The sequence below is a fragment of the Diadema antillarum genome, unplaced genomic scaffold (genome assembly GCF_040938485.1).
Source record: "Diadema antillarum isolate AM-2024a unplaced genomic scaffold, OU_Dant_1.0 seq00000923_RagTag, whole genome shotgun sequence".
Taxonomy (NCBI): Eukaryota; Metazoa; Echinodermata; class Echinoidea; order Diadematoida; family Diadematidae; genus Diadema; species Diadema antillarum.
Genome location: NW_027271774.1, coordinates 900,382 through 1,040,000, shown reverse-complemented (window position 1 = coordinate 1,040,000; position 139,619 = coordinate 900,382). Strand labels below are relative to the sequence as shown.

At 38.8% G+C, this 139,619-nt stretch overlaps 4 protein-coding genes across 4 annotated transcripts in view; 1 reads left to right on the top strand and 3 right to left on the bottom strand.

The window, feature by feature from the left end:
- The window catches only part of LOC139741352 (uncharacterized), a 32,442-nt gene extending 16,937 nt beyond the window's left edge, over positions 1-15,505 (bottom strand). The window contains exons 1-5 of the mRNA XM_071651933.1: positions 15,374-15,505; positions 14,498-14,593; positions 13,336-13,567; positions 11,275-11,343; positions 5,110-5,202 (exon numbers count right to left, since the gene is read on the bottom strand). Of these exons, the coding sequence (XP_071508034.1) occupies positions 5,110-5,202; positions 11,275-11,343; positions 13,336-13,567; positions 14,498-14,593; positions 15,374-15,436 (553 nt within the window). The 5' untranslated portion in view covers positions 15,437-15,505. The remainder of the gene's footprint in view (positions 1-5,109; positions 5,203-11,274; positions 11,344-13,335; positions 13,568-14,497; positions 14,594-15,373) is intronic.
- A 24,879-nt stretch (positions 15,506-40,384) lies between these two features.
- On the bottom strand, positions 40,385-62,464 carry LOC139741363 (WSCD family member AAEL009094-like). The gene is made up of 5 exons (XM_071651945.1): positions 62,453-62,464; positions 60,974-61,250; positions 42,952-43,131; positions 41,453-41,656; positions 40,385-40,755 (listed from the first exon to the last, which is right to left on the bottom strand). The coding sequence occupies exons 1-5, from the start codon at positions 62,462-62,464 to the stop codon at positions 40,385-40,387; spliced, it is 1,044 nt and encodes a 347-aa protein (XP_071508046.1).
- Positions 62,465-70,757: 8,293 nt separating this feature from the next.
- LOC139741362 (PAS domain-containing serine/threonine-protein kinase-like) lies at positions 70,758-113,149 on the bottom strand. Its single transcript, XM_071651944.1, has 21 exons — positions 113,130-113,149; positions 109,314-109,521; positions 93,055-93,179; positions 92,411-92,571; positions 91,511-91,719; positions 90,399-90,569; positions 89,995-90,135; positions 89,091-89,225; positions 88,169-88,295; positions 87,662-87,766; positions 86,576-86,736; positions 85,634-85,896; positions 83,840-84,792; positions 82,870-83,048; positions 81,559-81,735; positions 80,768-80,893; positions 79,474-79,608; positions 78,774-78,973; positions 78,119-78,252; positions 76,855-76,995; positions 70,758-70,936 (listed from the first exon to the last, which is right to left on the bottom strand). The coding sequence occupies exons 1-21, from the start codon at positions 113,147-113,149 to the stop codon at positions 70,758-70,760; spliced, it is 4,050 nt and encodes a 1,349-aa protein (XP_071508045.1).
- Positions 113,150-125,830: 12,681 nt separating this feature from the next.
- The window catches only part of LOC139741364 (uncharacterized), a 14,314-nt gene continuing 525 nt past the window's right edge, over positions 125,831-139,619 (top strand). The window contains exons 1-8 of the mRNA XM_071651946.1: positions 125,831-125,983; positions 129,028-129,160; positions 131,403-131,475; positions 134,034-134,127; positions 135,532-135,650; positions 136,740-136,930; positions 138,561-138,637; positions 139,589-139,619. The exon at positions 139,589-139,619 is cut by the window's right edge and continues 525 nt beyond it. Coding sequence (XP_071508047.1) covers positions 125,831-125,983; positions 129,028-129,160; positions 131,403-131,475; positions 134,034-134,127; positions 135,532-135,650; positions 136,740-136,930; positions 138,561-138,637; positions 139,589-139,619 — 871 coding nt within the window. The remainder of the gene's footprint in view (positions 125,984-129,027; positions 129,161-131,402; positions 131,476-134,033; positions 134,128-135,531; positions 135,651-136,739; positions 136,931-138,560; positions 138,638-139,588) is intronic.

Below are 139,619 nucleotides of genomic sequence, written 5' to 3'. Positions count from 1 at the left end.
CCTGGTGTTTTAGTCAAATGCGTACGCGGGCGCAAGGTGCAAGTTTCCTATAGAGACCTACGCTATCGACTCCTCTTTAGCGCTTACGCTGTGGCCTACTTCCCCAAGTCCGAAGAAGTCCGATTCACTGTAGTCAGTGGTCCGATCACAGTTCGGCTCATGATTCGGCTGAGGGGGATGACAGCATTAGCAAACTTCTTTTGTGATGTCATAATAACAAGCACATATGCACGCACCCTGGCATTACTACAGACTGCGCGATGCGCAGAGAAGACAACGAAGGCAACGTTACTTAGCAACACCTACGCACTTTACTCTTGATGACAGCTCAACTTCGGCAATTTCCGTATCAATGCTAACGGTGATCGGCACTTTCATTCAACAGCGCCCTCTACACTACCGGGACTATGCACCTTTAAACAAAGGAAATAACAGCTTCCTGTCATGTTCACCTCCCTGGTTCTGTGTACCACAGCATGTTGAATCTTAAAACTTTGTGTTGATTTCAGCAGACACAAGCTATCCTTCCAAACATGAATGAGTTTCAAACATTTGTGAAATTTTTGAACGTTCTAAATTTAATGGTAAACTCTTAACTCTCCTATCCTGCCTCAAACTGGAAAAAAAAATAGTGAGATCTACACAGTGAACAAACTGTACATTGCAAAACATCAATACCATTTTGGTCAGCAATACAATCCAAATTCGAATGAATTTACTGGGAAACACTCCAAGGAAAATACCACGACAATACTAATAGGCCAGAAACAGAAAGTAAATGGGGGAATGTAAGCAATAGACTGCAAAGCACTTAATCTACGGTAAAGTGTGGTTAGTATCAACTCCACTGCTCTACAAGAATTATAAAACTCTAGTCAGAAATTGACAAAATCCCACAGCCATTGAATTTATTCTAACAAAGCTAAAAATCTCATTCGCTTCTCTCTACAAGAAGTATATCAAATTAATCTTGAAAAAAAAAAGCAAGATGAAGAAAACTCATATATCCCTACCAGAGAATGAACCATAAAAAGTTATGATGCCTACAGGAAAACAAAATACATCATGACAATTAGTTGAAATGATGATGAAAATAAGCAAGCTACAAAATATTATTTTACCAGTATCGGTCAAACTAATGTATGTGAGTCTGAATTGAACACTGACCAAAAACAATGCTACAAACATGTATAGTATTAGAAGTAAAAGAGGAAAAGACAAGAAAAACAACTATAGTCCACAATTTAAAAAAAAAAAAAATCTTTCAAGGGGATGGGTATATCAAGATGTAACGTTCGTGGAAATCAGGCTCAAAATGGGTCAATCAATGGCTAACTATCCTTGATGGCACTCTACAAGGTACCATGTACAACCCCAAAATGTATGCATCTGTATATCAACAATGATATTTGTATTAAAACTAAAACATTATGGCTTTAATTTCTATAAGCAAAAAGGACTGTAGCAACAGAGCTAATCTGATATAAATGGATGGCCATAGAGTTGATTTGATGTCACATTACTTTTGCTCTGAAAGGGTCCCCGGGTCCCCCACCCCCCCCCCCCCCCCCCCCCGGACAATATTCACTGGTAGCCACTGTTTAACTTGTATCCTGCTTTGATATCAATATGAAAATTTTGGAAGGTTGATGGCTTCCATCTACAAAAGGGGCAGTGCTCTGTACCTCATGCACAGAAGAAAAATTCAGTTGACTTTACCACCTTCCACATATTCATACTGTAAATAGAGATGGTTTACAAACTATCAAGTAAACACAATTATTAAATGCCCTGCAATGTGTCTTCACTGGTAAAACCCAAGGGGTCAAATAACAACATGAAGTCAGAACAAAATGCAAAATATGATTTGATAATCTCCATGCATGAAAATGCAGGTGAGTTTTGGTACCTTTTCAAATCACTAGAAAAAAAAGTGCAATTTTTCCATCACCAAGTAAACTGTAAAGGACTGTACTGTTTTGCGGTCTATAATACCTTACACGGAGTAGATTTGTAGCTTGGAAAGATGCCAATGTAGACCAGTTTGATATAACATTTTTTTTCCCTCTATTTCAGTTTGGTATGACATTTGTGTTTTTTCCCTCTTATTATTGCATATCCTAATTATCCTTAATTAATATTGGTCAACTATATTTTTCTATTCGATTGTAATAAAAGAATGATTAAAAATCCCATGGAAATTCACATCGTAAAAGCACACATAAAAATAATAAAATCAACGGCAAATTATGATGACAAGAAACAAAGAAGGCACACAAAGTTAGAAGTGCAAGTAAAATGCATGCATCACACAGCAAAACCAAACAGGACAAATTGAATATGAATGTTATTCACATCAAAAATAAATACGGACAGCATCACATTTGTGAGAGAACAGGGGGAGAATAAAAAAATGGATAAATTAAGGGGAAATTAATGCAAAACATCATAGATTTGCCTTTAAAAATATGCATAATGCTAAAACAATTCATCATGTAAGATGACAACAGAACATTGTTAAATCATTCAAGCTAGATTGATAGAATGTAGCATACAGTAAACTCATTCATGCTTCACAAATATCATTGCATGGGACTACATGTACATATTACCATGCCTTCCGGGCCAAAAGTTCAATTCATTGCATATGACTCACCACCACAAACACCTGATAAAGTCAGCAAACATTGTATCTTAAATTTGGTATTTTCAGATTTTTTTTTTTATTAGCAAGGTTCAGAGCTTTCCAATAATTCCTCTTCCACTGCTTCAAATAATAAAAAAAAATTTGCAAAATGGTAAAAAAGCCAGCAAGTAGATGAAAAAGTTCAGAGAAAAATAGACATGACCTTTGAATGAAATTTACATATAGGCAATCATGCCAGAGATTGGACATTAAAAAAAAAAAATCTAATTCAAAACATCATAAAATCATACTTTGTTTGAGAGGCTCTATATCTTAAAGACATTCATCACAGACCTTTCAACATCAATTCAGATGGGAGGTATGATGTAGACATGATATCAACCTACTTTTGAACAAGTAACAAGACTCCACTAAAATTTTCTTTAAAAAAAAATACAAATCACCCAATTTTGTAATTTCCCTTGCTTGACTGTCTGTGACTTTATATGGTGATGCGGTGAGATAATAAATGCAGGTCCACCGGTAAACAATGTCATTGAAGTAAATAGCATATATACCTGCAACCATACACTGTATATATTATATAATCAATATATCGTCACTGGGGTGACAAGACCTCGTATCTGCAATTTTGGTGAAAAAGACTTTTTGGTTTAATGGTCAAATAATGGGTTAAGTGATGTCCTGGCCAAATCCCAACTGTCTTACTCCAAAAATGAAGCCACCACAGCATGTCAAAGGATAGGCTATCCCATTTGCTATAGTGCTTTGGCCGCCATGTTTTTTGGCTCTCCTGAACATTTGACATTTTGTAGATACGAGGTCTTGTCGCCCCAGCGACGATATGTGACCCGCTACAACAAAAGGATCCTAAAGTCGCTGACGGACGAGCCAAGCATGGACCAGAAAAATGCTATTTTCAGGCCTTCCCTTTGATCATTTAATGTAGCTTCGAAATTTCGGCAGATGATAGAAGATACATTAGACTACAAAATTATGTTAAAAACAGAAATCCGAACGTTTTGACAGATTTTGGTGATCTGACTTCAAACTCGATTTTCCCGGCTCACCCGTCAGCGACTTTAGGATCCTTTTGTTGTAGCGGGTCACATATAAAGCATATTTGTATCATTCAAGGAAAACCATAAATGTGTACTTGTTCCCATAATTCCCCATTATTGCTGAAATGTGCAGTGCCCAAGAGTAGCCTCATGAAATAATGGATATTAAGTACAAAATATTTTTGAGTGTTTGTTCAATAATATGCATCAAATAATGCAACTACAATGTACAGTTATATAGATCTCTCACAATCATAAAACATCGTACAACATGCATGCAAGTTAAATGTCAGCTGAAACCAAATATTTGGGGGGGGGGTTCAAATATCACATATGTACCAAGATTTCCAATATGAAGTTAAATATACTGATGCGATGCACTTTCCAGTGTTATTGATGCATGCAGGTATTGTAATTTTGCAAATGATATAGGCACATGAGCGATGACTTACTACAGACAAGGAACATAAAGTCAAGTCAAGTCTAAAAAATTCACATGCGAAAGGGTGAGAAGGCATGCACATGTTTTGAGGGTAGACTAGTCTATATCAGCCACCTTGTTAACTCATTCATGGTACATGGAGGAAACATAATTATCTCTAGTTGTGGTCTATGGAGAATGCCTATAGATCACACACATACATGTGAAAAGAAGACAAAAGAAACACATGCAGTCCTCAAAGGGTAAACATGACAATTCTGGGTGTAAATGGAAGCGAGTGCTGCATTAATGTTGCTGTTGGTAGTAATGATAGCACATGACGTTTCACTCATGTCTAAAGCACCTCGCAATCAACGACTGAACATTTCAAACTTGAAAATCTACACAAACTAAATGAAATGGATTTTTTTTTTTTGTATGGCAGACATGCAAAAGTCTCCACAAGTGACTGCAAAATAGTTGTAAAATATGTGGGTTTTTTTCTCTCTCTCTCTCAAAAGAAAATGAACGAAAATGGGGAAAGTTGTATGGAGAAGAAAAAAAAAGAAAAGGGAGCAAGGCAAGAACGAGTTGGGGAATTAGGGGAAAAAATTAAGAGATATAAAATGTGGATCAAGATATGATACGACAACAAAAAAGAGAGAAAAAAAAATATTCTAATGGAAAAACAAAAAAGAAAGGAATTGTGGAAAAGAAGTCATGTGCTCATATCATTTGCAATGATAAAAACAAAAAATATAATTGATCCAGTATAGGATAAGAACTTTTATGGGAATAACATCACTGAGTGTTATGACTGCCACAACATGAGAATAAACATTGTCTACCAATGGGCACAAAAGTACTCCCTTTCATAAATGTACATTAATTGGTTGCCAATCATGATGAACTGAAAAATATATGTTGCAAGGCAACCTCCCAAGGATTGCATGGAGATAAAATTCAAACCGCACACTCACCTTTCTGAAGGGACTGTTCATACTTGATCTTCTTCATGTTCGCTATCCATGGTCTCTCATAGCCCCGGTCCTCACCGTAGATTCCGGGGACAGCTGGGTGGGAACACACCCATTAGGGAATGGCATAGAAATCAACAGACTATGGTTAGTTTTGTTTCATTCTAATACACTCATATCTTGTCAATACTCTTCTGAGGGGTTTTTTTTCCCTTCCTCCCCCACCCCCAACCCATGTTATGCGTTCTGCTTTGAGTACAGTAAGATTTGGTATTTTAAATATATAATAGGTACATCAGAGCTCATCATACTGGATGTAGAGCAGATATAATGATTTTTTTTTAGTATCTTTTTTTTAGCATCAAGTTCAAGCTTGACATTCTATCATATTTTTCATCTCACAATATTTTAATGTTTCATTTCTTAACCATCAAGTAAAACTGTCCATCCTACATTAATCTAATACTATGTGCAACTTTTTTTTTTGACAGACCATTTCTCAGCATTCCATATTTTGTATAAAGAAACACCAGCAAAATGGTAAAACATATTCCTACAAGTCCAAAAATTTGTCGCAAGGGGACCATGCATCAGTTGATTACATTATATGATATCGCTGTCAGTCTTAACCTTCCAGGAAAAATGACACAGAGGTCACTCAAGGTCATAGTTTCCCCCTCATTAGTTAGGTTCACATGCTGTTCCTAAACTTTTTCCTAAAGTTTAGGCCGAAAACTTAACTCTTGATGATTAGCTTGTAGTTTAGCACAGTGTGGACGCACTCAAAAGTTAGCAATCTTAAAGTTTAGTCGATGATTAGAACCCTGAGACATCTTGGGGTTTACGTACTCTCCAAGAGCCACGGGGGGTCACCATTCATAGTTTCGCTCCATATGGACACAAAAATCAACGAGCTTGTGAGTTAGCGTGAACCTCGCGTCTCGTTCGTTGCGCTATTTTGTATGGGCACAAGGTCATTTAGCAAAGACTCTGCACTTTTGTTATAATCGAGTGGGGCTTGCTAGTAAGTTGTAACTTAAAGTTTAGGTGCGCGTGTGAACCCGCGTCGTGAATTCACAAGTGGAGCTAATCATCGACAGTTAAGTTTTCGTCCCAAACTTCAAGTTTGGCAACTGCGTGTGAACGTAGCTTTTGATTCTTAGCCTACTTCAACTCCCAAAGGTGTTGGGTCAGTGATAAGGGTTCATTCAGAACTGAGAAGGTTCAAAATTATGGCAGGGGGATGGTTGCAATAAACATGTACATGAATATACCCCACTATCCAATTCACCTGTTATCAAGTGCATCATACTTGGAATCAAGTACACAGACATCAGCTGTTGCTATGTGAGGCAAGCCTTGTATCCTTTACTACACTGTGATATCAGTTGCAACCATGAATAAAATTATGCAAATGAGATGAGGTCAACTCACCTCAGATCTCCCATTGACCTTTGCTGAATAAATGCACCATTAGATTTCTTTTAGATATGTATATGCACACATTTATTTATCTATTTATTTATCTATTTATTTATTTATCTATTTATTTCAAAAAGGAAAATTACTATCATACATATCATTTCTTTTTCATCTTATTTTGTTTTGCTTTGCCTTTTTTGACATAATAACCTCACAATTATATATAGGGAGGGGATAGGGTTGTAATTACTGATATTCTATCCTCCAAAAACATAATTTGTATAATATGTATGCTTTAAGGCTATCTACAGGAGAGTAATGGAAGTGTAATTAATACCACTATAATATGGTCCAAAAATTTACTTGCAAATGGAAGAAATTTGACTTAAATGAGGCACTTCAACTTTCAAGTACTGCAGAGTTGACTCTTCCTGCAGTACATTTGATCAATTCAGAGTGTTGTACTCATGTAGTGTCTTGTTCACACTGGGATACTCTCTCCCAATATCCTTGGTCCATTTCTCCCTGTGTCTACAACATTTCAGCACGTCATGAAATGGAGTGGAAGCCAGGGAGGGGCTTTGAAGGGTCCTACCTTTGGGCTGCAATCTCTTCACAGGCTTAAAGGGAAAAGAACTGGTTAGGGTTCGGGGACTCCTCAAAAACATTAATCTCTTTTACCGACATTTATTTTTTTTTTATTTCATGATGATGCATTCAGATTATCATCATTACATCAGGATGTACACAAGTACATAATTCTGCTTCAGTATGCGTAATTCGGAGGGTAAATCATGAAGCTGATAGTGAAGAACGAAGCATTTGACTTGATTTTGAACCAGGAATTGTACAACTATATGACTAACATGAATGAACTACTCAGAACCTATCAACTTTACTCAGTCCTTCATGAACACGGTGTTAAATGCATACCTATGTAGTGATCAGGGGCATCATATCAAATATCTATAATATAAACTTCGATGGATGAGAAATCAGATGTGAATGCCAATCCATGGACAATACTACAAGTAAAAGTTTTCTGCTAAGTTGCTGCCTACAGATCATAGAAATGACTTGACAATCAACACTCACTGCAGGACTCAAAAAGACATAGAAAAACATAATACATGTATCTCACTAGTAAACTGAAAGTCAGTATAATGAGGTGATCACACAATATGGAAATGTTTATGGAGCCACATTTTTGCCATGCAAGCTTGAATGCACGCTGCATATAGGTACATGTACTTCATCTACTAATCACAGCAGAAATAAAAGAGATAAATAGATATTTTCAAAAAGGATAAACGGAGCAACAATAAGGGTTCAACAAAACTCATTACTCTACAAAGATCACTCAACTGTAATATCTTGCTACAGCTCATTAATGACTTTCTTAGTATTTTGGTGAAAAAGTGCAACAACTTGGGGATTGAAGTGCTTTCACTGGGGTTGATTAGTGTAATGGACATCAACAAGTTCAAGTTTATTTCAAATTTATTTTAAATTGCCAACAGAACACACAGAAAATTAAACAAAAGACAAACTAAAGTGACAATAGCTTGAATAAAATAGGATTCAAATAAATTATTGCACTCCAATACCTTGACCTATAATATGATGTAATTAATTGATTTGCACATATTTTGCTACTTATGGTAAATTAGGTTGTCATAGTGGAAAGTGTACACTGTAAAGAAGTACAAAAGCCTGAACATGATTTGAACCCTGTGTCTGAATGTAAAATTAATGAACATAAATCAGTTTATCATGACAATTCACACACTGTACATAACATAATATTCCATTAAAGTGGTTTGTGATTACACTGTACCTCACAAAAAGTTAAAATCTGAATTCCCATCCCAATCAAAACTATACCATCCCTTTAACTTATTAATGCCATGCATTCAGGAAACATTGCTTCTGCCTTTGGAAGGAAATATTGGAAGTCATGTGCTCTTTCATTACACTCAAAAACTGACAAACATCAATTGATACGATTTCCTGAGCATCATGTGCTTGTAAGCTAGCACCATAATTGCACAGATTTACAGAAGCAGAGGGAACAATGGACCACAGAAATTAAAATCCAACTCTTTCAGTCTCAAAACTGAGTCTACCAAGCTACACTTTCACAACAGTACAGGAGATGTCTTTCTTCTACGCAGCATGGTATAACAAAGAAGACACTTTGCGGTCTGCTATCTAAGGTATTCAAAGTGTTGAAATTGAGAGGGGAGGAATTGTTTGGAGCAGTTGCAATGGACACTTACAGGAATTGCATGCAAGATTGGAAAAAAACAGAAAGAAGGCTACATACTTGAAGCCATTGACAGCGAAAGAGAGGGAAGAAGAAATATCTTTTAATATGTCTAGATCCAGAGATGTGGAAAGAGGATAGAACACCCAAGAAGAGCTTCCTTGATCCAATGCTTGTCACCAACACCATGTGATGTTCTTCTTTGTTTGCACTTTAACCCTTCGTGTGCTTTGAGTGCTGTTTGGCACACAAAACCCCATAGCATTGTACAAACTGTCAAAAGTTACTGACACCGAAAGGGTTAAAGGGATGGTACAGTATTGGTGGAGATGAGAATTGGGCTTTTAACTTTTTGCAAGATACCAAGAAAACACTCATGATATAGTACAGAGCACACCATTCTCAGAGGAATTCAAAGTCTGTATGTGATAAAAATCGGGTTTAGAATGACTGAAACATCCAAAAAACAAAGTAAAATAAATCGATCGTAATAAAATGTGGGTCCCACACTTTATTAGAATCGCTTTGATTTGGATGTGTCAGCCATTTCAAAACCAATTTTCATCAAATAAGCATTGAATTCCTCATAGAATTACATGCTCTTTCATTTTTCATAAGAGGTTTCTCATTATCTCACCCAAAAATGTTAGAAACCTGAAATTAGGTCTCAACCAAAACTAACGACCCCTTTAATTGCAAACCATGGGCTCTGCTGCACATTGATCACAATGCTCACCTCTAGGAGACCTGCAATGCGATATTCTGTGTTAAACGCCCTCTCGCTGTAATAATCACATAAAAAAGTGAGCAGAGTGTTGCTACTTTCCTCAAATAGCACACTATGATTTGGTGCTGTTGCTCTGAACAGTGCATTTTGTTAGACTTGTATTGTCTCATGGCACAGAGCTAAGCCCCCATTGCCAGCAGAAGGATAAAATAGCCCCTCACAGGCATGATCTCCAAGAAAATGTCTGAGGCAGGGCCAAGTGTCAGCGATGAGCACTGGACTTCAAAGATTTACAGATGATATCACAGTTAGGCTAAGGTGTTACGCTTATAGTAAGTTTCCGGGCATGCAGGCAAAGAGAATGCACAACTGAATTGATTCATCAATGTTGTTTCAGTCAATTAATCTCAGCACGTTAATCCATAGCTAATGCTGATTTCTAGGCATTGAAAAACAGTTTCCACTCGGGTTCTCCTTTCCACCTGCCTGGTCTAGCACACACTAAATTCACTCACAGGGTAGCATGGTAAAACTGGCAGGACAGCTATTACAAAAAGAAAAAGCTACAGAAAACTCTTTAAGACTACTGCTCTGACACACACACACAAGAGAAAGAACAAAAAAAAAAAAAAAAAGGAGAATTATTAAAGGAGTTTCTGTGAGAGAGAAAGATGAAATTGCACACTATATGAAATAATATAATACACACCAGCACAGGCAACTGCCCCTAAATTATACTGCAATACACCTCTTTTTTGTCACTTCAAAGGGCAATATTTTTTTGCTGAAAATGGGTACAGAGTTTGATCAGCCCTCACTCGGGGGTGGGGGGGGGGGGTGGGGGGGTGTGGATTCGGTTGTGTGTAATACACATGCAGGTTGCTGTTCATGAGAATTAAGGGGACGTGGATGGGACAGTGAATGGTACTTTACAAGCAAGAGCTTGGCTGGGAATAATCATGCAATGCTCACGCTTATTTCATTTTGCCATTCTGTGCGGCAGGCTGAAGATTGACTTTAACCCTCTCCCTACAAGATTCTAAAGTACCCACAGATTTTACACAGGCCCCATGAGAATATTGCAAGCTACACGTATGGGTTTATTGATGAGTGACAGGTGTTTCACACCGTTCCTGACCAATTTTCTTCCATTACTTTTGTTAGCTTTCTGGGTGCTGTTTTAAATGAGTTTGGGGGTGTTTTGTGTATGTGTATAAAGTGTGTTCTTTCAAACAGCCTTACTCCAGGCAACCAGGGATACATTTCACACTGTGCATAGGACCTGTATGTAAGCAAAAAGTATTCAAATGGGGAAATTTGAAAATATTTACATGACATTGCATCGTTGATTGCTACATGTATGTACATGTACCTATACACTACATGAAGCCTGATTTTTTTTTTTTAAATACATGTATACTAAACTGAATTTCAATATAATTTTTTTAATGGTGTTCATTTTCAATTAGTCAATCTATCTGAAAAAAAAAAAGAAAAATATTTTTTTTTTTTCAGAAATGAATAGTGGAATCTGATATGCCTATAACCCGTTATGTTACCTTCAGCAAACTACTTTGTATCATAACCCCGGTTGAAGCATCTCACAAGTATGTGAGTGTTTCTCTGTTCTAAGTATAGTTTTTGCAAGCAAAGTCGCTATATATGGCAGAGGAAAAACAGTAAGCACAGATTCACAGAGCCAGCACAGAAATGCATACGTGGGGAGCTGGGACAGAGCTGGATACAAACTTACACTTGTCCCTCTTCATGTTTGAGGCCCAGGGCCTCTGATATCCTCTCTGTATTTCCCTGGAGGGAACAGCTAAAGTAAATAATGAGACAGAAGCAGTGGCATTTGGGGAGCAAGGATTGGTTACCAGTGCCAAATTATCATCTAGGCATTAGTGATTAGGCAGAAAAGTAGGAGGGGCTAAGAGTTACATTCAAGAGCAGCTTCATCATGAAACAGTGTATCATAATTGCAACGGCTCAATTTCAAGATTGACTAAGCTGTACGATGTTGTTCAAATGCTATAAAAAAAAAACATAAAAAAAGTTCTGAAAATAACACTGCAACTATCAAGGCATCCACATACAAATAAAAACATGTTGAGAAAACTGTTTACTGAAGGGTTTAATCCATAACTAAAGTTCATTGAAAATAATTAATACTGTTAATCCAGACAAACACAAATTTTGGTTAATTTTAATCATCTAGCATTAATCCTAATCCCTAATCTTTTTCATAGGTTAATATTTTCAGAATATTAGACACTCTGTGAGCATGTAGGACCACATAGCTCAGATTTTCCAAACTGGAAAATCCATGCTTTAAATGTCATTTCCCCTGCCGAGCCCCTAGTGAGTTGTCCTTCATTTGCGATAGTGCATACCACTTCAGGGGCCCTTCAAAAAATTACAAATTCTAACCTGTAAAAGTGGAAACTGCTATGATATTAACTGACCCTTACATACACTATACATACAGAGATTATCCAGTAATGAACACATCAAGTTTGACGATGTTTATTCTGCACGTGAATTTATCTGAAACAATTGACAACAAGTGCTCATTTGATTACGTTTTTTTTTTCTCCCTGTAATCACAGAAATGCTGTAAACTAACTTTTAACTTCAATCTAGATTTAAATAAAAAAGAAGAAGTAATAATAATGATGATATGGTGATATAACTTTTAAACTACTTAAACAAGCAAAAAGGAGCATTTTGGGAAATATGACTGAATTTAAACATGAACCTCCGTCACTGTACTGAACTGGTATCTTAAAAATAAGAAAAATGCATATTAATCAAACATGCATCAACCAAGCAAGGCTTAGTCTTCCAATGATATTGCAATCTCTTGATGTTCAAATCTGAATGACTTATCATATTGCAGAAACGCTATTGTGTGCTGAAGTCTCAAAACCCTGTCTCTATCATGAAAAGGGGATAAAAGTTGTGAGAGAAAAGACAACAGACAATGGAAGATGTACATCAATTGTATCTTCAGAATGATTTCATGCCATGGCATTTAAGCTTGTCAGGCCAACGCGACAGAAAATCAATTAACTCAAGTGTAGATTAAATCGTCTCAATTTGTCTGGATGTCAGAGGTAAAAGAGCTTAAGCGGAACAATGGCATGAGAAAATTTATAAGGCACTGTATTCAAAACTGAAAACTCACACATGACACATCAATACCAGCCCTGATGGTTTCTTGAAGAGACATAATGTAGTCTGGAAGAGGACATGTCACTGAAACTCATGTGGGGTTAAAATGCTATAATCTCGAAGATGCAATACTGCATGGTCACATACAGTCTTGTACAATTCTATGTGAAGTTCCAGAGAAATGACTATAGGGAGCTTTTGATTTACGACGCGGACATTTAGACGATTGCGTTGGCCATTCTCTCTCCCTGCAAAGTAGCTCTAAACAGATTATTTGAAGACCCAGCCTATAAAAAGTAAAATGGGTCTCCCATTGATCACTGCATCAAGTAGTTCTCTGTGTTGTGAATTGAGGGGCCACAAAGATGGACCACAATTCAATGTGAAAACTTAGGTGATGCAAGTTTCGATTTTGAAAGCGATATGCTTAGTCCGTAGTTTTTTTCTTCTGAATGTCCACGTCGCAAAAATTTATCAAAGCTCCCATATAAACATGATCACAACAGAATTTCATGTTGAATGAATTTAGAGAATCTTTAACTCATTGCCTGCAAAATAGGGCAACTTTCGGTAGATTGATATATGGTACAACTGGTTTCTGAAAGCAATGGGTTGATTATGAAACCTGCAGGAAACTTACAAGAAGTTTGCCAGGAGTAGACGCCTTTGCCCCCCGCTGCTCCGCCCACCGCCCCACCCTTGTCTGGGCTGGTAGTCTCTTTGGACAGGTGCGGTGTGCTGCGACTGAGGTGCGTGGTTTTCAGCGTGGGGGTACTCCTCGACATGGGATCTTTCGGACGCACCTTGGGCCCTGTGCGGGAGAGCCCCGGGCTGGGTGTCTTGATCTTGGGTGCAACGGGATTCTCCTTGAACTAGAATTTCATAACACCATTTTCATCATTCCACGCACCATTGATAATGAAAGGATACAAAAATTGGGGGATTTCACCACATATATGATTTATAATATTTTTATAATCAGATACCGGTATTAGTTATTATCGCAGCATTCCACTGACAAATTTTACTAAGTCATTCCTCCCCCTCCCCCCCCCCCCCCCCAAACACTGGGGGAATTGCTTGAAACGTTTACAGTAGCTTAAGTATAAACAAACAATGCAGGATTACAATTCATGTTTTCCTGATTCATATACATTCATCTAACCATATTAAGCTTTTAAATGAAATTCTTCATCGAGAGTGTCGTATCCCGTCTTCAAACAACAATAGGCCAATACACACATAAATACTAACATTGGATATCCTGAAGCTTGCCTGACTTTCAGAATAAAATTTCATGCAAACTGGATATCAGGTACCAGTATTAAACTTCGATTATAAACAGAGGGATGACACAGCTCACTACTACTCTGTCCTCACACAAAACACACATGTACTATTCGTAAATTTGAATAGATACATTATACATGTAAGTAAGCCAGCCTTTTATGTTAACCCACCTTACACAGAATAGCCACTCTACCTTTCAAATTACACATAAGTGAAATGCAATATTGCAAAACAGTTATCCTAGCTCAGGGGACATAAATGGTATTATCTGCCCAATTTTCATGTTTTAGCCCAGTATTATTGAAAAAGCAACAACTAATAATCAATACAAATAATAATAGAACATCCCTTCACAATATTTCCATGATACTACACCTACATGCTGCACAAGTTAAACAGATATGATGCATTATTGACACTCACAAAATCCAAATGATATGTGTATTGCTAGCAATCATACGCTGACTGGGAGAAGGGGAGAGTTACGATCATTTACTGCCGAGTCTCCTTACCTGTTTCTTTGCCTTTTCATCAAATTTTTGCAGTATTTTGATGAGGTAGGGGACTGGTTCTGCTGGCAAGTTGTGAACCAGTCTGCTCATTAAGTCCTGCAAACAATACAGTAATACAGACACAGAATAAAGATACAATGTACAAGTACCATACAAGAGCAGTTTGTTGTTGGTAAATCAGTAAATAAAATCTCTACACTGCATTTGCAATCGTTAACAGAAGGCAAACAAAACATCCACAATATTTATGAATGTGTGTGTGTGTCTCTCTCTCTCTCTACTCACACAATCATTTTTGCGTGAATAGAAATTGAGACTTAGTGCATGCAATACATTTGCTACATATTCACACTGACAGGTACTTTCTTTGCGCCCAAACACTTTATGTTTTCATTCTATAAATAATGTAAAGCTACAGGTTACAATGTACGTAGTACGTGCATGTGCTCCTAAGAAGGACCTGAGCTGGTCTGCCTTTATTCAGTACATCCACTGTGTTTAGATGTGTTGTAAAAATCCAAGATTCCCTTTGTTTTTACCATTTACCAAATATATTTCTAATTGTAGTCTGAGAGAAGATTTTTGCATGTGTCAGCCTGACATCGGCGCTGAATTCTTCTCTTTTTCTCTCCTATTAAAGGCTTAGATCTAAACTTTACACCTGTTTTCTCTGTGAGAAGAAGGGTAATCACCATCAACAATGTCAATGATCAACCAGTGCAGTGTTGAACCAGTCTCCAGTAGGCCGGATGAACAACACCGATTATAAGGTACGGGACCACACAACTCGAACTTGCCTGCCTAGTAATACTAGAAATCTACTTGTAACGTTAGACGAGTGCAGTGTATTTCTACACGACACGAACACCATCTTACCTCAAATAATGCATTTATTCTGTGCTTCTCGATGTAACTCTGGACCTTCTGAGGAGTTGCCATCGTGACACGTTCCAAATCTCGGCCCTTTTCTGCGTCAAGGGTTGATGGAAATGCCACTGACCCACACACACTACGCCAGGATTTCTCGGCTCAGCTAGCTCAGATAGATATGATAGCATGCAGTGGATGGAGTGGGGGTGGGGCCAGGGTGGGGGCACTGCTGTGGGGTGGGGTGGGTCAGTACAGTGGACGGTCCCGGTATCAGTACGGCAATAGGCATGTGCATACGTGCATTGGCAGATCTGAAGGCATACAGTAGCCATAGTCATAGGCGCCGGAAGTGGGTGGGGGGGGGGGGGGGGGGGGGGGGGGGGCAGGGGGGGGGGGGGCGGCCGCCAATCCATGGGGGGGGGGGGGGGGGGACAAAACGCATTTTTGCCCCCCCCCCCCCCCAAAAAAAAGCCCCCCCCCCAAAAAAAAAAAAAGAATAATAATAATAAAAATAAATGAATAAACAAAGAAAATAAAATAAATATGTATGTATATGAACAAAAGGGGAAAATATGGCTACAAACGGCAGCTTTTGGACTGTAAAATGTCAAAATTTTCAAGCTCGCTCGCTTCGCTCGCTCGCATCCAGCATTTGAGCCCGGTGCGCCTCCCCCTTAATTTCTAAAGCGAAAACATAGCTACGACGGCAATTGTTGGGACTCTGGAATGAGTCATCGAAGCATCGAATCGTTATGCCATTCTCCTAATGTTGCTGCCAGTAATTGCCAGTAGTTGCGCCCGATGCCCCCACCCCTTAATTTCCAAAGGGAAAGATAAATATAGCTACAAACGGGAGTTTGGGGACTGTAAAATGTCAAAAATTTCAAGCTCGCTCGCTTCGCTCGCTCGCATTGAATCATTATGCCATTCTCCTAAAGTTGCTGCCAGTAATTGCCAGCAGTTGCGCCCGATGCCCCCCCCCCCTTAATTTATGTCTATGTCTATGTGTCTATGTGTATGTCTATGTGTCAGGAGAGAAATTTATCTTTGATTTTGCCAGTGAAGTGAAATCGAATCTGGTTGAGTTTGCAAAAGATTTAGAGCTTTAAAGCTGTCCTAGAAAGCCACTAGGTCAAATTGCAAGAAAGTGACTGTCTGGAAATTTATATTAAATGAGACAAAGTAAAAGTTAAAGAATAAACTGGCATAGCAACAGCATGTCTAGATCAGTTAAAGTCAGACAGGGCAGTCATATGAAATGAGACAAAGCAAAAGTTAAAGAAATAGCATGGCAACAGCATGCCCGGTTTGTAGTATTATGTATTAATTCAGACTATAGAAATTGAGTGAATAGAGGTGTTATGTAATAGCTCCCATCCAGGTGGTGGCTAGGAATGTTCTCTAGCTCAGTTGAGACTCGGCTATGTCAGTGTCACTAGGGTAGTGGTTGTAGTTTATTGTTCACAAGTTCATGAGTAAAGATGTTATGTAACAGCAGTCTAGACGATGGCTAGACATATTGTGTAGAGTTTCAATAGGGCTATATTTAAGCGTGATGATTGGATGATCCTTTTTGTGTAGAAAAGGCATGAAAAAGCAAGTGTATGGGAGTGTAAGGGACTTTAGTGTTAATTTCTATGGTTAGGGAAGCTAATAAAAAGCTCAGTAATGTAGAGGATCGAGGAGAAATACTTTGATCAGACATCCAGCATAGATCTCCGCTTAGGCAGCAGTCGTTCTTCTGGGGGTTTTCTACGTCGGTGAGATGCGAGCTCCAGCTGCCGATAAAACTGAACTCGGACAGTTATGATCCGAACTTTGGAACGGAGCTCAATCTCCATTTGCCTGCTCGCCGTCGTTTGAGCTCGGGCATCGCAGATCAAGGCATGAGTCTGCGTGGTAGCAGGGACTAGTGAAGGCCGAGGAGCTGAAAGGACCGCCGATAGGGTAGCGTCTAGCTGAGTGGCCAAGTCAAGGGGTGCTTCCAAGAGACAAGCCAAGCGACTGTGCCGAGGTCGACGACGAGGGTATCGGACATCGATGACGACTGAGCCAAGCTGAGGGGATCACCAGTTCAGGTCATCCAAGACAACCTAAGTTATGTATTTGTGATTTGTTTCATATTATATTTTATGATCAATGTATTGTTATGAACGAGAAAGCTGCAAAGATTTGAAAGATTAAACTCGAACATAACTGTATACGAACAGTTTGAATTTCCATTATTTTGGTGTCAGAGTAGCAGAGAGAGAAAAAAAAAGTCACTCACGTGACACTATGTCTATGTGTATGTGTATACATGTGAAAGCGTATACACTGTACTTCATGTAACCATCTGATTTGATTGAATGAAAACTGTATACTTTCAATGATTAGCTTGTACGGTACATGTATCGTTGTATTGTGTTATAAAGTCATATATAATTAATGTATTGTAGTAATGTAACGTAAGTGAGGGGACTGCAATCTACAAGTTCGCTTTTTAGCAGCCCCTCAATTTCCATTTCCATGAAGTTCTTTTAAGAACCAATATGTATTATTATGTTCCAATATATGTAATCATGTCAAAGTGTATTACCTGTGTTTGATTGGAAATGAAAATAAAAAAAAACATGCATGTGAACATGCATGTGTGAAATGAAATGAATGAATTTCCAAAGCGAAAGGTATAGTTACAAACGGGAGTTTTGGGACTGTAACATGTCAAAATTTTCAAGGTCGCTCGCTTCGCTCGCTCGCATTGAATCGTTATGCCATTCTCCTAATGTTGCTGCCAATTATTGCCAGCAGTTGCGCCCGATGCGCCCCCATTTATTTCCAAAGCGAAATATGTAGCTACAATTAAAACTCCAGTTTTGGAACTGTACAATATCAAAATTTTCAAGCTCGCTCGCTTCGCTCGCTCGCATTTTATTGTTATGCCATTCACCTTATGTTGATGACAGTATACAATTCGTCGATCGTTTCACACCGTCATTCCATAATCCATGTTTGGAAAACTATACAATGTTCCTCAATGACTGCGTTGTTGAATGTATCACATTCCGTAATGTATTGTAGTCCAATTATTGCTCACGCACACACGCACTCTAAGCATACAGACCGTCAAAATTACTTTATGGTTCCCCCCATGTTTCGACCCACCGTACGCCACTTTACATATATATATATATATAGATGTGTGTGTGTGTGTGTGTATGTGTATTGTGTAACATATGCATGGTCTAATCTTGAGCCCCCTCCAATGTTTGCCCCCCCCCCCCCCCCCCAATCCAAAACTGCTTCCGGCGCGCCTGGCCATAGTGCAATATGAATAGGCCTATCAATACAGCACATAACACACAGCAACAGCGAGAGACCCAACCATAAGGGCTGCCAGGCCAGCTGTGTGAGATGCAGGTGGGTTACAGACAGTACACTGATATTGGGCCTTAACCCCCCTCTCATCCCCACGCGCCACCAGTCCCCAAACAAAAGAAAAAAACAAAAACAAAAACTAAGCAAAACAAAACAAAATACAACCCAACTAATCAGAACACAATCACGAAGTCAAAACAACCCCAGGATTTGATGGTTTGTCAGGGGATCGACTAGTAACTTCGGACGTAAATTTAGCTTGATGTACAAAGTCTCTTATAAATGTCCCTCTCTTTCCAACAATTCGTGAAAAGTGACAGACTTAGTAATTGTTCCGAGAAGTGTAGAGTAGGCCTACTAACATAAACTTTTTAGCGTTTATAACGCACACTTATTGTATGTGTCATAATAATTATAAAATATGCACTTATAGGCCCTAATGGTAATTCGCTTCGTGATTTGCTTTATAGTTGTAGCGTACTGTCATAAAACATCCTTCAGAGCAATTCACAACTTTTTCCCCCTTTGAAAGCCTGAAATATATTCAATAATCGATCCATAGGCCAATCTCGTTGGGAAAGTGGGCGGACAAAATTGTATGTGCCTACTTCGTTTTGAAAACCACAGAAATGATCGTCGAAATTGGACACTGCTCCAGAATAAAGGGTGACTAGACAAGGAGATCGCATTACTTTCTAGAATGACATCACCATTAACTCTGATTGGCCAATTGTTACGCGCATCAATATTCTGCATGTTATGGGGTCGCGTGCCTGAAACCAGTGTCAGAAACTAAAATGTACGAGTACAGGCCTACATAAACATTCCTCATCCTTCCGTGTTGGAAGACATCTTGCCTAAACCCTCGCTGTACAGGATTCAGGCAAAGATTGGCAGAGAAAATGGCGAAACCAACGCGTCTGATTTTTATCAAGTTACTACTGTTCGCTGAAACTTATGGTGAGTGTGATCGTAAAAGACCATAGTTCAACAACCTTTAGCTCCAATAACATTGTTTTTATTACGTTTCTCGTTGTGTTTATCGTTTGATATTCGATTGATCAATTTGTGGCGAAATTGAGGCAGAGATTATAAAAAAAGTTGTGTCAAGTTTTAAAAAGGAAACACAGATTTGTGCATAACATTTGGTATTTTCCGTGAGAGTGTTATGATTTCTCGTCTAGATCTTTTTGGTATTTGTCTCAATACAATGATCATTATCGATTTTTATTTCTCTCCAGTTATCACGGCAACAACGTCAGTGAGGCTACAGGTGCAAACGCCATTATTAGCAGATCGCCCAGCGAGAGCTGTTTGCACTGCGTCTGATGTCTTGGCTTCGACGGAAGTTACCTGGCACTTGAACGGCATCGAAATCACAAATGGGAAAACTACAGAGATTGAGGACGCGACGGAAATCTGCGCGTATTGGAGGGGCTGCAGCTTAGCATGACCGACATGTTTAGAATCTAAACAAATATTCAATGATATTGGTGAAAGAATGTAAAAACATTGCACGAAAATATGAACCCTGCATGATATCTGATATAAAATCATCTGCAAAACATTCTCATGAGGAAAGGTAATGACAAAAATGAACGCTAAAATTTGTCACTAGTCATCTGCAGTACATCCTAATCATCTAGATAAATTCAAGGTTTTTATTAGCACCCGCATTGCTGTTTTAAGCCAACACTTACAAGATACTTAGGTTCTACTTAATACGAACCTTGGATCAATGAAATCCCGTTTGTACATCTGTAACTGAGGTTAATTGTTGTTATCAAAAGAAAGCGTGGTTGTCGAAAAAAAAAATCAATTATACGAATATTTCGTCATTACTCAGCGTGCAGTATTTCCTTTCTCAAGATCAAAACAAACTACACAGTTTGTTTAAATCTTGGATCAGGTAATTTGATGGATAATTTCAATAGGAAGCTAGTTTGGTCAATAAGAGATTAATTTTGTTGCCCAAAATAAAAGGAAGAAAATTGCGAATGTCGTAACGTCCATCCTAGAGCGGCTGTACCGATTACTGTCAAGGGGGCAAATGTGAGTTGTTCCTTCCTTATCAATCAAAACCGATACTGTGGAAAACAGCACTTATGGAAATGATTTTCTCGATGGAAAGCAGTTTTACAAAAATTAAAAGGCCATCCCTGCAGTATAGAATAAACAAAACAAAATAAATAACAAAAATCATAACAAGGTTGTAACCGTGAAGCAAACATATACTGCCAGTTGAGAAAGAATATGATATTCAAACCTTGGGGTATTTTGATTCTGTTAACACTGACTACCTCATTCTGTAGTCCTTATACCGTTAAGGGATTGCATGAATTTTAATGTGAATTGAAAAGGAAACGCATTAAAACCCCTCCACTTTCAACTTTCACGCGCGAACCTTTGTTTCTTGGCCTCAGTCATTGTTATAATTATTACAGTTATGAGTCACGGATATTTTCTATCGTGGAAAAGAACAACGCTTCATACAGGATTTGTCTGTCTGATTTACTCACAGACATTAAAACCTCAATGTACTGGCTTTATAACATAATAATTATATAAGGATGTGCCGTTGTAAAGATTGTCACATCCATGTCTCATGCAGTATAAATTTGTAACAGTCGAGGGAGATTACTACCACAAATATGTGTTCTTTATCTTTAAAAAAAAAATTGGATTCAAATATCTACGACAGCAAGACACTGCAAGACGAATGTTGAACATAGATATTGACAGGCTGTTAACATCACAATGAAGCATTACACGTACGTGTTACACAAAGAAGGAAGGTCTGATATCAACACCAAACATGCCAAATCATAGTTGTTGCTTTTGAAGAACAGTGAAATGTATTATGCATCGGATAAGGTTTTTAGCAGATTTTAAGGCCTTGATATTTGAATTTTGATGCAAAATGACATCCCAAGTCAAAACGTGAAGTACATGCTATGACGTTCTTCCTATAACAATAGAAATAGCCCAATAAATAAATCATTGGGCAATGATAATAAGAGTACACGCCATAGCATCGTAACAGAATTCCTGGATAGATAAGATGTTATAAATATGAAATGAATAAATCCCATATATTACCCCGCTGAATACTATGCAGGTTTCATGTGTCAAGTATTGTACTTAATGACAGGCTTTGTGGCTGATTACAATGGCATCACTTAACATTTACAGCTTTCTTTAAGGTGACATGGTTATTCTTGATTAAAAGCTTGCATGGATAAATTCTATGATTTGAAAAGTATGGTGCCAACCCGGTAGTGCCATATTCTTGACTTCAAGGAAACCAAACCCAAATATAAATGTGTATTGAGTGAAAGCAGCAATATCAGCAGAAGACGACTATGAAAGTTTTAGGAAAAACAAACAACCCAAGTAGTAAATATATGTACCCGGATGCACCTCGTGGAGCAGTGGAGCTGTGGAGTGGTGGAGCTAATGAATATCAATGAGCTCATGAATAGTAATGATCATGAATACATAGGGATATGTATTTATGTAAATGAATATGCATTATGTATGAGTGTGAGATATGATAGTCTGTGAATGGGTGTGGCAATAGCAATAGTGAATAATATTGTGGAGCAGTAGAGCTCCATGACCTAGCATGCGAACATTAATGAGCTTAATTTATGAATATGTATGATTACAAGCAACGTTATTGGGTATACATCCTAGGTAAACAGACATTAAAAAAAAAGATTTGCATGTATTACATATAATACACAAATTTAAAACAGCGAAATGACGAAATGAAGAAAATGACGAAATGGCTAAATGACGAAATGATGAAAAGACGGTCATGTTGTACTTATATTCGCCATTTCGCCATTTCGCCATTTCGTCAGGTGTATCCGGGTACATAACCCACCCTCAAGTTTTGAATTTTCGAAGTTCTGGTGCAGCCATTGCTGGACAAAGGACAGCAATACACTTCTCGATGTCAGTATGGACAAGAATGTGCAGAAAATATAAGGAAAATTCCACAAAATCTAATTTTTCATGAAGAGCGTAAATTATATTCCATTGATTTGTTACTAACATAATGGGTAATACCCCTGCTTTCTGACAGATGTATATCCAATGTTATTTCATGAAGCCAGGGGGCATTTCATGAAGGAACTTGTCGGATAAAATACCTGACAAGTCAATTGTATCCGACAAGTTTTGAGAAATTCTTTAGTCTGATTGGCTGATTGCTCTGAACTTGTCGGATATAATTGACTTGTCGGACACTTTATCCGACAAGTTCCTTCATGAACCCCCCCCCCCCCGGAATCTGAAAATATGTTGAATTTTCTTTATGACTTCTTTATGCAGTAGTCTCCTCTGTTGGCACCGAAAACTTTAAAAGCTATATCTTTTAATCTATCTGTCTGATTCTCTGATTTTTCTCAAACTTTCACTGATGTGTTCTACTATATAATATTGCTGCTTTCAGTCATCTACATTTATATTTTATATGGGCTTTATAATCTCCTTTAATGCACTTTGAGTGCAGAATTAGCTCTTATGTAAATCAGTCCAAGTTCTAGGCCCCATTCAACTTTTTTGTGCCTTACGTAAGTAAAACTATTATTCGAATATGACTTGCATATACGACTTTTATAGTGCATTCGACATAACGCACTATATCATAATGTGCTCTACATTTATTATTCATGTGTGTGTGTGGGTGTGATGAATAATTGTGTGAAGTGCGACGTTTTGATGATTCAGTTTACTACGACTATCAGTTTATCAATCATGTTGTATTACGTGTGGAGGGAATACACCCTATACAAGCACTGCTTTATCAGTTTATAGCATTCCAACTTCCCCATTTCCAGTATTTCTGTATACTGACAATATTTTGTAAATTTATGCTTTATGATGTATTATGATGAAGTTTATGTATTCAATTTCTATAAAATTATTTATGTGTTTCTGTTGGAAATGGAAAAATAAATGAATGAAGTGAATGAATGAAAAAGTGAAATGACCACGATCACGAACAAGGATTTCAGAGCCGGTGTAACAATGTTTGTGCTACAAACATTATTTATCCATATTTTGTTTATTTTGTGTGTTGGCGTGTGTTTAAATGTCCGAATGTGTAAAAGTGCGACTTGTCGGTGGATCTGGTAACTTTGAGGGCCGAGTTGAGATCCAGTGTAACAACGTGTGGGGTACAATGACCGACGATGGTTGGGACATTCGCGACGCTCAGGTGGTCTGCAGACAGCTAGGATTCGAATCTGCGTCCCACTTCTTTGGTGAAGCTCACTTCGGAGAGGGCACGGGCAAGATATGGCTGGACGGACCGTATTGCTTTGGGCACGAAAGTTTCCTTGGGGACTGCGATCATGGGGCCTGGGGAATTAAACAAAGCGATGACGATCATCAAGAAGATGTTGGAGTGAGATGTACTGGAAGGAGATGTGAGTTGTCTATCTTTTTAAAATCTTTTTGTGTAAAGTTAGGTTGTCTGTTTCGTTTCTGTTCTCGAAAAAGAAAAAGACCCAAACGGACACGTAACAACGAAATGACAAGCAAGTCATGCACGCCACGATGTACAATCTGAACATGCAGAAAGAGAGCTTTCGCAAGCTTTCGCAAGGTAATCGGAACACACTCACCCATACACACACACTCACACACACACGCACACACACACACACACGCACACACACACACACACACACACTTACGCACACGCAAATACAGTAGGACCTCGATTATCTGGTCACGTCGGGATCCGGCGGATAATCGATTTGGCCGGCTTGAGAGATATGCTCAAATACAGCACGTTCTAACATATGCGACGGGTATACACACGTTATTACCAATTTACTGATATTATGATTAGCTGCATGGCACTGTTATGTTTCATACTTCATATGACACGGATACATAAGTAAAATATCCCTTCATGTCCCTTCATGTAATGTTTGTTTAATTGATATTGACCGACAATGAGATCGATATTGCGACCCGTCGAATACTGCCACCTCATTCTACTGTAACCACTGCTGTGCACTCAATGCCAGTGCCAAACGCGGCAGCAGTCTTTGACATCGTCTCACAAAATGACTTAAGAGTTCCAGTCCACGCTGCGATGATTGGAATATGTCCCATCATGTATTCAAACGATAATGGTTGAACGTGTGTTTGCTTCGAGAAAGATTCGGCACTGAAAATACATTGTACTTTAAATCATTTTTAAAAATGTCAGCCAGTCGACGTCCGGATAACAGAGAATCCGGATAATCGACGGTCGAATAAGTGAGGTCCTACTGAACACCTAAACGCTCGCTAAAGACCACCACCTCATAATAATAATTAGTCGAAAAGGCAGTGGCAATGTATAGTGACAGTGAGTGTTACCTGACCCCACATTCCCTAAGGCAGGTCCAAGCCAGTGGCAAGCGTCACTCGTACAACATTCAACTCTCACTTTTAACAACGTCGATGTTGCCTTCATTTTTTTTTTCCTATTCAGCTCCGTCAGTAGCCGCAGCAAACAACAACATGAATGTGAGGTACAAAAACTGTCATTCTCATAAGTACGATGTTAGAAGCGAGCTCACCTTTTGGCCATCCTCGGCATACAACCAACAGCTTCTCAGATGCTCTGTCCACGGCGGTCATGCCGAAAAGAAAATTGACGTGCAATGTAAGTTTCTATCCCTTAAAGGGGAAATCCATTCCAAATATAAGTTAGTCTGATAAAAAAAGTAAAATCTAACGAGTTCAACGGTAAAAATTTGACTGAAATTGGATGAAAAAAAAAAGGAATTAAATGACATTTTGAAGTTTTGCTAATTTCTGCAAAACAGTTCTTGTAAAGTGGATATGAATATGCATACTTTTTATGAGTGATCTAAACCATGTCATAACCTCACGATTTCCTATTGATCGTGTACAAAAAATGACGAAAATTCAATATTTCTGTCGTAGAAGTCTGAAACATTGTGTTATTCCTGGTTGAATAACTTCAGAATAGTGATCAGTTAGATAATATACTGGGATTTTGAGCCTCGGGCATAATTGTGTTTGAATGAAAAACTGGAAATTTCAAAATTTTATGTACAAACTATATGGCAAGTTGTGAGGGGATGACATGCTAACTTTGCTATTTGTTTATTCATATTGACCGTTCAAGAACTGTTTCCTGAAAAATTAGTGAAACTTCAAAATGTTCTATCTTCCTAATTTCTCACCCGATTTCGACCAAAATTTTACCGTTAAACTCGTAATATTTTACTCTTTCTTATTAGACTATTGGACCAGATTTCCCCTTTTAATGGCGCGTGCCACTTTAAGATTTCAATTTTTGTTTTTGCAATTTCTTGGTTTCCATTCACAAGTTTTTCAAATTGTAATCTGCTTTCATTTTATGAAGTCGAAGGGGATGAACTGTGTTAATATGGGGGAGAAAATTCAGCACTCCAATGTACTCAAATCGAGACGCAAAGAACATTCACAACACTATAAAACTATGACGATAGTTTGGGGCATTGTGGCAGAGTGGATAAGACTCCCGACTCCCAATCGTAGGACCCGAGTTCGATTCCCGCCCAGTGCTTACGTCCTTGGACAAGATGTTTTTGCCCACCATGTCCCTCTAGACCCAGGTGTATAAATGGGTACCTGGCAACGCTAGGGTAATAATAATAGCAGGCCCCTCTGGTAGAGCAGTAGCAACACTGAAGAGACTACCCTGGATAAAGAAGACCTACCTCCGCTAAGGGAGGAGGTTATGTTTTCGTTACCGTTGGTTTGTGTGTTCGGTAGTTAGTTAGTTATTTAGGTAGTTAGTTGGTTTGTCCGTGTGCAAAATAACTCAAAGAGTAGTCAACAGATTTGAATGAAACTTGCAGGAAAGGTTTCTCCCCCATATTAACACAGTTCGTCCCCTTCGACTTCGTGAAATGTAAGCAGATTTGATGATAAAAGGCGACAGGCCACGCCTTTTTTAGGATCTCTTTGTTTCACCTTGTTTTTGGATATCTCTATCATTTCAAAACCGATTTTCATCAAATTAATAAACTTTTGATTCCCCAAAGAATTGTATGCTCTTTGACATATCATAGTGTGGTTTCTGAATATCTCGCAAAACATTACAAGCTAAATCCTCATCTCAACCAGAATTGTACGGTCCCTTTAATGTCCTTATACGCCCCGCAGATGCTCCGCGTGAGGGCGTGATATCGATAGAATTTTCTGAGCTCGGCGACGACGCAGATCTGCAGAAGAGTCTTCTTATCTTGTGCAGCGTGGAATCCAGCGATCAGCCCAATCCCCAAATCGACTCATACGTGATTGCCGTTGAGGATACTGTATTGTCGTCATCATCATCGAGATCGGCAGCGATTCTTCCTCGGGTTCCCAACCGATGCATAGACGTCAGCTGCTCTGGGACAAACGGCATTGGAACATCAACTACACACACGACTTTTTGTCCACAAGGTACAGTATTCTGATAACGTAACACGCACACACACACATACAGGGGCGGATCCGGAAATTTCGCAAGCGGGGGAGGGGGTGCAACTTAGACAAGAAAAAAAAGAAAAAAGTTAAAAAGGTAGAATTAAAGGGGCACACGTGCCCCTTTCATTTTTTTCTTTTTCTTTCTTTTGTTTTAACAAAAAAAAAAAGGGGGGGTGCGCGCCGGGTGCATCCCCTTGGATCCGCCACTATAAGCCAATGTAATATTCATACACACACACCTACACACTTTATTACGTTTCCTTGATCTTTAATGATTTAATTCTTAAATCATACATGAATAGACAATCATGACACACAGTCATTATGTTACACAGACATTGTCGTTGTAAGGTCTCCAGGGGGAAATATCTTACTATAGGGACCGTCAATTGTTATAAACAGCAACAGAAAGGGCAATATAGCGATTTCGAGTCTATGCATTAGTCACGTGATTACATTATAACAAATCACCGTCCCAATATTGATGTAGACCATATACAAATGCGTGTATGATGTTTTATGTATGTATGCAATGTGCGTCTGTGTGTGTGTGTGTGTGTGTGTGTGTGTGTGATATTGATGTACAGCCTGAGTCGTTTCTTTACTCCTCAACGTTGTTGCTATAAAACAAATCTAGAAAGAACGAAACACCTGCCACGAGTGTAGCGATCATTTAGAAGAAGAAAAAAATCCTCGTAATTATTTTCAGGTGGACCACCGGCACCCGGTATCATATCAGTCGAGATCAGAGAAGAGCTGCAGCAAGTAGACTCTCCAATCAACATATCTGTTACCTGTCACGTGGATCCTTCTGACCAACCACATCCTCATATCGATGATTACGAAGTGAAGGCGGATGAACTGACGTTACAGGCGCCACGCGATCAACCTGTTGTCACGATAGCGGCACGCCGAAACATGTGCACCAATATCACGTGCATCGGTAGAAACCAGTACGGCTCGACGTCATCATTCGCAACCTATTGTCCAGGAGGTAAAGCTAGGGTGTATGTTATCAATCAACGCTCTGAGGTGGTTTTGAGACCTCTGCATAATTGATGTCATATTGAGCCGAATGACAAACTTCAAACATAGTATTTCAAATGTTTATCACAGCGAACTGCCTCATTTTGCTTGAATGTTGTTAGACATCTATGTCCGTGTTCGTGTTTGTGTGAATGTGTATGTTTGTGCATGTGTGTGAGGATGTGTGTGTGTGTATGTGTGTGTTAATGATTTGCGAGCTTTTGAAAGTGAAAATAATAACTATAGTCAAAATGACAATGTAGTGAATCCAATATCTTTTCTTGGAACCATGTACAGTGATATTCTCGAAGAATTCCTGCAGTCTCGTTCGATATCTGTCTTTGATTTCTTATAGTTTACAATTGTCATTATATCACTGTTGTTATTATCAACATTAGCATCGTCATCAATATTACGATCACTGTACTCATTATGATTCTTATTACAATGTCACAGGTACATTCATTGCCATGAATATTTCTTTAACATACCGGTTAGGTAAAGTGGTAAATTTTCTATCCATCGTCCTAAGTTGCCCCATAATGCTTTATAAAGAGAGTGTTTGAAGAAGGATATGAAACATGTCATGTACTCCACAGGTCCCCCAGCAGATAACATCACTGCGATCCAGTACGAATTCCAGAGAGAAGGAAACCAAACTTATAACATGACGATCACTTGCTATATCCATCCAAACGACCAACCATCACAACTCCCCGTCGATAGTTTTGCTATCGAGGTTGATGATGTCATCGTGTCGTCATCACGTGATCCTTCTGTAGTACTGACGTCACACTCGGACAAGTGCATGAACGTGATGTGTACAGGGAGCAACGAAATGGGTGTAACGACTGCAGCTGATATGTTTTGCCCTAGAGGTGATTTACAACAATCGAGAGCATTTTTTTTTCGTAGTCTTACTTGAAACAGGAACGAAGAACATTCATGATCATATTTCTATACTGATGATCAAAGACAATAATCAGATTGAACATAAGGGTAATCTCATTGTCGTGTTGTCTCTCTGCGTTCGATTTTCTCTCTCTGTTTCACAAACGAGCACAAACACATGCACTCTCTCACTATTCTCTCCCTGTTCTTTTCCCCATCTATCTTGTTTCTATACCTCCTCACTTCCTACTCCATTCTCTTTTTTTTTTACCATCCTCCTCCTCTCCCTATATATCCATCCCTTTCTCCCTCCCTTTTTGGTCTATCTGTCTATCGAATTCCTTCTCTCGTTTCTCTTTCCTCTCTCTTTCCTCTCTAATTCTCTTTAATTCTTACCTCCTACCTCTCCCCTCTCATTCTCCTGCTCAATCTTCATTGTGCAGATGATGTCATAGATATTGAGTTTGAGGAGCTGGTTGGTGAAGACTACCGGATCATCCTCACCGTATCGTGTCATATCGACGCGCGGTACCAGCCACACCCACCAATCAATACCTTCTTCATCACAGCTAGTGATAGAGAACTGTCTGCCTCAAACTCCTCTACAGTGACCTTTGACCCCTCTCCTGCCACCTGCACAAACGTGACGTGTACAGGTCAAAATGAGTTCGGGTCAACCGCCACGTCACGAACCTTTTGTCCACAAGGTAAAGACCCAAGTCAAGAGATGTTACAGTCATGTAGCACCGCAGGCGGAACGTTTTCAAAAGTGGGGAGGGGGGGGGGGCACTTCGGGTTTCATGAGCTGACAAGCAAAAAAAAAAAAAAAACAAAACCAACCAAACAAACAAACAAACAAACAAACACATGGCCTTCAGCTCACCTTTATCAGTCCACTTCCGGGTTTCTTCAGCTGACAAGCAAAAACGTAATACCGCGCTCACACTTCAAGGCCTCTATCTATTTCTTTCTAATGCCACTTACGCCCTTCCGGCAGAAAAAGTGGGGGCCCAAAGTGGTGACACCTTATGTATTCCTTTGTATGGTGAACAAAAAGTGAGGGAGGGGCCCGAGGCCCCGGTTCCCGGTTCTGCCTGCCATGTGTAGTTCAGATTGAGGCTGTAACGTCACGTTCCATAGAATGTCTCTTTATGCAAAATGTTAAAGGGGCATTTCAGACAATTTATGTGATTTAATATTCCTGTAGTAATCTACCTGCATAATATCATGTCGATAGCTATACCATGTATGGATTTGTGAAAATAATTCATTGTCGCCCCCAATACTCTTATTTCCTTCTAGGGGCCAATGATTCTATTTTTAACATAAAGATTAATAATCCTGAATGAGGAATGAGCTTTCAAAACATGTAAGGATTTCGGGACTTTGATCCCGAGATTTGATACTCTTTTTGTTTCATTTTTAAGATATTTCACAATCCCTTTTTGGATAGTTCAAGATCAAAAGAGAAAGAGATATAGGAATAGAGAGAAAAAAACGCCTCCGGTTTAAAATGAATCTGTGGGCAAAAATTAAAGTACGCCCCCTGTTTTTATATTTCTCGGGCCGGATTTTGCCACGCAAATAGAACCTCTTTACTGGAGATTTAGGCAACTCACATGCGGTGGGGAAGAGGGTTGCTTGCTAAGAATGCGTTATAGAGTAGTAGATCAAAAAATAAGTGCTTCTTACCATAACCACGAGTATAGTTGAATATTATCCTTAGTTGAGTCATTTGTACAATCAAAATTTTGTGTTTCAATGATGAAAATATTTATCCCCTGAAAACCCATTAGGAAACACTTCCTACCAAAGTTTGTTCTTTTGGCCAATTAACCTAGTGTTGGATAATGTTTCCCTCTGATTGTTCGATCAGTTATATTTCTCCTCCAGAGTCTCTGACAGGTGAAAAACTTTTGACAAGATTTTCCTTTGCCATGGTAATTTCCACATTCCAAACTGTGATGGTAATTTTGTCTACCCACCGTATAATTCATCGTATCAATATGTTAGAGGGCTGGTTGTTGCTATATTTGAAGCATGATTTCATGTTTATTGGGTGTTTTTTTTTTTCAATCAAAATGTCACAGGCAAGACAGATCTCTTTCGGCAGACCAAGGGATTCATCACACGATTATCGACCACCACCACTTTGTGCATCATAGCGGTCATTCTCTCCGTACTCGTTTCAATTATGGCCTTCTTGAGGAAGAAACAACGTTTTCGGTACTTCGTCTAGCGAAGTCAATTGAGTGAATCCAAGTCAAATCCGCAGTTCACCGTAATCCAGTACACAGAGGAGTATCCAAAATTCCGAAATGCGATCAGAGACCATTGTGTTTAAAGTGGAAATCCAGTCCAAATATAAGTTAGTCTAATCTTACGAGTTCAACGGTACAAATTTGACTGAAATCGGATGAAAAATCAGAAAGTTATGACATTTTGAAGTATTGCTGATTTCTGCAAAACAGTTCTTGTACGGTGGATATGAATATGCAAATGAGTGAGCTAATATGTCATAACCTCATAATTTTCCATTGATCCTGTACAAAAATGACGAAAATTCAATGTTTCAGTCATTGAAGTCTGAAACATGATGTCATTCCTAATTGAATAACTTCAGAATAGTGAACAGTTGTGGATATACCAGGATTTGAGCCTTGGGCATAATTGCGTTTGAATGAAAAACTGGAAATTTCAAAATTGTATGCGCAAAATATAATATGGCAAGTTGTGAGGGTATGACATGCTCACTGTGCCATTTGCATAATTGACGTTCTAGAACTGTTTCCTGAAAAAATGAGCGAATCTTCAAAATCTCATAACTTCTTTATTTTTCACCCGATTTTGATCAAACGTTTATCGTTGAAATATTTGACTCTTTCTCATCAGACTAATTTATATTTGAACTGGATTTCCCTTTAATAGACAAAGACCACTTGAAATACATCATAGACCCCTCCATGGCGGACTAAGTTGTAGGTCAACGTGTCATTACTCAGAGATACCACTAGAATAACTTGCAAGCTCACATAGATTATGTACTTGCCGAGTTGCTGTCGTATCATCTACAATCATAACAACTTTTTATAAGTTGCTAATAAAGAGATAAGAATGCACTCTTTATGCATGAAATAGCCCCCAATGTGGATAAAGGTATAGGACGACCCTGTTTTATCCAGTGCACATTAGGATTTTGTTGAATTCCTACTGGGGCTTAGTGAATTGTCATGATAAATTGGTCATGATAAATCAGTCGTTTTTATAATTATCATAATAATATCTTTTCGGATACATGAAAAGACTACGACAGTAAAATGTGATTTTTTTAAAGAAGAAATTCACCTCAAAAAAATAAGTAAATTTCAAAACAAAGGGAAAATGTTCTCTGCAGAATGATACAAATATGACAAAAATCGGATAGGAAATAAGGAAGATATATTTTGAAATGTCCCTTTTTTTCGGAGAAATATTAAGTTTCTTGACCAGTCCTTATGAATATTCAAATGAGCGAGCAAACTTTGTCATATACTATATGCTATATATGAAATTAGGTACTACTATTATCTTTAGCTGATACAAGTATAGAAGCATGTTCACATACCAAAATAAATTATTTTGTTCTTTTTTTATTTTACGTGGTTTTAAGACAGGTTTTATATCTATACAGCTGAAATATGAGACTTTTGTCATTTATTATGGAATGAATAATCAGGGGCGGAACCAGGAATTCCGTAAAGAGTGGGCGCGTTTACAAAATTAAAGGGGGGCGCATCCACCCCTCCCTCCCCCATTTTTTTCTTTTTATTTCTTTTGTTTCGACAAAAAATAAAGGGGGGGGGGCGTGCGCCGGTTGCGGTCCTCCCTGGATCCGCCCCTGAATAATCAGTCAGACAAATGAGTTTCCCTTTTGATGCATGCAGCTTCAGCTGGTGTAAATAAAACATGGAAACAAATTTTGACCTCGTGCAGACAGACGTCCGTTGGTATCTAAATTTGGAACCTACATCTAAGCTGCTCTATCTGGAGTTGTTCAAATGTTGCATGTGATTTAAAACAAACATGCCAACGATATTGTATATAATACGTCAAACAGATAGGTGCCAGGTAAGAATGTCAGAGGTAAAAATGTCAGAAGTAGAAATGTCAGAAGTTACTTCTGACATTTTTACTTCTGACACTTTTACCTCTGACATTTTTACCTTTGACATTTTTACTTTTGACATTTTTGCATCTGACATTTTTACCTCTGACATTTACACTTCTGACATTTTTACCTCTGACATTTTTACCTCTGACATTTTTACCTCTGACATTTTTACCTCTGACATTTTGACCTCTGACATTTTAACCTCTGACATTTTTACTTCTGACATTTTGACCTCTGACATGTTTACCTCTGACATTATTACACCGAACCAACAGATACGCCCATCTTCTGTGTCTGTTTTCTCTATCCTTTATTTTTAACCATGAACCATCAGATAATCTAACACGCCTGCAAGTTCTTGCTAGTCTCGAGTAGCACTGTTTGATCGTGGTAATAAGCAACAACAAATATTCCTCCCCTACTCCACCTTTTCAATTCTCCTTCTATTTCGTTCTCTTTCACCCCATATCTGTCCCCCTCTCTTACTCTACTTGGCACCTATCTTCTTTAAACAAAATTAATCAGAGATTATCTGCTCTCATACTAGTTATGCCTTCCTTTTAAGCAGAGAATAGTTTTAATTAACCAGGAAACTTAGTGATCTTCGTGAGGTTAATATATGGTCAATAAAGAGTTTCTTATCAACAACAATTCTTATCATCCCGTTTGTGCTTATGTGTTGGTTTCCCATACTGAAAGCGTGATGATTTACTCTAATCATTATATTTATCATCATCAATCTATTGGACTGCAGAGAAAACCTCCTGTTAATCATCAAAAAATAACTTTCAGCAATAAAGCTGGTTTTGAATTCACCAATCAGTCTTCAGACAATGTCGGACATTTTATTCTCGAGGTTTCAAATAACCACGCGGAAACACAAATAGGGCGGTAATCCTACAATAATTCCTCTAACTATAATTACGCCATCAGTCAGTTACCATTCAGTGACTGACTGGGGAAGCACAGGGTGCACGTCACGAGACAGACACCCACGAGTCATACAGCCCATGAGTTCGACACTAGGCAAATAAAGCCCATGAGTTCGACACTAGGTAAAAACAGCCTATACGAGTTCGACAGACACAACACGGGGCTTAATGTGTCGGTCTCGTGGGCCTTGTTAGCTTAGTGTCGAACTCATGCCATTGGCTTTATTTGCCTAGTGTCGAACTCATGGGCTGTATGACTCGTGGGCTGTATGACTTATGGACCTCTTTTCAATGTCGAACTCTTTGGGCTGTACACGAAGCACACCGGGTGTTCGGCCATTTGGTAAGATCAAAATGCTCCATAAAGTGTCATATAAGACGCATTATCCATTTCGAAGACCTTTTATATCATTAGACAAACTCGTGATCATACGCCATCATTTCTCAATTGTCACCTGCCCAATCAGTAGTCAGAGATGGACACCTATTGAAAAAAAAAAAAATGTCTATTAAACCCATTGTTGGTTGCGTGATACACGGAGTAGTAATTTAGCACCTATTGACTTATACTCAACACGCTGCGTGATTTTTTTTAGATAATATAATATGATTATTATATACTATTATAGATAATATATATGTATTGATCTGTATGTATACATTACATACATACAGGTATATATATATATATATATATATATATATATTATACATATATTTATTGTTATGAAATTTATACATATATATATATACATATATATATATATATATATATATATATATATATGAAGAGTTTGTTCGCAAAAACCGATAAGTCCATGTTTGCCAAATGGAGATATTTGCTATCATGAAAATATCAAGAAAAATAAAAAGAATAATAAGAACATTTTTGCTTCTTTTGACCATAACTTCAAAAAAATTCGCTATCAAGAAAATATCAAGAAAAATAAAAAGAATAATAAGAACATTTTTGCTTCTTTTGACCATAACTTCAAAAATGTGCCTTTATATGTAGTGACCAATTTATCATTTAAAAGGCATTATTTCGTACTTTATGACAGAGACCGTATACTTCGAAATCTTCAAAAATGGACTTATCGGTTTCTGCGAACAAACTCTTCATATGTATATACATATGATGTTTACAACTTATACTGCGCCAAGTCCATATCATGAAATGCTAAAGACATACTGGAAGATAAAAGCATATTTTAGGGTAACATAGAAAAAAAAATGGATTCTATATGCCCCATTATAATGAAACCCATACTGTGTAGTAATTTTGTCTCGATCACTTTATGCTGTAGGAGACCACGAAGTTTTCATTCATGTTAACATTTCTGAAAAAAACCAAACAAACATGTATTTCAGAACTACAGGTGCCTCGAATAAATTATACAAGCAGAAGTACAATAATCCATTCTGCTGAGTATACATGCACCAAATTATCTAATAATGTTCCTAGAAATGCTCTATCAAATTGTCAAAAATATGATATACCAAATTACCGTAGTATTTGATACTGCTTTATTTCATCTATTAATTACGTTTCGATTTTTATGAGTTATGGTGTGCCTTCTGTGCTTTTGATTCGATTATACTTGTTTATACTGTCCCTATCCAATATCCCATTTCGGAAGTGTATCATAATTATTTTTCACTCTGCTGTATGTTTTTTTTTTGTATCTAACGAATTATGTTTTATTTATTGGTAAATACCTTGTATTTTGACAGACTTATGTATTACACACACAAAACACACACACACACACACACACACACATATATATATATGTAAATATATATATATATATATATATATATATATATATATATATACATATACATGCATGCATATAAACATGCAGGATATACATTCAGTGTACTGGGAACGGCGACCACAAATACTTCACCTTGTTCTGTTCTGTCTTGGGGCAGAAAATAATGGCCTCACACTCTTGATAACACGAGGGGCATAATCAGAAACATTATCATAGTTGAAAGGAAATATCACGTGTGATATCGCATCCTTGTTTTGATAGTAAATATCCAGAGACGAAAGGGGAAGAAAAAAAAAGAGGAGAAAAAGGCAAGAAGGTTTCACATGCAGCCTAGTAAGCGTGGACAAGCAGGACCCTAGGTTCCTGATTGTGGTCGAGGTCCTTACGTCATGCAGAAACGTATGATGTCAGTCAGAAAATCTTTCCGTTTTGCAGAGAATGTATATCGGCTATCAAATTCAAGAAAGAGGTTTTCTTCTTTTAATAATGCTGCAGTGGGCATATTAACAAAGAATTAAAATGGTATATCAACAATACAGAAAAGAAAAACGATACCACATACATGACATAAGGCTACAGGGTAAAAAGAAAAGATAATAATATTATAAAGATAGGCCTGCCCCAAACACTAGAGGTTGTCATGTCAAATGAATGCATTCTTACTGTACCCGACTGACAAATTGCCCTTCATCGACGTAAATCAGCATCAATTACACAGGGTTTCATCAGTAGACAGGATAACAGAAATCATATTTGTATATTATTATGTTTGATCGTATTGATTAAAAAAAAAAAAGAATATCAAATGATGTCATACGGAGAATAAATCAAATCAAATCAAATCAACTCAAATCAAATGGGCATATACTTACTCAGATTTGACTCAAACCAAGGATCTCATATTACTAGACAGACGTCATATCTAAGCTTTCGCCCGAGGTCCAGTGCTGGTTTTTATGCCTTGTAGCAGAAAGTATCGCATGTAAAGTTAATTCTATTCAAGTTGATAAATTCTTGAGTCGAATTGTTTGTACTGCAGCAACTGTCCTTCATTGCCGTAAATAAGTGCCGACTATTCAGTGTTTTGTTAGAAGCCTTCATCGCATTGTGACTGGAATTTATTGTAACTAACTTTTTATTGTAACTAACAAGAGGCAGAATGAGAACCAAGGAATATTACATAAGCACGCCGAGGAGGAGAGAGAGGTCGCCCCGGTCAATTTCACATTCAGGACACGTCGAGGTCGGCAAGGTGGCTCAGTCGGAAGTGAATTTGCCTGTCTTTCGATCGTATGGCTTGGGTTCGGACGCTGAGCGAGTCTTATTGTGTTACCATGCCGTCCCCTCTAGTAGAAACACTTGAAAACACACTTTCCCTTGGATAGGACATGCCATACTAGAGGTTCAATATGTGAGAGAGTCACAACCAATGCACGTTAGAGAAGAAATCCACACTAAAATTTAATCAATTTCATAAGAAAGAGGAAAAAATTACTGCAGAATGAGTAAAATCGGATAAAAAGGAAATTATGAGATTTTGAAATTTCACGATTTTCGGAAAACACTTCTTGACCTGTGGTTATGAGTATTCAAATCAGAAAGTTGATGATGTCATGTTCTCAAAATGCCTTATTCATGTCATATACAGAAATGACAAAAATCTCATATTTCAGCATTGCTGTATAAGTAAACTTGCCTAAAACCACCCAACATAAAAAAGAACGAATGCTATACCTTTGATATATTTGGTATGGGAATGTGCTTTTACCAGTATTAGCTGAAATTTTTCCGAATTTCATGTTTAACATACATGAAAAAAAAATGTAAGGGCATGACATCATCAACTCGCTCATTCGAATATTCATAAGGACTGGTCAATAAATGTTTTCCGAAAAAATGTGAAATTTCAAAATGTCACAATTATCTTTTTTACTACTAACTTATCATTCTTTGACATTTTTAAAACGTTCTGTAAGGATTTTTTTCCTCTTTTTTTTCGGAGTATATCGATTTTGGGGGTGGATTTCCTCTTTGAATTGTCCCCTTCACTAATTCATCGCAAATCAAGAGCAGGGTGTATAACCTGGCGAAGTGGCCTGCCCCAAGTAACTAACTTACAACTACGATGTACCCCATGGAAGACGGGCTTATGCAGCTGAATATCACGCCATAAACAAACAAACAAACAAACAAACAAACAAATAGATGAATAAATAAATAGATAAACAAACTTCAATGTGAAAAAAACACACACACATTTTATTGAGCACGTTGAGGGCAATTAGCCGATATGATTTCCGCCACGTTCAGAAATGGAGCACGAGAACATCTCAGTGATCGAAGATGAGTAGTGATATAGCGCCATCTAGGTGGGAAATGCAGAACAATGTTACCAAGAAACTTTTACTGCCCGCATGCGTCGATGTAAATGTAACTCTAGCAATTCTTTAAAATCTTCACAAAGATGAAAGGGTGGGCTAGTATTCGAAAGAGAGGTTGAGAGATGTTATTTGCCATAGATTTAGAAATAAGAACATGAAATAATAAACTCAAATAGGAATTAGATAAAGAAAAAAATATTGGAAGAGTTGTTCTCGATTAAAGACTAGACAAGTGTTTGCTAAAACTTCAGGTATATGGAAATCAAATTCCATTTATGCATAAATTCAAAACTTTATAAGCAATAAGAAGAGTGATTTGGATCTAGAAAACAAAAATTTACAAAAGAATATAATTTTATTCAAACAGAAAAAAAAAACAAACTCTGATAAACACATAACATTGGAGGTGTGAAGTAGACATACCCTGTGAAAGGTTTCTAAATAATATTCTATAAAGCTAATGAAGACTACTTCATATCAAAAGACTGCGATATCAACTCTGATGATAATATCCAAACGAAAATTCATAACTTCCGTGTGCTGCGCTAATTTCTAGCTTTGTACGGAGGACGTTATGCTAGTAGAAGTAAACTGATCAACACACCATTTAGATTAAAAAAGGACAAACCTTGTCTTCACATTTATAATGGGATTGACAAGTTACGTCTAAATTACATTTACACATTCCACTGCATAAAGTTATCTTAATAATTAGACAATAAAGTGCATGCCTTTTAATTTCATTTTTCAAATCATTGGTCATTCTTTGTCAGCTAATTAGCGTTAGATATCTTAAGAACATAATTTATCGAGGACCACCACTATAAATTAACTTACACATCTGTTGTAGGGCAGTATTGTTACCAACAGTAATGACGGAGTTAACTGTATTTTTCTCATTAAAAAGACCAAAAACTTCAGTGTCGTAAAAGTATGCAGCATTAATTTTTAACATAAAATTATCCCATTGCGCATTGATTGTCACGACGCATTGTGAGGCAGCCATAATTGCAGTTTAAATATAGTTCAGAGCCTTCTCAGGGCTTTTCCAGCTTAAAAGCAGTGGTTGATGAAGCTCTGTCAACTCCTGCCACTTGTACTGTAGACACATGAAGTAGCTCCATCGTGGTAGACAATCATGTGCGCGCTTCAGATGCTTGGCAAATTGACTGCTGCGAATTTGCGTAGAATGCAAAGAGATTTTACCCCTGTCAAAACTCTTTGGTATAATATCGCTGGAATAAAAAGGGTGTGTCCACGCTATACTGTTGGATACGGATCGCAAGGGGAGCGATCAGCCGTTGCTATGGTTAAAGGCTTCTACAGACACCTCCTAAGTATTGACGATGCCTAGAAAGTCCACACCCATACAACACCCTCGACGCATCCCTTTCGTGTATGCAGGGAGGTGTGTGAGAGAACATCCTGTTGTGTGTATGCCGTGAAGCAAGCGGGAACATCACTTCAGTAAATTTTTGACCTTGTGACATATAGTGGAATAGAAGGAAGACAAAGAGGAAGAGGGGAAAAGCCCATGCCCCAAGTCTGTCAATGTAACATTCGGTCATGGTACCGGAAGCCGCTGGATGTCGATAAAGAAACCACCACAAGTACCTTGTAGTGTCGCATTCAGCCATGTCAATGATTACTATCCAACCTGACATTCCGGATTTGCCACAAGCAAACCGAGTGGGCCAAGTTTTCAAGACAACAGATTCGATCAATAATTATAATGCACCCACGATGATGCAGTTATAATTGCTCAACATAAAGATGATGATGCAGAGCGTCCATAGTGAGCGAAAAACGAGCCAGCTTCTTTTTCCTCACGAATCTGTGGTCTGTGGAATCGAACCGATGATTGGTCCGAACTACCCACCAACGTAGGTTCTCCTAGTATACCTGGTTGGTCCGCCTACCGATCCACATTGTCTTAGCCGTTGCTACTGGTGACAGGAATGGAAGCGAGTTGTGATTGTCCATCCAGAGGGTCACGAGGTCGAAGGTCACCTCTCTAACCCCGCATAGGAAAGGTCATGGTCGATGAAGCCATATTTTCGCAGAGCGTCAGAAGCCCGTTTCACGTGGTCATCGATGATTTCCCTATGTCTGTCCGAGAATGGGTCGAAGGTTGTCGGGTCGTTACCACCGTGGTATCTGGATTTGCGATGGAAGTCACCCTCCGGATGGGCCTCCATGCAGTCCAGGCGATCGTGGTCGACGGGGAAGTCGAGGAAGCGGAGCAGCTGAATGATCTGGTTGCGGAGGTCCGACTTGAGGTCCTCGTAAAACAACACGCGGACGTTGTTGCGGGGGAGCCATGATGTGATGCGGTCTTCCCATGATATGGAAGCACTCTGAATAAATTTGTCCCATTCTGGAAGAGAAAGGTGAAAGTAAACGTTGTACTTGTAGAGAAAGATGCAAGCTTCAAAGAACGATGTCTAGGGTTTGAATGTTATCAGCACGACTCCGCCTGCTTCGATATTTCCCTGTAAAACATACGAACATAACTATAGTGTGCATTAAAGTTGAGGTATGTGGTGTTATTTTAAATACCCAGGGTAGTTTCTTCAGTTACAACTGCTCTTCCAGAGGACCCTGCCATTCAGTACTGTTAGTTCCCCAGCACTGCCAGCTACTCTTTTATACATCTATGTCAAGAGGGGCATGATTGTGGACATAACTCGCTGAACACCTTGTAGATTTTGCATGATCTTTAAACAATGTTCGTTACATGACATGTGATTGGTGCTACATAACAATGTTACTGTACCAAGAAATTCTTTGCTTGTTAAATTCCCCTCTAAAGGCCGCATCTTATCACCGATCATACCTACACTAATCAGTGAATTCTGCTTCTGCGGCAGCATATTACTGCAGCAAGGAGGCGACTTGTTAACACTCATCAAGGTTACTATTTATGATGGGAGGGCGAGAAGACCGGAATCTAAACCTTCGCGAATTTTAAGAAGCTGTCTTTTCGCCTTCGCGTTCAAGAAACGAGGCGCCACGGCGCGTTCAAACAAGTCCCCTTCTTGTAGTATCTTTGTAAATGTCAAATATTTACGTACTTTCGGACTTGAAGTAGGTCTCAGTTGCCCACCCCGTGTGTCCTGCGTTGATCAGGTTCGCGTAGGAGAGCAACGTGTTGTATGGATTCCTCACAATCACAATGGCACCCTGGTAGTGAGCCGTGGATTTCGCTGAGCCCGTATCGTGCGTTTTGATCACCAGCGTGTTGCGCATGGCGGGGTTGGCGAACTCCCCTCTGAAGCCTTGAAAGAAAAGGATGAGTTGGGTTGGGTGAAAGGGGGGGGGGGGAGGTTGGAGAGGAAAATACATGTTATAAGGATAGCTGGTTTGTGAAAGAAACATATAATCAGGTATGTCGGTTCACAGTCAAGATATTTATATCGCTTTCTGAATTACGCTCATTAAAATACGTTTGGTTTGGGATTATTTATGTGTTTTTTAATCTATTTTATTTATTCATTTATTTATTTATTCAAGATTTCATGCGTGTTCACAAAATAGGAGTGCATACAAAATGTATGCAAGTACATCTCATATAGCCCAGACAGAATATATACGATAAGTACACATTGATAAGAAGCAGTTACAGAAATAGTATACAACTCTAAGAGAGCTACATTATTCAAGGTAACGAACACGCAAAGGAATTGCAACATAAGCTTAAAGCTTGAAAATCGTTGCAACCCCCGTGCACACAATCTATATGCTTGCAAATAGTTTAAATGATAAGTTGGGGGGGGGGGGTATTTACAAAGAGAGGAATATGAGGGGGAAAGAAGAAGTGCATGTGTGGTGCCTATTTGTCCTGTCGGACATTGACAAGAGAGAACAAAAAAAAAAGTTTAAAGTGTCAAGTCATTATAAGCAAATTATACTGATTAAATTTCTCATAAATCCCATACAATAACAAATTGATACAAAGTGAGGAAGAAAAATAAAAGAATAGGAAGCTACAATTGCCTATTTCTGAACAAGACCGTCACTGATAACATAACAATAAACTTGTGACATTGCGTTGCACCACTATAATCATTAACGAACACAAAAGGTCGATTATACTGCAATAAAGGAGATCGATATCATACAATCAATGCAAAGCTTGACTGTGGGGTTGCAAACATACCTTTACGAACTGCATTACTATACGCCATTACTGTAATATATCACCGTATTATACGTTTACATACGTTTACTAATCTTTTGATACATTTATACGTAGTGACTGGGAGCAATCTGAAACATTCAAGAAACACAAGCCAAGTTTGCAGAAAATCCCGTTATTGAAATTATTAGGGCTGCTGAAAAGTCTGCCAGTTATCGCCATTACCTACCGAGGCATGTTGCTGAAATTTTGAAACGTTTGCCGAGAACTCTATGCGGAAACAGGTGCATTTTGCAATGCCAAGGTACTAATGCCACAGATTGAAGGTCAAGGTCAAGTGTAGTTTAAGTAGAGAAGCAGACTGGTACCTGTAGTCATTTACCCTTCCGATCACTAACTCCTCGCTCCGAACAGGTATTTCATGCGTCCTCTTACCTCCAGCTAACAGGTGTTTGTCCCGATACACGCTTCCCGTCAGGACTCCCGACGCCCTCTCCAGGAGGTAGCGGACCCACGTATTCCCGGAGCCGGGAACGCTGGCCAGGGCGATCATTGGACGAGACATACGTTTCGTGAAGTCAGCCTTCCGGCAGATGTCAAAAGACACGTTCTTAACTACAGAGGTGGGGAAAAACACACGCACAGACAAAACAATGAATGGCGGGAATAGAGTCAGCAATTTTTGTTTTCTTGTATTCGTGATAATATTTATTATCATGAATAGGGGTCTGATTTTTTTTTTGATTGATTCATTTCTTTATTCAAGAACGTAATGTTTAACATAGATAACAGGTCAAATATCCATTTAGATAATTGCAGGTATACATCGAAAATCAAAAATCACAATCTAAAAACATTTAATACATACGACATCCGTGAAATTAATGCGCAAATATCACCCATAATATGACTTCACACTGACAATCATTATAACAATTGTATCTACAATTCTATTTAAAAAAAAAATGTATTCATGCGAACATACAGTTGTACAAACTTTAGAACATTTCAAGGGAGACTAAACATATGGATATCCATGTGAGGTTTTCTTTCTCAATTAGTAATAACTGAAAATTTTCCTTGCAAAGGAGTGGCTCTCTCTAATTTCCTTCCGTTGTCAATCAAAAGTGCTGATAAAGAATGCGTTCATTTGCCGTTGGAAGTTATAGACAACTTAGTAGGGCCTTCATATATTGACGCTTCGTTATTATGCAATGTACATCACAAGAAATGAAGTCCTCGTGGAGTTTGGACTGCGAAACCCACCCTTGCTATAAAGTAAATGATACATTATTGCAAATAATATGGAGGGGGGGGGGGGTAAAGAAAGAGAGTGAAATGAATCCACAATGGCTTGAATTAAACTGGTACGTAAAACGACTTGAGAAAAAATATGAAGCAGTGCTCGTCAACGCTATTGGTTGTCCCATGGACCTGCAACTATGCATTTACCTACAACCATGGTTTCCCTTGGTGTAACTTTGACCAACGTTTGAGTATAATTCTTCAGCAGGGAAAAGGACTTCAACTCTGCCACTGATAAATGCCTCATGGAATTAAATCCTTTGATGGCAAGACGTTTCCCTGAGTAGCTCTGTTCCCCCAACGTCTTTTAACACCTTTACAATATCCTTTCACGTTGTTTGTATATCTCTTCACTAAACAAACACCCTTAAGGGTCATGTGTTTAGAGTCCAGGAATCGGTGATTTTATTGACCCTTTCACTTAGTAACCCTGACGAAATGGACTACAGTCAGGGTAACGCGTTTTCGATTCTCGTTCCAGTAGAATTGCGATCACAAAACATAGTCATAATCAATGATTTTGATTAGTACACAACAAACTTAAAGTATGATTTTTCTACAATTTGTCTCCCTCTGTACAAAATAATGTAGATCAGCAGTGTTGCGATCTTACACATTTAATTTGTACAAAGGGAGATGAGTTAAATAAAAAATCAGACCCCATTATCTTCACCCCTCTGCTTGATAATCTCTTGTTTTCATAGCAAACTTGCTGACACGTGCTATATATCTATACTGAAGGAAAATAAAATGTCCGTATTTCTGAGGTGGATATAAATCCTTTATACTGGCACTGAATCACAATGTACTGTATACATTTAGTTAAGATGATGTCTGATATTTACCTTTCCCGGAAAGGCTGGATTTAAAAGCTGACTTTTCTTTCCTTGCGTTTCTTTTTCTTATTGTATTGAAACCATACAGGCCTACAATTTTTGGAAACACTATCCAGGTTGTATACCTCAACAGTCGACTGCAGTATTCACAAATAGACAATCATGGACTTTGTGTATTAAACTATAATGAACTTGTCATCACATGCCAAAGGCATCGCCAAATTCTTATCGATCTCTGCCTTTCAACTGCTAAGCATTGATTTTTTTTTTGGTGCCATTTCTTCTTTATCATATAGGCACTATTGTCGGATGGTCCATTTTTCCAATATTTCATGTACAACGCACGCAAATTCCATAGTCATTTCGCATTGACCAGTGCACTTTACAATGTCGAGCGAATTAAAGGCGGACATAATGTCAACTGATAATGATGCGACCGCTCATAGCTTATTAGCCAATATTTGTCGAAAGAAAACAGAAAGAAAAAATCTTCGCGTCTACACATATGAAAAACAAAAAACCTCCGACAAATTATCTGCTGTAAGTTTATCAAACAAGCTGCCCTAAATTCCAAAGTCTGAACAAGGAGGGACGACCGCTGATAATCAATATTCGCTTTGGCTCTACAGTGTGTTCTGTGTTAGGTGGACTTAATTGCTTGAATGTGAAGAAAACTGAAGAAGAAGATAATATTTTCTTCAAGACAGTCGAATCATAAGATTACACAGCCAGACGAAACCGTCTTTTGTTGTCGTATACCTCCCTATATATATCTAATTTATGTAAAACAAGCTGATCACTTAAAAATGGCACTTTTATATAGCACAATGCATTTATCTTACCTCATCTCATTTTTCACTATACGCCGAGGTAAATAATTCATTATCATTCATCTGTCATGGTCATAATGTTAGCGCTATTACAATTATTATCCGATATCGCGATTAATTCCACATCTTTATTTTCACCTTTGGCTATTTTTTATTTATTTATTTATTGATTGATTGATTTATTTATTTATTTATTTATTTATTTATTTATTTATTTATTTATTTTTATTTTATTTTATTTTATTTTTTTTTTTTGGGGGGGGGGAATGGTCGTTGGTACAGTGCACTCCCGTTTTAACGAACACGGTTAAAACGAAATTCCGGTTACAACGAAGTAATAATTCAGGCTGTAACATTGTCCGGTCTATGTATTTTCATTGTTTATTTGTTCGGTTATGACGAAATTTCGATATAAAGACAGGAAATTGCCAGTCCCGAGGACTGCTTTATACTAACGGGAGTCCACTGTATAGAGATAATTCTACTTCCACAGTACCTCTTTCGCCTATACCACGCCTATTGCCATTTTATTGTAAAGTACGTTTAGTCACAGAGTGCCTTATAGCACACTTTCCCATATACATTTCTTTCTATTTATTCTGATTGCCCATTCCCCCACCTGTTTGTATGGCCCGATCACAGTGCTCAGAAGATCACTCATCATGATTTTGCTGATAATAAAGTGTATCAAGTTTCCCAATTATTCTACCCAAGGTTTGCGAGGGCACCATCTTCTTGATGTATCACGTGCGTATTAATTTCCCTCACCATCTCAGATGTCGGGTTATCAAAATAATGGTTTCACTCATATCGCAGTCTGCATGTTTCACTTTCTACTATTCCTTGCTTTACAGTAACAATCTAGGCATTGCAAAAGGGTCTCGTTCGCTTTTGCCTGTGATCATATATTTCCCCTGAAATCGACATTTGAATGGGATTTATGAGAAATTTAATCAGTATAATTTGCTTATAATGATTTGACACTTTAAACTTTTTTTTTGTTCTCTCTTGTCAATCATGTCCGACAGGACAAATAGGCACCACACGTGCATTTCTTCTACCCCCCCCCATGTTCCTCTCTTTGTAAATACCCCCCCCCCCAACTCATCATTTAAACTATTTGCAAGCATATAGATTGTGTGCACGGGGGTTGCAACGATTTTCAAGCTTTAAGCTTATGTTGCAATTCCTTTGCGTGTTCGTTACCTTGAATAATGTAGCTCTCTTAGAGTTGTATACTATTTCTGTAACTGCTTCTTATCAATGTGTTTATATACTTATCGCATATATTCTGTCTTGGCTATATGAGATGTACTTGCATACATTTTGTATGCACTCCTATTTTGTGAACACGCATGAAATCTTGAATAGATAAATAAATAGATAAATAAATGCAATACAATCTCTCTCTTGCTATATTCATTTCGTGTGTAGTCTTTTTTTGATGTTGCACATTTTTATGACATGCATGATATTATAAGCGATGAAAGACTTCGGGTAAAAGTGCAATTCCTCCAAATATTCAAGTCTGCTTTGCTATATTATTATTATTATCATTATTATTATTATTATTATAATTATTACTATTTTTATCATTATTGTTATTATTATTATTATTATTATTATTATTATTATTATTATTATTATTATTATTATTATTATTATTATTATTGTTATTGTTATTATCATTATTTATCATTATTACTATCAGTCTTTATCTATAATCATCTTCCACGTACTCGTAATCTTTGGTCTGTTTCAATTTGGTCTGTTTCAAATCATTTCCGACCTCCATAATGTTCAGAACTCATAGGTCTATATGCAAATCCTAGAAGTTTTATAGATTTTCTTAGGTTTCCTTCATGTTTTTTTTTCTCTACAGTCTCTACATGTATGTCTCTCTGTCTGTTTTTTTTTTTTTTTTTTTTGTATTTGCAATATCAGTAAATGACCGAAAGTTAATGTACACGTTTTCCTGGATTATGCTCATGAAATGTGTTTTGTGCATGTTGTATGCTTTAGTTATACTCCAAAGTATTGTTTATTTTTTGAATGATATAAAAATAAACAAGATTAAAAACCGAAATAGAGTAACATCAAACAGACCATACGGTAGATATGTTGTATCAAGCTCGGATGTTATAAGAACTTCATGTAAATGGTGTCTAAATCCAACAAGTCTTTGTGAAGCAGTGTTATGAGTAGCAACTACACACTAATCTTATGCAAATAAGGTAGATAAGGTGACGATAATGACGCGAAATCAAAGCGAAAAACTCTGACTTTCGCACCGAAATTGCGTTGCGCTGAATTGAGTTGTGTTGAGAGAAAAAGAAGGGGGGGGGGTAAGGATGGGGGGGGGCAGTGTTCTCTTGTCAACGTCAAGTAGACAAAAAATGTACGATGATAATAATTGTACTATTTATATCTATAATCTGGCCAACAATATCATGATGATTTCCACTGGAGCCTTGATGCTTATGTCATCAAAACTTGAGGTTCCGTTGTGCGTTTGTAACTATGTGTGTGTGTGTGGGGGGGGGGGGGGGTGAGTCGTGCTAAAGCTTTAAATTTCGAGTAGGCGGGATTTAGAAAGGATTGCTATAGAAACCGGATGAAGATCCCCTGCCATAAAGATCACCTATTTTTCGGTTTCATTCTTACTACATGAACTGTATACCGTTGTGAAATAGAGATAGACTTGTGGGAAAATGTCTTGAAGAAGGAAATGATAACTCTATAACGATTCTGGGATAATTCCGCAGTTCTTGCCTACTAGGCTACGTCGACATCAAACAAAGACACATTAAGAAAATCACCGGAATTGAGAAAATATAAGGCTACGTCGACACGAATCAAGAAACATTGAGAAAATAACCGCAATAGCTCAGATTCATGCCCCACTTTCTGTTACACTTTCAGTCTTTTCTCTCGGTGATTTAGCTCCAATCTGATTATGTAGTAATTTACAATTATCGTTATGTTATGTTATGTTATGTTATGTTATGTTATGTTATGTTATGTTATGTTATGTTATATTCTTCTCCTCCTTGTCTTCATTTCCCTTTTTCTTCTTCTTTTCTTTGTTCTTCATTTTCTTCTTCTCCTGCCTCTAACCATTTCGTTTTCTTCTTGTCTTTTGCTCCTTCTTTCAAATTCTCCCCCTCCTTCTAGTCTGAATATAGATCCTACTTCTTATACTTTTGTCTGCTAGCACTTTTGCGGCTATACCACCACTTTATCGTCACTATTCTGAAAATTTGTTGGTTGTATGGTAAATCTTCTATCTCATGTATGTTGATCATATTCTGCCACGTGCTTGATCGTGTAAACGACAAAACGCACTCAAAAATAATGAAATCGTCTTTAAGATAGTAAGATGAAATTACTCATATTGTCATGTCACTGCAGTTTTGTAGAATACAAACACACATCATTACAGGCATCTCAGTTACATGCACCGTGTACTCTTCTGCATTGAATTATGTAATAATAATGGCTATACCAGTATACTCTTTCATTACTGGGTTCGGGTTGCACTTTTGTTGATTCGAACATCGCCTTTAAAAGTAGCAAAGTACCATTAAATGTTCTGTTTATCTAACGCACCTATAGGATTGAGACAAACAACATAAATATACCAGCCATATTGTTTTACTCCAATCAGAAAGTCTCTAGAAATACAAATTGCTCTCTCTCCCTCATTTATTCTTCTGTTTCTTCTTCTTCTTCTTCTTCTTCTTCTTCTTCTTCTTCTTCTTCTTCTTTTTCTTCTTCTAGTTCTTCTTCATTGTCGTCATCTTTTTCGTCATTATCTTTTCCTTCCTGTGGCCCTTCGATCGTCTGCTGACCACTTTTTGTGGTTCTTTTTTTCCCCTCCCCTTTCACCTTCTTTTTCTTGTTCATCTTCGTCATTTTCTTCTTCTTCTTCTTCTTCTTCTTCTTCTTCTTCTTCTTCTTCTTCTTCTTCTTCTTCTTCTTCTCCTTCTTATACTGCTTCTCTTGCCCTAACTTCTGTAAGTTCCTATTCCGTCTTCTTCTTATTTTTATTCATCACAATCTCTTTCTTCTGCTTCGCATTTTCTACTAATCTTCAATACCTTCTCCGTCAGTACCCGTCCCCCAATGCCTCGGCATTCTACGTTTCCCGATCACCCCCTGTCCCTTTGACCTTCTTCTTCATCCAACTCACTCTACCCTCTTCTCACTCTCCTCCCTTTCTCTCCCCTTTTCCCCTTTCTTTCCCTCTCTTTTCATCCATCCCACCCTCTCTTTCTTTCTCTCGTGTATCCTTCTTATTTTCTTGTTTTCGAGCGTCACATCCACTTCACAAGGCAGCTCACGTGTATCGAGTTCGACAGGTAGTAGCAGGGCGAGCTTTGACATCAAGCGATGGGTCACTGGTAGTGATCGCGGCGAGCCGAAGATGTCTTCAGCAGTTACCATAACAACGCGACATGGACGTGCTCCCTTCAATACGTGGTAGCCGGAAGTCGCAATAGTATCAGACTGGGAGACTTCACGAAGAGGATTGTGGCGAGATTAAAGGGAGAGTTCGAACTTTCATCGCAAGGGATTCGCTATGTTTTGTCGGCAGTTCCATGACATTTGCTTCTGCGACAATTGCTCCAATGAAGTATCTGCATGCTTAGCCAAGTATAAATTCTACCCACAGAAATAACCCTAATCCTAATCCTCACATCAAACTACAAACCTAAATCCTATGACAAACTTAACCCTAACCCAAATATCGTATTACCACTGTTGGCTGGTTGTCGCGAGATGTTTCACATCCAAGACGGAGGAATGATCATGTCTGCATTCCTTTCCTTTTAAAGACATTATTTACCATTTGCAGAAGAAACAAAAACCCAACTTTATTGCTTCAAAACAATTAAGGGCGAGTTAGGGATAGAAACAGCCAATGTAAAAATGTAAATCAGCATAGTCAATGTTAAGTATTGTTAAACATACAAAATTTGAATCAAAGTTATAATAAGAATGTTTCTATAAACCGTCTACAGTTATGGTTTAACGGGAAAAATAGTGATATCTTCTTATATTTTAGGCTTTATCGCGAATTTGTTATATGGTAGGGTGCTTTGTGATATAACTGACCAGCACATATTATGCATCAAATATGATATCTACCTTGAACACTTTGGAAATCACTGTTCTCAATGGTAAACATGCAGTACCTTTAAAGGAATGGCATTATCCTTCGTTTTTCGAGAGCTTTTGATTTATTTGTAAAGCTGACCTTAATTCTGAAAAAAAAAGAAACTGTAAGATAAGGACGGAAAAGAAAAAAAAATGCCTTGCATTATCGATCACTTTGAAATACACATAGTTACACTGTACACAGCGTGTAATATCTTTAGTATATCTTTACACAAACCAACGAACTATTCATTCAGTTACTTACTTTAAGATCAATTTACAATTACCCAAATTAACACATAGGCCTATATCCTCGAAAATTAATGGAATATATCAACTTCACTACACGAACAAGATGGAAAATGATGATTTCGATCACCGTTTTTCCTTCCCTTCTCAAAAAAAAAATGTCAGTTTCTGATGAATCAGATGCACGTTGATGCGTCTTCACATTTAACATCAAATCCCCATGCGACTCGATGTAGTTCTAAAAGGTCGTGAGAATGACTTTTTTAACGTCTGGATTCTATCACAATCCAACTGACTCAATTCAATGTGAGCGTGTTAACATCGTTTTGCTGCTCAACTACGGCGGGTAAGGGAGAAAAACAACAAAAACACCTGTATGATCCCTCTGCTCTGTTCCTTCCTGGTTGACACGGTCAATAATGTTCACAAGGCCGTGGCATCTCCTATCTCACCCTCACCGACATTTTCTGCCTGGCTAAGCGATCAGAGCGCTTGGTTGCTGCATCGAATGACATGAATGGTGTCATTAAATTAGCCTGCAAAGCTAACACAATTTACATGATAGGCAACATCGAATTGATGATATTGCGGGTATACGTCGAGATCGGACGAGAGGCGGACGGGTGTATTCTGTCAGCGTGAAACGTTGGTGGAGAGGGGCGGGAGGACAAGCGTTGGCGACTGTTGTGCGAAAGACGGGCTGGGATCCTAGATAAAGGGAACACAAACCCAAAGAGCAATGTGGATTGAGTAAAAGCAGTAACATTAGTAGAACACATCAGTGAAAGTTTGAGGAAAATCGGACAATCGATGCAAAAGTTATGAATTTTTAAAGTTTTGGTGTTGGAACCGCTGGATGAGGAGACTACTAGAGGTTATGACGTATGAGAGGACCACAATATTAAAAGAATATAAAAGGAATTCCACAAAAATTCACTTTTCTAGCAAAATGAAAGAGTTCTTGACTAACCGCTTTCAGAAAGCAGGGGAAATAAGTGCTACCCCTAACATATGTCAGTATCAAGTTGATGGAATGTGTAATTTTCATGAAAAATGAACTTTCATTGAATTCCCTTTTTATTCTCTTTATATTGTAGTCCACTCATACGTCATAACCTCTAGTAGTCTCCTTACCCAGCAGTTGCAACACCAAAACTTTAAAAATTCATAACTTTTGCATCGATTGCCCGATTTTCCTCAAATTTTCACTGATGTGTTCTACTAATATTACTGTTTTCACTCAATCCACATTGCTCTTTGGGTTTACTTTCCCTTTAACATGATTCGAGAGGAGCGGGTTTATGGGAGGAAGTCAAGGTGATGCTCGTTGAGAATATTGAATACAGGCATAATAACTTCTTTTTCACAAATTTTAAGTATTTGACTGTAATTGTTTAGTACGCATTCAAATTGTTTGTTTCCCCCTTACTCTCCCCATGTGGATCTCATTTCATAAAAGATGATAAAAGATGATGGCATTTCTTACTACAATGGCAACTCTTTGTAGCAACAGCCAATCTTGAGGCAGTATTCTTGTTATTACCAAAGCACTTGGCATTGCAGCAAGAGCTGCTATTGTAGCAACTTTTTTATGAAACAGACCCTCTGTGCATTCACTTGTAGTATTGCAAATATTATTTACATTACATGATGATCCTTAATATCTTTGGGATGCACATCATAACTATGTAATCTGTGAGTTACACCAATTCAGATGAAACGGTTAAAGGGATGGTATACTTTTGGTTGAGATGGAGGATTCAGATTTCAACTTTGTGCGAGATAGGCCGCAAATTAGAAACCATTTATGAAATATCAAAGAGTGTACAAGATGAACTCAAAGTATATTTGGTGAAAATCGGTTTTGAAATAACTGAAACATATCAAAAAAACAAAACAACCCCCCCCCCCCCACCAAACTAAAACAAAGTGATCTTAATAAAAGGTGGGTCCTACTTTTTAGTATAGGATATCTGTTTTTTAGTATCTCAGCCATTGATTTTCAAAACCAATTTTTCATTAAAAATAAACAACCTTGAATTTCTCTTAGAATTGTATGCTCTTTCAAAGTTTGCAAGATGTTTCTCATTTCATCGCAAAACAGCGGAAACCTGAAGCCGATCCCAACCAAAACTAAATCGTCCCTTTGATGCAACTAAACCTCGCCTTAAGTCGACACACAAGGGACCGGCGAAAGTATATTGACTTAGATGCGCTACACGTGCTTACACTGAATTATTAGCGATACATTAAGCTACCTCTATAGTGGCTGATGGACACATGATTGGTTGTAAAATGATTATGACCTTTGGACTAAAGAGAGAGAGGAAAGTTCAGCCACGAGTATCGTAAGTTGACAAGGTTGATATGTTCACAGGCCGAATTGTGTGATCAGCTCCGTTGACGCTTTTTCTTAAAGGGATGGTATAGTTTTGTTTGAGATGAGGATTCAGGTTGTAACTTTTTGTGAGATGATTATAAACCACTCATCTAAAATGTTACACAGCTTACAAATCTAAAAGGAAACTAAAGTGTATTTGATGAAAATCGGTTTTGAAATGGCTAAGATATCTAGAACAAAGTGGTCCTAATAAAAGGTGGGACCCACCTTTTATTACAGACTACTTTGGTTTACTCTGTTTTTTTTTATATCTCAGCCATTTCAAAACCAATTTTCATCAACTAAACTTTGAGTTCCTCTTAGAACTGTACGCTCTTTAATATTTTATAAAAAGTGGTTTCTAATTATCTCACAAAAAGTTAAAGCCTTAATCTCCACCTGAACCGAAACTACACCATCACTTTAATACATTGGTTCCACCAATGTGTTAAACCGGTGCGTTTCCGTTTCGATGTGGTTTACATCGAATCCGAAGTGGCATTGATATATCTTTACTCTGCATGCCTTTCCCATACCTTTTGCGGATATGGTTCGACAACACAAAGGACCTTGAAAAGTTTGGATACATTTAAAATGTCACATTTCCGCTGCGTCTCGGAGTGATATTGCCCCCCCCCCCATAATAAAAGAGAAAAGGTTAACCCACTGAAAATTCGATTTAACAACATATCTATCGAGACTGCATCGATTTCGTATTGGATGCTAAAAATGCAATGTATAGGGTAGAAACGTAAGGGAAACGCATGCATTTCAACATTGTTCGAAACTCGAGAATTGAACCGACATAGGACGAAGTTTTGTTGCGACCTACATAGGTATAACTTCTAACCTTAATTACCCCTTGTATCATCAATCACAACCTATTGCTATAAATAATAATAATAATAATAATAATCATCATCATCATCATCATCATCATCATTCTCCCCCCCCCCCCCCCCCCCCCCCACACACACACACTTCAGTTTGTCTGTAGGTTTCTGCAGCTCTTTCAACTTTATCACAGCGTAAAATTTCCCTTTAACGGAGTGGGTCTCGATTCGAGCACATTTTGTACGTATCGGAAGACTGATCGAATGACGGCTTCTAAGTTCTGGGGAAAAAAAGACGGCCATAAGTAACCATAGCAACGACAGAAACACGACTTATAGAGATGAAACGGAGACACAGCCCTGAGACAAGGTTAATGCAAAGTGACTTATAGCTAATCAAAGGGGACCAGAGAAACCGGTCAATCAAGGGGAACAGCCAATGACTAAAGCTGACTGGAGACGATTCTTCGGGATACAGCTTACGAGTTAAGAGTTCAGAATATCCATACACTTAAAGGGATGGTACAGTTTTGGTGGAGATGAGAATTGGGCTTTCAACTTTTTGCAAGATGCCAAGAAAACACTTATGATAAGTAGAGAAAATACCACTTTAAATGGAATTCAAAGTTTATTTCACGAAAATCGGGTTTGGAATGACTGAAACATTCAAAAACAAAGCTAAAACAAAGCGATCGTAGTAAAGTGTGGGTCCCACACTTTATTAGAATTGCTCTTTTTTTTATATCTCAGCCATTTCAATACCAATTTTCATCAAATAAACGTTGAATTCCCCATATAATTACATGCTCTTTCAATTTTATAAGAGGGTTCTCATTAACTCACCAAAAATGTTAGAAACCTGAAATTAGGTCTCAACCATAACTGTACGGTCCCTTTAAGGGCTTTTTACACTTGTAAATTTTTACTTAGTCCCGTACCAACGGTGGGGCTAGGGGGGGGGGGGGAGGGGGCTTAGCCCCACCGTTGGTACGGGACTATCCTTAGCCCACTTTCTGTTTAGACTCGTTTTTGCTAAAGTGGGCTAGCCCCACCGATAGTCCGGTACTATCTGGCCCTGTAAAATAGCAGGGTTAGCACCGCAATTGCGGTGCCAAGCAAGTGAGTGTGAATAGAACGAAAAAAATAATAATCCTGGGCTAAGCGACGGAGACGAAGTCCGACCCTCACTGACCAATCAGAAACGAGGTAATCAAGTGCTGCCGGTGCGTGCGTGTACGTGTACAGTACACAGCGTAATCATGAATATTCATGTGGTTTGGAAAGTCCGGGGCTAAGAAATACGAGTGTGAAAAGGTCAGTTCTCTCCTTAGCCCCGGACAAGAGATAGTACGGGACTAATTGGCCAGTGTAAAAAGCTGAAAAAATTGGTACGGGACTAACGATAGTCCTGGGTCAGAGAAAGTCCGGGGTTAAGAAACACAAGTGTAAAAAGGGCTATAGATAAAAATGATAAGAAGCATCCAAGGGCCATGTTTGCTCTCAAAGTTGATGCGAAGAATGTTTGTTTGTTTGTCTTTTTATTTATTTTCCATCTGAGACATGTGAGAAGATGGCTGGATAGCCCATAATATTCATCGGTACTAGTGGTTTTCCATGGGGTCCAGTTGGATGAGAGGCATGGGACCATTACACTGGGTTTTGCACATTACTCCTCGCGATGAAAGAATGAAGTGGAATCTTTTACGCGCATGAGTTGTGACTCTCTCACACATGGGACCCCCAATTTATGTCCTATCCGAGGGACAGAGTGTTTTTGCCTCTTACTAGAGGGGACGGTATGATTACGCACAACATCGCTCAGTTAGACTCGGGAATCGAACCCGTGTCCTTTGGATCTGGAAACTGACGCGCTAACGACTGAGCCAAATCACCGGCCTACCAACATACTAAAGATGCAACACAAAATGTCCCAAGAATGAATTGATTTTCTTTTTTCAAGGTCCGTTGAGACTTGAAAGATGATGACATCTCTTCTTCCGGCAGTCATTGTGCAAGGTTGCAACATGACTCACTGTTTCTAGAAAACTTGTGAGACTCTTAAGTTCCACAACTTACTTTAGGTCTGATTCTGATGAAATCTCCGCCAAATCTGTTTGTCCAATTTATTCTGTACGTTTAAATCGAATTTCAATGTGTTGCGGGGTTGCACTTTGGCTCTGCAAGTTTATTATATTTGAAACAAATTTTAAATTTTGCTTAAGGGACTTCTCTCCAAGGATTTAATATAGGATTGAAATCGCAGATAGAAATTACATGTAGTTTTGTTCGTTTTCTTCTTTTTTTTTCTCCGCAATATCATATCCTGTGTACTTTGCGCTATCTCAATCCATACTATATTGTTTACACGTGAATTGCATGGTGCGGCATGACATTGTGCTTAACGATCGTTTAATAATTAATTTGTCATTAGATAGTCTAATAGCACGTTCACGTAGGTGCCTGAGTATGCGCCGAGCACGGGCATGCTAACCTATATCGGCACCTGAACCAAACTAGGGAGGTGAGACTCACCTCCCTGACAAAACATTGTGAAGTATATTATAGCACTAAACGATAATGGTGATAGTATACACTTTTTAAATGTGCTCAAAGGCAACCCTGCGTGACTAAGTAGCAGTCATCGATGATGATTAGGAGTGAAGGGGGAAGGTTGTAACCTGTCTTCCAGCACAGGTACCGCGTCGAACCAGGTGGTAAAATCTGCATCATGGGAGACCTTCACTACCGTAAACGCTCCCAAGCGGATATAGGGGGGACTCCCTGATGACGGTCCTTGTTGAGTCGAGACGTGCCCGCCGCATCCAGCGTCGAGAAAAGATGACTGTTTGTTGTCAATTGCCGCATTGTTAAACCGAGCGCGTGAACGATGTACCATATAAAGGAAACCGTGAGATAATCCGAGGTATCTCATTTTTTCTCCAGGTTATGTACAGCGCGGCCTCGCTTATCCGGCGGTATGTTTTTCCAGACTTCTCTATCATCCGGACGCATTCATGCAGTGAAGCAAAAACAAAACAAAAACAAAAACAAAAAACAAAAAACAAAACCCCCCAAAAACCCACAAACAAACATAACATACAAACAAAACAAAACAAAACAAAACAAAACAAAGAAAAACAACAACAACTAACGATTTCAAACTCAATGAAACCTCCAACAAAACTCACAGAATTTACTTTCAAAATTCCGAATAGAAATATCTTCGTAATGTTTCAATTTCAGAAAAGGCCGATCATAATCTCAAGTAGGCTATCATGACACCACTGTTGCATGTATAGCTGCCACTGAGTCGGCAGCTACATGAACATGTACATAAACATAAGGGCTTTTTACACTTGTAAATTTTTGCTTAGCCCCGGACCAACGGTGGGGCTAAGGGGGGGGGGGGGGGGGGCCTTAGCCCCACCGTTGGTACGGGACTATCCTTAGCCCACTTTCTGTTTACACTCGTTTTTGCCAAAGTGGGCTAGCCCCACCGATAGTACGGTACTATCTGGCCCTGCAAAATAGCAGGGGTTAGCACCGCAATTGCGGTGCTAGCACCGCAATTGCGGTGCCAAGCAAGTGAGTGTAAATAGAACGAAAAAATAATCCTGGGCTAAGCGACGGAGACGAAGTCCGACCCTCACTGACCAATCAGAAACGAGGTAATCAAGTGCTGCCGGTGCGTGCGTGTACGTGTACAGTACACAGCGTAATTATGAATATTCATGTGGTTTGGAAAGTCCGGGGCTAAGAAATACGAGTGTAAAAAGGTCAGTTTTCTCCTTAGCCCCGGACAAGAGATAGTACGGGACTAATTGGCGAGTGTAAAAAGCTGAAAAAATTGGTACGGGACTAACGATAGTCCTGGGTCAGAGAAAATCCGGGGTTAAGAAACACAAGTGTAAAAAGCCCTATAGTTACTCCCGTATCGGGCCAAATCCCTTATCCGGACGGGCGCAGGTGCTGGTCCCGACATGGCCGGATAACAAAGATTGGATTGTACTCGGATCGTTCGCCCCCTTCGGTTATTACGTCTTGACATGTCCATCGGATTGACTCATGAAAAGTCTCATTGATTCCACCGTGTCAAATGAGAAATCACTTTATTTCAATTTTCACCATCTCTCGCTACACCCCAGTGAAATTAATTTCGAGCGAAAATTTTGGGCAAAACATCACGTTCTCTTTGGAGGGGGAGGGGACGGGAATTCATCAACAACCATTAGTAGGCCTACGCATACTATCTGACTATTGCATAGGACTGTCTGTCCCTTGCTCTGCTACGGAGCAGTCAGTCGTCTTCATTCGGTCCAGGGGCATTATTTCAGCATCATATTGTAACTGATTTCTCTAACAAAAGACGATGGGCGGCCAATCAGGTGGACGTCTTTTGGTGACCTCTCAGATTGACATGTGGCAAACGAACGATAATTATGGTCGAATCATTTCAGGCGCCGTTTGGAGACTTCATCACTGATGAAGCTATGATAATTATTGCAATTGGCCCCGGAGCCGGGGGGAGGGAGGGGGGTGGCTGGGGCTGCAAGTATCGTATAAAAAGTGAAGAAAAAAAATCGAGAAAGCAAAAATGATTAAAAAAGAATCACAATATGACCCATAACTTTCGGAGGACTTTCGGAGAGTTTCATCCGGAGATTCTACCCTTCGAAGCGGGCAGATGGTTGGGTTGGGGGGGGGGGGGAGGGAGGACGAACGCCCTATCTTTATGTACTGAGTACTCTTGAGCCCTCCCAGACTGCAGTCAACCCTGCCCACGCACGCATACAAACTATGCGTGCATTATTAAAGGGAAACTAAAACCCAAAGAGCAATGTGGATTGAGTGAAAGCAACAACATTAGTATCTATTGTTGTGTGAAAATGATTTGCTTCAGAACGGTTTCATATTCAAGTAATGTGCAGATTAATGCTCCGTCACTGACCAGGGACGCTAACCTGGAAGCATTAAACTGCACACTACTTGAATATGAGAACATTCTGAAGCAAATCATTTTCACACAACAATAGATATACAATGAACTCTTGAATGAATCCCATAAGGATTGGAACAATCATCTCCCAGCATTTCCACTGATTCCCACTGATCACTTACTAGCCTTCCCCTTTAAGGAGATTGATTGTACTATTCATTTGACTGGATCTATACCATTGAACAACGATTACACATACCCCGTCTTTCCGTTTCTTTCATTATCAACAATGTATAGCGGACTCAGGTTATATAAACGAAGTCCTCGGCACTGGCAGTTTACTTTCACTATATCGAAATTCCGTTGTAATCGAACAAATAAACAATAAATATAAAGAGCAGATAATGTTGCGGCCTGAATTCTTACTTCGTTGTAACCTAAAATCCGTTATAACCGTGTCCGTTATAACAGGAGTGCACTGTACGCCATATCGCGTGTTTACACGTATAAGATTACGCGATATGTGAGATGGTTTGTGCTTGAGACTATCTTATTGATTTATGCGTCAACAGTACGTCTAATAATTTACTCAGTATCTCAGAATCAGATATCTTTAGACCGCCTCTGTATACAACAGCAGCTGGTGTGATGACGAAACAACACAGCCAATTCGGGCGACATTTTTTTTTCTAAGTTAGGTCGGTTTTGCTATATTATTTATTTTGTAAAAGATCAAGTTCCCGCAGAATAGGATTCAATCTTATTCTACGGATATTACCGTTTTTGTAGCTTAAAAAGAACCCAGCACAACTCAAATGCTTCGTTGCGATATCATTGTCAATTATGCAGCATTACTCAATGCAAGAAGGCTTTTATGAACCCCTTCATGACATATTCCTAAGAAAAATCTTAAAAAAAGAAAATTCAAAACATAATTTTTTCTCAACCGCGCACCAGTAGAAAGGCAGAGGTCTTCCATGTACAACTTATAGGTTGTATCAACAAAAACAACCCATTTGATACAAGAAAGAAACTATAATAACTCTGAGGTCGTCTTCACGTTTATTAAAGAACTATAAATATACCTGCTGAACATGCCTAACAACACTTTCTGGACCATAGCCAATGCAAAGCAATAAGAAAAAAAGCAACCCACTAACGATATGTTTGCGCGGTAGAAGCTATACAACACCAATAATGCATCAGGTTACGTAAAATTTGCGCAAGGGGATTGAGAGGACAATGAGTGATGTTTAGGCATGACAATGCCCTCGTCTGCGGCACAAGTACGACCCTCACTGTACTATTGTCATGATTGTGTGCATTTAATCTTTCTGCAAATGTGATTCTAATCTGGTACCCCAGGCCTTTCACCTAAGGTAGGCCTACTACAATAATCATACTCGGCGAGTAGTTACCCCAGATACAATCTCTCAACATTCCATAGCGACGGCGTGGCTTTCCATTTTGAAACATATCGTAATGATAGGAGATGACAGACGATGAGGCAGATTACAAAGCAGACGGTACATAATGTCTGATGAGCTGAAGATATTGGCCTGCGTCGCCATTTAAAGGAAGCAGAGTTTTGACGAAAACATTGATGGAGAGTGATGGTTTCTTTTCTTGCACAACGACAAACAGGTAGGAAGTAATACAAAGAGGATAATGAATGAATCGAGCAGACAGACTGTTCAAAGAAAAGGCCTTCGATGATTTTTAAGATGACAATTTTTTTTTTAATAGAAAAACACAGCCCAAAATAAAACAAAAACTCGAGATATGCATACACTGTCAAACAAAATAGACCTGGATAGAACAGATCTCTTTTGCTACAATCAAGATGTTCTAATAAACAAATTGTTACAAATTGACAAAACGAGTATAGTCCTGGTCGACAGGTATCATACAAATAGAGTGATATTTACCTTTGCGAGCTTGGTCGATTATTTGGTCATTTCGAACTGCTTGGAATGCATGGCTTGCGAGAGAATGACTAAAATTAACTAGGAGAATATCTCCAGAGGCATTTGCCCCGACGAGAGAGTCATCATCACCCGGTGCGATGCGGCCGATGGGTTGGGCAAGACGGGGTACGTCCGCCTTCGCGACATCGTCCCTCCACTGACCAGGCCAAGGTAACTGCTGATGAGCGTTTCGCACGGCGTCGGCAATCAGAAACGGTGGTAGCGTCACAAATGGCGTCTTATGAAGGAGGAAAAGCAATAAAATCGAAGACACGACAATCAACAACCACTGTTTACACCCTCGCCGTAAGACTTTCATGGTAACGTTCCCTCCTGGTTAGTCGCTATACACGCGATTTCACGTCTGTACGATACGACTATAATTCCATACAGACACAGCGTCCTGCAGTCACGAGCGATCGATCGATCAGTCGATTCGCCAGCGCTATTATGATTATTCGTGACCGCCGCGCGCGACGGGATCACACTGCAGACGACGAAGCCGCTCGGAAATTGATCTGAATAATTACCGCTTTTATTTTTCGCCTTCAATGAGCTGAAACTCAGAGTAAACCAAAGGTCTGATTAAATCATTATTTATGACCACGCACGGAGGGTTGCAAATTAATCAGAACTAGATCTCCATATGATAGCGTAATGAACAGTCTTCGTGAAGTAGTTTGGACGCTTCCTATGCAAACATAGATAGATAGATAGATTCAGATAGATAGATATAGATATATAGATAGATAGATAGATAGATAGATAGGTAGATAGATAGGTAGATAGATAGATAGATAGATAGATAGATTCAGATAGATATAGATAGATAGATAGATAGATAGATGGATGTATAGATAGATTGATGGATGGACTGATGGACGTATAGATAGATAGATAGATAGATGGATAGATAGATGGATAGATAGATACATAGATAGATGGATAGATAGATAGATAGATACATGTAGATAATAATGCGTGTATTATTATGTATATACGATATTTGTTTTTCTAGGATCGCCTCCGCGATCATAACAATTAGACCTATATAATTATCCGTCAAAATTCTCTTCTCAAATCTCCTATTAGATAGGACTACTTCCCTTTCAGCAGCATCATGCTGTCAAATCATGGGTTTGGGGAGGGGGAGGGTTGGGGGAGGAAACAGAAAATCATAAATGTCGACAACAGTACTCGTGAAGGGGGGGGGTCAATATCAAATAACGAAGTATTGGACTACTTGCTTTGTTTTACATACAGTGCATTACTTTTGCCTTTGAAATTTGCCACATTATAGAGTATTCTTGCGTAATTATTATGACTAGAGTATGTTCAGTTTCCTCAATAATACAGAACACTGTTTTGGTAAATGTGATCCTATCGATTTGTAAAATTTTCTTCAATAAGTCGTTTTTCGTTGAACCACTATGATCTCACATCATCCAACATCTGCGTAGGAGTACATTTATTATACCTCCACCACAAAGTGTCGCCGGGGGTATAAAAATTGGTGTAGGTCTTTATAATTGTCACCAGATAATCGTATAAGACGTATAATGCAGAAGTTTTCCATCATTGAAGGCCTAATTTTAACCCTAAAAGACTGGGGTGATGGCCTTTAAAGGGAGTGTATAGTTTTGGTTGAGACTTTACTTCAGGTTTTTATCATTTTTTTTTGTGAGATAGTGAGAAAGCTGTCATAAAAATATGAAAGAGCATGTAATTCCATGAGGATTTCAACGTTTGTTTGATGAAAATTGATTTTGAAATGGCTGAGATATTCAAAACAGAGAGATCCTAACAAAGTTTGGGACCCACATTTTATTACGATCGTTTTGTTTTACTTTGTTTTTGGATGTTTCAGCTATTCCAAACCAGATTTTCATCAAATAGATTTTGAATTCCTCTTAAAATGGCATGCTCTGTACTATTTCACAAGTGTTTTCTTGGTATCTAGCAAAAAAGGATAAATCTCATCATCTCAACGTTCATCTCCACCCTGTACCATCCCTCTAAGCGCCGCCAACATAAACTGCGGCTATTTTGTGACGCCAAACAGATTTCGCGCTGTCATTTCATGACTTTTTTTTTTCTTTTGAGTTTTGCTCAACTTTTGATACCAACTTTTGCATGCTCTGCACGATGACAGAATTAGGCATGCGTCACGTCATCACGTGGCACGACAAGAAAAACTCGGTATTTTATATTCGTTTGCGTGTAAAGTCAATGGGGAATGGAATAATTACAGATACTGTTTTCAAACTATATTTTAACTGGATTGTAAATACAAGCAACTCTATTAGATCTCAAAACAATATAAAACGAAGAAATACATAAGAAATGAAAATAAAGAAACGCATAAAGAAATAATAGAAACTTTTATACACATAGGGGCTACATTGCTATGCTACGTTTAGATTAGCAGAGCTGTGTGTGTGTGTGTGTGTGTGTGTGTGTGTGTGTGTGTGTGTGTGTGTGTGTGTGTGTGTGTGTGTGTGTGTGTGTGTGTGTGTGTGTGTGTGTGTGTGTGTGTGTGTGTGTGTGTGTGTGTGTGTGTGTGTGTGTCAATCATGTTTGCTTTGGAACATTTCACGGCGAGATCTGTTATTAAAAAATGCCGGAACATTACATTTGCCTAAATAACGTGTTCATGTAGGCCTACTTGAAGAGTAATATGCATATCTATATTCACGTATTAATAATAAACTTATTGAAAAACTAATAAAAAGAAAGATGATTTAAATGTCAGAGCTATTGACATAATCAATCATACACTGCGACAGCTAACGGTGCTTGTGGACGGGCTACACGAGTTCATTATCAACGAAATGCTTTCTAATCACCTTTTCATTTGCCACGCTGTGGGATTACTTTCCCAAACGCTTTGTTTCGATTAGCATGGTGCTATTGTTTCGTACAATTTTCTCACGTCGGTCATTAACGTTAAGCGTTATCATTATGATCTCACTTTACACTCGGTATCTCATCACCCCCCACCCTCCTTTCTCCAAAAGACTGGAATCGAAACGCCCGCCACACGGGAAGTCGTAACAACGGCAATTCTAAACTGTACGCCCCTAGGGATAGCAATGATTTGACTGCAGTATGATTTGGGGTTAATTCTCTAGGCCTAGGGCTGCCCATATTGCCCATGAGATAATTTCGGCAAAGTTCTCATATATCGAGGTATGAGATCTTCTGCCTTTGCGTGATATTGTCATTTCAAATAATCTTCCCCCTTTTTTTAAAGTCTTTACCTGTTATTCCTTCCATGTTTATCATTTTCTATAAGAGAGCAGCCTCGTGTCTCTGTGTGCATTTCCGTCCTTTTTAGGTATTTTGTCTTTTTTTTTTGGGCGGGGGGGGGGGGGGGGAGGGGTAATTTGCCTTAGTTTGGTCAGTTCAATAATTAATCTGCCTTAGTTTTGTCAAGTCAGTAATTGCCTATTGTTCATGACAGAACTGCAAATTACCAATCCTGCTTTTCAGCAGTCCCCTCCTTTTCCGACAATTTTGCTTTGATACTCTCGTAAAAGTCACAAAATATTACGCTTGTATTGATAGCACTTTACACAATGTCGATGGCAAGTCATAGATTGATATTAAACATGGCATAGTGCACTATACCACAAATGACGTCACGGTATAGCATCCTTTTCTCCATCGGCATTTTGTTCTCATCATTATCTTCACAGCAATATTATGTTTGATAACATGACCCTTTATCGCTAATCACCGAACAAGATTTCATTGACTGATTTTGCAAATGTAATTACAGTATAAATACTGTATAATCATGATTATCAGTACCATATTGTTTTCACAAGAATGTAATTACACGTACATTATTATCACTACCCTATTATTATGACGATGATTACGATGAGAAGTGCATGAGAAAGTGACTATAGAAAGAGCAGTAAAAGTATGACGATTTAATAGCAGCGATAAAAGCAGTACAAGTATCTTCAATGAAAATGTAAACTAGTCTCGGTATTCAAACCAAGACACTTTTATACCACAGAGAAACATTCAAGAACTTTGGCACGTCGTGTTTTCTGGTCTTTATGGAGGCAATGTTTAGAACATTGCACTTTTGTTTATTTTATTTCAAACAAATTACTTCACAAAGGAATCTGCCACAGCAAAACACAGTCAATGTCATAAATAAGCAAATTTCTTCACATTGCAGAAGTCCATAATATTACGACAAATCAAAGCCATCATCACAATATCTATACAGCAAAAGTTGTGAAACAATTGTCAGCTTCTCAAGGAATGTAACGATGCTTCCTCCACATTCTAGCCAGGATGACTTATGTCTTTACTGTCTACCTGCACTACATTGGTATTTTGTAAGTCTATTCCAGCATAGATTGCATATTATGAAAAGCGGCCATCAATTTCGATAATACAGCTAGTCACAGAGTAGTGAATCAGTTTGGTTATGGTTCATCTCTATCCGTATGAGTAATGCCAGCAGGCAAACGCGCAAAACCACGATTGAAATTTTAAAATTAAAAAGAAAAAAAAATGAAGAAAAAAAAATCTTTCACATTCAAAACACAGCTGGTATATTTAAAACCCTGGAAGAGTTTTGTTGTTTTGATTTTTTCTTTTTCTTTAAAGAGCGTTTGAATGGACAAATTTCGAAACTATGCACAGGATACACCCTTCATAAACATTGTGGAATGGAAGTACAACTTGTATTAAGATTTTGAGACACTTAACAAGGGTGAAATGTGCCATATAAAAAACCAGCTATTATTATTATTACCAGTCATAAACGCCTGCTGAACTCAACTATCAAAAGAAAAATCTGAAAATAAAGTGGTTTATTTATGACAATTTTAACCACAATCACCCAAAAGTAGCCTATTGAAACTCAGAGTAAGAGCGCTGCTAAGTATTTTGCTTTCCTGAACAAATAAAAAAGGGGAATGCTGAAAAAGACCTGCCCCATGGAATACTGTTCAGTGCTAGTATAGACACGAACGTGTGGGAGCAGCAGGATCACTTCTGAAAATGTCAACGTAGACACGGAATGGAATTTGACCTGAATACATGTTCAGTCCTACCAACTGTCGTGATGCAGCCTTTTTGGTTCTGACTCCTCAACATCACAACAATGGCACTTACTACCTTTAATGTTAGCAATCCTCAAATCTTACCTGGACATTCAAGTAGGAAAAGGAGTTACAAGTACTCTCAAAAATAGAATGTCATTTCTTTTTAGACAAAATATCCCCATACTCTGCTACCTTCCTTCCGATACAAACAGACACTGCATTAAAAAAATCAAGACAAAGTTAATTCAAATATATATCTGAGATCAACGCCAAAATCTACACATCATTTCATGTATTAAACAGTTGCGGGTTATGAGACAAAATACTCTGCGGGAAAAGACAAAAATCCCTAGACTTTTGAACACCCTTTACAGCCTTCTTTATATACTGCATCATCTAAAATTTGACTCCACAAAAATCAGATATGAACATTTCATCACACAGCCAGCCAAATGGAATTCATCAATAACATTGGAATATCAAAATTTAAAGACTGGCATGAACAAATAATGGCACACACTTTAAGCAGTAGATGGACCTATGTCACAGAAACTTGTCAATAAATTAAGTACCTTTTTTTTTTCTTGTTTCAAAGTAGAACCAGCTACCAAGAGGTTACCAAGAGGCTTATGTAAAAACATACACACATTTCCACCTACCTTCTAAGATATTATGCAGTATACGTGGCACACAAATTAGCAGTGTACAGTGAGCTACCTCTGATAGCTTCTGTAAATCAAGGAATGTTCGCATGCATTTAATTTCGCAAAGTTTGTGAAAGCCAAGATTTGGGAAATTAGAAAGCATGTGAAAGTTCTTGTCTACACTATACGCATCAAATGTTAGAGGCAACTCGCGAAAATTTCATACTGCAAAAAAAGGCCGTCGGCTCCAATGCGTGAAAATTTCATGCCGCGGAAATATTGTGTTTTACAGTAACGGCCAGTGGCTTATAAGACAATGTAGATGCATTGTAACAAAACACATACACAGAAAAAAAAGAGAGAGAAAAAAAAAAGCACGTACACTTCACTCCCATTATAACGAACACGGTTATAACAAAATTATCATTACAACAAAGTAAATATTCAGGTCTCAAAGTGTTCGTACTATTCGGCTATAACAAAATTTTGATAAACCTCCTCTCACAAAATTTCGTTTTAACGGGAGTGCACTGTGGTTCATGTATATCTACACACCTCTTTATTAAATAACAATACAAAATTACATCTTGAGCAAAGAACTGTACAAAAAAAAAATGAATAAATTAAAAAGGCATATTCTCTCCTATTCAATCACGCCAACATGTCACGCTGACTTATAAAACTATAAATTATGATACATTTTGGCAACAGAACCCAGAGTCCTCCTCCACAACTTCATGATAAAGGTGGCACTGCTATTTTGGGGTTCTATTCCATAGCAGATGCATCGAAGCAGTATACATGCAAAACTCCTCTGTCAAACACTCTAGGAGATTTCAATGTGTACAAGGGACGTGTCCTCCACATCTATTAAAATAAATAAGTAAATGAAGGTACAGTGTATAAATAGCACAGCATTTCTAGAGCCCACTTTGCTACCTCAATCTGCGGACATGACAACACAGAAAATAGAAAGTAAATACGGGTTCAATCACATGTCATCAAACAAATTTTAATTTTGTTTTGTTTTGTTTTTGCTTTCTTTCACCAAATTACGGCAGCATTTCTGCACTGCCATTATAGTCTCATATGCCAGCCATTTTCATTTAATTTTTTTACATCCATGCCACACATTGATGTATTTTTTTAAAATATGGCAAATTTACAAAGGCTGGCTGCAATACAGTCATAAGATAAATACAGAGAATGCTCATATTATTTATATCAAAATTTTTAATGAGAGAGAACAGTTGAATGTTTGATGCACTTCTAAGACACAATGATAAAGTGATGGAATAGCACATCACATACATGAGAGTTAGCATCTGTATTTCCATCCCCATAGTTATATTGCCCATTCACCTGCCATAAAATTGGCAACCAATGTCTCATTCATTCTGTTGTCTCTTTCTTTTGATATGAACATAACTACCACACAAACCTATCTATTGTGATGATACTATGAAAGCTGTAGCCAAAAAAGCATTATCAACCACAGATCTACGCTTGCACAGTTGTCATAGAAACATTGCATGCCTTCATAAGCATCTGACAAGGAGTGTATGGTAATATGTGACCCGCTACAACAAAAGGATCCTAACGTCGCTGATGGCTGAGCTAAGAAAATCGATAGAATAGATGCAATTCCAAAAGTTCAGATAAATGTCATTGATGGATAATGTGATATACAATAGCTGAAAGAACAGTGTACTACTAAGGCAACGGTGGACTGCAATATTATTGCTCCCTTGGTTGAATTGTGGTACAAGTACTTCCAAAACTGAGGCAGATATGAGTGTGGGATTATAAAGAACTGTACAACCCACTGAAACTGCTTTGATGTGGTCATTATTGGTTTTATAAAGAATTCTGAAGTGCTGTTGCAGTGTTAAGACACATAATTACGACTGGCCGGATCAGAGGTTAACTTGTACATAGTCACTCAGTGTTGTATATAGTCACTATTAAAGTGTTGTACATAGTCACTTAGTGTTCTACATAGTCACTCAATGTTGTACATAGTCACTATTAAAGTGTTGTACATAGTCACTCAGTGTTCTACATAACACGTGTAGTCACTCAGTGTTGTATATAGTCACTATTAAAGTGTTGTATATAGTCACTCAGTGTTGTACATACATGTAGTCACTCAGTGTTGTACATAGTCACTCAAGTGTTGTACGTGTACATAGTCACTCAGTGTTGTACATAGTCACTCAGTGACAAGTTTGAATTATGTGTGCATTCATCCCATGAAAAGCAAACAACCTGCTTTTTACCTGGGGTTACCTGGGTACCCTCAGGTAAGAATTTTGACACACTGGACCAAATAATTAGAAGCAACAATCATCTAATGTACATGTATCACCACAACACACACACAGGAAGGTCTCCCACAGAATTTACATATGTGATAAATTCTATAAATGCCATCCAATTGTTTCTTGGTGTCCTTTTCACAGAAATCATGGCTATGCAAGCAACACTTCAATGGCAGGTCTATTTAGTTTTTAGTCTTTCGTAGACTTGAGGTCCCCTTTAACCATGATAGAATTGATGGAAAAAGTGGTGTGGAAAAAATAAGTCTGTCGTTGACGCTTATTGTGCTTCCGCTTTGCAGTTTGCTCTTACACTGCATAACATCATCACATCCTGTATGATACAATCTATCATATTTTCATAAATTACGGAAATGCAGCATATCTCATGCCCACTTTAGTCAAGGTGTCCGGCGTAACACCACATCAAACTTTTTAGGCTCTTTGGTGGCTACAAGAAATTGGAGATGTTGTCGTCTCCCTAGAATTTGTCATGACTTTCTTTTAAAATATACATTGATAAGTACTACACTGTCTACAGGAATGTTGATACAAAAAACCCACCACCTATTGCTTTCAATGCTGGCAATGAAAAACTGTATTTGGTCCAAGACACTATCCTTTACATCGAGAACTGCAGCCTGTCTTCATAGATATCTACTGAGCAAAGGCATCATCTTGCATAATCCCATCAATTGCAACATACTCATATACCACAACATTCAATTGTCAATCATGTTCCATTCCATCCATATATAAATGTATGTATGCATGTACAGTATACACACTTGTAGGCCATGTATGTAATATGAATGTAAGTACCTGTTATGTATACATATGCAATACGAATACCTATGGCTTTTAAAGACTCTGCCGTGATATAATTTCTCTCATATTGATCAGAAACGACTTTCTAATAACACTTAAGTGTCCATAATGATAAAGAGACAATAGTACACCTGTCTGGCAAGATACAGTACTTCCTTCGTTGCATAACCTTCACTTTCATGTGTGAACGAGAATTTTAACCCATTGACCGTGAAATATCATTATTCTGTATAGATTTAATACATGGCACGTCCGGTTACCATACGAGATGAGTACACTAAAGATTTTCAAACATCTGTATAACCAAGAGCACTTCACACATATGTACGAGACACATGAATTGCAGGGTGCAAAACCTGGTGAAGTGGTTTGCCTCAAATACACACAGGAAAATGCATACAGACCTGTCAATCAGTATGAGTACAATACGCCAGATGGCGGATTGTACTCCAAATGGGGAAAAAAAAAGAGTGTAAACATTTAACAACCTCTGCATGTACATGGCTTCTTTTCGAAGATCTCATATAGTTTCTGCATCATTTAAAACTAGAAAAAAAATCACCACATGCCGATGACTGTGTATGCTATGGAGGGCACACGGCAAGGAATGACAAACAAGAGCGATCCTAAAAAAAAAACCCCAAACAACTTGTGGTGCTCGCATGGGACCTACAGGTGTAGCGTCATTCAGAACTGAATCTATCAGTCAAGCAATGTCACAAAGTTAAATGTCTGAACACTGACGATGACACTTGTTACGTGCATCTCAAATTGACTTCTGTCATCATCAAGAATGAGCGTAGTCCTGCACATCAAACCTTGCGTCTTCAGCACCTCTTGTCCTCTGGAGTTTGTCGGTCAACCCCCTGAAAGGACAGCACCCTCACACGCTAGCATTCAGGCCGCGCAGTCGGACCAGCTCCTCATACTCCTCGTCCAGCGCCAGACAACGTTCAAACTCTCGCCGCAGTTGGTCCGCTTCGGCTGAGCCCGCAGAGTCCTCCAAAATGTTCTGAAAAGCGTCCGAGGTGGAGTCTGGCACGTCCTTAGACTCACTAGGTCCTATGTTAAAAACAAGTAACCAGACAAAACAATAACAGTATTAAATACCTTAAAACCAGAAATTTAGCAAGTATGAAACTTTCATGAATTTCACTGGGAGCAAATATCCACAAAAGAAAAAGCACAAAAGTTTTTATTCAAAAAAATGCACTGAATATCTGTCTCCAATTCGCGGACGTTTAATGCTGCAATAAAGGCCATCGGCTTCAGTTCGCGAAAATTTCATGCCACAAATGTTTCTAGTTTTACATCATTATGATCATCATTTTTCACAGCATCATTTTCTATTTACACCCTGAAATCAGCAAAAGGAGGAAAATTTGGACCATCTTCACACCAGGGGCCCGTTGCATAAAAGTTACTATTATGGTCAGGTAACTTTGCCATCCAATGGTAACTACCATGGAATTCTTGATTTTGATTGGCTGTTGAGTATTGTTGCCATGGTAGTTACCATTGGATGGCAAAGTTACCATAATGGTAACTTTTATGCGATGGGCCCCAGGTGGACCCTGTTTTTTTTTAAAACATCCAGTTTGGATAAGATACAGTCTGTATAATCATTTCAAAGTTAGGAAGCTCAGTCTGTATCATCATCTTGCCTTAACAGAAAAAGTTGTCTCTAGTGACTTTTTGCAAATCTCGTGGTGCAAGCCTATGAATCAAAATGAAAAAGTTGCATGGGCCAACTTTCCCTATAGGCTTGAAACTACGTCTTAGGTCAACAATGTTCATTTTCAATTTGAGTGTTGTCTGATGGGGTAATCCTATTAAACTTTGCGGTCTTCTCTTGTGACCTTTTTGTTAGTTTTGTGATGCACGGTTATGAACGCCAATGAAATTAGCATGTTGTCTGTCTGTAGGAGTACTCCTACAAAGTATATGATGTTTAATGACATCACAGGTGGATAAAAACATACGGTGAATAATCACTATAGGAAGGGTAAAATGGTACCAGGCCATGGCATAAACACATGCTGTAAAGGTCAACAGAATGATAAACAACTGAAATTGTAAAATGATCGCGTAATAATTATCAAGACCTCCTGAAGATTAGATGATATATCTCAAAGCAATTCAAAGTCTCTTGAAAGCACCTTTGATACTGGATATTACATTTTCTGTACATGATCTTGTACATTATAAGAAAGAGACCACTCAAAACAGCAAGCTACAATAATGAATAAAAATAAATCAAAAAGAGGACAGAACTTGAAGAACACAAAGGAGGAGAAGAACAAAAGGATGGGGAAAAGATGAAGAAGATAACAAAATAATACAATAAGGCCATTCACATTAACAATAAAAATTTTTGACATTTTAAAGTTACAACATTACAGGAAAATGATTATAATACCAGAAATGCTCAGAGTATTCATCCCCCATTAAATCGCACATCTTGTACGCAGTCATCAATATTTTACAAAAGGTACTATTTTATGGAACAATTTGAATATAGTTTTCAGGATCAGTAAGACCGTAAGACAATTTAAAAGATTATATAAACAACATCTTTATGATGCAATTAAGTTACAAGTTGATGAATAGTTAAATATGGAGTTTTCTTCTTTTCTTTTCTACTTTCATATCTACACGTATCCGTTTTTTTTATTGATTCAAGTTGTAAATCTTATCGTATTTTGTATTCATGTTTGTTTCAATTCAGTTACAAACCAATGATGATAAATGATTACATATATTTACATCACAATATTTAAGGGATCATTTTCAATAAGCCTACTTTGTGCTTCTCATGATTCCGCCACTATCATATTTGACACCATGTGTTTTTGTTTGTTTGTTTGTCTGTCTGTTTGTTTTTAATGCAAAGTTTGTAAACCAATTATGAAAGTGGAAATAAATGAAATGAAAATGAATGAAAATGAAAAGTTGCCAGGCAAGTGTGCTAAAACCCATCTGGAATGCTACCAGTAGAATATAAAAAAAGAAAAAAGAAAGACCAAAAACAACACAAAATAACACATCTGAGTGAGATGAGTTTGCTATAACTATTCAGTTGCAGCTTGCTCTCAAGATTTGCCACGTAAACCCTCACCACAGAAAATTCATGACACATGTCACATGACTTCAACTTGATTTGATCACTTCCCGCAGCCACATGAAGAGGTATGTGCAACTAGCCGACCACGCTACCTTTGCATCAGAAGGATGTTACATATCGGCGAGTGAAAATCGCTTGTGCAGATCACAGGTGTCTAGAACTCACAACTTTTCTGTGGTGCTAGAACATCCCATTTTTTTTTTTCTTGAGGTGGTGCAAATACGGAGGTAAAGCGCCTTAAATGCTTGCAATATCATCCAGTGGGCCAAGAGAATGGGCCAAGCGACAAAGAGGGATCAAGGACATCACACTGAAGTCGGTCATCCTGACCCATTATTTCAGAGATATTGAAAGATCCCACGAGGCTGCTATATGGCACAACTTATTGTCACGAGCGATGGGTTGAACTTGACATACACAAGCTGCACTCCCCTAATGCAGTAACAACTTCATGTTCTACACATGTGACCTATTCCTGTCTACATGGTGGCTAATACATGTAACTCATTCAGGGTGGTTCTGGCCTAACACACTGAACAATTAACAATGAATCAAACAAGATTTGAAGGCAAATACAACATTCTTCATGCAAAAATAGCCACGCGGGAATGATGTGAAGAGGCCAAACATGCGATTCATGCTGCTGAAAATGGCTCTGCATAAATCAATAAATGCATAAAACCAAACAACAAACAAAGTTGAAGTTTAAAAGGGAGAAAAACAAAATATGAAGGACTGTTCTAATCAACTGAGTCAAACACTGGTGGCACATTGGCATGCAGCCCACTCATTGCCTTACATGTTGGGCAAGCAGCCCTCAGGCTGATATAGAGAATTGCTTCTCATATTCCCCTCTGATAAGGGCTTCTAATGCGGGTTGGTCCTCGATGTCGCTCGAGCCGTGCTCTGACGAAGGCGGACTGGGATCGTAAATCTCCAGTCGCTTCCCTATTTCCCCACAGGAAATAATTTTAAAGAATTGCAATAAAAAAGAAGATCAATAAATAATAACGCTGTCAGGCGTAATACATTTGCACTCCTGGATTTACCTTTGTTAAGATAAGTAGTTAAATTGGATACATGACTGCATTGTAACAATCAAAGAAAAAAAAATAAAGCTGTTGTCATGTCACATAAAATCAACAGAAAAAAATTTCAGCTGTTGTTAGAGTTACTAGTAATACAAGACAATACCAAAAAAAAAAAAAAAAAAAAAAAAAAAAAAAATATATATATATATATATATATATATATGTGACCCGCGACAACGGTTTCAGGCAAAAGTCGCAAGGGCAAATTCCCTCCTGGCGGGGTACAAAGATTTTGGCCATTATTTTTGTCGATTTAGGGTTTTTGCAGAAATCAAATCTTTGATATGTTTTCTACATCTACACTAAATTTCAGAGCATAAGACTAAGGTTTTCCTATCGAAAATGGAATTTTAAGCACCCTATGTTAGATCGCACTCGTCAGTTTTGAGCTTCTTTCGAACGCCGCGCCAATATCCCCAGCGTTGCTACGGCGCAGGGTCGCGCATGCGATTGGCTGGTGCGTCGCATACATTTACATAATTCGGCTTTCGGAGACACCAGTTGAAGCGTTTGGGGGGGGGGGAATGTTTTGTCCACGCGTGCACGATTACATGCTTCATTGTTCTTGCTATAGTGGTTTATATACGCTCGCTCTGTAGTGCGTGCTCTTCGTTTGGCTGTCTATCCAAACTACTAGTATTCTACCGCAATGTTCGACAACGGAATTGAAACAAAAATCATGTAGCACGACATAATCGTGTGAAAAGAAAACTAGTTATTCTCAAGTTTGTCTACTTGCACATGCAGTAAAAATTATGACAGCAGACTGACTCAATGGAAGTTAGATGAGGAAAGGAGCAGTCACATTTGTGACTAATTATATTCAAATACTACACGTCAAGAATGCACCAAACTAATGAGTCATGTTTTTTTTTTTTAAAATTTCATTAACACCATTGAACAAAGCAACATATGAATGTCTTGTAAAAGCAAGACAAACAGAAAGCGTTACCCTCGCCAGCACTAGTAGCAATTTTCTGCCTTTCGGGTCGCCAATGATAAAGACAACTTCAGACAAGCTAAGTCAACCACAATGAAAACGCGATTTGTAAATGTGTGGATTTGCCACTGCTCCTGTTACATGCACACGGTCATGGCGTGTGGATGCCACTGCGTAATGCGTGCACCATACGCATGTGCATGTACACCATACGTGCAATTACCGTATTCGCCATCTTGAAAGACGTATTGTAAACAAACCCGAGCGAAACGCATTGTTTTTCGGCTCCATCCGCTGAGCTCCGAGGAAGGTGCTCGGGAAATTTGACTCTCTCAGTGAGCCAATCAGAAGGCGATACGGTTGCTAGAGGCGGAGCTTAACATCGATCGTCACCATTGTACGGATGGGTGATTCTCCCCTCGCATCGCCGCTCGGACATTGTCTTTGAGAAAGAGGTGAATCTTCAAAGCCTGTTTTCTCGCAATTTTGTCAGGCTAACAACTTAAAAATTGCATTTTATTTCTCTTTCTATGCCCACTTATAGTGCCGGAGAATACAAGTGTTTTATATCAATGCAAAGCTTAGATAATGGGCAATTTGATTCAGTGAAAAAATGAATTTTCAAAATTCCCGACTTTTGCCAGAAACCGTTGTCGCCGGTCACATATATATATATATATATATATATATATATATATATATATATATTGATAATGAATATGAAAACTTGTAGGCCTACTGCACAGGAAATAATTATACCAAACTTTTTAGCAATTCTATACGCAAATGGGTCAAGTTCTTAGTTGAAATAGGTAGGGTTAAAATGCCGACATAATCAGAACTGCATGTGTCAATATTTTGTGAGCTCAACTCCTGCTTCATTCAGCAATGGCAAATTTCTCCCTTGGTGCCTCTATGGTATCTCCTTCTAACTGAGACACAGATATGAGGTATTTTCAATTTCTAAATACACAACAACACCCCTACTTGGCTATTCAAAAGTTTTTTTAGCGATAGTGCTCAACAATGACCACTTTGAAAAAAGATGCCTACAGGTGGTTATAAGGTAATTTTTTTCATTTTAAGAGACAGGATTCTAGCAGTGACAGAACAAATTTGTTGCTGGGGTAACAAGAGCTTACACATTGTAAATCTTAAATTTTGGTGAAATTACTTTTTAAAAAAAATGTCAGACACCATAAAGCAAGATTTTTTGCGGCATAAAACTTTCGCAAATTGGAGCTGACAGCCTTTTATGTGACATAAAATTTACATAAAGTAACACTGGCATACAATGCCTAGATAGGGTAGACAAGAACTTTCATGTGCATTTAAACTTCATGAATCTTGGCTCTCCCGAAACACACGAAATTAGAATGCATGCGAACATTTCTGGTTTTACAGTAATCGGCTACGCGATGTCCTATCCAAATCCTAGCTGTCTCACCCCCAAAACAAAGCCACCTCAGCATGTCAAAGGAAAGATTTGCTATGGCACTTTGACTGCAATATTTACTTGTGATGTGTCATTACGAAAGTAATATAATGTCAGGAAATGATTTGAATTTGTCAGATGCTAAGCTTTAAATTGATGAATAATTTGCCCTACACTCGCATTATACAAAAGACATTTTTAGACGATTACACGTTACAAAACTGTATTATCAAAAGGTTATATTGCCAAAGTCAACTCTACGGGCATTTTTCGTCCTTTTATGATCTCTGACTTTGTACGGGTAACGTGATCATGCCCCACATTTACTATCCAACACATTGGACATTTTTTCGATAAAGAGGTTTTTTCGCCCCAACAGCGCAAAGTTACCTTCAGGTGGCATGACCTCATTCCACTTGTAGATGTTGATGTCCACTGGCTGCTGGAGCCAACCACTGGACTGGAGCTGGGGCAGGGTGCACCGCCACTCTGGCTCCGGGTGGAGCAACCAGGATATCAGCTGCATCAGGCCTGGAGGGTGGGAGTGGGGGAGGAGGAGGAGGGGAAAGAGAAGAGGGGGAGGGGTGGTAGAAAGGGTAGGGGGCATGGGAGATCAAAAAGGTGGGGGGAGGAGGAGGAGGAGGAGGAGGGATAGATGGATGTGAAGAGGGTGGAGAAGGAGATGGTAGGGAAGGAAAATGGGAGATGGAAGGGGAGGGGGACGGCAGGTGCAGGAGGAAGGCAGGGAAGGGGGTGAAGGAAGGGGTGGTAGTAAGGGGAGGGGAGTAGGAGATAGAGATGAAGGAGGGGCAAGGGGGTGGTAGGAAGGCGTGGCAGAAAAGGGAGGGGAGTAGCAGATTGAGGTGGAGGAGGGGGAAGGGGATGGAAGGAAAGGAAAGTGGGAGATGGAAGGGGAGGGGATGGCAGGTGCAGGGGGAAGGCAGGGAAAGGGGTGGGAGAGATGGAAGGGGAGGAGATGGAGGGGGAAAGAGTGGGCAGGGGATGGGGATGGGGGAGATGAAGGTGAGTGGAAGGGGAGGCCAGGGGAGGGCAAGAGGAAAGGGGAGAAAGAGGGAGGGTGAAAGGAAAAGGGGGAAGGGAGGGGGCAGGACAGTATGGGGGTTATAAAAGGGCAGGGGAGGGAGTGAACAGGATGGGAGGGAGATTATGGAAGGGGAGGGGAGATGATTGGAAACAGGAAGGAAAAGGGGAGGAGAGGGGAAAAGAGGGGAACAAAATAAGAAACATATGAAAAATATGGATCTCATAGGCCCAAGTTTTACTTTAAATAGGCATCTTTAATAGACACTGAACACATGAGTGGACATGAGGAACAGAATGCCCTGTGAATGAATTAGAAAAAAAACCCAACCCTTATAAAAATGACTTTCCTTTTTTTTTTTTAAATTTGATGTGTACTCTGAACACTACTGACCAGAGTATATGAACAAAATGCTGTAAGCATCGAAAACCAGCATGCTCAGTGGATTACTCATCCATTTCATCTATCCAACCATTTATTCATCTACTGTATCTCTTCATTCATTCATCCATCAACACATCTATTTACCTTGCAGTAATGCACTCTTGAGCTTTTTTTTTTTTCAACATGAATTCAATTCTGGCTACGAGACAAAGTGCCCAGGAAACTTACTTGTTGAAACTGGGAAAGGCGGTTTGAGGATAGCTTCAATCGTCTCCTCCACATCATAAAAGGGATTCTCTCCAAAGACCAGTGTATACAGAGTGACTCCCAAGGCCCACAGCTCAAGCTCTGGTCCAGAATATCTGCAAAAGTTGATAACAAAGTATAATTGATGTAATAAATAAACTGCTTAAAGGGGATGGCTAGTAACTGATCAGTGGGAATCAGTGGGTACGCTGGGGGATGATTGGTCCAATTCTTGTGGGATTCATTTAAGAGTACATTATAAATCTTATTGTTCTGTGAAAATCATTTGCTTCAGAATGGTCTCATATTCAAGTAATGTGCAGTTTAATGTTTCTAGGTTTGCATGCTTGTACAGTGACGGGGCGATCGTTAATGGCCCTTTAATGACATACATGTGGTATCCTGTGAATATCATCCATCATATTCATCTCCTTTGATTTTCAGAAGTATCAACACTTGTTCAGAATTAGTATGGCCCAAAAGGAATACCAACACAAAGAAGATAACTGATGACATTTCACAATAAGGGGGGGGGGGGGGGAATATTAAACTGTTCAAAAAAACAAACAAAGACACAAACAAACAAACAAACAAACAAACAACAAATCAAAGCTCATGACAAGATTTCTTTTCCCACCTATTTCCCAGTAGGACTTCTGGTGAGCAGTACTCCATGGTGCCACAGAAGGTGGAGAATTTCTTGCCGGGCTTGAAGTACGCCGCCGAGCCGAAGTCGATGAGCTTGATGTGGAAGCGCTCGTCCAGAATCACGTTCTCGTCCTTGACGTCGCGGTGGACGATACCGTGGTCATGCAGGTACTGGACTGCTGCCACCACCTATTAGCATTAAAAAACAAAAACAAAAAAATGTAATTAAGAACTGTCAAGAGGTATTATCTCCTAAACAAGGCAACTGCATCAAATGCAGTTACTGGAGCTATTGTGATTTTCATTTACGTTTACAAGGCATTACTCAGAGGAATCACTTCATTATCGACTCTATTTACAAGTACAGCGGAGATCTTCAGCTGTACTTGTATATCCACAACATAACTTCTCATATAATTATCCCCTTCTTTTCTTTAAATTTCTGATCCAAAATATGTAACTAATATGCTCTGCCAAATCTAAGTTTCTGGTTAAAACTATGCGCCCTTAAATGCCTCTAATAGGGCTACTCACTTCCCCAGTGATTAGAACTAATTTGGAGTCACAGCTGTCCAAGCATAGTTTTAACCAGAAACTCTCTCAAGGCACAGTATATTTGTATTCTGGCCGTGACTGTCCGTCTCCATAAGCTGTGGCTGGTTCTAGTGCTGATCAAGCCTACAATGTACCTGTCGGAACATGTAGCTGGCCAAGGGTTCATCAAAGTTCGGTTGACGATCGATGAACTCAAAGAGGTCGATGCCCGACCCATGTTTCTCCATCACCAGCTGAAGGAATTCAGTATTCTCAAAGTGGTCCAGGGCCTGTCAAATCAAAAGCATGTTGTGAGTGAGACAGAATATTTTAGCCACGGCTAATTAGAACATAGCAGCAATGAAATGACTTCTCCTTGTGCTGTAATTGCATGTTTATACAACAAAACTCCAGCAACAATCATTTACACAACAACACCACCAACAACAACAAAGAAACATGTACTGGGTTGTCAACATATTTTTCACCACAAAAACAGATATTTTTCTTGAAGTTTCGATGAAGAAAAAGAAAACATGACAGCTAAAAAACAAATAAAAAGTAAAAACACATAACTTTTTGTGAGCACATTTGCATGCCCAACTCAATTTATGGCTTGCAAACTTTGCAAATTTTGCTAACACACAAAGCCATGCACAAACCGATCCATATGTACGTGTACATCCCAATATGCCACAGCACATTGAAACAGTCACAGCCACAGCCACAGCCTTTGTCACAAAATTTACATCACAGCAAAGCACAAGACTTTCTATACAATTTTGCCGTGGTATTGCATTTCTAGCATAACTGCCTCTATAAAGAGTTAAAGGGCTTTGAAGACAGAATATTTTCCAAAAACACTCATAATGTTGTGGTCTCAGAATAACATGGCACTGAAAGAGCTAGTGGGCAACTCTGGCACTGTGAGGACTGTAAACCAACACAAAATTCTCCTTGGTAGCTGCAGTCGCACTGGCAAAACTTTGTGACATTGAAGATCTCCAAGTTTAAGTCCTCAACGTTTTGCCAGTGTGATCGCCAAACATCCCCAAAACTACACAAGAAACTTCTCGTGAACCTTCCCACTAAAACTACAGAAATGTCCTGAACCCCAGCCGATCTTCTTAGTTTGCACAGTCTGAAACTGAATCTTTGTAAAGTTTGTCACGTGATCAGTCCATTGTGGTGTCTCCAAAGCGCTGAGGATTGAGATGTACATGTCTATATGTGTGTGCATTTTCATGTCACAATCATTTAGTTGTCAGATGGTGCGTGCTTTTCTCTATCTTGTACCTGCGCACCAGTGACCCCGACCTCAAGAACTGAAACTCTGAGAAATTTGGCTGCCAATGTGAATTGACCTGCAAAATTCGCAAAGAGTTCTTGAAGTTAAACTTTGAGAAGATTTGCCCGTGTGACAGCGGCTAATGACTACCTCTCTCTCACCTTGACGATGTTGGGATGGTCCAACATCCTGAGGAAGGCCACCTCCAAGGGAACGCCTCCCAGCTTGGGGTCATCCACCCAGTTCTCCTTCAGGACTTTGGCTCGACGGATGAACTTCACCACCACCTGACCACATCATCATGACAACACCGAGAAAAAAAAAAAGACTATCAAAATAAAGATACTATTTCAGTGATTAAAAGAAACACAGAGAAGAAAAGAAAACAGACACATGATTGTACAATCCCATGTAATGTACACATAAAAAAAAAAAAAAAACAGGTCTCATCTCGTAGGCCAGATATCTAAAAGTACATAACTTCATAATATGAAGACATGTATTCTTTGTTTCTATGGTAACAGAACATTAAGTGGTGGATGGCTGCTTGGCACACTATGTATTCTTTCTTGGATGTAAGTGTAGTCCTGTGGGGATTTCATGAAGCGTTTTGTCAAATATTTTTTCTGACAAACTGTTATAAGATAGAAAAATCCTTGCATCTGATTAGCTGAGAGCAAATTCCTCTGACAAATTTGTCAGACAAATTGCTTCATTAAGTGCCTACCCAGATTAGAGATTAAGGGAATACTTTTCAGAACCACACTCACCACCAAGAAAGAGTATGAGGAGTACCATGAAACTATTCACCACTAAATATTCATAGTATTAAAGAAAATATTACAAAATACAAACTAAAAGAAACCACACGTATGCAAATGTAATAGTAACAACTTCAACCATGGCAGGAAGAAAAAAAAAAAATCACAGAAGTATAAAAAAAAAGACTTGCCATTTTGTTGTCCGTTTTCTGGGTGGCCATCTTGACAAAGCCAAATGCCCCCTTCCCAATGGACTGCAGTGTGGTATAGTGCCTCTCATACTCCCCTTGGCCTAGCCGCTTGTCGTCCTGCTCCATCGACATCGACGACTCCAGGTTGACGTTCTTGCTGGCCACTTTGGCAACCATCTTTTGTAGGGGAGGAGGAGGGAGGGAGAGAGAGGAGAGAGCCGAGTGAGGAAACCGAGTGAGCTCATGTTCCTGCCATCAGGTAATAGTACTAAACCTGGTTTTCCTCACATGGATAAATCATGTTCGTATTTCCATTTTGATGATTCTATGATCATCCATCACAGGAAACTTTCTGTCTATTTGTTCTACATTGTACATCTACGCAAGAATCCTGTCTGTGAATCTTGCATTACTTTGTCATCAAGAGTCACCATTTCTTTAAAAGATAGTCCATTCATTCTTTGAGGCTGGATATCAATACATAGGCTAATTTAACTTACTGTTTATACCATATATTTAGCGAGACTGATTTTTCACGAATCAAACTTCCAGACAATTCACACGTGGTTGAATTTGCAATTGTGGAGTACAGTCATGAACAGAGAAATTCATGCGTGCATGATGCACTGATGTCGAGATCAGGCCCTGTTTTATGAAGAGTTATAACTGATTCAAATTCATGAAATTCTTCCGTCGAGATGTTTTCATTGCAACTGATTGACAAATTGCCCTACATCGACGTAAATAAGCACTGAATTGATCAGTGTTTTAGTAGTAGCCATGATAAAAAATCATGGGCGTACATACTCGAGCAGGATTCCAACCTACGACCTCCTGATCAGGAGATGATCAGTGATCAGGAGGTCGTAGGTTCGAATCCTGCTCGAGTATGTACGCCCATGATTTTTTATCATGGCTACTACTAAAACACTGATCAATTCAGTGCTTATTTACGTCGATGTAGGGCAATTTGTCAATCAGTTGCAGTTATAACTGATTATATAGCTAATTTCAATATCCGTCTATGGCAGCCTGTGTGGTAAGGAAATTTATAATCGATTATATGTTTTGATAAAACAAGGCCCTGAGCTAATAATTTTGTGTGTTCAGCCCCCAGGTCCCTTCCCAAGAAGGCTCTGTCTGTCTGTCTGTCTGTATATCTCTCTCTTTCTCCCTCGCAAAATTAGAGAGACCTGAACCCTTCTAGGGTTGACTAGCACTTTCTTTCTTTAACATAGCATTTTGTGATCATGCATGCATGTGAACTGATTTTGAGACCAAACTAACCCAGACACATTGATACACACATACCTCTCCCATGCTCTTGGTGTTGAATGAGCTGTTACAGGTGCTGTCTATGCTGGAGGCATGGGGGATACTGGTGGACATGTGACCCCCGTCCGTCTGCTCGGCGGGGTCACGCGACATCCAGATGCAGTAGAGTGATCCACCATCGTCGAGCTCAATCTGCTTGATCTGGAACATGATGCCTGCCAGACATATCGAGACGCCAGAAAATTGATGATCGTTGGATGAGGTCAAAATAAGTTCAGGAAAAGGAAAAAAGTTTCTTAAAATGATCAGTTTCTCAACTCTTTATTCCCCAACAACCAAGCTTTTCAGTGAGAATTCAGTCATCCCTCCAGATCAATCCTTCATTAGGGATATTAAACCTACACGTTTATGCAGCCTGGGGGAGAAGGGCTAAACAACTACCCCCATCAACATTTTTTGCAACAATTTGAAGATGCAAACATTTTGTTGTTGTTTTTGGCTGAAATTTCGTGAATTTTTTCTTTCACAACTTGCCCACATTTTAAGATCTTATTCAGGAAAACTGGGGTACGCTTGCCACGATACAGCACATTTTCATGATTAATGACTTTTGTGTGTACAAATTATGGCTTCTACAAGAAGTGTTGTCAGATGAATGTTGTTTTTTCCTGGTTTTTCTCAGATAATATCCCTTTTGGTTATCATCAACTATTCTAGTTAAAAAAAAAAATCAAAGAAACACATAACATGAAACACATAAGAAACTCATTTTGATACTGCAATTTTATTCATGCAAATTTGTTTATGATACTACACAGAATATTCATACAAAGATTTAGCCCATCTGAAGCTTTATTTGTGGATTCAAAGCGTAAAATCTGATTCTACACACACACACACACAGACACACACACACACACAGGACAAGACACAAAGAGAAATTTGAGAGAGATTTTTGCGGAAACCTCTTGAAGAATAAGGGAGACTTGCCAAATCTTGCACTTACCCAAGGCATTGCCGTCTCTGTGTCTGGCCATGCCCATGAAGCCTCCCTCTGGTATGGGACCGGAAGAGATTAAGGAGAAGGGTCTGCCCAGCTTGCCGGCTGGTGTGGAGGTGTACACTGCCTTGGCGGATTCCTGGTGGTCGCCCGTCACTGGTGTGGTGTCGTTGCTCCCTAGTATCGAGTCATCCTTGTCTACCTTCGAGCTCTCACCGCTCGCACTGCAGCTCATGTTATTGTTTGCTTCTCGCTCCTTCTCGGCACTGGGCGCCGCCGGAGGGCTGGACGTGGAGACTGACCCAGTCTCCGTCCAGCAAGTCCTGCGGCTACCTATCTCCTCTGTGACCGCACCATCCTTCGGCGGCGTGCGGTCCTCTGGCTTCACCTCCCGCGCGGTCAGCACCTCGCCCTCCTCGCTTCCTACCGAATTCAGATCCAGCTGAATCCCTGTCGCGACGTCGCTGCCACTGGACGAGCCTTCATCCCCCTCAGCCTTCTTATCCTCAACGTTCTCACTATTTGCACTTACCCCCTCCACCTCCCGACTACCAGCATCCCCACCCCCCATCATCTTTGATGCCTTGCCCTCCTCCTCCCCACCTAGCGACAGCCTCTCGAATCTCGCAATCTCTTCACTGACCTTTCCGGGACTTGTCTGCCCGGCCGACTTCACTTGGCGTTTCGGCGACGCTTCGCCTCCAAGCTCGCTAACCTTCCCGAGGGCGCTCTCACTCCCAATCTGGACCTCCGTGCTTTCATGTCTGCTGCCGTGGACGCACGACGGCAGACCCAACAGGTCCACCCCTGCCTCCTCTTCCTGGGAGAGGTCTAAACCGTTGTCTCCCGCACACAGGAGTTCGTCTGTGGTGGCGCTCTCCGGGCGGGGCAAAATGTCGGGTGTTTCCAGGCCAGCTGCAATCTCCCCTGCAGCTCGGATCAGATCAGCTGTGTCCGGCCTGGATATGGATTTGTTGTTTCCGAACACTAACAGTTTAATATCTCAAACATAATTTCAAATCTCTTCTTCTTTAGACACACTTTGAATTAAAACTGACTTTATTAGCAACAACAACAAAATTCTTCGCGGAAAAATACCCTTAAATGACCTGGTAATGTGGGCATACCATGGAATGGGAAGGCTGGTCTGGCTCGCATATATTCCAGAAGCCCTTTAATGAATTGTGTTCAGCTTTATCACTGCTCTCTATGGAGGTACACACACAACCATACAATCTCGAATGGAGTCAACCATCAACAATGAGCATACACTTTGTATTTGCTGACTGGAGCTATTTGTGTTGTTTTTACACTTCCTTGGTGGGCAGTAAATGAATCAGGAGACCTACGAATACCCATGCTACCAGATCTTTAACTGATGAATGTACAGTTGTGATTAACAAACCTGATATGGAGCTATGGACTTATTCTTAATGTTTAACAAACACTTAAAAACAAACAAAGAGACAAAACACAATATACACACAACAACAGCTACATAAATCAATAACTGATATGGGGAATAAAGATAATTTGCTTACAGTCAAAAACACATGCACACACATACACAAACACACACTCACATAGTGGAAAATTCAAACATCAGCTTCTTTAGTCGAAAAAGTGACCAGGGGGGGCATTTCATGAAGCATTTTGTCCGACAACTTTGTTGGACAAATTTGCTCTCAGCCAATCAGATGCAAGGATTTTTGCAGCTTTTGATAGTTTGTCAGACGAAATATCTGACAAAACGCTTCATGAAATGCCCCCCTGATCTGATCAGTACCATGTTTCACTCACCTCTCCAGGCCAACATGTGACGCTTCCTCCGCTGGATGCATGATGATGTCATCACCCTCCCCCTTTGGGGAATCTCCGGTTTGACCCGAAGTGGGCGGGGCAGCAGGTTCGGGCACCTTGGAGGCAGGTCTGCTGGTTGGTAGGTTGAATTCCTCCTCTGACTCCTCTTCATAGCTGTCGTCGTCCAGGGGCGGTAGCGGCATGGAGCTGTCATCCAACATGTCGACGTGCTCGTAGAACTCGGGCACTATGCTGGTTATGTGCTGCGTGTTGGATGTGAGGTTCAATTCTAGATTCATACATGTTGGTTAGGACATGAATATGGGACTGTGCCCTGCAAATCAGCCTTTTTAGTATGGCTACCTGCTATGGTAGATGCAGCTCTGCTGCTGCCTGCACCCCATTGCGCAGGAGCCTTGGTTTGAAAGAGTGAGGCAGGTGATAGAGAAAGCAAAGAAACTGATTATTTCTCTCAAATTCCCGTTTGAAATACCAGGAACTGTAAAAATCCTTGATTGCAACTCTTAAAACTGCAGCAAAACTGCTAATTTTGGTACAAATCACATCAAATTAGAGGAAAGTAGCACCTCGCCTCCTTTCCAGAACTCAATCACGAATGAATTTCACACATACAAATCTACATGCGGGCAGCATCTCATATATTTTCATACACAGCTGTGCTTAGTTTCGAAAATAAAACTGCCTGTGTTTCTCATGTTACAGGTAATGGTTATTTTCACATTGCTTTCTATGATGATATGTGTCTGAATATGCTGATCTTAGTTGAAAAAATAAAAACAAAACTAGAAGAGCCTAATATTTTAGCTGCAATTGACATTTGCAAATTATGTAGGGGGACGAGGAAGAAGAAGGAAGAAGGAGGAAGAAGGAAGAGGAAGAGGAGGAAGAGGAGGAGGAGGAGGAGGAGGAGGAGTCACTGACCTTCCCAATGAGGTCATCTTTTGGCTGACCAAACAGCATCACTGAGAAGGTAGAGTTGATGCTGTGAATTGTGCCGTCGGGCAATATCGTCACCAGGCCGCTGATGTTGGCAAACACCCACACACTGGCACAAAACAGCTGGTCTCCAAGGCTAACTGCTCCTGAACAAAACAAAACAAAGCAATATCTGAATATGAGATACATACAGCAATACTAGGTAGAACACTGCAACTAATTAATGCAAATGCTGAGCAACATAATGTAGCTTTCTCTAATAAAAAATCGTAAACTGTCACGCAGACAGTTCATTAGTGCCAGCAGAGTTACAATACATACATGCATCTGGAATTCAGAATTTCCTGAAGCCTTCATTCATTTGCAGCTGCATAGAAGTTTGGAAAGTTATTATTGGTCACAGTTTCAAGTGGCCAGAGTCTACAACTGTATGTCAGAGAAGATATCAAGGGTCACTGAAAGGCTGTTTCACAGCCACAGCGTGGTCCCGTTGCATAACACTAGAGTAACTTTAAAGTTAACAGTAATTCAACGGCACTCAATGGCAGACGTCATTGATTTCTTGGCTTGACTGCCCATAAAATAGCATTGCTGTGGCAGTTAACATTAAAGGCATTATTTACCATTTGCAGATGAAACAAAGACCCAGCTTTAGTGCTTCAAAATAGTTCTAACACGGATAGAAACACAGATATTAATCAGTATGACCAATGTCAAGTACTGTTAAATATACTAAATGTGAATGCTAGCCAAAATAATCTTGTTTCAAGGCTAAACCATCTAGGGATACCTCCATTGTATATTTTAGGCTTTATTGATAAATCTTTATATGGTGAGATGTTTTGTGATACAATTAATCTACAAATATGCATCAAATGTGATAACTCAAGCATCTTTAAAATCACTGCTTCCAATGGTAAACAGTACCTTTAATTGCAGAGTTACCATTCATATAGTGCAGAGCCACCATAATCTTATGCAAGAGGGCTCATGTCACAAATGAGAGTGAGACATATCATGTTCATGTTCTTTTCTTGTTACGTTTGTACATGGGTTTGACATGCTTGTTACCTTCAGCCTTCTCTGGAGGCCTGGACAGGTCGTAGTCAGCCCAGGAGCCCCCTGTGGACTGGAGGTCTGGTGTGCCCCGATGGTTGGCAAGGGAGAAGTTGGAAGCTGTGAATGAGAGAAAAAAAGCAAAGGAAAAAGTTTACATATTTACATACCCTATTACCTCACCACAATCTTTAAATCAGTCCAGAAAAGAACTTCATAAGGGATTTGAATCTATCATACATTGTACATGGCGGCAAAGGAAGCATTCAAATGCTAATGAGCAAGCAACCAAAGAACTTCGAGTTCCCTCCAAGGGTCAAGACAATGCGGATAAAGTACTTTATCTAACGGCACAACAGGTGTTGCCAGTGGACTTGAACCACCGACCTCAACACTGAGCGCAAATGGTCTTAACCACTGGGCCACTATGCCTTTTTCCCTCTGGAACTCACAAAGTTGTTTCTGCCTTATTCTTTATTGAGACTGGGAGTTCACTCCCATCTGGGAAGTGACGGAACTCACCTTGCCCGGTATCATCCAGCGAAGCATTGTCGAGAAGCTGTTGTGGCTCAAACTTCTTGACGTGGACAGAGGTGGGGAAGGAAGACCCGTCCCTGGTCCTCCCTGTCACCTGCTGCTTCTTCACCGCCTGCATGGAAAAATTATGGAAACCTGGAGATGAATTCATTTTATAGGCAATGGGAGACTTGTAAGACTTGGAGATTTGTGCTTACTCCTAATATCACCATTTTGTATTGAAAGGAAATTGTGAGAATTTAAAATCTCAGAATTTTCTTATCATTAAAAGGATGGTATAGTACTGATGGATACTAAAAAAATAAAAAATGAAAAGATTGGGCTTTTAACTTTTTGCGAGAAACCAAGAAATCACTTATGAAATAGTACAGAGCATACCATTCTTCTATTCAAAGAGGAATTCAAAGTTTGTTTGATGAAAATCGGTTTTGGAATGGCTGAGACATCCAAAAACAAAGTACAACAAAATGATCGTAATAAAAACTGGGTCCCACCTTTTATTAGGATTGCTCTGTTTTGGATATCTTAACCATTTCAAAACCAATTTTCATCAAATATGTGATGAATTTCTCTCGGAATTAAATGCTCTTTCACATTTCATAAGAGGTTTCTCATTATCTCACCCAAAAATGCTAGAAACGCTAGAAAGTTAGTTCTCAACCAAAACTCTATGTTCCCTTTAAGTCAAACTTTTAACTTGTGAACACACATGAAGGGTTAATCCTTTGTATGCTTAGAGTGCTGATTGGTACAGAAACCCCCATAGCATTGTACACAGTGTCTAAAGTCCCTGGCACAAAAAGGGTTTAATAGTCCCCTAGAGCCATTCATCCAATTCGCCACAGTTCTCCAACATGGATGTGAGGTGAAGGAGTTGGGTGGGGGAAGTTTCTAGTGTGGTACTCACAGCGTCCATGTTGCCATTGATCGGCGGGAGGCTCAGATGCGGGAGAATCTGCTTGACGCTCATTCCCACAAGCTCAGACTCCGAGGTGAAGCCGTGGAGGTGGACGATCTCTTCACTCGCTCTCACTATTGCACCCTAATGTAGACACAAATGACAAAGGACAAAGATTCACCTGCTGGCAGCAAACTCCTGTATATATTGCATATATGCATATATACATTTATTATCATTTTTCTCTTTTTTTCGGGGGGGGGGGGGGTATTATGTCATGCAGTCTCTACGAGTTGAGAGGCTACACAGTTTATCAATTCTGTGAGTATGAATATGTCCACTACATTTGAATTTAAAAAGCTCAGAAAGAAATGCTTTAAAAAATATGAATGGCGAGGAAGCAAAATCCTATACATATACTTCTGTTTTTCCTTTTTTGTGAGTGTGTGTGTGTGTGTGTGTTTGTGGGGGGGGGGGGGTCATATCCCATACTACAGTCTCCATGAGTTGAAAGGTTACACAGTTTATTAATTCTATGAGTATATCATTAAGTATTTCCACTGGAGTTTGAATAAAGTAGGTTACAAAAATCAAAACCTTAGAATTATGAAAGACGAGGCACAATGGCTGCAAGACAATAAGTAATCACAATAGTTCACTCAAGTTCTTGGCCTAGGTGAGCTAAAAAGAATGAATGACAAGTTGAATGAATGAATAACATCCTTCTCATTCACAAACATCTTAACCTCAAAACTTTGCCCAAACACAAATTGGTACATCATACAAAAGTTGTACCGAAAGAACAAAGTCACACTTTGCCAGGCACAAAAACAGACCATGCATATCAAAGTCATAATGTTCTTGATCTTGAACTTAATTAAAGAAATGTTCAATTTTAGGGAACCTGTCTTACTGTGATGTCAAAGACAACAGAACCTGACGTCCTCTCCACGGGTTCCATGACGACAAGACACTTGGGGTTCTCTTCATCGGTCAGTTTCTTCATCCAGAGAGACACTGGGATGGACAGACCACTGGTGTCCACCACATCAAACTAGAACACAATGGGACATGTGACAGAATTAAAACATTACAGAAATTATAAAGCGACAGATATTCGGGCCATTTTAAATCTCATGTAATTCAATTCAATGCAAAATATTCATTATAATGAAAATAAGCATCATTTCTTCATCATATCCTTGGCCACAGAAGTCAATTTGCTGCATACATTGTCAGATGCTGTAGCTGCCACGCTGGTATGCCAATGCCTAACAGACAAAGTGGGACTTGAACCAGCGACCTGCGGACACTCACCACTTTGCCAGACACCATGACCACCTGACCACTGGTCTCTAGGTGTTCCTCCATGAGGGCCTGTGGCCCCTCCCGGTTCTGCAAGGACAGGAGGTCCGTCATCTTCTTCCCGATCATCTCCTCTGGGTTGTAGCCGAAGAGCTCCCCCGCCATCTTGCTTGCAACAAGGATCTGTAGGAAGAGAAAGGTTTAAAGATCGCACAGGCATGAAAACTTGAAGTGTCATTTAATTATTTCTTATTATGCCAGCAGATATTTGAATTTTGCTCATTGATATTTTTAGACAAAATTGGATACGAAAAGGCAAGGAATGATAACTGATATATGGAGATAATAAACAGAGATTGAAAAAAAAAGATGTTTCTCATTGTAGTACCGCAGAGGAAAATATATTATATTCAATATCAAGAGAAAAATATAAGAGATACAGTGTAAAGCTCAGATTGCATAAAACGCTCGGAATGACAAGTACCGGAAAGTAGATCTACAAGGGGGAGAAATATAACAGAGGAGAGAGTGAAATAAAACATCTATTGACTTTAAATTACGGAAAATAAAACACACAGTATTGGGCGTATTCATATGATCTATGTGAGTTGAGGGCCACTGTGTGATCAGGACCTTTAAAACATAAAAGATTTGGAGGAATAAAGACAAAATCTCTGTACCAGGAAGAAAAGACATTGTACATACACTTGTAGAAGAAAGAAAGCTTTTAAGAACCAGGGAGGTATAAGAGAAAAAGACAGGAACAAAAGAGCAAGGGGGAGGGGGCAAAAACAAACTGTGAATCTGACTTACTACAGGATACTTGGAAAAAAAAGAGAGGAAGATATACATTCTGATGATTAAAAAAAAGTAATGAAAACAAAAGCAAGTATCATAGAAGAAAGGAAAATGGATATCCATGGTAAAAGTAGTAAGATTTTGCATGTGAAAATGAATAAGAGTGCAAAAACAAAAAATAAAATCTGAAGGAACAAATGGTTCAAGATTAACCCGATGAGGATGGACTAATTTTGCTCCAACACGTTTCCCATAGACACCTGCCTGAGTATGCTCGGGATTCGTCCTCAACGGGTTAATACATGTAGTTTATAGGAGATGCTCACCTTGGTGGAGCGAGCCTCGATGGTCAGCATGGCCTTGTTTGGGTTTCTCACAGTAGTGGGCAGTACCATGCCCGTCTGTGCCCCGCCCACAAAGTTATAGAAGGACCACGACCTCCCCAGCGAGATGTTGAGTGGGGGCGGGGTGGGGGTAGGGGCGAAGGAGCCCTTGGAGAGACCGCCAGCGAAGCTGAGGGAGTGGAGTTCATCACCTGTGCAGGGGTTGGGGTTGGGGTATGATGTGATAAATTCGATACTTTACTGACAGTTGGTTTTTTTCTTGTACACTGCATTAGTAACCCTTTCGTCAACACTTGATTTGACACTTGTCAAGACCTAGTAAACCTAACACTGCCCCTTTCTACCACGTTACAATAGCAAGATAATTAGCTTGTGAATAAATGATGAGAAACTAAACTCAGCATTTTACTCTCTTCATTGCGTCACCATGTAAGGAGAACTACTTCGATATCTCTAAAAGAGCTTTCAGTGTGGGGTGTTGTGGTCTGTCCACAGGTTGGCCTGATTTACACAGAAAAAAAAAGGCTAAAAAAACGTGATACAGAACTTTTGTTAACGGATGACAAAGAACATTTTTCAACTCCTAAAAGCATAGAACTGAGTGGCATATAACAAGAAGACAAAATGCAGTCTAAATGGAAAACTACATGGAAAATAATGTGCTAAGACTGGTGCTTTGGTGAAAGATTATAAGAAAACACCAGAAAATAAACCTAGCAGGAGAGAGCTCACACAACAGCATATTATCCGTTCAAAAGCACATCACAAACAAACTTTAAATTACAGATTGAATAGAGTTTCCCTCTAGAGCATGTTGTTGCAGGAAGATTGTTAATCACTGCCTCTACTAAAAAAAAAAAAGATTGGTTTTGACATAATGACCTTTGAACTTGTCTAGGGTGCAGCCAGCCGGTGCCATGTCCTGGGTGGAGGCAAGCTCAGTGGCCTGGGCGCTGGACGGCGGCTCTGTCAGAGGGAAGGTCTGGTTGAAGTCCAGTGAAGTGTTGAAGGACGTACTCAGACCTAGCTGGGCTGCCCGCTCTCTGCACGCAATCACACATGAACATTTTATTCAACTCTTGAAATAAAACAAAAAACAAAACAGACAGCAAGCAAACAAACAAATAAACAAAGAGAGGCACACTTTGCCTTCATGACATTTCACCTGTGGAATCTTGAGATTTTGGGATTGCTACAGGCCTCTTAGGCAACACCTTCCTAATTTGGAGGTTGTTGGGTCTTGAATTTGCACCCTTTGAGTACCATGATCTTGTCCCAAACATTTAAATAATAAGTAATAAGCATAATGACGATGATGATAATAGAAACAAACACTACAACAACAACAATAATAATAACAATAATAACAATCACAATAACAATAACGATAATAATAATGATAATGATAATAATATTAAATGTCTTTAGTGCTATATCTACAGTTACAAACTACTCAGAGCGCAATAATTTCAAAAGCAAAATGTGCTACTTTTGATCCATGGAGGTTCACTGCGCTCCACCCTCACCTTTTGCCCGTCCGGATCCTGTCCAGAGGAGAGGGGTAGGAGGGGGACCCAAACTGGTCCTTCCGTCTCATGGTCCCTCCAAAGGACTGTGAGCAGCTCTGGGGCCCCGACGGGATCTTTCCCACCTGCAGGACCAGATAGACCAATGAGAACACACTCTCGTCAGAAACAAAATATAGATGCACTCAAACAAAGGCTACAGGCATCAAATTGTTTTGTTTTTATTGTTTTCACATAATTCTACTGTTCAAAGATGAGAATACATTTGAATCAAGGCGAAAAGATTGTACACAATGAAAAATGCACACAGAGCTATTTTTTGTTTTTGTTTGTTTGTTTGAGTTTTGTTTTTTACGTATCCAAATAGTTATACAGATTCTTGTCTGTAAAATCTGTTAAAACAGGTGAAGTTCACTATTGAAATAAGTTGGCCCTGCATAAAGGTACTGACAATCTTGCAAGAGTTTTATAGACTTTTATAGTTCTTCAAATGCATAAATCTCATGCAATTTTGTGAGATTTGCAAGACAAATTTAATGTGCTGTTAAGATAAACTAGAGAAGCTACTTAGGATTTTCACTGCACATGGAAATTGTCTTTTGAAAGAGATCAGTTTAGCAGCTGGCTTTAAAAAAATTGTTGAAGAAATTGTTGCATTGGTTAAAATTCGAGTCAACTTTTTGGTGTAGGTTTATAATGCAGTTCTATCAATAAATTGTGCCTATAATGTGCACTATGTATGGAACCCTGTATTAAATGTTTGTAAATTTTCTCCTATCTCCAAACTCAGAAAAAGCAGACAATGTCAGACCTTTGCTTCAAAAATACTGGCAATCCATCTGCAGTTTGTGATCTTATTTTTCCGTTTTTCATTGACTTCAGCGAGTGTAGGAAGCCTAGCAGGTGTAGCCTGCATTCTCAAGTCTTTCATTCCCTGACCAGGTGCACTTTTGGCTGGGTCAGCTCAATATTATTAAAAAGAGAGTTGATACCGCCAGACTGCACAATATAATGAACAGCATTTTGCATACAGCACCATGAATCTTCGAACGAGCTCTCCCCACCCCCCCCCCCTCTAACTCTTTCTCTATGCCTAAAACCAAGGCAAATTTAATCAATTTCCCAAGGGTGGCATTATTTAAAGATGACGGGTCGAGGGGGAGGGATAAACTGGAAGAAATTGCAATCAGTGTGTGCAGTCTGTATGAAATTGATACAGATTGCATGTTGTTTAGTACACATACGGTGTAGATACAACTGTAGGATCATGGACTTGCAGACACTGCCAAAGGCACATTCAATGACATACAATGTAGTTGAAGACAGCTTAGTATTTAGAAAGATTATTCAGGAGTTACACACACTCGGTTCCTACAGACTGTATACAGTGCACTCCAGTTAAAGTGGTTAAAACAAAAATTTTGTTAATACAACGAAGGCAGTAAAACTTCAGGTCCAAGAATATATCTTTACAGGTGTGTATGTCATTGTGCACATCATGATTTTTTCATGGCTACTACTAAAACACTGATCAATTCAGTGCTTATTTATGTCGATGTACAATGTAGGGCAATTCGTCAATCAGTTGCAAAGTACTCCATTTGTTCTGTTATAATGAAATTTTGATACAATGAAAAACCAGACAAAGGCCATGGCATCACACAGAGAAAACAGAGGAAGGTTTGTTCTTGTCAAGGAACATGTACGGTAATCTGAGTGTGAGTGTGACTGTGTGTGTGTGTGTGTGTGTGTGTGTGTGTGTGTGTGCGTGTGTGTACAGTATGTTTGTGTGTTTGTTTGGTATGCACAAATTTTGAATACCTGGAAATTCCAAAGTAACAATTTGCACATACAGAATTTGCAAACCAATACTTCACTATTAAAAAACAAGGTCTACAAAATCCTGGTAGTATTTGTTTCCTGTCAAAGATTTTCTTTGTAAGCCAAAGAAGAAGAAGGAAAGAAAAAAAGAGGATATGACATTGCTATTTCCTTCCTCCTGATTACCAGCAGGAAACAAAAATCATAAAAGCAACAGTTTCTACTATCGCAAGCAATCCATTTGTAAATTTGTGTACTTGTGGTTGACCAAGTCATACAACTTGTACCTTGACCTAGAACTCTGTCCGCTTTTTTCCTCATAAACCAGCAGGAGCTATTATCTGGCCTTGCCTATAATTTACAGTGTATAAAACAAAATCCACACACTTCATTCAATGCTTTGATGTTGTTTTGTTTGTTTGTTTTTTTAACCAAAATATCTTGCAGTTTTCATAACACATTTTAGGCCAACATCTTTGTTTGCTAAACAACAGAAATTCATCAGTACACAAAGATGACATTTAAAAAAAAATCACAAGCAACAAAATGTATATTTTTATACGGAAACTAAGTTTTGTCCTTCAATATTTCTTGACTTCAAAATGCAACGCATCTGGTGCACATGTTACATATTTCTAACAAATTACTGGTGCATATTAAACAGATTGTTCATGTTAAAGCACCATAAATTTGTACTAAAGTCAAAAGACACAAACAATATGTATGGCATGGAAAAAAAAGACAGTTGGCATGATGTGCGATGCAAGAGAGAAAAAAACAGGAAAACAGAAAAAGAAAGCGAGAGATACAGTAGTTGTAGACAGGACATCTCATCAAATATTTGCTGAGCAAATTATACCAGAGGGACGCTTTCCTAGCAAAGTACATTAATTGCAACTAATTAGCACACGTCTCCGATCCACAGAGTGCCTGATTGACTGGCTGGCTGGCTGGCAAGAGACGGGAAGCAGCGCTCGGAAGTCAGGAAGGAGGGGAGACCATCATTCATTCATCCCGAAAGATGTGGCAGTTTCATTAATAGCGCAAATGGACGCTGCCCGATATTACCAGATGTCGCACGCTCTGCCTCTGCTAAATGCTCCTGGACGGTACACTGCCAGCGCTGTCAAAAATCACACGATCAAAAAAGCGTGTTCGTATTAAAGCGATTGACAGGTGAAGCAACTGGAATCTGCTGGCCTGTTGTAAATGGTGTCACGCCATTCTAATAAACCAGAAACGCATTGTCAGCGTGATATCAACATAAACGAAACGAAAAAGTACACATACATCATGTACAGTGTACACAGTGTTGTACAAGGAAGTGTGTTTGCTTAAATCTATTTGATACTGTATTACGCATACAAATAATTTTTTAGCAATACAATAAACAGGATATTTATGAACACAAAGATTTGATCACATGACATTAATGAATTCTAATGAAGAAAAAAATGACATACACACACACACAAATCATTTCTTCACATGGTACCAAAGACAGAAGTCCTATCAAGATTACATACCCCCCCCCCCCCCCATGTACAGTACTGTAGCACTAGCAGATGCCAATTGTGTGTCCCTCACTGTGTGTGATCATCATCTGTTACCTTTCTCTGCCATAAATTGGAAGCATAAAAAGAATCCTTGACAGACACTCAGGAAAAACGTAATAATGTATGATTGCAGTGCCATTAGCACATGGCAGTTCAGCCTTCATCACATCATGAAGAACTCTGCATTCCTTTCCTGACTACCAGTACCAAGTACATACATAAAATTCACTTTGATGCGCAGCTCTGTTGACTCAGTTACCATGACGACCACCATGCAGGAGGACCTGCTGAAGCCAGTATCCTTCTCAGTACACCTGTCTGTATGAGATGGGCAAGCATAGTGTGCACTAAAAATAAGGATGGTGCACAGTGTTGGCTTTTCACACACACTGTTGTATGGCTTTAGAATTCCATCACTAAAATCACTATGCTTATTGCTCACGTCAAAATTTTCACCTTATTCCATGCAGTGCAGAAGCACTTCACTGAGCAGGTTACAAACCAAATGACAATGTACTCTATAATTTGTATTTTAGATGAATGACTGCATGGCGTATGCATGCAGTAATATAGGCCTTCACTGCATGTTTGTACAATATTGGATGTGTCAATAAAAATAAGATGCAATATTTTAAATGTACAACTAGAGATTGTAATTTGTCATCACTGACAAATTAAGGTGATCCGATTTTTTTTTTTTAATCAATGATTCGAGTCCTGATCGTAATAGGCATGACAATACAAGTTTCATCTGTGTTTAGAGACATTGGCCGTGTGAGGTTTGGATTCTCATTTAGAAAAGGGAGTCATATCTGCCATCTTTGGTACCAATTCTGTATACATTGAATAACGAAGATACAGCAACGAATACATATGACCTTTGACCCACCTTTACACTCCCAAGATGGCATCTGAGGAAAGAGTGATTATTTTGTGAAATGATTCTTGCGACATCGTCTATATTCGTGTGCAAAATATGGCAACGATAGGACAGGTATTCACCAAGATGCAAAATGCAAAGTCTTAGGTACAACATAAAATCTGGGAGAAATTCACCGAAGGGTAAGTGAGAGCTAGTGCTCGATAAAGAAAAGCATGTCGATTTTCACATTAAAAAAAATCCCTCCCATAGAGATAACACGTCATAACGAAAATACAGAAAGAAGTACATATGACCTTTGACCTCACTTTGCACACCCAAGATGGCGTCTGAGCAAAAAGTGGTTATTTTGTGAAATGATCCTTGTTACATGGTCTTTGTGTGTGCAAAATATGGGAAAGATAGGACATGTATTCACCAAGATACAGGATGAAACATTTATGACCTTTGACCCTAATTTACATACCCAAGATGGTGTCTGATCAAGTAGTTGTTATTTTATGAAATAATGTACGTGACATGAACTAAACATGTGCAAAATATGGGATTGATAGCCATTGTTGTTGTTCATCTATTGCACAGAAAGTAGTAGAAAGAAAGAAAAATAAAGAAAAAAATATGTTATTTTATAGAAATTTGAAGGAGAAGCATAAAAAAATCAGAAAAAGATAAAGTTAGGAAGGGAGATTAAGACTAACTAAAGAAAAAGAAGAAAAAAAGTGTTTAAAAAAATGAAAAAAAAATATTGGCAGGGGTGAGCCTCGAACCAGGGACCTTAGGATTACGAGTCGGATGCGCTATGCAATGACCTATTTCATGCTCCATAGGCCCTGTGTATTAAGCAAAATGACGCTGCATCGAAGCCACGTGCCATTTTCTACCAAGTTTTTCGACGTGATGCCGACGTCGTATGAAAAAATGAAGGGCACACTTACGATAGCCCAAAGTCTCAGCTACAACATACTAAAATCTGGGAAAAATTCACCGAAGCAAAAGTGAGCTAGTGCTCGAAAAAGAGAGTCATGTCAATTTTCACTGCCAGAAAAACTGCTCTCCCATAGAGATAACACGTAAACTGGTCAAATTCTACAAGGATACATTCAATCCATTTTTACGAGGCGATGACGTCATCCAATCAAAATGTTGTTTTTACATTAATGAAAGAACATTTCATAAGCTACACAATACTGAAATATGGGAGAAAATTGGCAGTGGATAAGTGAGATATGCTCGAGTAAACTTGTAATTTGATGACGTCATTTTGAAAATTTACTTTTTTTACTTTATTAAGACATTTGATATCTTTTAATCATTTTGTCAGCATTGCCTACCCATGAAATGACATGTACAACTCATCAGCTTTCAATATATGTAAAGAAAATGGGGGGTCACCGTCCATCCTGACGAGTAAAATCGGATTTAAAATTGGCAGTTTTTTGGCATAGTTGCACTGTATATCGCCATTGACGCGCGCGCGGAATTTCAACTTTGACGGCTCCGTATGACGTCATATTGAGTCGGATTGACTTGAAACGTGGTATAAATATTTCTTGACATTTCAGACATGCGATCAAAGTGAAAAAACTGGAAATTTCTATTGCATATGAGCTGTGCGTGCGTATATGCGCGCGCGCGTACGCGTCCGTCCGATTTTTTCAATTTTTCAAAAAATGCTCCAAATGGTCTGAAACGTGTGCAAAAAAATTTTGAGCTCGATTGGAGCATACAAATATTTCAACGCGCGCGTACGCGCACGTTTTAAGAGAAAATATGAATTTTGAGAACATGAGTAGAATGCGCATAACTTTAAATATATGTGACGTAAATTTCATTGAAAAATTCTATTTCATTAATGAGATATGATTGAGAATGTGTTTTCATATAATGACGTCATAGTGACGTCACGGTCGACTGATCACAATGATACATTAGATTTGCCGTCTTTGGGACATGATGCATACATGATATAATTTTGAAATTGACAGGCAGCGGACTTTCTGAGCTAACCTCTGCACAACTTTTGAGGAGAAATAAAGAAGAAGAAAAAGAAGAACAAAGAATCAGTACAGATACAGAAGGTGATCCGAGAGGATACTCGGATCACCTAATTACTTCATATTTTGCACATTACATGAGAAGTGAACATACACTTGTATACATGATGGAAGAATTATATTAAAGACTCCAAGATCAAAGGACTAAAACTGTGCATCAGTAAATATGTACTATATAATGAACAATGTATACGATTGTCCCTTAAGACGTTTTCCCTCTCATATTCGTGTGTAGAATTATATTTCATTCCAACTAAATTACATAAGTATAAACAAAAGAAAAAAAATGACACCACCTTTTAAAATAATCCTAAGCTAGTGTTCATGCAATGCAAGAAAAAGCAAAAAACAAAAAACAAAAAGCAAAAAAAAAAAGAAAAAAACACTTACAACATACATGTACAATGCATTTAAAATGATACACAGTACCTTGGGCGAATGATTTTTATAGCATTTAGCCGTGAGCATGTCATATATCTCAAAATGATTTATGTTATAAGAGGTAAAAAGAATGCTACAGCAACACCAGTGCCTAGTTCACCATGGAGTGAGCGTTAGGAAATGCATCCAGAAAGGAGAAGGGGGGGGGGGGGGATGACATGGCAGTGCTTTCTTTCATTACAGCTCCTTTGGCAACCCTTATTGAAAAATGCATCTGCTCCATATTCTCAGTAGGTTGCCTTGCATTTGCAATGATTTCTTCTTACAGTTGTAGATTGTCAGAACTACAAATTGGCAGAATGATTTGTATAGGGAATGCTCAAATTACAAAGGGGGGAGGGCATGGCCTGCGATTTTTTGAAATGAAACTCCACAAATGGAAGCTGCATGGTACTTACAACCGTGTAAGAATCTGATTGCTCAACCTCTCTGCATCATATTACATTCCCAAGAGATAATACCTTTTGTATTTTTGTTTTATTCATCACTTCATTGCAAATGTCAAACATCGAGCAAATATAAAAAATACTGAACTGTGCATTGTGCAATGGGATTTAGTGTTTTTACAATTGTACAAGTACTTAACTCTATCAAATATAATGGCAGTACATTCCAAGTTTATGAATATTCACAAACTAGCCCACCATATTCTCTCTTTTGTTGTTTAAATTATTTGATATTGTCTGTACGCTTGTATGTATTTCATGATATACATATGTATTCATTATATTTTGTATTACTTTCTATATTTGATGTACATGTACATGTATTCTATCACTCATAGGCCTTTTTAGGCCACCCGTACTTGTGACGGTTGTGATTTTTAAATAAAGAATAAACTAAACTATACAGTGTATAGTTTAGTTTACATACAAATATACGTATGTTTTGTCCCGTGATCTACATTCACATTGTACATAGTTGTATATGTAAATATTGGAAACTAAAAGTAAATTGATTATATATCAATAGTCTGAAAGGCAAGTTATGATACAGTGTATCGAGCGAGCTGAGCAATATTTGTTGGTCTGAATCGGGGCGGTGGATGAAAAAGGTAGTTTATTCCGACATCATTTCATACTGCCTACAATGTACACTCTCAATATCTCCTCCAGATCTGAAAGTGATTTATCGGAGGTGTCGCAATATTGAGAGGATGCAAACAAGAGCCTGCCTTGGGCGACACTTCCAACACTGGAGAGACCAGAGAAAATTTATTGTAGGGGACTGTTCGGTGTGCTACATATTAAAGCCTCACCGACTTTTGGGGGATATAAACCCTATGCCATATTTTTTCAGGATATACAATGTACTGCTTCTTTTGGGAATGCCAACACATGTACATTGTAGCTGGCAAGGAACTGTTAAACAGTCGTAAAACTGCACCATCAGCATCTGGTGAGTGGCTTATTTCCTGCCTCATGCGTGCATTCATTATATAGCATTTCTCTCAGTCTGTTTGGGATTGAAATGTTAACCCGTTGAATACACGTACGAGTCCCAAGTATACTCAGACAAGTGTCTACGGCAATGTATGCGTGTTGTAGCAAAATCAAGGGATAGTACAATGTATAATTGTAGTATTGGTTGAGGTGAGGATTCAACTTGTAACTTTTTGCAAGATACTACTTGTAGAAACCACTGTATAGAGCAAACAATTCTAAGAGGAATTCACAGTTTATTTAATGAAAATTGATTTTGAAATGGCTGAGATATCCAAAAACAAAGTAAAACAAAGCAATCTTAATAAAAGGTGGGTTCCACCTTTTTATTAGGCTCACTCTGTTTTTGCATATTGTATATACATATCTCAGCTATTTCAAAACCAATTTTCATTGAATAAACTTTGAATTCCTCTTAAAATTACGCTTGTTCATATTTCATGAAAGGTTTCTCATTACCTCAAAAAATCCTCATATAATAAAAAAACAATGGGAACCTCCAGCTCCATCTCAAACAAAACTTGATACCATCCCTTTACATATAAATCAGGACTGCCAACTCCACAGACCAAAATGACATACATGTACATGTACATTGTACAGTTTAAAGTGATGTGTGGTGGAGAGAATGCTATACAGTACTTTGGAGGCAATAATCCTATTATGGATAGAATAACTGTGAGGAATGAACATTCCATATTTCTTATCATAGTTCCATTCATTCTAAATCTTACTTCCAGATACACTGTACATTCACGTAGATATCAATATTTGCTTGCTCTGAACAGGGGTCGCACTTAACTTTTTTTTAAAGTAGCCAAACGGACTACTTAGAATCAATTTTGACACTGAAGCAATATTTTGGCTAGCCAGACGGACTAGTAACTTCAGAATTTTATGATTTTTAGCTAGTCCGACATGATTTTTGGGTGGCCAATGGCCAGCGGACCATCGCCAATTTCGAACCCTGCTTAATGAAAAAAAAAAAAACATCAAGAAACACAGTAATTTGCAGCTCTGCACGTTGGCAATTCTTCCTTCCACTCCTAGTAACCCTCCACAAAATATGGCACTTCCGGGAAATATCAGAATTTTAATAGTACACAATGTATTAAATGACTGCAGTTTTGCTTACACTTGCAGATCTCATACTCTAAAAGGGGAAACTTTTGCTGTATTGAATTTTTTTTTTTTTTGAAAATTATGCCTAAAGATACCAGAAACCAGTGCAAAAATAAAAGCACACAAACACTTTTGCTTGCTAACTATAAAGCAATTCAGTAGTTCATGTCTTAATTCCAAGGAATTAAAGACACACAAACCTCATCTTACACAAGCGCAAAATTTACTCACATAAAAATATCCCCTTCCACAGTAGATCATCAAAACAAAACATGCTCTACTTGTGCGCAAGTATCTGTGTGTGTGTGTGCACATCAAAATGTCAAATTTTCCTACGATGGCAAAGACTAAATCCTTGTAAATCTTTTTCTTTTAACAAGTTTGAAATCAATTACTGTCCCTGGGCTCCAATGCTATTTAAAAGCTGACACCATGATGAATTTATGAATGTTGTTCCCTTGATGAAAATATAGATTATAGATATCAAAATGAACAAAATATGCAGCTGCCTTTTTTACCCCTCAACTTCCAAGTTTGCAAAAAAAGATTGATTACTCTCTAACAGAGATGAGCAAACATCCACCTGCTCTGTTGTCATGGTAACCAGAGCATCAAGGATAACTTCTCTCTCTCTTACTCTGACTCTCTCAGGGCCTTATAGGTAAAATGACTGCTGCTCTGCCAGATTTCAATGCGATGGTTTGGTACAGTAGTTACATGTACTGTTGTAAGGGCGAAAACGGAGCATAATCAATTTTTCTGAGTACACGTACATCAAAGTCAAAGCAAATTTCACACTATTCTACTGATAATCATAAAGTCTGGCAACACCTGAATCCCCTTTACACCTCAAGTCACTATGTGGCCAATATACACAAATTTAAGCGCGTTTATGATGGAGTTTTGTCTGATTCTGGGAGTGTCTTTGTAAAATCTGAACAGACTTTTAAAACATGACTGAGGTGGTGGAGCTCAGCTCAAAACCTTGTACTGTACATGTGTAATGTATTCACATCCACCATGACAGTGCATTCATACATGTGTAAATTCTGGATGACAGGCCATGGTGATTGTGACACAACTCTTGCTTGAGATGTCATTTGCAGTTGACGGTCAGCATCTAGAGAAACAAGATAAACAGGGTCTGAACATGCTGTACAGTCATGTGACTCATTTAAACATGTTTCTAATTGCATTTCAGAATCATCACTATGATAAAAACACATGTTCTCTTGCAAGTCTGAAACCCCTTCAAATGAGATTGCTTTGCAAATGAAGTGCTGGTAAATTATGCAAGTGCATAATGACATCCCCTGCATTACACACTTGGCATGACAAGAAGAGATTGGCACAAATTGGATAGCAGCTACAGCACCTGAGCTTCTGTGCATACATGTACAATGTACCTTTGATATAACCGTGTATGCACTCAGTGAGTTCCTTTCTCAATCAGTCTCAGAAATATGTCCCCCCCCCCTTGCAATGCATGTACAGCTACAATATTGTATATGTACTGTAAAGCAAGAAATGTTCGCAAATTGGAGCCAATGGCCTTTTTTTTGCGGCATGAAATTTTTGCGAACTGCCACTGGCATCCAATGCATCTACAGCTGTATAGTATAGACAAGAACTTTCTCAGCATTTTAATTTCATGAATCATGGCTCTCACAAAATTCACGAAATTAAAATGCACGCAATTTTTTTTTTTAGTTCTACAGTAAAATATTGATGTGTACAAATACTGTACACATTCTCCCTCGGCAGAAATATTGAATCTATTCATGAGTGAGTGTGTGCATGTCTGTTTGAACATTCCTACCATAAAAGGGACAATTTGACTTTATCCACTTTTAGTACACAAGTGCATATGTACGATGTACATTACATGAAAATGAAATAGACTGGTACATTTTGTCTACAAACTGTATGTAACTGTTTAAAATTAATTTTTGTATAATATTAGTATAGTTTGATCTCTTTTCCTTCCTTTCTATTGTGCTATTACATGTGGATGTACATTGTATTCCCCTTTCTTCCCTTTCTTTTTCATCTTCTTCCTTCCTTCTCCCCTTCCAACCTCCTTTCTCTTTCTGCTCACGTTCTGGATGACAACGAAGTTGCATTTGATATGATTCATAATTTGCAGGTTCGGCCTTCAACTTTATTGGAACACGACTACAAACTAATAGTACTCCGCCAAACCCTGTGCTTACAGTATCCCTTACCACCAACCTCCTTCTACAGTACGGTACAGTATAAGATGCTCTTCAGAAACTGCTCATCACTGAACCTCAAGAATTTGATCCTACCTGAATCACCCATCCCTTCCATGACAAAGAAGAATGCATAGAATTATGAATCATGCAGCTTCATTTGTTACACCACTCAGGGATACCAGGGATACTCATAAGCAGGAAAACCACACAAAGTGTACGTTCATTCCGCCCACTCATTACGCTGTTTCCCCGTAACTCCCCTTTGACGCACCAGAATTTAACCCAACAGACGATAGACGAGATGATGAAATCTGTTGAGAAACTCCCTCATACAATGTAGACTTTTAATATGACATCTACATGTATGAGACATGAGGTACAAATGTACAAATGTATGTACTGTACCCTGTATCAATGCATAAACTAGAAGCGCAGTATAAAAAGGGTTGATGCATAACAAGAGAATATGTGACATAGCGTACTTGTACACTGTAGCAATTGACGCAATTGCCTACTGTACCCCTCAAATTTCCTGCAGCAGCTAAGGCTCAATAGCTAATGGTCATAATCAGGTTGTAGTGTTCATTAGCAGCGTGGCAACCCATTCTGCACTGTAAAAGCTTAATATTTTCATGTGTATGTGCAATTGTACACTATAATGTAAAGTTTCTTCATAAGAATCTCAACACTGGCTTTATGTTCCTTGTACTTTTAGGTCTGGATTCTTTGTTCTAGAGGATAACACTTTGCTGCTCATTAGAACTTCATTTACACACTGGTAATTGAAACATCACTTTGTACATTGTACAGTATTGTTTTCATACACTGTAAATCATGCTCCCACGCTTGACACAGTCATGTGTATGAAATGAGATGGGTAGTTGGAAAGTTTAATATGAAATGTTCCAACATTTCTTCATAACAAACTCTGACAAGCAATGAATCATACATTCTACAGGGTGAGAGCAAAAGAAGGAAATACTTTAAAATTTTCTCGATGCAGATTTTGAAATGTTTACAAAAATGTCAAGAGTGATTCCAAAGATAAAGGACGTAAATTACACTCTGCTGCTTTAACATTTGTTTGATTGTTCATTTCTGTGCCTGGCATGAAACAAACATCACTTCTTGCGCTGATTCATTTTGTTGTTGTTAATGCTCTGCCGAGAAGCGATGGGGCGATTTGACGATCAACGGCCCGAGTCACGTCATACCCACAAGACATTAATCACAGTTACGGGCATGACAAGAATTTCAAGGAATTCCAAAATGAATACTCTAAAATCCATCCTCTCACACTCCCTTGTGGCAATCTGGCACAGATTGCCTTTTACAAGTAATCTCAGGCTGCCTTTAATGCCTGATGACTAATGGAATGACTGCCCAGTAGATTACCATCTACCCAAGACAACAAGGACAATGCATAGTCATTGGAGCATCATCATGGCGTGCCTCTGTACCCCCAAGAGAACTTTGCACACAAGTGTGTGTACTACAGTTGCATGTGTGTGTGTGTGTGTGTGTGTATGTGTCTATCATTTAATATTTTGATAAAACTGATTCCATTCCTCAAAAGATCCATGCATCGCATACACTGTTTCATCAGCCCCTTTAAGTTTTTAATACATTGAAATTTTCAATTACAAATTGTACCTGTTTGTCCATCACATTTCATAAAATGCAATTATTCAAAAGGTACGCTGAATGAAATCAAACATGTAAATATTTCTGAACAGAAAATTTCATATTTTTATTCTTTAATACCTGTAATGACTTCATTCTTCAGAAAAACCCTTACAAGTACATGTACATTGTATCATGAGCTACACAGTGTATAGATCTCGATGTTTGTTTATAATTTGTTTGTAAAAAAAAGAATGAAATTTTCATTTGCCTGTTTCCATACATGTACGTGTGTACAGTGTACACATGTCAAGTGAATGCTATCAATTGTGCACACTGAAGGAATAGACTCCAAAAACAAAATCTACTGTACACTGTTGACTCCAAACATCTGTAAAAATTTAATCCACTCACAGAATATCACGGTATGGTTTTTCTTTTTTCTTTTTCCTTGGAGGATTCTCCATTTCCTGCGGCCTTGTTTTTGTCTATCATCAGGCTTTCAAACATCCTTCACCATTTGTTTCCTGGGTTTAATCTCTCTATCAATCTCACACTCAACATGTATTCTATTTTCTTGCTTGCATCCTGTCCTCCTATTTCATTTTCCTTGAGCAGTCTTCCTCCCATTACAAAGCCATCCTTTTCTGAAGGTTCTTTTCTGATTCCTGTCACCTGCGCCTGTGGATTGCATAATTTCCCCCCCCCCCCCCTTCCCTACATGTATCCTTTCTTTTTTCTTTTTCTTCTTTTTTTATTCTCCAAGACAATTCTCTTTCATACATTGGTGCATACTCAGTACAAATTTGACAAAATCCAAAATGATCACTTTATATTCCAAATGTGACATGGACATAATTTCAATTTTAAAGGGATTGTATGGTTTTGGTTGAGACCAAATTTCAAGTTTTTAACATTTTTTTGTGAGATAATGAGAAACCTCTTATGAAATATGAAAGAGCATGTAATTCCATGAGGAATTCAATGTTTATTTGATGAAAATTGGTTTTGAAATGGCCGAGTTATCCAAAACAGAGCAATTCTAATAAAGTATGTGACCCACCTTTAATTACGATCACTTTGTTTTACCTCGTTTTTGGATGTTTCAGTCATTCCAAACCTGATTTTCATCAAATAAACTTCGAATTCCTCTAAAAATGGTATGCTCTGTACTATTTTGTAAGTGTTTTCTTGGTATCTCGCAAAAAGTTAAAAGCCCAATTCTCATCTCCACCAATACTGTACCATCCCTTTAACACCATCATATTCAAATGATCACACATGAAATGAGTAAAAGATCTGGATTATCACAAGTCAAGGAGAACAAAATACATAAAATCTAATACTTGATGAGATGGAGTGTTCATGTAGCTGACTGGAATGGAAATGTCTATCAGTTACACGTACAATGTACATGTTTTACAGCAAAATTCTATCTGTGGAGAACTGAAGAAAGGCAATACCATAACTACAGTCTTTTTTTTCTCTCTCTCCCTCCCCCCCCCCATTTCTCCCCCTCTCTCTCTAATATCTTCCCTTCAACTCCCATCTCTCCCTCTCTCATATCTTTCCTAGAATTATCATCTCTCCCTCTCTCATATCTTTCCTAGAATTATCATCTCTCCCTCTCTAATATCTTCCTTAGAACTCTCATCTCTCCCTCTCTATATCTTCCCTAGAATTCTTATCTCTCCCTCTCTAATATATTCCTAAATAGAACTCTCATCTCTCCCTCTCTCACATCTTGCCTAAAACTCTCATCTCTCCATCTATCTCACATCTCTCCCTCTCTCATATCTGCCTTAGAACTCTCATCTCTCCCTCTCTATATCTTCCCTAGAATTCTCATCTCTCCCTCTCTAATATATTCCTAAATAGAACTCTCATCTCTCCCTCTCTCACATCTTGCCTAAAACTCTCATCTCTCCATCTATCTCACATCTCTCCCTCTCTCATACATTGATCTGCCTTAGAACTCTCATCTCTCCATCTCTCTCATCTCCCCCTCTCACATCTCTCCCTCTCTTATATCTTTCCCTTTCTACCACATCTCTCTCTATCTCATCTCTTTCCCTCCCTCATATTCCCCCTCTCTCATCTTTTTCTTCTCTCACATCCCTCACTATCTCACCTCTATCTCATATATTTCCTTCTGTTACTGTACATCTCTCAATCACTTATCCCATCTATCTCTCTGTCTGTATGTCTGTCTGTCTCTTTCCCTCTTTCTCTTCTTTCTCTCCCTTTATATAATGGCAAAGTTTCAACATCTGTTCTCTGGAATCAACATCACCCTGATTACAAAGTCTTGAGTTTAATCAGCTAATACATGTACATTGTACTTATCTGATTCTCAAGTTACAATATCATGCCTTCTTAGCACACTCTCAGATTCCAACATGATGAGTTAATTACTTTACAAGCTGTCATGTGTTATATATTCAGTCGCATAAGCAATATGCTGGTGTACAATGTCAATATTAGTATTCTAAGATTGTGATCCTCAGGAGCTTAATATGAGATGCAAGTGTACAAATAAAAGATGAGATTACTCTTTAAACTCTTATTTTTTTCAAGACTCTGTTACATCAAGCCCAGAGAGCAGGAAATGGCAAGCCATAGCCATTTTATGAACCCATGTACATTCATTACACTTTCATTTTAACATCAGAATTCTTCTGGTACACATAAGTGATCAGATTGACAAATGTATTGCTATTCAAGTGATACATTGTATGTTCACTGATGTGATAATATAAATTGCTCTCATACCTCGATGGTATACAAAATACATGTGAACAAAATAAAGGTTTTTTTTTTTGTTGTGAGACTGAAATTGTGTGTGTGAGAGAGAGGGAAAGAGATTTAATAGATCAAAAACACACGCTATATTTCTACAACAACTTGCGAGCAAAACAGATGTACACCTGTACATGTACTTGTACAGCAATGCATTTTAGTAAAAATATCAATAAGTCGCACGGACTTTGACTAGTCTGCTAAACTTTGGCAATAGACTAGCAGGCAGATATTCAGTTTCTTCAAGGGAGCAGACAGACTCTCCGTAACAAGTGGTATCACATCAGAATAAATATCAAACTCACCGGGTACGACAAAATATTCCGGTTGATGAGGTGGTGCATATTTGCTGGAGAGTTGGCCCTGTTTGGGAGGGAGCTCTGACGAGGGACGGTGGACTTTGCAGCCCGCATCCGCGACGGAGACGGGGTCCTCGGCGCGCCACCTGTTCCTTCCTTCGTTGCCGCGGCGAGAGCTTCCCCCGCTGTTCTGGTAGCCATGGCAGCGGCAGATCTGTCAGGACAAGTGTTGAATATTTGACGGAAGAAATAAATCACTGACCTCCATGACGGTTGGAGGTACGAATTTGTTGTTTGTAGGCAACAAAACACAACTGGGAAACAAAACAAAGTACACTGTACATAATTTAAACCCCTTGATGTCTGAAATGCATTATTGTGTGTATGTATCATAATCTATTGAAGAGATGGACAAATGAAATTGGACTGCAATACATGCAGTACAATTTCACCCTACATTTTCTGGTACAATTACAGACTTTTCTGGCTTCACACATTATAGTACAGTACAACTTGAGAAATTGACAATACCAAAAATGACTACATTTTTCCTACAATCATGTAAATGGAAACTGTTCTAAATTAAAAGGCAAAAATGTCCATCAAACAACCAAAAAACAAAAAACAGTTCAACGACTTGGTCCATATTGAAAATTTACATGTAATTAATCAGTATTAAAATCATTTGTTTGATTGCAGATAATAACACGACAACAAACTACCATCACTCTACATACAACACTACTCTGTACTATGTAAATGAAACAATAGACACTCAAAGATATCCTCTAAGAACAAGACACAGTATACAACTGATGTACTGTTTACAGTTAGCTCTCAAGTACAACATTTCATAAGATTTAAAAATATCACAGTTATTTTCATCGACTGTGGACATGCGATGGCAAAAATAGGGCTACGGTGTACATTGTACACCCAGCGGTTCTTGCATTTTTAATACTGTGAAGGCACTGCACTTTGACAACTTACATTATACTCATGAATGCATACTTGTGAGCACAAAACAACAAACAAAGTTATGCCACTTCTGTACTATAAATGTACTAAATAACACAAGTTTGGTTTCATTGTTTGATCAGAGTAAATATGCATCTTAGAGGACCAACTGTATACAATCAGTTTCATTTTGTTTTAGTTTTGTTTTTGTTTTTCTGTGATTTTTATTTGCAATCTGCAAATATAACACACGGCATACGGTATATTTTGTTCAATGGCATCATTTCCTGGCCAATGGTTGTACTGTGTAGTCCAAACGAGGCATCAATTTTTTTGATCACACATACATGTATTCCAAGGTTGCACAGTAATCCATTTCTCTACTGGTCTGATCTACTGTTTAAGCAGTAGGTACCAAGTTTTTTTTCCATTTTTTGCTGCTCCATTTCTGAAAAAAGTTACTGGCCTGACAGTGGTTGTTATTGGTCACGGACCGTCAGACCAGTAATAGCATGCAGCCAGCAGCCTTGCATATTGACTTTACTTCAAGGTACTGGGGGGGGGGGGGGGGGGGTGTTTTACGCAGTTGAACTTAATCTAAGATTGCCTAAAAGTAAAAATTATGGTATGCCACTGGTTTTCCTGTTCAATTTCATTAGACTAATCACCACCTACTTCTAATTATAATCATTGATTTTCATAAAATATTAAATTCCATTGCTATCTATTTCATCTTGTATTATCACTGGCTACATGAAAAAAAGTCTCTAAAATCTTCTCTTTCATGTAGAAAGTTGAGCAACATTGAAGACACACACTGCATACCAAACGTTTTATAGTCAAGTTCGACTTAAATTATTTGTGAAACACCCCACTGATGAGACATCTGCTACAACTGTACTTCCTGTAAGACTGAGAGTGTGAAGTATAGCTTGTAAGCAAATAATCAATGCTGGTGAAGGTGATGGGACAAACTATCACTTCCGAGGCAATCTGGATGTATCTTTCCAAAGCGCAGCTGAGAAAAGATAACATACACATTCAGATCGCCGAGGAAGTGATAGTTTGTCTCATTGCCTAAAACTAAAAGTTGATTATTTGCTTTATATTCCACATCTTCTAGGGTCCTAAATTCCCATTTTATTCCACATCTGAAACCGTTGAAGCCGTCTTTAGGTATCCTTAGGGCTTAGGCTACGTGTGCGCATAGATGACAAAACAATGAATTTGCTGCGCGCACTGCGCGGCGCCGAAGTGAAAGTGCCTTGCACTGTGTACTATCAAGTGACCTAGGTCACATGATAGTCCACAGGTGCAATGCACTTTTATTTCGCGCGTACTCATCTTGCGTTAGGACTGTGTGGACTGTGTGGAGATCAGCGAAACAAAAGGGACTATCAACATAGAGTGTAACGAACTTTTCTTCTCAGGTGATGTGATGGGCAAAACTACGCTTCATCACGTGATCAGCTCTGGACCAATTCTATTGCAACATTCTTAGTATGTGGAATATTAATACACAAATAGTGAATGGTCACGAGTGCAATGGTATGAGATTTCGCACAAAGTGAAAGATACATGTAGAGGCGCTGTATTCAACGAGGCGAAGCCGAGTTGAATAGTGCGCCTCATCTTCCACCGAGTGCGAAATCTCGTTCCATTGCACGAGTAAAGACCATACACTATTTGTTTTATACAACACCTCAAACATCAACGGATTTGGTACTCATAGATTCTTGAATTTAGCACAGAAATGGCAACCATTTTTCGTGAAAGACAAATGAGTAGCCTCACAGTCGCAGTCACCGTGTGGTGTACATGTATGTACATGTGTACATACGTATGCGAAACGAAGTTGTTTACACAAAATGAGTGACAAAAGTATGTGCTTGTCAGCGCGCTTGTAATTGTTGAGTGCGCGTGGCACATGTTTGTTTATTGTGACATCAGAGAGCGTGCAATAGAACATTGGTCGAACCAAAATTGCACGCTGAGACAGCCAGAGCGTGCAATACTAGAACCTTTCACTAAATGTCACGTGATGGACAATCGACCAATCGGATAGCTACATTCTAAATAGGTGTTGTATAAAATATGATTAACCAAAAGCAGCATTAAAATGTACCGGTATCAGGATAATCAACTGCATACCATCCACTCCAGCATTGTGGTATGCAGCTGTTGTTGATCTTGATTATCGGGTTTTTCAGTACTGGGTACTATTTGGACACCTCACGCCTAAAATCCCCAGAAGTGTAAATTACCATTAGAACAAAATAGCTCTAACGTTACATCTAACGTTAGACTCTAAAATGCAAAACCACGCACTGCATGTGTTTGAAATAGATCGAAAACGAAGTTGCTCTAAAACTGTAAGTGTAAGTTCTGTAATTTATACAAAGACGATCTACGTTTAATGTCCAGTCTTCTGTAGGATCTAGAAAAGATAAGTCAGTCTAGTCTGTTCTTTGAATAAATTGACAAATAAGCGAGAGCATAACATATCTAAACTTAGCTGCTAACTGAAATTTTGTAGACGTGTCGTGACCGCTTCGCTTCCGTGAGCTTCCCGAGGAGACAGCCAGCTGCAGCAGCTAGTCGCAACGCCAACGCGGTAGCGGTCTGTCCGTTTCGCCAGCCGCAGCGGCTTTGCGCGTCGCAAGAATCGACTGCTGGAACAACAGATAATGGTGGTGACTGCACTGGTGATTGCAGTGCGATCGATTCGAAGCCGACACACTTAAACAAATTCCAAGTAGCACCACAAAATTCAGCGTTATTAGGTTCAAGCTGAAGTAAGTAAAACATTAAATAAATACTCCTGTTTGAACATGTCGATGTTACAACGGTTTCAAAAAGGCTCACCTGTTTGATTCTTCCGCCATTTTCACACGAACACAGCACGAGAAATATTCCCCACGATAAAAATGTAAAGCGTGTGTAGTAATTCTACGCAACCGCCGAAATGAAGTAAGCGACTATTTTCTTTCAAACAACACTGCTTGCCGAGATCAGCAGTGTATCTTGTACCGTGTACAATCTGCACCATTTTTTCTTCAATAACAGTGGCGGATCCAAGGGGAGCGTACAGGGCGCGCCCCCCTTTATCTTATAATTAAAACAAAAGAAATAAAAAGAAACAAAAATGGGGAGGTAGTGCGTGCGACCACGACCCCCTTTAGTCAGCCTTTAGATTTGTAAAGGCGCCCCCTCTTTACGGAATTCATGAATCCGCCCCTGTTTACGAGATTTGATATTGTCAGTCCTTTGTCTGAAATTTCACTCTTTCTTTACATGTTTTTAGGGGATGGGGAGGAAGCAGACCGAATGGCGTGTTGGTGACGTCACATCATTTTCACGATTCTCAACAAGGGAAAATATCTAGACCGTTATTGTCGTTTTCATTTGGCAGAATGAATGAATGAATGAATGAATTGATAATGATGATGATGATGATGATGATGATGATAATAATAATAATAATAATAATAATAATAATAATAATAATAATAATAATAATAATAATAATAATAATAACGATAATAATAATAATTATAATGATGATGATAACAATAATAATGAGAATATAGTAATGATAATGATAACAGTAATAATAATGATAATACTAGTAAAACGGAGAAGAAGAAGAAGAAAGAAGATGATGACTCACTAAGACGCTAGTGAAAGGAGGATTAATGATGCTATGCAGAATTAAAGATTCAAAAGAGGAGCGGAGAAAATGGAAAGAGATCGATGGGAAGAAGAAGAATGAAGATCAATGGGAAGAAAACATAAAGAAAGAAAGAAAAAAAAGGAAGGAAGAAGGTGTAGATTCACGCTTGCAGTTTCACTCTTCACCTTCTACGCCTAATAAGTATAGACCTAGTCCATTTTTTTTTTTATTTAGCACCCATCAATTGTATGTATTTGTATTATTCGAAAGGGGGTAACTGATATCATAATTGCTGCCATTTTTACAAGAATTTTTTCTTCGCCATTTTAAAAGCAATCAAAAGAAATCTACCTATTCAAGCAGAGTTTAAAATCCGAACTTCGATTTATACATACACTCATTAACGGACAATGCATAAAATCAATGGACCCCGTTAACTTCTTTGCAAAGCTCATTGTCAAAACATACGTTACAGTTGTGTTGATATTTATCTAAATATCATTGTTTAACGTGCGATATGGTTACATCTCGAAACATAAAGTGTATAGCTTATGTGCCTGATCGTGTGGTTTAATATTTTTCGAAAGAGAGAGACAGAGAGAACGAGAGGAAGAGTTGAGTTGAGTTGAGTTTTATTTATTTAACCACGGTAAAACGCCTGCTATCAGCTAAAAGCTGTTTTTCAGCAAGGATAACAAAACAAAACATAGAAATCATACAATGAAGAGAATACAAATAAAGGCCATAATCATTACAAACGAACGCCAAAAAAAAAAATAGTGAAAAAAGTCACAACGTATGCAAAATGAAACATTAAAAGTATATACAATGAACACAAAAGATCAAAATGAGAATTGAGGAAAATAATTATACAGAAATACACAAAGGTTTGAAAACTTGACAATGATAATTCACAGTGCAAACAGATTTAGCATTAAAAAATAACAGACGACCTTTTAACAAAAGGGGGGGGGGTCAAATGAATTGACAGACCTGTTCTGTGAGCAGATTTTTGATTATACAAAATCAACACTTCGCCTTGGATATAAATTGAATATAAATTGTTTCAGTCATACAAATCTTTTCTTTATTTCTGTATAAATAAGACAGAAAATTGTACAAGGTACAAGTATAATACAAGCTTGTGTGATATGCGTGAAAGAAAACACTGCACTGTAAATAGCGCTGTTGTGAAATATCTTTTTGTACATCAATAGGTATATTACACGATTATTACAAGACTAGCAGCACCCGTGGAAATCCACGGGTCTGAGGGGTTTTATCTTTTTTCTCATAATACGATTTTGCACATTTTTATTGAAGAAATAAAAAGAAAAGTCTTCTCATTCTTTCGTTAATTGTGCTGTCTTCTAAATGACCACCCTTCCCAGAAATTTTATAATGCATTTTTGTAGTATATGCGCGGCGATACGGTCCATTGGTAGGGATCATTCCCGCCACTACTTGCTTTTATTATAGAACTTGAGTTTCGAGGGGTTATTTGCACCCGTTGAAGTCCAACAGTTGTCTTCTTGCCCCTCACCCATCCCCCCCCCCCACGCACACACACATTTCCACCTCCGCAGGGCAAAAAACAAAAACATTCAGGGAAAAATTACCAAAAACGCAAATGAGATTCCCCGAAAGTTCTGCCCACAGGTTGTTCCCGTCGAAACGGGAAGATATTAACACTATGACTTTGATTACCCCCTGCTCTTGCATCCACGCGGGCACCCGCGGGAATCCACGGCTGGTCTCAAGGCCTCGGTTTGTTTTGTGTTTTTTTTTTCATGTTTCTTATCCCCACGTTATGAGAGAAAAATAAGATATTTTCGTCTTCATAATTTTGCTCCCTCCTTTTTGTTTTTAATCAGCAAAACTTGGCTTGATATATCATATAGAACTACATCTGCTTCAGACTGTACATTATCATAATCAATATCAGGCCTACAATTATTGCTCCTATTATAGTTACTATTATATTAGTATTATCATTATCATTATTATTATTATTATTATCATTATTATTATTGTTATTATTTGGGGAGGGGGAGATCATAGTCATCAGGTCTAATAGCCACCCGTGGGAGTAGGGTCTCACGACCTCGTATTTTTTTCTTTAATATTTTTCCCATGTTATGGAAGAAAGAAGAATATATACATCACTGCATTCGTCTTCATTTGCTCCCTCTTTTTTTTTGTCACCAAAACTTGGTTTGATAGACCATAGAACCACACATTCTATTTCCACTTGCAATTTTAAAAATAGGCGGTCGGCAAAGCGAGGTTTTCCTCTACGTCCGCTCATCTTATGAATATGTATGATTACAGCAGCTCTGCAGTAAACGAATGGACACAGCTGCGAGTGTAATCTGATATGGAAGGGTACGATCGGCAAATATATTTAGCCGCGTCCTAAACAGTCTGCGTACAATGACATCGGACTTGAGAGCAAACGGCGAGCAAACTAAATGACGTACCTGAGCTGCATATAGTATTCTGCAGTTGTGCAAAATACAATTACATAACAACGTTCGTTGTTTTCATTTGGGGACGCCAATAATGGTGAACTGTACGTAAATGCCCTTGTAGTCCATATCATCACGCACACACAGATTCGTGTAACCATCGTCAATACATTCAGTACACGTAACAGGCGGAGGCAAAGGTACATCACAGAACTATACACACAGTGTAGAGTGTGTAGAGTTCTGCGAGGTACATTGTGTGTGTGCGTGCGCGTCCGCCGGAAGATGTCAGAGATTTCGCTGCACCATCATCTTTAGTATCTCCCAGTGTCTCTGCAAGCTAAAAGATGGAAGATCGAGAAAGCAGGAGGCCAGCGCAGGTACCGTGAATATTGAAACGCTCGGCTCTTTCGTCACGCACAAAAATGCATTATGCATATTGCTAATTAATTTTTCTTTTTCGTCCTCGACGTCGACACGGAGGCGGAGAGGGGACGAAACCCGCGCCATTCGATGTAGGATACTCTCCTGCGGCCGACGGCACCGGTCGCAGCTGCCCGGAGCCCACGGCTCGGGAGGAGATAGACAAACCAGCAACGCCGAAATAAAACAGGAAATACATAAGGCCGCGACAACAACAACAACTTCGAGTATTATAGTATAGGACTAGCAGCACCCGTGGAAATCCACGGGTCTGAGGGGTTTTATTTTTTTTTTCTCATAATACGATTTTGCACATTTTTATTGAAGAAATAAAAAGAAAAGTCTTCTCATTCTTTCGTTAATTGTACTGTCTTCTAAATGACCACCCTTCCCAGAAATTTTATAATACATTTTTGTAGTATATGCCTGGCGATCCGGTCCATTGGTAGGGATCATTCCCGCCACTACTTGCTCTTATTATAGAACTTGAGTTTCGAGGGGTTATTTGCACCCGTTGAAGTCCAACAGTTGTCTTGTTGCCCCTCACCCCTCCCCCCCCCCCTCACGCACACACACATTTCCACCTCCGCAGGGCAAAAAACAAAAACATTCAGGGAAAAATTACCAAAAACGCAAATGAGATTCCCCGAAAGTTCTGCCCACAGGTTGTTCCCGTTGAAACGGGAAGATATTAACACTATGACTTTGATTACCCCCTGCTCTTGCATCCACGCGGGCACCCGCGGGAATCCACGGCTGGTCTCAAGGCCTCGGTTTGTTATGTGTGTTTTTTTTTTTCATGTTTCTTTTCCCCACGTTATGAGAGAAAAATAAGATATTTTCGTCTTCATAATTTTGCTCCCTCCTTGTTGTTTTTAATCACCAAAACTTGGCTTGATATATCATATTAATATAGAACTACATCTGCTTCAGATTGTACATTATCATAATTAATATTAGGCCCACAATTATTGCTCCTATTATTGTTATTATTATATCATTATTATCATTATCCTTATTATTATTATTATTATTATTATTATTATTAATTTTATCATCATTGTTATTATTTGGGGAGGGGGAGATCATAGTCATCAGGTTTAATAGGCACCCGTGGGAGTAGGTTCTCACGACCTCGTATTTTTTTCTTTAATATTTTTCCCATGTTATGGAAGAAAGAAGAATATATACATCACTGCCTTCGTCTTCATTTGCTCCCTCTTTTTTTTTGTCACCAAAACTTGGTTTGATAGACCATAGAACCACACATTCTATTTCCACTTGCAATTTTAAAAATAGGCGGTCGGCAAAGCGAGGTTTTCCTCTACGTCCGCTCATCTTATGAATATGTATGATTACAGCAGCTCTGCAGTAAACGAATGGACACAGCTGCGCGTGTAATCTGATATGTAAGGGTACGATCGGCAAATATATTTAGCCGCGTCCTAAACAGTTGGCGTACAATGACACCGGACTTGAGAGCAAACGGCGAGCAAACTAAATGACGTACCTGAGCTGCATATAGTATTCTGCAGTTGTGCAAAATACAATTACATAACCAACGTTCGTTGTTTTCATTTGGGGACGCCAATAATGGCGAACTGTACGTAAATGCCCTTGTAGTCCATATCACGCACACACAGATTCGTGTAACCATCGTCAATACATTCAGTACACGTAACAGGCGGAGGCAAAGGTACATCACAGAACTATATACACACAGTGTAGAGTGTGTATAGAGTTCTGTGAGGTCAAAGAGATTAATCTCTTTGTGCGAGGTACATTGTGTGTGTGCGTGCGCGTCCGCCGGAAGATGTCAGAGATTTCGCTGCACCATCATCTTTAGTATCCCCCAGTGTCTCTGCAAGCTAAAAGATGGAATATCGAGAAAGCAGGAGGCCAGCGCAGGTTCCGTGAATATTGAAACGCTCGGCTCTTTCGTCACGCACAAAAATGCATTATGCATATAGCTAATTAATTTTTCTTTTTCGTCCTCGACGTCGACACGGAGGCGGAGAGGGGACGAAACCCACGCCATTCGATGTAGGATACTCTCCTGCGGCCGACGGCACCGGTCGCAACTGCCCGGAGCCGACGGCTCGGGAGGAGATAGAGAAACCAGCAACGCCGAAATAAAACAGGAAATACATAAGGCCGCGACAACAACAACAACTTCGAGTATTATAGTATAGGATACATGTACGTTGTTATAAGCTACAGAAGCTACGTGCGACTTCCCAGGTAAAAGAGTATACGAGACTTAGTGTGTCATGAACATATGGGAAAAATCGTAAAGTATAGATTACATCACTAGTTTATTTCCTTGTTTCTTTTTTTTCTCGCGTAATATGCACTGTTTTCAATGCTATTATAGTTCTTAGATTTCCGTATTATCCGAAAGTGCCACATAGGGTTAGATTTCTACACCATGAATATAGGATTCATTGGTTTCATGCCGTGACCACGACAGAGAACTCAAGCACGTCTTAGGCTGCGTTTATCAACTCCTTTTCTCGGCAGAAACAGGTTATCCCAACAGCTTTCAAGGAATTTTTACGAGTTGATAAACGCAAAGCTGTTTTGAAAGCCCTTTATGAAAGCCTTATACGAAAGGGTGCGTTTATCAACTCTCTTTTCTCGGCAGAAACAGGTTATCCAAACAGCTTTCAAGGAATTTTTACGAGTTGATAAACGCAAAGCTGTTTTGAAAGCCCTTTATGAAAGCCTTATACGAAAGGGTGCGTTTATCAACTCTCTTTTCTCGGCAGAAACAGGTTATCCAAACAGCTTTCAAGGAATTTTTATGAGTTGATAAACGCAAAGCTGTTTTGAAAGCCCTTTGGGAAAGCCTTTTCGAAAGCCCTAAATTTGTGGCGATCTAAACAGGCTTCCTAAACAGGTTTTCAGAAACCTGTTTGTAAAAGCCTTTAGGAAGTTGATAAACGCAAAGCTGTTTTGAAACGGCTTTGTAGTCTTGTACTTCAGTACTTGTACTTCTCCTTGGGTCGAATAGCGCAATGCAGCTGTGCAGTGACAAGCCAGTTAAAAAATCGTGTTCGCAAAGAGAGTTGATAAACGCAACTATTTTGAAAGCCGTTTCTAAAGGGCTTTGGAAAGGGCTATCGAAAGCCGTTTAAACAGGGGAAAGTTGATAAACGCAGCCAAAGTCTCATGCCGCCACTCAGAAATATTAGAAGTATGTGCTAAACTGGAGCTGCCTCACAGATAGGAAGACAATTGATTCATGTGGCATTGCATCATGACTCGTCACTCTCAAAGGAAGATATTATGTCTTATGATGGTAATTGCTTTTCGCCGTCCCTTCTTAGAAAACAAGCGGCACATTAATAGTACAGGCAGTCAGGGCTTTGGAAAGGGCTTTGGAAAGGGCTCTCGAAAGGGCTTTCGAAAGGGCTATCGAAAGGGCTATCGACAGCCGTTTAAACAGGCTTGTGCCGAAAGGGTGGGTTGGGTGGTGGCGCGTCGCGTTAATGGGAACACCACCCTTCGTCCAAAGCCCCCCCCCCCCCCCCGGTTTTGCCGAAAGGGTGCGTTGGGAGCGTTGGGTCGCGTCGCGTTGACTGGAACCCCACCCTTCGTCCAAAGCCCCCCCCCCCCCCCCCCGGTTTTGCCGAAAGGGTGTGTAGCGCCGAAACTTTTAGGGTGGGGGAGGACCTTTCATAAAACACAGATATTAATACGCAGCGGAAGAATTTTTGTTGGGCTTATTGTTATGTATATATATGTACTCTTATGTTAACATACACTAACACTCGAAATATATCCCCACCTTTCGGTCTACGGGAAGGTTTCAAACATGATTATGTACAGTATGCAACAAGTCACATCAACATCACTCAGTCACAACTATACACATTCACACATACAGCATGGTGAAACACTTTCATCTACACTCACCATCATGCATACTATGCTCACCAGTAAGGAGTAATTTAAGTAAATTCACTACCATGACTGCTGATCAATAACTATTAAGACAACTGTCTTTAAAGGAAATATATAGCTTCCTTTAATGATTATAATAAGAAACACATTATGTACAATATGATTTAGTCATGCCAAGGGCATTCCAATCAGACCCTACATGTCTGGATTTAGTTGTCCTGTTTCTCAACGGTTTTATTTCTTATTACAAGTTTAGTCCTAACAATTTAACTAAGTACGAGCCATTGCAAAGATTGAGCAAGTTTTCAGTGCAGACATTTTACTTAAGCCATTGTTTCAGGTCACTGTAGTCGAGTTGACCTGAAATACCAAAAGTTGTGAAGACTGTCAAAAGCTGGGATGCTCAACACATCCTCGCTCTTTGAAGAGCGGGAGCAAAAGAGGGGATTATCAATGATTACTCATATTCAACTTCAAAACATAGTCTATTAAATGAAGCAAAACTTCATGGATCAGACATGAATCAATTAATCTTGAAACGTAGTGTTAAAACAAGAATAATATTCGATACAAAAGCGCATGGAAAATGATATATGACAAGTGCACGATCTGTTCAGTTAAGCTTTACATAAACGCATCGTGAGCCAAATGTGATATGGCAGTCACAGATAGCTGCAGTCTATCTGTCCTGACAATACCTTTTTAATTCAGATAAATCCAAAATAAATGTGACTTTCATTTCAAAGTCATGCTATTGAAGCATCAAACAAAGCACCATGTGCGGCGTATATTAGCAACACTGAACAGATGAACAAATGACCTAATGTACAATTTACCAAAGTGTCAGTCCTTATCATCATAAAAGCAGATGAGCTTAACTCGTAGAATCGATGAAATGTTAAGGCACGTGTTATCAATTGACTTGTTTCAAATACTTGAACTACAGTAAAATCTCATTAATCCTAAATGATATTACTTAAAAGCAATCACACACATCAATAACTACATAAATAGGATTGAGTGCAAATAGCTTACCTGAAGTACCAAAAGTTTGGAAGACTGTCAAAAGCTGGGATGCTCAACACATCCTCGCTCTTTGAAGAGCGGGAGCAAAAGAGGAGGAGGGAAGTTTGAGCCAAAATGATGCAAGTTGAGGTGGACAGTACCACCTTGCTAAATTAGAGGGTGGATACTGTAATCTGAGGGGGGGGGGGTGGTTGTGGAGTCTTCAGGTAAAGCATATTTGCACTACATAGTGTGCTGTTTTACCACATTGTAATTAGCACTTATACACATAACACATGAAACACATTGTCTTAAACTAATAATTGAATACTCTCAAATATCATAATTTCAATATACTCGAATAACTTTTATCCACCTTCATCTGTTGAGATGGAAGAGACCATTTCTCATTACATGACTAACGCTACTTTCTCGAGAAAAGGCAATAGAGAGGGGAAGGGAGAGGAAGTGGTAGGTACAGAGAGTAAGGGGAGACAGAGAGAGAGAGGATTTGGGAACCAAGAGTGGGAGTGGATAAAGCAAGAGAGAGGAGAGAGAGAAAGAAGAGGGCAGTGACGCAAGCTCCTACCAGAAGCTGGTATATATCATGTGCATTACCATGGCAACCACACTGGCTGGACTTCGGAACCTGTCAGCACACAGGTGTGTGTTTAGAGCGGTCCATTACTGACCGGTAGTGATCATAGTGCTTAGGAATGTGAGCTGCTTGCCCACTTTCATTTTGTTGCAGCATCCTGGTCATTCTATATACTAGTTTAAACCATTTAAACTATACAACATGAAACATATCATTCAATGTTGCACCAAACAGGGGCTACAGGTGCATTGGTACTTTTTCTCATGTACTATTAAAAGACGAGTTTTGAATTTATATTTAAACTTCAAACAACCATTTCAAAGAGGCTATCGTCCGGATCTAATATTTAGTTCGTCCAATGTTCATTTGGTCCAATATCCATTTGGTCTAATATCCGTTTCTGTTTTACATTACAGGGCATGGATCATGTGGATAATCAGTGGCTTATCTATATGTAGTCCAGCTGCTGGGGGTGTTGACCTGGCACCATGGGGGAGGGGCGAGGGACCCTAACCTTTACTCTAATCTTATTTCATGTGTATGAACATCTGTTTTCTCCCTCAATGCAGGGTCAGAGGGTAGTCCGTAGTCGTAGAAAAAGTCCCCCCCCCCCCAAAAAAAAAAAAAATAGCCCAGTTGGTCATATAGACGAAACGATGATTGGACCAAATGGTACCTGATCAGACCAGGAGGCTGGCTATTAGACCAAATGACAATAAGATCAATGGTTATTAGACTAAATGGGTGTAGACTAAATTATGATAGACAGAGGCTAGAACAGCTGGGCAATGGACCAAAATTAATGATGTGTACACCAAATTTATATTGCACAAATTTGGTTTTATTTTAGACCATTTGATGATTAGACGAAATGGAATTAGACCGACTCATAATAGACCAAATCGGTAGTTGATGATATAAATTGGTGTTTAGACCAAAAATAGACCAAATGGCTATTATTAGACGAATTGACTGTAGACCAAATAGTAATTAAACCAAATAACAATTAGACCAAACAGTAATTGGACGAAATGATGACTAGACCAACTGGTTATTAGACCAACTGATATTAAACAGTCTATTACCAACGCACCCTTTCGGCAAAACCGGGGGGGGGGGGGGGGGGGGCTTTGGACGAAGGGTGGGGTTCCAGTCAACGCGACGCGACCCAACGCTCCAAACGCACCCTTTCGGCAAAACGGGGGGGGGGGGGGGAGGCTTTGGACGAAGGGTGGTGTTCCCATTAACGCGACGCGCCACCACCAAACCCACCCTTTCGGCACAAGCCAAAATGGCTAAAGTTGATAAACGCAGCCATAGTCGTATGAGCACTCGTTCATGCATCATAATCTATACAGCACCTTGGAACTCGATTGCTCATTGGGTACTCGATCATGATCTTACTATGGACCTACTAACAACACCTTGACGTTCATCGCTCGTTAATTAATTCATGCACCTGTTTCTGTCAAAAGTGTCACAAAATCACGTTAAACATGCTTTCCTGCTTAGATCTTATCATCACCGCCAACAGCCAACCTGGATAAAAACATGACCACGCCTTGAGAAATCTAAAAACTTATTTATACATGCGCAGAAGATAGTAATTTTCTTAAATCAAGAAAAATGTATGTGCAACAGAAATGTATATACATGGGGAAATTATCGCTCAAGTGATTTCATTTGCAAAATAAGCGTACTTTACAAGATTAATTATTTTGGCAGGTTGGTTGTGATTTGTAATCTAATTTTCTCCATTTTTCGCTCATTGTTCCAGAGTAAACATGGACAGTAACCGTAGATGACATAATAACTATGTCCTATCATTAAGCCATGTTACATGCTTGTCCACAAGTGTCCACTTCAGTAACTTTCCATTTTGTGACAGGAAAACTGTCATGTTTCGGGTTTGCTGCTCCTTTTCATTGGTGTTTATACAAAGGCAGTTGAGTCTGAAGGCACCTCAGCAAAATAGGACTGCAATGAGGGAAACGGTTCTTTTGTTAGTGCGATGCACGATTGCACAATCGTCATTGTTCAAACATCTATAAAATAATATACTGATTAAGATGCACATAATCAGGTGGCGGCGGTGATGATGGGATCAAAGAAAGACCTTCCTTTCTAGTTCATGTGTAGTAGGTCCATGATCTTACGATCGACTTGTTTACTCATTTACACATGATTATGCCTGAAATGATATCACATTTCCTTATTATCGTGCAAAACATACCACTCCGCAATTATCGTACAAAACACTACAATAGGCGTTTTCACATCAGCCCGATAAAAATCCAAGCTCGAAATATTTTTCGCAGAAAATAGTCAGCAAAATAGCGCGCTATTTCGAAACATCGGGCTGATGTGAAAACGCCTAATCTATTATGTTCTTCGCACTTGTAAATAATGCAAATGAGTTTGTGTGTCTACATGTTTGCTTTTCCAACATTGTGTAGAAAACTGACTTAAATTTCTCTAACAATTTAGTAACATGAAACGATGAACATGATGAAGTAATGAAATGAGGAAATGATACGATTACCCGATGGAAGGATGAAACGATGAAAATAGAAACGATGAAATGATGAAAAGAGGAATATTAGGGGCCTATATACTGTCCTAATTCATTAGGACAGTATCAGCATCCCTTTGTTTTACTTTGCTTTTTGATGTCTGAGCCATTCCAAAACCGATTTTCAGCTCATAAACTTGAATTTCTCCTTATAGAATAGCATGCTCTGCATTATCATTTTATAAGTGAGTCCTTAGTTTCTGGCAAAAAAAAAAATAATAAATGAATAAAACCCATCCTCATTTCCACCAATATTGCAATACACCACTGTTATTACAGTGTACTTTTATTATTGTAAATCCATTGATAGGCCTACTACCATTACTATCATCATCATCATCACCACCACCACCATCGTCGTCGTCGTCATCATCATCATCATCATCACCATCATCTTCACCATTTGTCATTCAAATTTACTGAAAACGACACGGTTTGTTTATAATACCACAGCATGCCAGTACATACGTTCCGTCGACAACGCCAGAGAGTTCCAGTCTAAACCAAGAGTAGTCGATAACTTCAACCTGGGCACTACATTTCATAAAAGGGTGACCTTCATTCAATAAATGATTTAAAAAACTGATTTTTCTAAAAAGTCCCAAATTATCCGAGAAATATATATATATACTTACTAATTTGCAGTTCTTTTATTATATTTTGACCAGTAGTAAATCTGAATCGCATGTATCGTTTGCTTGCGTCGTTTACACCCCTATAAAAAAATCGACGAAGCCACAATTTCTGACTCTCGACGAGCAATCAAGCGTTTCGTCCCAGGGATCAAAACACGATTAAAAAATCATCAAAACAGAAAATGCCCATAATTATGTATCCCCACACACCCATCCCCGACCCATGCATGTATGCACATTCTACTTACCATTCCTATTTCACAGCTGCCAGAAAAAACGCAGCATAATGGCGTCTGCCTCTAATGTGAGATCGGCTCTACTCTTTTGTCATCCATCGATGGAAAATTTAGCCGAAGCTATTGCTGCAAAATGCTGTGCAGCTAACAATGAGCCATTCTTTCCGACTGTAACACCAGTTTCACCGTTTTCGTTCGCCGAGGTATGTAGCCAGTGCCGTTCAGTCCGACACATTGTATATTTTGCTGGTTGCTTCCAAACTACATATAATGAATTGACTAGATATCGTCTAGAGTCTAGTCTAGATATCTAGTAACGTTACTAGTCTAGTTCTAGTAAATTTTTTGTTAATATTCCAGAATATGGGTTGATCTTATTTCATTGGAGGGAGAGAGAGAGAGAGAGAGAGAGAGAGAGGGGGGGGGGGGGAGAAATAAGTGATTTGTACTGGGACTGTAACGTTAGCTAAATTTATAATCATGACATGTCATGTGTATTCAAAAAACAAAATAGGTAAGATCCAATTGACACTATCTAGAATTTATAGAAAGAGAGCTAAAATTTAAATATACCAAACCAATGTCTAACTACTAATACTAATAGACTATAGTAGAGGCCTCTTTTCATTTCTTGAAATCCTATGCACACTCTTCACTTTCAAGTCAGTCTGACTTGAAAGTGAACAACTTTTGAAAGGATAACGCTACTATACCTTGAAAGTTGGCATCAATCATGGACAGATTCACAGAGTATGTGTTGATAGAAGTCTGAGTGAGCATGCCCAGTTTCAGTTAATCTGATAATCTCTTCATTGCTGTTGCTCTGGTGGTTTCATCCTGTGTTTTGTCCCTTTCATCGCACAGCCAGCACGGCTTGTAAATGTTTTTGCGCTTTTGGGCTGCGTTCATGCGAAACTAGAATTGCGTTTCTAAACACGTTTAGTCGCTAAACGTGTTTAGTTGCGTTGCGTTCATGCGATTTTTCCATTTAAACGCGTTTCAAAACGCCGATCTGAAACGCGGAAAAAAGGGCGTTTTGAATCATGATTCTGCCAGAATCACGATTGCAGAAACCGCATGAACGCAACCGTGATTTCAATCATGATTCTATGACGTCATTGTGCGCTGTGCGCATGCGTGTCTCATGGGGTATCCCACAGCTTCTAGTTCTGTTTGCGCGCTTGTGTAAGTCTTATGAATCGTGTGTTTTGGTACCATACTTGCACTTGTTTGTTTATATCAATGCCATACACCGATTCTATGCTAGTATCTAACGTTAACTGTTTGATATGATAATACATGTAATTACTCTCCGATTGAGTTGATAAAAAGTAATGACTGCAGCGCTGTGTCTACCAAGGGAAACAATTGGAGAGACAAAGAATTAGGATTATTCCTCGATCTGTGGTGCAGAGCCTGACTGGCACAGCTTATCGGAAAGTATTCACCGAAATAAAAACGTAAAGGCCTGAATAAGGAGGTCTGGCTGGCTCAAGTTGCAGAGACGTAGACAAGGTCAAACTGCGCATTGCGTTGCGCAATGGCAAAGGATGAGCTGAGCCAGAATCAGCGTTGCGACAGCCCGCATGAACGCTCTTCCGCTGAGATCGTGATTTGAAACGCCGTTTTGAATCATGATTCATGTTTGTGATTCTGGCTACGAAATTCGCATGAACGCGGCCTAATAGACCTTGTCCTTGCACATGTACTTCAGAGTCTCTATTTTCTTTTCTCAGTTCACATTTTTCCAAAGTGTGTGCTTTCTTTCCAGTAAATTTATTTACATAGGTAACGCCAAAAAAAGGGGGAGTCCATTTGAATTGAGTTATACACACATCATTTTAAAGCTTAGAATCTGCTCTTTCAGAATCTGCCTTTAAAGGGATGGTACAGTATTGGTGGAGATGAGAATTGGGCTTTTAACTTTCTGCGAGATACCATGCAAGAAAACACTTATGAAATAGTACAGAGCATACCATTTTAAGAGGAATTCAACGTTTATTTGATGAAAATCGGGTTTGGAATAACTGAAACATCCAAAAACAAAGTAAAACAAAGCAATCGTGATAAAGTGTGGATCCCACACTTTATTAGAATTGCTCTGTTTTGGATATCTCAGCTATTTCAAAACCAATTTTCATCAATTAAACATTGAATTCCTCGTCGAATTACATGCTCTTTCATATTTCATAAGAGGTTTCTCATTATCGCACCAAAAAATGATAGAAACCTGAAATTGGGTCTCAACCAAAACTATACGACCCATTTTAAAAATCCATGTCTGGCGACTGTTTGTTGGTTTTGTGATGCAGGGTCACAAATTTACTCTTTTTTTAGACTTCTTTGCACTCTAGTCAAGCTCTACTAAACAAACAAATTAACAATTAATTTACCAGTCTCGTAAAAAAAAAAACCAAAAAATCATTTTCTAAGATATTTTTTTTTAGTAAATTAAAGGTGTAAAAGAGAGCCTGCATTTTACTAGCCAAATGACACATCCATTCTACCCAGATACCCAGGTTGTTGTTGTTGTTGTTGTTCTTCTTCTTCTTCTTCTTCTTGTTCTTGTTCTTCTTGTTCTTGTTCGTCTTCTTCTTCTTCATCTTCTTCCAGTCTGGTACAGTCCACCGCTGGCGTATAATCGTACATTGTGCTTGTCAGGTACTGGGTCACAGGGTGTACAGTTATGAATTACTGTACGAGCTGAAATTTTCGCAGTGGTTTTATTTTCGCGAATTTCGCGAATCGCCTTTGAACCGCGAAAATAACAACACGCGAGTATAACAACGCGTGAATAACTAAGTTCAGTTAGACGCTTGCAACCGCAAAATTAACAACACGCGAAAATGTCCTCCAAGTAGCAATTCGCGAAAATATCTGTACATGAAAATTTCAGCTCGTACAGTAGCCTATGATTCTATGAATTAGCAAAAATGCTAGTGGCAGCCAAAAACACTGAAGAAAAAAAGAGAAAAAAGAAGAAAGAGGACTCTGAGCAATCTTGTTTGTTAATACTTTCAGATCATTTTTTTTTTCTGCCATGAAGTCAGAAAGCTTAGTTCCATAAAGGTCTGTGGTGATGATGTGGTTGTTATCCCATATCTAGGTATGAATCAACTTTGATACCAAGAACAGCAAACCTAATGTGGTATATGTGTACTGTTTGTCGTAAAACCATTATGACTGTGTTTTGCTTTGTTTTGTTTTGTTTTTTGGTTTTTTTTCCCTCTCACCACCGGCAATGCAGTCCCTGTCAGCCAACAGGCCGATGAGGAAATTCCAGCAAGTTCAGTTTGTCCGGTCAATTGAGTGGAAGAAATTCAAAGATGGCTGGCCAAACCTGTTCATCAACAATGTCAGGGAGTGCGCTGGCAGAGATGGTAGGTATGCATTTAGGTTTTGTATAACATAGTGTGTGTGTGTGTGAGAGAGTGTATGCCCTTCATGTGTGTGCTAAAAATACAGCATTGTAAGGCGTTGCATCAAAATTATGACCAGCAGGAACCCTCAGGGTCCTGAGGGATCCAGCTGCACATAATTTTGATGCAACGCCAAAGATGTTGCATATGAAAAGGTTCAATAAACGAATAGATAAAATGCAACTGTCCACTCCAAACTTTGGTGATGCCAGCATCGAGGGCGTACATGCATACGTGTAAATGCTATCTGTGGATAAACTTAAAGACAGGATAGTAATGAAGGCTTGCCATAAGTGTCCTGTACAATTATATCTCTTTTGTATTCTACTTTACTTCTTTTCTTTTTTTTTAATAAACTTAAGTCTGTTCAATGCTTGGTGGTACAGAAGAGAAGGAGCTGCTAACAGAAGGAAATGGAGAGACTGTGATAGAATTTGAGGCAACTAAACAAAAACAATAATAATTAGAACTTCATCTCAACCATCGTCTTACAATTTATTGTCTGCTGCATTTTTCCCTGCATGGATATTCCTCTTATTTGACATTGATTAGTCATTGTTTGCAAGTTCTGTTTACAGTGTACAGGTTGCTACATACAGTAACTTTTTTTTTTTCTGGTTACCCCTTGCCATGTCGGGCAAGCAGGTTTTCACATTATTGCAGAACACTTGCCCAAACATGAATTTTACTTGCTGTAAAAGAAAGTCCTAAGATATAAGAAAATGATAGAGAACATAATAGAAAATTTGAAAGTCAAGATAGAGCAGGATAAAACACAATCAATTGAATCTAAACAGCACATGTTGGTTGCACGCTTAAACACATGGGAGTAACAAACTTGGTTTGATGGAGTGTTGGTGCTGCATTGTATTGGGACTTTTTCAAGTAAGTGTTTGAAAGTTGCTGAAATGAAATTAAAGTGCATTGCATCACTACACAGTCATTTTCTTTGGGCATCTTTGTGGTTGACTTCATGGGTTTGAAGGGAGAAAAGAAAAAAAAAAGATGGCATCAAAACTTTTTTCACTTGCCCATTTTTTTTTTTCAGCCATATCACATATTTGCAGTTTTCTTGGTGTCAATGTCTGTTCCTTTATTAGGGCATTGAGTTTGCAGATCATATTTCAAGGAATGTCTTTCCATTTGTGACCCTGCACCTCAAAACAAACAAAAAGTCGCCAGACATGAATTTTTAGTTAAGACCATATTCTGAAAGAGCAGACTTTAAGCTTTAAAATGATGTATAACTCAAATCAAATGAACTCTCCTAACCTATCTAAATATTGGAAAGAAAGCACAAACTCAGGAAAAGTGAGAACTGAGAAAAGAGGCTCTGAAGTACAGTGTCTATTCAAGCACTTAATCTTTACCAAACCGTGCTGGCTGTGCGATGAATGGGACAAAAAACAGGAAGTAAACCACCAGAGTAACAACAATGAAGGGATTATCAGATTAAACTGAAATTAAACATGCCTCATTAACACATTCTGTCCATAATTAATGCCATCTTTCAAAGGAGTAGCACTATCCTTTCAAAAGTTATTAGAGTTGAAAGTGAAGAGTGTGGACAAGGTTTTTCAGAAATGAAAAGGGGATTCTAAAGACACACCTAATCGCACTATTCTACCAAAAATGTTCAAGATAAAATGCGAAAAAAACCCACACTTTCCTGCCTGTTTTATAATATCAAATTTTAGCATTTAATGTAAAAGAAGACCCGTTCTTTCAGAAAATACGAAAAAGTCAAGTTCGGCTAGGTTGACCCATTTCACTTATTTTCAGTCCTCACACAAAATCAGTGTGTGCGACTTTATGTTCGTTTTGAGGTGCATGGTCACATTTTGTTTAAATTCCTGTATTTGTTTTGATACTTACACTGTTAATTTATAACTTCTAACGCTATGTTCATAACTATATAATCCTCACTGGGGAGACAAGACCTTGTATCTCAAATTTTGGTGAAAATGACTTTCTTAATGGCCAGATTATCAGTTCAGTGATGTCCTGTCCAAATCCTAGCTGTCTTACCCCTAAAATGAAGCCACCACAGCATGTCCAAGGAAAGCCGACCCCATTTGATATGGTGCTTTGGCTGCCATGCTCTTCCGCTCTCCTGAACATTTAGCATTTTGTTCATACGAGTTCTTGTCGCCCCGGGGACGATTATATAATTCTTTATTTTTTTCATGTTTGTATCATGCAGTCATTTTTCTTGGAAGTTTTCACTCCCCTGAAGTGATATTTGAGCAGCTCTCAATAATATACAACATGCCAAGGTACCCAGCACTCAGCGGTCTTTTATAGCATGCAGTGTGAAAGAACCTGGTAGCTATGCCTTCCATATATCCTAGACTGCACACTCTTCCTCACTGCTTGCCTCTCCTCTTCTCTTGCATTACTTCATTGCTGTAGCTTTGCCCCTCTTTCACCCATTAACTTTGCACCCATACATTTTTTCTAGAATTGCCATTTTTGGCAACAGACTGTACTCTGTAGAATAACAGTTCAGAATGAAAATAACAAATATTGCAACCCCACGTTTCCTGCTTGAAATCCAAATTGATCATCCAGTTTGCGTGTGACAATTAGTACTGTGCAGTACCTCATAGTATCTTAATGTGTTAGAACTTCATACTGCTGTTTTTATTCCCCTTGTAAGTTTTAATCATGGTTTCTTTATCACGCAAACTTTCAATTTCATTACACTCTTTTGCACAATATATGAGCATTTAAGCTTTGTTGATCCATAATGATTTATCTGTTTTTTCTTCATAAAGTCACAGCTCACTGTAGAACTTACAGTGTACAGATGTTTTGTGTATATGCAATAATTTATTCAATGATCATCATCATTTAGTATTCTTGTTTACCAAACATTTTTGTTCTTTAGCTGCTGAATTTTCACTTATCAACCCTTATCATAACAATATATTGTGTGTTATTAACTAGTGTTTGCATCCTTGAAATTGACCCACAATTTTGTAATAAGATCATGATTAAAAGAGAAATCATGCACATTTTAGGTTCCTGATGTGATTATGAAAATGCCTTAGAAACTACAATATTATGTGGTCATTGCAATCTCTTAAAGCTTGATAGATTTGCAATAGATGTTACTTTCTCCTACTGATTTCCATACTTGTACTTCTACAAGCTACCGGTATTTGTAGCATTTTTTTCTTACTACACGTGTATCTCTCTCAAGTGAAATGCGTAACATGCACATTAAATGCTCAAATCACGCAATTTTACCCCTTGGTTGTAGTTTTGACATCCTATTGCACACTTATTATTAAAAAGGGATGACTTGTCATAAGATAAGAATACATTACAACATTACCTAAGCTTTGCTGTTTGTCTTCTGATAGCAATAGCAAGAATAAGATAATATTAGGGCTTAACAGAGCTTTTATTTCAAATGTAAATAATCTTTACCTGTACTGTACTTCTTTCTATTTCACTATTGTTTTGCTGTGTTTTGTATTTTACACTAGCTGCTTAATTTTTGCCTATCCTTAAACTTGCTTTTATGGTGGTTGCAATTGGTTTGTGTTCTTACTGCTTTAAAATGCATTAAACCCTGCGTGCGACAAGCACAAATGTAATTGTGTCTCATGTTTCTGAAGACTAATACACTGTACCTGTGTGTGAGTGTGTGTGTGTGTGTGTGTGTGTGTGTGTGCATTAGCATGGTACAATGTAAGTTGAATCGCAGGCTTTAACACTGGTTCACTTGCTTTGAATGGAGCATCAAAATTTAGTTCCTCAGCAAAGACGAGATTAAACAGAATAGATGAATGCAATGTATTATCGAGGAGGGAAATATCCTTCAAAGATACATTAGAAGAGGATGCTATCCAGCTGGGCCCTGTTTCCTAAAGCTGTTCTTAAAGTTACAAACAACTTACACGTAAGATCGACTGGTAAGTAGTTCTGATGTGAGCGAATAATTCAGCACAACAACTGATTACCAGTCGTTTGTAAGTCGTTCGTAACTTTATGAACAGCTTTGTTAAATACCCCCATTTTGTTACTGCCAATTGCCTGCCAAAAATGCAAGGATGTAGAAAAAGTAATGAGGTCCTTGCTGCTTAACAGCTGACTTGACTACTAATCTGTGCCATGGTGCATGGTGTTCTACAAGTGTATGGCCATTGATTTATACTGTATTCTGTGTAGCTGATTTGGATTTCTGCAAACAACTTGCATTCACTATGATGTACTGTGCTTCACTGCTATTGATTTATAAATACACTGTATGCCGCACAGCTAATTTTGATCTGTTTAAACAGTGCATTCAGTATGCAAACTCCTCTTTCCACTCATCGTATGTATTTATGTTCTGATAACACCTGAGGATAGTAAAACAGGGTACTACATTGGATGAATAATGTATGAGATGGAAACTGATGCACAACAAAGTCAGTGCAGCTTGAGTACAGATTAATTTTACACTGAAGCCAATAATATCAGTATTTTGATAATGCATGAGGACTAATCATATGTTTATGTTAGAATGCACATGACCATGCAAAATTGTAGCCTCGAATAGTAATAGTAACAGACACGTACATGTACCATGTACAGTAATAGCAGTTAAGTGCAGCCATATAAAAGCAATCATTCTCAAAACAAGAATTCCTGTTTAGAGCATGACTGTACACCATAATTGAAAATACTGTGAATTAAAGTGTTTATCCCCCGATGTTTTCATGTGCACTATGTACTATAAACATGATAATTGCAGAGAGCTGGCCCTCAGTGTCAGGAATAGACTGGGTGGTGTGTATTAAAAGTAACCATTGTCTCTCCAATATCCCACTTTGCTCTTCAGGTACCTGGCCAGATCCTTCAAGTTTATACTGCCGTACTTTCCTACAGGAACGATGGAAAGGGTTGACATGGAGGGGCAGATAGCAACAGCAAAGGTAGTCTTCAATAGCTACACCTGTTACATATTAGGGAGCTTTAGATTTTGACGCGCGGACGTTTGAGACGACGAGTGCGCTGGACGTTGTCCACTCCCCTGCGTTGTGTTGAAAAATAGCTTTAGTTTAAGCTGGGACGCAACGTATAAAAAATAAAATTGCGCCCCCATATGATCGGTGCATGAAGTAGTTCTTTGTACGTTGCAAACTGTGCAGACGTAAAAACAGCCCAGTACGCGTAGTGAAAAACTCAGGCGACGCAAGCTAAAAATAGATCGACTTGACGCGCACTTCTGCGCACGCTCAGAGCATGTTTTTTTTTCCTTTGAACATCCGCGCGTCTAAAATCTAAAGCTCCCTATTGTTGCTTGGGTGACAAGACCTCGTATCTACAAAATGTCAAATGTTCGGGAGAGCAGAAAAAACATGGCGGCCAAAGCACTATAGCGAATGGGATAGCCTTTCCTTTGACATGCCGTGGTGGCTTCATTTTTGGAATAAGCGAGTTGGGATTTGGCCAGGACATTACGTAACCCATTATTTGACCATTATAAATAAAAAAAGTCATTTTCCCCCAAATTTCAGATACAAGGTCTTGTCACCCCAGTGACGATATGCTTCTTAATATGCTGCTTTAATACTAAAAATGTGAACAAACAAAAACAGACAAAAAAAACAATGCAAAGTTTGAATCTCTGTACATATTATGATGGCAGACATACTGGAAAAGTGGATATTTTCACGCGACCAATTTTTCGCACTTGGCTGGATATTAAAAAGAGTTTCACGTGTGTTTAATTCCAAGAGATCAAGACATCATCTACTGGAATATATGGCAAGCAAAAATATTTGCATGCTTTTATTCTTGCGCTAGTTCCTGGTTGTGCATAATGCGCGAACATTTCAACACTGCAAAAATTTTCACTTTTACAGTCATAGTATTCTGGTACAGCAAAGATTGAGGAGCTAGTGAAGACCAATGTTTTATTGTGTAATAGCTGAGAAATAACTGTGATTCGTGACTAGTAACAACCACAGTATATGCAAGTTTACATAAATAACAGATTCTATATTCCACAGTAAGATCTATCAGCTGTAATTTATAACTATTGTGACTGCAATCACATTGCCTACCAATTCTAGGTAAATCCTTATGGCATGACTCAGTTTATCATCTTGCTAGTTTTGCAAACTTACATATTTTATGTATATTGTACGTTGTAATGCATTCAGTTTCTCTAAGAAATTATTCGTTTCTGTTGGAAGAAAAGAAATAGATGAATGAGTGAATGAATGAATCTTCTATGTCACATATATTTCAAGGTAGAGATACCCAGTGGCAAATGTCCCAAGATTTGAGTGTCACTACATTTATTTCCACTTTATTGTACTATGCTGCCTTAGGTTCTGGCCATGCTGCTGTCCGCCATTCCGTCTACTGCCAGGGGACCGGCACAGATCGTCATGTTTGACATCCACGCCCTGCCGGAGAGATTCTACTTCTCTGATCAGGTCATTCCAAGGTGAATATGATTTAATATGTTGTTGCTCCAACAAATTGTCATTTTGTAGTCAACATCTATGCCTGTAGGCCTTGTATTGGTAGATTGCCTCTGACAATCCATTGCATATATCAGGAATTCTTTATCATCATTCTGATTTGTCATGTTTTCTTGTATTACTGTAAAAGTGGAAATTTTCGCGGTGTTGAAATTTTTGCGCATTTCGCGCAACGAGGAGCTAGCGTGAAAATAAAAGCACGCGAATATTTTTGCATGCCATATGTTCCAGTACTTGATGTCTTGATTCCACGCAATTAAAAACACGCGAAAGTCTTCTGACACGGCCAAGCGCGAAAAATTAGTCGCGCGAAAATATCCACTTTTACAGTAACCTGTTCCTTGTGGGAAGAACATACATCTATGTTCATAGCAATCCTTACTATACACAGCCCAGTCGCTGTTTGTTTTTTTTTTTCTTTACAGCGACTGGGCTGTGTATAGTGAGTAGCAATCCATGCTGAGGTCACTAGATTTTGACTTTTGCTGACCCGTTCTGGTGCCCTTATAGTGTATTATAACAAAAGAGTGTCTAAGCCCATCAGCACACGCTCTATTCATATTTCACATCTGATTGATGTTTCCGATTGTTTGATGGCACATGCAGTTGACCCTGACAAGGGGATACACGTACCCCTTGCCTGCCTTCACACAAGCTTATTACCAACCTGTCTGTTCTTTCTTGATGGGCAAAGAGAATTTTGTTTGGGGGCCACGAAGATTCTTAGAGAATTGCGGAAGGAATGGGTTAAAATTGTTACATCTTGGTTGGAGAAAACTGCCATAAGTTACTATTACCCATGACTTACCATGAGTGTCACAATGAGAGAGTGCATAGAATTTGCCTAAATTTAGATACATTGTAGATGTTCTGAGCCCCATTTCATGAAAAGTTGACTTGACGGCAACTCTTCCTGGAGTGGCAAATGTAATAACATGAATCCAGCTTCCTGATTAGCTGTTGCTGGGAAGTTGCTATTCTACTTTTAGCAAGACTTGTGATCCTAACATCTTGGAAATGGGACACTGATCACGTGGTATTCTTCATTCCAGACTCGAGTCAGCCATCCCGCTTCTCATCAAGGAGATCATGGCCATGCCGGACGACATCCAGGCCAACCTCAGCATCGCCTTCCCAGACGAGGGCGCCTACAAGCGATTCCACCCAATGTTTGAGGACTTCCCCTTCATCCTCTGCACCAAGATTCGTGACGGGGACAAGCGGATAGTGTCTGTAAAAGAAGGTGAATTTGCAGGCCTGCGTTGCTGTAAACGTGGTCATTTTTGTGTTGTGGAAATTTTCAGGCATAAACTAGTATATGACAGTAAAAGCATACATGTGAATATTTTGCTTGCCAAATGTTCCAGTAATTCGTATCTTGAGTCCAAGGGATTGAAAACATGTGAAATTCATCTTACCTGACCAGGCGCAAAAAAAAAATTACTCACACGAAAATCTCCACTTTTACTGTACATGTAACTTCTGTCCTCACACACCCCCCCCCCCTCCCCCCATACACCCACCCACACACACACACATACACAGAAACTCACCTTGTCTTTATCTTGAAAGAAAAAAGGACTAGAGCAGTACAGTAGGAGAAAGCCACTGTAGAAGAAATATGTATTGAATTATCATTATGCCTTTAATACCGTGCTATGTTCATCAATTGGCACACTTGAGAGCTTTCTGTTAACATTAGCAGGGATGTCTGGATACTCACTCTCAATGGACAGACCTACAATGTATTTGCTAAATCCCTCTTTTTTGTCACATGGCCGTCCTGTTGGACTGAGGCACGTGAGTGGGTTTGGTAACTTTACAGATGTGTCAAGTTTGGATGGATTACAGAATGTTGACGAACAAGCATGGCAAGTTAAGCTAACTGCCAGGGTACATACAACTGTAAAGGGTTACTGTAAAAGTGGAAATTTTCGTGGTGTTGAAATTGGTACGCATTTTGCGCAACCAGAAACTAGCGCGAAAATAAAAGCTCACAAATATTTTTGCTTGCCATAGTGTTCCTGTGCGTGCTGTCTTGATTCGGCGGAATTAAAAACACGCGAAACTCTTCTGACCCGCCCAAGCGTGAAAAATTAGTCGCGCGAAAATATCAATTTTTACAGTAACAAGGAGTCCAATGGTAATGCAGGCTAGTGCAGGTGAATCTTGCCATTCTGTGGGTTCAAGTGGCTGATATATAAAGCATTCAGTAATAATGTATAAATTGTTGTTTTTGCGAGAGTTTAATTTCATGAATTTCACAAATAACAGTTGGACTGAGAATGTAAGAACACATGAAAATGTCACCAATGCGCTAGGGTAAGAGTGCACTTTCGGTAGCCTTGGTGTCCATTCGAAATACATCATCTCGTGAAAATGTGCGTGACCTCCTCATTCGCAAAACGGTGCACTATTTATCTATTCCATGTGGTAACTATAATAATTTTCCAAGAGCTTGAAAAGCCTTTATGCTGACATTGTCTTCTGTGGGTCACTTTGTTTGCAATTGCTGGCACTAGTAACAATGAGACGGTCATGTCAGCAGGCCCCAACTTTCCTAAAACAACCCAAACTCCAACTCCTATGCTCATCATTTATGTGTGTGTGATGTCTTCTGATAGACTTTGTCTGTCAAGATCTCATTCTACCTACAATGGAACTTCATTATAAACAGGGCAATATAACAAAAACCCTCTCATAACAAGGTGATTTTGCAGGTCCTAACTCTTTATATTTTTTGAGAAATCTGATAAAGAAGATAACTGTTATTGCTTCCCTGTCCTTGTTTTTAAGTGATGTACAAAGTTCCCCTTTACATGTGTATCATCAAATTGTATGTGCTCTCATGCTTGTCCATTGCTTTATGTCAGGTGACACATTTGGCCGTCATGTGATCATCATCGATGACCTCATTCAGACTGGAGGAACACTGAGGCACTGTGCACAGGTAAGATGTTTGAGAGCAAATGAATGAATGGGTGAATGAATAAATAAATAAATAAGAAAATAAATAAAGAAAGAAAGAAAGAATAAAAGAAATTCATGAAAGCGAGACAGAAAATCAGCTGTTTCCATGAACTGTGTCTTTGTTTTTGCTTTCCGACACAGGAATAGGGTTTTCTGAGGGCTCGGAAGTATTTCATACCAAGGCAGCACAATAATGAAAAATGTTATCATAACTTAGAATTGTGTGATCATTTCCTGTAGGAGATTTAATACAGGAGTGGAAACTTGTACCACCAGTATTACACAAGTGGTAATCTTTGGTAGTGAAAGGAAGGGGAAAAAAGAAAGAATTAAAATTTGATGCATGTAGGCAGTCAATACTGTGATTTTTTTTTCCAAGTGTTATGAAGACTTTGAACAGGTCAGGCTATTAGAAGTACAATGTAGTTGAGTATTGGGATCCTGTGGCTACAACAGAGTAAAGCATGAGAAGACAATTCATCTGCAGTTGATCTTGTGATTGTTCTTTTTTTTTTTGATAAATAATGTGTACAAATGTAATTTGAGCATAACTGACATTTTGTTGTGTATTTTGCCTTTCAATTCTGCAAAGATTCTTGTAATACATTGCTCGGCATCAATATTCAGAGAATGTTAATCAAAAATGTTAATTGAAAATGTTATCACAAGTACTTAATGTGAATTTCATTCATCTCAGTTTCTTCAAAAAGGCTACAAGTATTAATCTCTGTATTTCACTTCACGTCTACTTTATTCAAAATACCAAGTCCAAAACTGGCAGTTTTCTTTGGACATATTGAAATATTGTTATGGCAGAACAGTGAAATTGTATATAAAGACATATAGATGATGATATTCGGACATGAATTTTACTGTGCTGTAATAAAGAATTTTGTCATAAAAGGAGTGCATTGTATGTTCTTTTACGTAGGTCCTTCAGCATAAGGGTGCACTGTCCGTCA

What these genes read in the sequence shown, in the direction of transcription:
- LOC139741363 (XM_071651945.1), bottom strand. An exon ending in AATCGACCAAGCTCGCAAAG is followed by an intron (nt 43,132 to 60,973) that starts GTAAATATCACT and finishes CCACCTCTGTAG; the next exon opens with TTAAGAACGTGTCTTTTGAC. An exon ending in CAAACACCTGTTAGCTGGAG is followed by an intron (nt 41,657 to 42,951) that starts GTAAGAGGACGC and finishes TTTTCTTTCAAG; the next exon opens with GCTTCAGAGGGGAGTTCGCC.
- LOC139741362 (XM_071651944.1), bottom strand. Translation starts at nt 113,149, where the DNA reads ATGGCGGAAGAATCAAACAG. An exon ending in GCCTCCAGAGAAGGCTGAAG is followed by an intron (nt 86,737 to 87,661) that starts GTAACAAGCATG and finishes TGTTTTGTTCAG; the next exon opens with GAGCAGTTAGCCTTGGAGAC. An exon ending in CCAGCTACATGTTCCGACAG is followed by an intron (nt 78,974 to 79,473) that starts GTACATTGTAGG and finishes TAATGCTAATAG; the next exon opens with GTGGTGGCAGCAGTCCAGTA.